This window comes from Lonchura striata, chromosome 10, assembly GCF_046129695.1.
Source record: "Lonchura striata isolate bLonStr1 chromosome 10, bLonStr1.mat, whole genome shotgun sequence".
NCBI classification, from domain to species: domain Eukaryota; kingdom Metazoa; phylum Chordata; class Aves; order Passeriformes; family Estrildidae; genus Lonchura; species Lonchura striata.
Window position 1 is genome coordinate 4,602,769 of NC_134612.1, and position 133,679 is coordinate 4,736,447.

The following is a 133,679-nucleotide window of genomic DNA, read 5'->3' on the forward strand; positions in this document are numbered from 1 at the left end:
GGATGTCCCTTTCTTAGTCCTAGCAGTCATCTAAAGTGGTGTCTGGTGGGCATATTCGCTGAATGCTTCAGTATTACAAGTGATCTTTCTTTGATCTTTTTCTTTGGACATGGACTACTGTTTTTCGTTACGTAACTTGCAAAAAAACCCGCTGCAGTCTAACGAGCAGAGCTCCAATCAAGGGAGAAGAAAGGCAGCAGAAGGCAGAACCCCGCAGTGCTGACGAATTCTCCCCACAGCGGCCGCAGCCTCTCTCCCCTCCGAATGTCGGGAGCACGAGAGGCTGAACCCAACGCCTTTTTCCCAATCCAAAGCTCGAGGTATCTCTGCCCTCCACGGGAAACCTCAGGTAAAGCCAGAGTAGCCAGCGGCACCGTTCCCCTGAGCTGACAACTTCTTTCTCCTCTCTGGAGTATCAGTCATTTCCGTGTCCTAGCAACACGTACTGGGGAAAATTCCTAAAGAGAAAAACAAAAAAATCCAGCTCCTCAGTCCCCAACAGAGGCCATTCCTGCTTGCTCCTGTGCCACTATGCTCATCTCTGAGTGGGCATAACCAGGAAAGGGAAAATCCTTTATGACTCTGAGCATATTTGAAGGTGCCAGTAAGTGCTTTCCTCACGGCCAGGGTGAGGACAGAGGCTGAGATGGAGGTTTGGGGCAGAACCTCTACCCCGGCCCCAGAGTAGCCCTAGGGCTGGAGGAGGCAGCCTTGGCCACCGGCTCCAGGGCACTGCCTGTGGGAGAAGTGGACTCAGCCGGGATGGATCTCACACTCAGGAGGTTTCCTCTGGAGAAGCCCAGAGCCCTTTCTGCCCCTCCCTGCAAGGGCAGCTCCGTGAGCACCAACCTCCTGCCCTGCTCTCACCTGGCCCTGTGTAGTGAACAAGTAAAAAGTAAGGAAAGTTTTTCTTCATTGCGTCTTGGAAGATTCAAGTTTGAAAGTTAAAGTTTTACTCTGGCTATAACAGAAACATTCATTCCTGGCTTATTTTGAAAAAAAAAAAAACCACTTTGCAGTCACAAATAGAGCTTGTAGTTGATACATCAGTTGAGCAAGCAACAAAGCTTCAATTAATAAGAAAAGCAAGCAAAAAAGTTTTTGGTCCATCAGGCAAACTTCAGCTCAAATCCAACGCCCAGCCACTGAACTTTAAGGGAGCAAACGTGAATCTGCCCACGGCCGTGCTGTTGCTTTGAGGTGGACATGACATTGCCACTCTCCAAACCCTCGAGAATCAAGTGCTGCAGAAGCTGCAGCTGCCAAATCTGCAGAGTGTCGGAGTCTTTGCTGTGTGCTCCTGCCCTCCCCCAGTGCAGCTCCGGCTGCCTGGCTCTGCTCCTGCACTGCCGCTGTCCGATGGACTTCAGCTGCCAAAGACCCACGGCGCTCTGTGAGGCAGCGCCGGGCCCACGGTGCTGGTAACACCTTCCCTGTGCTCCACCAGATCATTCTTGGCTAGCCCCACTTTCCTATAGTCTTCTTTTCTCTTTTAAGAAAAAGTAAATGTAGAAATATTACTTTGGATCCAAACATTTAACCTCATTTTTGTTTTAATGTCACTTTCAGGTATGTTTAAAATCCAATTCTTTCCTCAACTGTGGCTCGAGGCAAACTTGCCTCTTCTCCCTTTAAGGGGATCTGAACACCCCAGCACCGGTTTGGGCTGGGCAGCGCTGGAGATGTTGGGTGCTTTCATGGAAGGCTTCCCGTCCCCTTTTCCTGCACACAGGAGCTGCCGTGTGACAGAGAAGGTGCGGTACCAAGGGTGTCCCAGGGTGTCTGGGGGCTGTCCGGGGTTGTCCCGTGGCTTTTCCGCGAGTGTTCAGGGTCTGTTCCAGGCTGTCCATGGACTCTGGAGACACCAGAGGACCCACAAGGACAACAACAAGCAGGAGAAATGGGCTGATGGAGCCTCCTGAAGTTCAGCCAAGGGCCGATCAGTCCATCCCCTGGGGAGGTGCAGCCCCAGGACACGCCATGGGAAGCGGCTCTGCAGAGCAGGTCCTCGGCAGGTCCTGGTGGTGGGACTGGCACAGCCCCACCCCAGCAGGGACAGCCTGCAAGGGACCTGGGTGAACACTGAGGTGTGCAGGCCACTGCCAGGTGGGCTTTGTGCCACAGGATCCATCTCTGTGGATGGGGGAGCTGCTGGGCGTGTCCCGCAGAACCCTGTGATGTCACCACTCGGTCACTGTGACACCACTTGGGTAACTATAACCACCAGCGTTGGGCAGAGTCAGAGCACTCAGGCTGTGACTCACTGGCAGCCGAGGAGCTTCCCAGTGCTGCCAGTGTCCGAGGAGCCTCTGTGTTTCCAGTCTGAGAATCTTCCGAGAGCTGCCAGTGACCAAAGAGCTTCCGAGTGCTGCCACTGACTGAGGAGCCTCCGAGTCCCGCCAGTGACTGAGGAGGAATCTCCAAGTCCACAAGTGGCAGCCAAGCCTTCAGTTCCTGCCAGCAGCCGAGAGGAGCCAGCTCCGGGAGCACCGATGGCGGAGGTCGGGCCAGAGGCACCAGCGCCAGGAGCCGTCCGGGTCTGCCGCATCTGCGTGGATTTCCTGCGGAGCCCCGCTGCTGCCGTGGAGCCCTGCGGGCACGTGTTCTGCCACGCCTGCATCCAGCACCAGGCCGGCCACGACCCCGCTGCCGCCTGCCCCATCTGCCAGGGGCCCATTGGGGCCATCCGCCTGCTGCAGGGGCTGCAGAACCGTGCCGGGCGGGCCCCACGTCGGCCCCGCCGCCTCCATCCCTTCGTGGTGCGGTGGCGGCAGCGGCAGCAGCGGGAGGCGCAGGAGGATGCGGCTCCTGGAGGCGGCCGGCGCCGGAGACTCGCCGATGGGGACCGGGCACCGAGCCCTGTGCCCCGCCAGCGGCCCCGGAGAGAGCTGGAGGATCTGCGGAGAAACGGGCTGGGACAGCGGCCGCCGTGGGGAGATGCAGCGATGCCCGCAGGGGACAACCAGCACCGCCCGCCCGTCATCTGAGTGATGTGGATCCTCCAGGGCCCCTCGGAACTGAAATCCAGGCTGCTGAGAAGGGCCTCGCCTGCTTCCTTCGGCCCATTTGTACATATCTTCAAGACTTGGGGAGTGGGAACTGTGGGAGGGGAAGCATATAGTTGTAGATACTTAGGAAGAGGGTAGGATATTGTTATTAGGATAATAGCTGTAAATTAAACTTTTTCGTCCACTTGAAGCATTACATAGCACACATTCTTTATAAGTGTCGGACATACGGAAGAGTGTCTCCTTGAATCTGATGTGTGTGGTGAAATTTCACAACAGATTATTTATTCCACCCTGAACGTACAGATTCATTACAATGTGCCTCCTATCTCATACATAAACACCACTTTTCTAGAACTGATTTGCTTGCATTTGACTTCTACTGGAAGTCATTTTTTAGTCCTTGCGGTCATCTAAAGGGGTTTCTGGTGGGCATATTCACTGAATGCTTCAGTATTACTGGTGATTTTTCTTTGATGTTTTTCTTTGGGCATGCACGATTGTTTTTTGTTACGTAACTTGCAAAGAAACCCACTGTAGTTGTCTATCTGTTTCTCCACTGGTTGCAGCTCCTTTGTGCATAGTTTTACAGCCTGTTATCTTTTTTGCTAGTTAGTCCTAAAACTCTATTGAGCAACTTGAGGAGAACTGAAAAATTCTAGTCTCTGTGTTATTTAACAATAATAAATTTTTCTTGAGGCTACCTCTTTTAGACAAGTCTCAATACTTCATTTTCCATGACAAAGTGCTCCAAAAACTGTAACAATTAATACAAGGAAGTACACCGTGTTGCTATCATGCTGGCATGGTAGCGTGGAGGAAGGTTTTAGAACGGTCTTGGGAATGGTAAACTGAGGAAAAGGATACATTCATGTATGCCCCATTGTTTTAGAAAGGCTTTGGGAATGAGAAACTGAGGGAAAAAATACATTTATGTATGCTCCACTGTTTCAGGAAAGTCCTGCTTCAGCATTCCTCTGTAGACCCCCTTCTCCCCACCCCTGAGCAGTTCCCATTGGACCTGGCCCCTGGGGTGGTTCTGATGTGCTTTAGCTGAACACTGTCTCTATTGTTTAAGACCTTATCTCTTAATTTTGCTGCATAAAACTGTATCTGGGCAATAGCCTGGGGCCTTTGGTTCCTGATACCATTCAGGCAATACAATCTCTCTGGACAAGCATACCATTGGTCTCTCTTGGTCTCTTTATCTCGAATCCTAGCGGCGACTGAGGCAGCGCCGCAGCTCGGACCATGCTAACCCAGATGCTGCCTGGTGAGCCCAGGGCAGCGGGACCGTGGAAAACCCCAGCCCTGGAGGGGACAGCTAGCCGGAGGGTCCCGGGGGGCCGGGGAGGGACGGGGGACAGCGGCGAGGAACCCCCACCAGCAACAAGTGGTGGTCAAAAGAGAAGCAACAATAATATATTTTACTATCTTCCCTGCAAGCAGAAGGAGGTGCAGATTCACAGTGTTTTGTGCTCAAGAGGGGCATTGAAGCTCTGTAGGTGCTTCTGCCCTTTTTCCCTGACCCTAAAGAGAAGGGACACTGTGCCTGCATGGATAGTCTTGGTCTGGAAGTAGTTGGCCTCAGTAACACAGCGTTTTAAGGGCAGAGCGTGGCGATCAGGAGAGGAAGGTGGTTCCCGTGCCTGTGGGAAGCTCTTCCCGAGATCATTGTTAAGTAGGAAGTGGGTGCGTTTCCCAAGGAAAACTTCAGAAATTAAGCTCCAGGGGCAAACACTGTGAGGTTCTACCACCTCCTTGAGGACATCCTTAAAACCACTGGGGCATCAGCAGGGCTTGGAGCAGGACTGGCCAACCCCAGAGCACCTCATGAAGCCCTCTGTGTGTCTGTGGCAGTCGAGTAGCACCTGGGGGGTGCTGAAAGTCCCAGTTCTGACAGAAAATTCTGTTTAACTCGTACACGTTGGCTGGGTGTGTCCCCCCAGTACAGCTCGGTTCTTCTCTGAGGCGGTGCCTGGCAGGGTCTCTCCCTGTTAAGGGCCGGGCGTGTTTCTAGCACAACACAGCAAAGTGGATTATTTGCTTCAGCAAGAGGTGATGATGTCTGGAGAGTTTTTCAGGTACCTCAGCAGCCAGGAGCACCTGTCTAGGTCACTAGGAACACTTTTTGATCTCGATCAGTTCTTTTCTGTGTGAGGCTCTGTGGGCTGCTGGCAAGGCCCAAAGTAAGGAAGGTTGCCCCAGTGTCCGTGCTCATGTCAATAGTTTAATTTATTTGGCTTTTCTAGGAGCAGACGTCGTGGAGGACCTTGGTGCTGTTTTCACTGGCCTCCTGCACTCTCTGAGAGAGCCCCTTGCTCCCTGCTTGACGTTCCAGCTCTGTGACAAAGCTGCTAAGTATCCTCAGCTCTACCAGTTTAACCGATACTATAGACTCTGGATGCCCAAGCAGTCCCAGGAACCTGTGGTATGGAATCCCTGAAGTCACTGAATTCTTGAGCCAGTATTCCTATAAAATCCTCACAGTCGACAGAGGTAACATTTCCATCAGAAACAGCGTTTTTATTGAGGAGGTAATTCTGCATCTCTTGTTGATCGTGCTGGGGACACACGTTTGCTCCAGGGCTTTTCTCTGATGACACAAGAGGTCTCTGTGGTGTTTGGGAGGCGATGCCAGGGCTCAGGGCTCATACAGAGACTCCTCACCGGGCACAGCAGAGCCTGGTGTGCGCTGTGGCCTCTGTTTACAGCGCAAACACCCGGAGTTCCCCCGGGTGGGTGGAGGATCACAGGCCCCTGGGCTGGGTTTGGTGAGTTTTTCTCAGCTCAGCAGTGTGAACACTCCAGATGCCCCTGGGGACACTGCTGGACAGCATCCATCCACTCTCTCCATCCACTCATTTGTACCCAGGAATGTAGGAAACTCTGACTGGGGATGGGCAGTAGTTTTGAAAATCATGCCCTAGCCTTTTTCTCTAGGAACGAACCAAGAGAGTGCCCTGAAAGCACCGGAGGGGCTGCAGGGGCTGAAGGGAACAGAAAGGGCTCCCAGCACCTTTTGCCTCTGTTCTCTGCCATTCCCCAAAAGGCGTCTCAGTCCCGGAAGAGGAGTTTGTCATGCAGCCTGCCAAAATAAAGACCTGTAAAATCCTAGCTCTGCCTTTTGTTTAACATGTTCTTACTTCCTATCTATGTCATCACAGAAAGCAAGGAAAGAAGAAATGTGACTGGTTCCCACTATTGCTCCGTGCAGGCATTTTTAAAGGCTGCTGTACTTCTGTCCTCTTTTTCCACTCCAAGCTTGACTTTCCCCCTCCTTTTTCGAGGTCTGCTGCTTTGGGTGTCCCAAGCAGGGCTGGGTTCCTCAGCAGGGGTCTTAGGAGTTGGTGCAGATTCTGCTTTTTCCGAAGGTGTATCAAAGTGTGCCGGCAAAAGGACTGTTTTCTCCAGGGGAAAGCTTTCTCTCAATGACCATCAATGCACCTATGTGTTTTAATCGTGTAACCAGGTGGATTAAGAAAAGCCGACACCTGTAGCAGATTTCTGTTGGATCTGTGTCTGTGAGAAGTGGGCTGTGCGCTGGAGAGGGAGAGACGCTGTTGGAGAGTGGCAACAGCGGCAGGTGTGAGCTATGAGGATGATGAGGGCTCAGAGCAGCCCTAGGGGTGAGCTGTGAGGATGATGAGGGCTCAGAGCAGCCCCAGGTGTGAGCTGTGAGGATGAGGAGGGCTCAGAGCAGCCCCAGGTGTGAGCTGTGAGGATGAGGAGGGCTCAGAGCAGCCCCAGGTGTGAGCTGTGAGGATGAGGGGCGGCTCCTGCCGGTGGGAGGTTGTTTTAGGGCGAGGGTTTGCCTCCACTGGCTTTTGCACGGAGCTGCTGGAGAAGAGGAGTTTATGGGGAGCTCCCGGGGCTGTCTCCTGGAAGAACGGTGAGCGCTTTGGACAGGGTCTGGGGAATCACTTGGATACGTGGAGCATTGCTCAAAGGAGGAGCCAAGGGACAAACCTTTGTGCCGGGAAGCAGCAGCCAAGCAGGTGAGCCGGTGCGCCTTTGTGGCAGGGACTTTTCCCCTTTCCCTTTGAAATTTCGTCATCCTGAGGTTGAATTGGAGGGGGCAGTCCTGTGGTCCCGCCTTTTAAGGGGTTTGGATTGAGGTAAGAAGCCCCCTTTTGCCATCGTTTGAGGAAAGCCGCTTCTTTTCTGCTCTTCTAGGGGACGCGATTGAAGGGAAGCCTACGTTTCTGTGCCCTCGTTGGGGTGAGGTGAGCGCCGGAGCGTGGCGTCAGTGTCGGGGCTTCAGAGGAAGGGAGCTGCAGCCGTGGCAGCGCTGGCAGGGCGGGGATCGGGCTGTGCCGCTGCATTCGGGGCGCTTCTTCTGCCCCCGGCCCGGCAGCGAAGGGTGCGGCGCGGAGCCCTGCCGGCAGTGCCGGGGCTGGCCGGGGCGGAAGGGGAGCTGGGCGCGGCTGGGCTGCCGCGGGCCCGCCGGAGCCGCGCCGGTGCGAGCCGTGCGGAGCCAAGCGGAGCTTTGGCCGGGCCGGCGGGCGGGGGAGGCGGCGCGGGCGCCGCGCCGGTGCCGGCCGGTGCCGCCGCTCCGTCCGCTCCGGGCGCGGGGCTCGGGCGCCGCCGGGGCCCCCCGGGCCCGGTGCCAGCCCCGCTGGGCCGGGGGCAGCGGGCGGGGGTCTCCCGGCGCGGCGCCGCCTCTGCCTGCCGGAGGAGCCGCTTTCCTGCCGGAGCCGCGCTGCGCCCGGGGCCGGGAGCGCGGCTCCGCATCTTCCAGCCTCCCTCGCTGCGCTGGGTCTTTAGGGTCTTATCGATGTGTTTTAAGGATTTTGGGACTATTTTTAGAGCTCTTTTAGGAATATTTAGGGATTTTTTTAAGGTTCTTTGGGGGTTTTTAGGGGTGTTTTAAGGGTGTTTTAAAGTAGGGTGTTTTTATTGTATTTTAAGGGCGTTCTGAGGCTATTTTTATGTTTTTGTGGGGGTTTTAAGGCATTTTGAAGATGAGGGTTTTTTTTAGGGCATTTTTATGGGTTTTTAGGGTCTTTTCATGGCATAGAGGCTGAGGGGCAGCTTGAGGGGCACTGTGGGGGCTTGAGGGTGACAGAGGCTGGGTCTGAGGGGGGAACAGGGGAGGGGACAGTGGGTGGCACAGAGAGATGCTGAGGGGGGCAGGGGCAGCTGGAGGGTGACAGAGAAGCTGGGGGCTGAGGGGCAGAGGAGAGGGATTAAGGGTGGCACACAGGAGCTGAGGGGCAGCTGAGAGGGGGCTTGAGGGGCAAGGGGGGGCTCGAGGGTGACAGCCAGAGCCTGAGGGCTGGGGGGCAGAGGGAGGGGTCAGGGGTGAAGGGAGAGGGTCTGAGGGCTGGACAGTCCAGTGGAGATCAGGGCTACAGGGTACAGCTTAGGAGGCAAGTTAGGGTACAGATGCAGCACCACTCACCCCAACACCAACCTCACCCTAAGCAGCCTTTTCCCTTTTCACCCCCAACAACAGCAGCACAGCACAGCAAGCCTGACAGCGAGACCACACCGGAAGCCTCCCACTGGGACAGGGCAGCGACCCTCGCACCAGGACACTGCCAGAACCCTCAGAGGACAACAGGACCCGCTGCAAAAAGGTAGGGATGACATCTGTGGACTAGAGAGCAACAGGAAGGGGTTTGGAGGCTGAGCAGGCTTCCTTGAGTTTTTTTTGTTGCAGGGTTACTAGGAATACTTAGGGGATTTTTGAAGGCTTTTTCTGGTGTCTTTTAGAGTATTGTTACACCTTCCTAATGGCTATTTTAGAAATCCTTGGTGCATTTTTAAGGTCAGAATGTGGGACAGACAGGATGCCCGTGGAAAATGCAGAGTATAACTGGAATGCAGTGGAATGCTCTGGGAAGGTGCCAGTGGAGGGCCAGTGGGTCAGGTGCCATGCTGCTGGTCTAAAGGTTGTGAATTCTGAGCAAAGCAAAGTGGTTGTGGTTAGGGTTTTATGGTGGCAGATGTCTCAAGGAGAAATCCAGCACAGAAAAAAATAAAGCCCCAAGCTTTGCACTCTCAGTTTGCAACAGGTATTCGGCAAGAAAAAAAAATCACTGAGTACTTGGGGGTGGGAGATGCAAGATGAGAGAAATCCTGCGCCGTTTTGACATTGAGGAGGCAAAAGGAAACTTGGGACCTGACAAACCAGGGGGATCGCAGGGCCATGGGAATGAATGAGGGATATCTACATGGTGAAAGCAAATTCAGAAGCCCAGATACCTGGCATCAGTTTGTAGGGCTCCCTTGGGACTGTCAGGGCAGCACAAGTTTGAGGGGGGGACGACTTCGGTCTGGGGTACAACCTTTGATGTATGGACTTTTTGCAGTCAGATCCCAGCCCAGGGCCAGGGGCCCTTCGGCACATGCTTTGGCCATTTTCCCTGGGAAAGAAAACTCACCAGTCCAGGTTCCTGATGTCAGTTTGTCGGGCTCTCTTGGGTCTATCAGGGCAGCACAAGTTTGAGGTGGGGACAATTTCAGTCGGGGGTACATCCTTCGATGAATGGACTTTTTGCAGTCAGGTCCCAGCCCTGGGCACATACTTTGGCCATTTTCCCTGGAAAAGAAAGCTCACCAGTCCAGGTTCGTGGTGTCAGTTTGTAGGGCTCCCTTGGGACTGTCTGGGCTGCACACGTTTGAGGTGGGAACAACTCTGTTCTGGGGTACATAACTTTTGTACATACATCTTTTTTTGTACGTATCTTCAAGACTTGGGGAGTGGGAGCTGTGGGAGGGAAAGCATATAGTTGTAGAAACTTGGGGCGTGCATAGGATATTTATATTAGGATAATAGCTGTAAAATAAACTTTTTTGTTCACTTGAAGCATTAAAAAGCAGACATTCTTTATCAGCGTCGGACACAGGGAAGAGTGTCTCCTTGAATCTGATGTGTGTGGTGAAAGCTCACAACAGGGTATTTATTGCACCCTGAACATACGGATTCATTTTAATGGACCTCCTATCTAATACACTGTCACTATAGGACATGTGAAGGCGCAAAGCAAGCTGCTGCAATTGCAAAGGTGAAAAAGAGGAATTTTATTTTCTGACTCCAGCATTTATACTTTTGCAAAAGTGACAGTGGATTGGAGGGTGAATATGCCACCTCTCCAATGACATTGGATAAACTACTAGTACATCAAATTTCTCCACCTCTGTGGAGGAATGGTAAACAATATATAGTTCTTAGAAAGTTATGTGTGAAAGTTCTCTACAAGAATGTAAACTCAGAAGGCTTTAGAAAATCTTAAGAATCAAGGCAACAATACACAAACACCACTTTCCTAGAACTAATTTGCCTGCATTTGCCTTCTACTGCAAGTCCTTTTTTAGTCACGGATTTCATCTAAAGGGGTATCTGGTGGGCATATTCACTGAATGCATCAATATTACAGGTGATCTTTCTTTGAACATTTTCTTTGGACATCTACTATTGTTTTTTGTTATGTAACTTGCAAAAAACCCCTCTGTAGTCCTCTGTCTGTTTCTCCACTGGTTACTGCTTTCCTTTACATCTTGTTGTCTTTTTTGCTAGTTAGTCCTAAAGCTCTATTCTGCAACTTCAGGGGAACTGAAAATTTCTAGTCTCTGTGTTATTTATCAGTAATAAATTTTTCTTGAGACTGCCTCTTGTAGACAAGTCTCAATACTTCATTTTCCAGCACAAAGTGATACAACAACTGTATAACAGTTAATACAAGCATGCACACACAATGATTTCGGTGACTATTATGATATGAACGCATAATAACGAGGCAAACAGACACCAATATCCACAGCAGCAGCACCAAACAGAAGCAGAAACTCTGAGACCACCTCAGCACCGATGGCGGAGGTCGGGCCAGAGGCACCAGCGCCAGGAGCCGTCCGGGTCTGCCGCATCTGCGTGGATTTCCTGCGGAGCCCCGCTGCTGCCGTGGAGCCCTGCGGGCACGTGTTCTGCCACGCCTGCATCCAGCACCAGGCCGGCCACGACCCCGCTGCCGCCTGCCCCATCTGCCAGGGGCCCATTGAGGCCATCCGCCTGCTGCAGGGGCTGCAGAACCGTGCCGGGCGGGCCCCACGTCGGCCCCACCGCCTCCATCCCTTCGTGGTGCGGTGGCGGCAGCGGCAGGAGTTGGCTGCTCCTGGAGGTGGCCGTGGTCCGACATTCTCCGATGGGGACCGGGCACCGAGCCCCCCTGGGCTGCGCCAGCGTGTCCAGAGAGAGTTGGAGGGGCTGGACAGAAACGGGCCAGGGCAGGAACCAACCTCCTGGACAACCTGGGGAACTTCCATCGTGGCCACTGAGGGAGCGGGGAAGAAGAGCCGGCCTCGGGACCACGTGCACCTCCTCCCCTTGATCCCATCTGATGTGGATCCTCCATGGCCCCTCTGAAATGAAAACCAGGATGCTGAGAAAGGCCTTGCCTGGTTTCTTCTGCTCGTTTGCTCTTTAGTGCAGGATTGAGGGAGTGGGAGCTCTGGGAGAGGGAAGGATACGGCTGTGGGAACATGGGCAGATAGGGTGGGATAAGGCTGAAGAACTGGTGGAGAGGGGTGAACGTGGTTATTGGAGCTGGAGGAGAGAGGCCATCCTTGGTTGTTTCTGTGCTGCTTTGCTCATGCTTCTGGGTATGCAGCTGGGAAAGGGAAAGGGAAAGTCAAGTCCCTCAAGACTCTCTGAGCAGATCCCAAAGGGGGCCAGTGCCTGCTTTCCTGAGGAGCAGAGTGAGAAAAGAGGCAGAGATGAAGGTTTAGGGCAGAACCCCCTTTCCTCTCATGCTTCTGCACACCCTTGCACTGTGGAGAGCTGAAATCCCAGGAGATGCTCTCCAGGCTGGGGGAGACAGCCCTGGCACAACCCTGTGTCAAAGGGCTTTCTGGAAATTCCCCCCTCCTACAGCAAAGCATAACCTGCATTCAGGCTGGGGCTCTATTGCTGGACAGCATAAGCTTATCCTCCCCATGAGAGTCAGCCTGCACTGGAGCCAGGGAAGCGTGAGAGGCTGACTCTGTAATGTATCCTTGCCAGCTAATCGGTGTTTATAGGCTTAGATCTGCTGCTTCTTAATTTTATTCCAGCCCCTTGATTGAATTTCTCACATGTAAGTGAGCCCCACGAGTCCATGCTGGCCATATATAATGGATGGTGGTGGAGAGAAAGAACACAAATGTGACTGAATGCCAGTAACCAATGCCCAGGCAGTGGTGCAGCAGAACCATCTGCTGAACATGTCCCACTGCCAGAACCTGTCCTCAGTGCCACTGGGCAAGATGCTTCCTCTGTCCCCAGCACCTGGCCTGGGGCCATGACCAGACTCGGCCATTCTCTATTGGCCCCAAGAGGAGGACAAGGCTTGGAGCCAAGTCACCAAGCTACTATCTCCAGGAACGGCGCCAGTTCCACCCACTGAGCCCTGATGCTGCCACTCGATGCCCCATCAAATATTAATACAATGCTCAATGCCTCTGTGCCCTGCCCAGCACTGCAGGGCTGCCTGACCACTCCAACCTCCCCTCCTGGCCCATTTTGTTCATTTCTTCCCAAACAGGGACTTTGGGGGTGCAGCTGCACCACCTCTGGGTGTTCCCTGAGCCTGACACTTCAGGACCCAACCCCCTTCAGCAGCCAGCTCAGCCCCCCCTAGCAGGTAAGACCCTCCTGGGCCTGGGGCAGTGGGCACTCCCATTCCCGAGGAATGCCAGCCTGTCACCCCGGGGAGTGGGAGGACGGGCTGGGGGCATGAGATGCTCCGAGAAGGGCTGGCGGCCATGGGACAGCCCCGGGCTCGGTCCTTGGCTACAGGGGAACAGCGGGCAGCAGAGATTCCTCAGCTCCGTCCTGTCCTCTGAAGGAATCAGATCCACCCGTGGCTGTCCCCCGAGGAGGGTTCTCCCTAAGATCCGGGATGATGTGTCGGGCCACCCCTCAGCTGGGGGGACCCTGGAGGTTTTTGGGCCCACCTCCCCTTGCTGCCCTCCCCCAGGAGGAGGCCCGCGCTCTGCCCCCAGCAGCCGCCCGGCCCGGCAGGGGATGGAGCCCGGCAGGTCGGTGCCGGTGGAGCTGAAGCTCCGCAAGCCCTCGCAGCGGGCCAGGATCCCGGCGCCCTTCCTCGCCCAACCGGTAGGTCGCTGGCTCGGCCCGCGGCCCCCGGCTCGTCCCCTCGGCGGCCGTACCCCTTCGAGCCCCCATGACTCTGTCCGCACAGGACGGGGCGCTTGGGCCGGCGGGGCCCCCCAGGCCGGACCCCGCGGAGATAGACGCGGAATCCCTGGTGCCCACGCACGATGAGCGGGGCCGTCTCATCCCCGAGTGGAAGCGGCAAGTGATGGTGCGGCGGCTGCGGGCCCGACTGGCGGACGAGGACCCGGCGGGAGAGCAGGTACGAGGGGCACGGGGAGCAGAGGGGGCGCGGGCTGTCGGAAGCCGCTGACCGCCTCTATCCGCAGGATGCAGGCTCCTGGAGCTTCTCGCCCTCCCACCAAGCCGTGCTGGGCCCGTTCGGGGAGCTGCTGACCGAGACAGACCTGCATCAGCTGGAGAGGGCAGTGGAGAGCCTGCGGCTGCGGCGTCGTGGCGAGGTGTACCAGAGCGAGCTGCGGCGCCTGGTGCGGGAGCTACGCGCCCTCTTGCCCGCGCCGCTGCTCAGCATCTCCGTCCGCAGCCCCCCGCCTGCTCCGGGGCAGCCCCTGCCCCTCTGGTGCGGCCGCCTGGCCGGCGCCGTCAATAGCCTGGCCGCGCTGCTGGGCAACGCCGAGGGGGTGCGGGGTCCCTGCGCCGCCGCCGCCGCGCCCGCCGCCACCTCCGCTCTCCCCGCCGCCGCCGGGCATCCCCGGGAGCCAGGGGGCAGCCTGGCGCAGCGGGAGATCCGCCAGTGCGGCGTTTGTGTCCGCAGCCTGCGCGGCGCCTTCGAGCCCGCCTGGGGGGCCGCGGGGAGCGCCCCGGCCGGGGGCGGCGAGGCGGAGGCCGCCAGCGACTCGGGCATCAGCTGCGAGGAGGCGTTCTCCGACGGCGGCTCCCCGCGGCACGGGAAAGGGCCGGGGCCGGAGTGGGGCAGCTTGAGGAAGGAACGGATCGTGATGCTCTTCCTGAGCCACTGGAGACGCTCCGCGTACGCGCCCTTGCGGCCCGCCGCCGGGGACCCTCGGGAGGCAGCGGGGAGCGGGGCCCGGGCGGCGGCCCGCCTGGCGCGGCAGAGAGCGGCCATCCAGAAGCTGCTGAGCGGCTGGCGGGACGCCGCCTCCCGCCGGCCCCCGCCGCCGCCCCCCGCCCGCACCCTGCTCTCCCCGGAGCAGTTCGTGTCGGCGGCGGGGGGCGGCCCGGCCGAGTACGAGAGCCTGTCGCTGGAGCTGTTCATGCTGGGCTATTTCCGCATCTTGGAGCAGGACCTGCCCCCCGAGGAGCGCCGTGGCCGCCACCTGCTCTGTTTCGAGGTGTTTGAGCAGCTGGGCCGGCACGGCTGGCGGGCGGTGCGGGCCTTCCACCGCGCCGTCATCGACGAGATCGCGGCCGGGCGGCGCGGCTGGCGCGACGGCTTCGACGACATCAAGGCACGGTACTTCGGGACTCCGCACAGCCCGGCCCAGCGGCCGGGGCAGGCCGGGGAGGAGGGCGACGAGATTTGTCGCTACATCGATCGCAGCTTCGCCTTTTGGAAGGAGAAGGAAGCCGAGATCTTCAGCCTGGAGGAGTGATGCCGAGGGGCTTCGGAGGCCGCGGGCTGCAATAAAAACCTTCTCGGTTCTGTCCCAGCTAAGCGAGGCTTTCCGGGGCGGTGAAGAAAGCTGCTCAGCTGGGCGGGCCGCCTCAGTAGCCCAGCTCCCCCTCTCCCAGGGCGGGTGTTCCAGTCCTCGGCTGCCGCCGCGTGTTTACGGCTGCCGCGGGGTGATAGCCACCTCTATTTATAGCGGCAGCGGCAGTGCGAGCCGGAGCAGCGAGGAGGGGCATCGCGGGGAGCCCCTGCTGCCGATGGGGTGGAGGGAGGATGCTCTGGGAGCTTGTCCCTCCAGGCTCGGTGCCCAGCCGACCCCTTCGCGAGGGGGAGGCTTTCCTAAAGGCAACAGCGCCGCGGGATGGGGCAACGACGCAGATGGGCAGCGGCGAGAGCTCTGCCCGCGCGGTGCCTTTAAGAGCAGGGAGCAGTGTCCAGGTGCCGCCTAAAAATAGCGAGTGCCCCCGGTCCCGGCTGATCCCGTGTCATGCGGCGTGTCCCTGCCCAGCGCCGGGACCGCGGTCCCTTCCCTCCCGCGGGGCGGCCGGGCTGGGGAGCACTGGTGAGAGCGGGAGCGACCGCGCCGAGAGGGCTCAAATCGCCCCGAAAATCATCCCCAAAAGGCCGGTCGCCGCCCCGGCAGGGCAGCTGCGGCGTGGTGAGGAGAAAACGCGGCCATCGTGGGAGGGGGGCAGTGGGAAGCGCTTGTGCAGCCGCTGCTGTCTGTGACTCCGGCGCTGGGAAGGGGGGGAGGATGTCGCGGCAGGGGGAGAGGGAGACACCGTCGCCTTTTCCTAGCAGGGACACTCTTGCCTCCCGCTGCTCGGGCACTGCCCGCCTGCCAGGCCCCACGGCCATCCCCGGCACCATGGTGAGGAACATGGACGACTTTGACTTCTGCCTGCCTTCGCATGCCCAGGGCGTGCTGGAGGGGCTGCAGCAGTTCCGCACCAACCCCAAACTGGCCGACGTGACGCTGGTGGCCGGCGGGCGGGAGTTTCCCTGCCACCGAGGCATCCTGGCCCTCTGCAGCCACTACTTCTATGCCATGTTCTCCGGTGACTTTGCTGAAAGCATCGCAGCACGGGTGGAGCTAAAGGAAGTAGACCCCAGTGCGCTGGAGATGCTGCTTGATTTTGCCTACACGGGAAAGGTCACCATCAACCAGGGCAATGTGGAGGGGCTGATGCGGACCTCCAGCCAGCTCCACTTCCCTGCCATCCAGAAGGTCTGCAGCCGCTACCTCCGGCAGCAGATGGATGCCACCAACTGCCTAGGTATCTGTGAGTTTGGTGAGAGCCACGGCTGCCCTGAGGTCTCCTCCAAGGCCTGGTCTTTCTTGCAGGAGAACTTTGAAGCCGTCTCTCTTCAGGAGGAGTTCCTCCAGCTCTCCAAGGAGAGGCTGGCTGTCTACCTCTCCAATGACCAGCTGCAGGTGCAGGAGGAGCGGAGCCTGGTTGAGGCTGTACTGCGCTGGGTACGCCACGACCCGGGATCCCGAGCCCAGTTCCTGCCAGAGCTGCTGGAGCTGACCCACCTTGTCTCGCTGCCTGACCAGTACCTGCAGAACCTCCTTGCCACTGAGCCTCTTGTTCGTGACTCAGATGCCAGCAAGGCCCTCGTTGCCCGATCCCGCACCATGGTGCGTACCTCCTTCCCCTAAATGCCACTTCCCGAGCCAGGAAGGAGGAGCCTGACAGTCCCATCTCTGCCTCTTCAGCAGGGGCAGAGTGGCACCGGTGCCCTGAAGAACCCCCCAGCCCCACCACAGAAGCTAGAGGAGGTGCTGGTGGTGGTTGGTGGCCGTGTGCTGGAGGATGGCGAGGATGACGAGAGGGGGCTGGAAATGCCAACTACCACCAGGAACTTTGCCTTCTACAACCCTAAAAGCAGTAAGTGCCCCCCACTTCCTCCAGCTCCCTCCATGTTAATTAACCATCTGTCTACCCTGAAGGCACCTCTTGCCAAACCGGTTTAGAGAGACACTGGTGGGGTTGGGACGGGCTTGAAACATGGGTAGCTTAAAAAGTGCCATCGCTGGCTCTGGGATCATTGCTTGGCTCTGTTGGGTTTCAGGGCGATGGATGGCTCTGCCTGACTTCCCTGATTACAACAAGTGGGGCTTTTCCCTGGTGGCTCTGAACAATGATGTGTACGTCACAGGTCAGTGCCAAGGCTGGTGGTGCAGGGTGGGGCTTCAAAGAGCAGGGATGGAGGACAGGGGACAATGGTATGAGCATGAAGCACTGGTGTGGGGCCAGAGGCTCCTCTCTGAGCAAAATCCTCTCCTTACTCTCTGCTTGGGCAAATCTGGCCACAGGCAAGGAATACTCAGGGACAGCTGCACTTGGAGAGGGTGGCCCACCTGACCTGTCTCTCTCTAGGTGGCTCCCGGGGGTCCCAGAATGACACGTGGTCAACGACACAGGCCTGGTGCTTCTGCCCCAGGGATGGAGTCTGGCAGCCCATCGCTTCCATGCTGAGAGCCCGGACAAACCACACCAGCGCTGTCCTCAATGGTGAGATCTACGTGATCGGGGGTAAGGCTGCAAAGACCCTGTGGGTGCTGCTAGGATGGGGGTCCACAGGTGCCCCAGAGCAGCAGGGTGGCTGCAGTGTCCTGTCACCCTGCAGGGACAACAGTGGATGTGGTGGAGGTGGAGCGCTATGACCCGTACAACAAGAGCTGGTGTGCCATCAGCCCAGCCCTCAAGTACGTGAGCAATTTTGCAGCTGCCAGCTGCTTGGGCAAGCTCTACCTGGTGGGCTCCTGCGCCGTCAAGTACAACGCGCTCACTCTGCAGTGCTACAACCCCGTGCAAGGTGAGAGCTGACCCTGCTGCCACACCCCACCAGTGTTGTCCCCGGGAGAGGGACTGAGGGGGACCCCCAGGCAGGCAGCACCCCTGGACTGCCAAGCATGGTCCTGTGGGATGGAGCAGGTGCTGACAGGGTGTGGTGGTGGCTGTGGCCCAGGAGCCCCAGAGTGGAGCTGTTAGCAGCATGGAGTCACAGTGTCTGACACAGCTCAGAGCTCAGCTTTGGCAGAGTGGAATCTCTGAGGCATTGGGATGGGGGAGGCTGCCTGCCTTAGGGAGAAACTAGCGCCTTGTGACAATCCTCAAGCAGACTCTTTTCCATCCCACAGCACCACTACAAACCACATCCTCACCCCCCGCTATTTTTTATGCAAGACCCTCGACTGGGATGGGGACTGTGGTGCCAGTCTGCCTGGCTGCTCTGCCTCCTCCCTTTCAAATTCCCCCTGAAATAGCAATGCTTTTTTCAGCGACTGGCAGCTGCATGGAGAGCCGGGGTGGGGTGCGCTGCTAATGGCTGCTCCTTGCAGATCTGTGGAGCGTGATCACATCTCCCTTCATCCCCAAGTACCTCTCAGCCCCACGCTGCGCCACTCTGCGCGGGCTCATCTACCTCATCGGGGACAACACCAAGAAGGTCCACGTGTACAACCCAGAGGCCAACATCTGGCAGAAGGTGGGATGTGGGACCAGGCACAATCAGCCTCCCAGGGATACGGGGATGGTGTTCCCAGCTGCTTCCCCTCAGTGCCAGCACACCCCTCTCCCTCCTACCCACTCATCCCTTGGTTCTATTAACACCTACAGAGCTGAGGATGCCCCATTCCTTCCTCCCCTGCTCCCCATCACACATGCACAAGGCACTAGAGGCCCCCAAACCCCACAGATAGGAAAGATGGGGTAGGGAGACACTTCTGGTGGGTCACTGTCCTCTGTGGTGGGAGTAGGAGGTCACCAAGGAGTCCCTACACATCTCACTCTGTCCCTCACACAGGTGCAGCTCCTACACACACTGCATGAGAACGGTGGGATGGTGGCACTGGGTGACCGGCTCTTTGTCACCGGTGGCCACTGGAAGGGCATGGACGGGGACTACCGGGTAGAAATGGAGGTGTATGACTGCACCAAGGACCTCTGGACGCGTGAGGGCTCCCTGCCTTGTCTCTGGCTCTTCCACAGCTCTTCCTCCATCTTCATGGACACTTCTAAATGGACAGAACCTTTCCAGGGTGACCATGGGTGGTAGGAGAATCTCAGTGATGCCTGTCACCCTTTGCAGCCATGCTCCCCTTTTTTCTGCTGCCTGTTCAGACTGGCGAGTGGGAGGTGGAAAGCCCTGTGCCAGGCTGGCTGGGGCATCAGGAGCATATTCTCCCCCACCACTGCAGAGAAAAGGCTTTTCCTTATAAACATGCTTTGGTTAATGCTCTCTTCTTTTCATTTGTGGGTTTGTGGTTTTTTTAGAACTGCATTTCCCACCCTGCCCCCCCCCAAAAAACAAACAAACAAACAAACAAACAAAAAAACAAAAAAAAAAACCCTAAAGATTTCTGGGTATTTCAAGTCCTCCCAAAGTGTGATTCATCCCATCAAAGCCTGACATTGCTGCCTGGGGGCAGCAGCCTGTGCAAAACCCTGTTTTCTCTCCTGGGATGCGCAGCATGCACCCCAGGGAAGCAATCCATGGCCATGGTGAAGCAGCTGGCACCCGAGCGAGCCCGTGCTGGTGCGGTGACTCCTGCCCCAGCCCCGGTACCGGGGGCAGAGGGATGGGTGAGCACAAAATGAGGCTTCCCCGCTGGCTGGGCCCACAGCCAGCACCGCCGGCCGGTTCAGCTGTTCCCCCTCCGGTTGTCCGTGTTTCCGAAGCGTTACCAACGCCGCGCTGAGGCGCCCCCGGGGCGGGGTGGGCACCGCCCGCTCCCGGCGCTGCTCGCTCGGCCCACGCGGGGTTTTCCCCGCGGGGAGGTCCCCGAGGGCAGAGCCCAGCAGCGAGGCGGGGCCGGGCCGCCCTCCCGGTAGCGGCGGCGGGATGCGGCTGCCGGAGCTGTGCCTGGCGCTCCTCTACGCCGCCGGCACCGGAGCCCCGCGGGCAGCCCGGGAGCGGCCGCCGGCCCCGGGGGCGGCCCGCGTGGATCCCCGGCAGGCGTGGATGCTGCTGGCCGGGAGCCCCGGGAGGGGCAGCGGCGATCGGGGCCGCGGCGGCACCGGGGCTCGCTCGGCACCGGCGGGCCCCGGCTCTCCGGGAAAAACAACCCCGGCAGCCGCGCAGACCGGCGGCAGCGGGGCCGGCCCGGCCTCCCCCGCCCTGCCCGAGGAGCTGCGGAGGGAGCTGCAGCTCCTGCTCAGAGGTACCGCGCTGGGACCCCAGGGTGGCAGCTGTGGGGACAGCAGGGCAAGGCAAAGCAGGGCTGGGCAGCAGAGCCAGCCGAAGGGAAGGTTCCCTTCCTAACGTCAAACTCCGGTGGGGTTTGGGGTCAGGCACGGCAAAGATGTGCAGGACAGCTGGGGAAGGGTGTAAGGAAGAAGAAAGCAGCAAAGGCAGCCCCCGCGCCAGGGCCCAGCGTCGTGTGGAAGCAGCCTTCCATTGCCAAACCCGTGAAGACATCGTTGTGGAGAAGATGTGGCAGGAGCTGGGGCTGTTCTATATTGTAAGTGCCCAGCCTGCCCCTTTTTCCTGTCTGCAGGGGCACCTGCCCGGGCACAGGGACTCCTCCTCTAACTCCAGCCATTCCCTATGCCAGCCTGAGAGGGAGGGGATGTTCCACCATGGCCCAGGGCTGAACCTGACCAGCGGGCAGTACACAGCCCCCTTTGCAGGATACTACACCTTCAGCAGCACGCTGCACATTGGTGAGCCCTGTGACAGCCCCACGGCCCTGCCGGGGCAGGCGGGGATGGGATGGTCTCACCCCCTGCTCTGTCCCAGCACGCCGGGAGCCGCGGAGGAGGAGGCAGGGATGCCGAGGGAGCCGCCTGCGGGTGCTGATCTGTGTGCAGTCCTGCTGCCAGCACAACAGGTATGGCAGGGCAAGGCCAGGGCCAGGGACGGGGGAAGGAGCCCAGCATTGCTGGGAAAGGAGGGGCCTGCTACCCCCACCACTGTCCTTCCTCTTCGGCAGCCATTTGGAGAGCATATCCCAGCTGGAGAGCAGTGGTGACCTTTTCACCATCTCTGTCACAGGCACCCTGTACCTGCAGGTGAGTGGTGCCAGCTCCTGGTCACAGTGCTGGGCAGGAAGGTGCCTTCCATGGCCCGAGCCCAGGGCTGCTGGGCATCAGGTCTGCTGCTCAGGTGACCTCCAAACTCCAAAGACAGTGAGGGCACTATAGCACAGACTGTGGCTGGGCTGCCCTAAAGGCTGCTCTTTTCCCAGAAGGAAAGGTAAGGGCAGCTCCTCTTGGTTGCTGTGTGCAGGGGAGAGCTCTCTCCTTGGCTCTGCCAGGCCATGCCTGGTGCCCAGGGGAGGTGTCCTGGCCCTAATCCCTCTCTTCCCCCAGGCTGGGCAGTATGCCTCTGTTTTCGTGGACAACACGGCAGGCTCTCCCCTCACAGTTCAAAGTGGCTCCGATTTCAGTGCTGTTCTGCTGGGAGTGTGAAGAGGCTGAACCATGCTGAACCTGTGCCAGGAGCAGCCAGACCCTTCCCTCTGTCAGCCACCATCATGATCAGCACCAAGCCTAAGGAAGACTGCTCATGCCGGAAACTACAGTCTGGTCCGACACTGCTCACACTGCAGAACCAGCTAAAGATGGACAAAAGATCATGATGATGATTATGATGATAGTAATAAAGCAGCCTGACCAGGATATAAAGGCATTCACTTTTATCTAAAGGCTAGGCCTAGAAGTTTATCTTGGAAAACACTGCTGACAGTGGCAGTGGATGGCAGCCTAGGGCTCAGCTCCCACTGTTCCTGGTAAAAGCCCCACACATCCATTTTTGCCCTTCATGGACCTCCAAACCAGATTATGTAGTGCTTTAGCCCCCTGCAATGTATGAACAGAGGGTTTTGCTGGCAGGAGCCAACATCCTTTGCACTAACCATCAAAGCAAAGTCCCAATAACACCGCACGTTGGATTAAAGCAAATTCCTGCCCTGTGACTTTCCAGAGCAGGCACTCCCTGCCTGTGGCCCAAGGCCTGGCTGTGGGAGGCACAGATACAGCACAGCTCATTGCTCTGGCTGCGATAGCTGCCTGAGCTCAGGATGGGCACAGGCCTACGTGACCGAGCAGGGCTGCAGCAGAAGCACCAGGAAGGCTGAGCGTTTGATTTCCGAGTAGCACTCACTACTGGGTAAGTTGTGCCAGCAACACTGCAAGATAGGCTGAGCCAACAGCCCCACCTTCTCCCAGCGATGGCCCTGGCCCTGCCTGCCCTTCTCCACAGGCTGCATCTCCTTGAGGAGCCTGGTGAAGGAGCTGTTAATGCAGCAATTTTGGGTGGGGTGTTTGGGTCTGGAAAAAGGGGGAGCTGTGAAGGGAAAGCAAGTTGTCTTTCTGAATTTTGCCATCAGGGTTTATTTTGCCACAAACAGAAGCAACTCCATGCTACTCTGTCTGGGCCCTCCAAATTTGCCTTTCAGGAGTAGAAACAGGAGAGTGTGAGAGGCATTTCCTCTCAGTTTATCCTGCACTGCAACCTTACATCAAAATACACACGAATGGTTGGGAACAGAACAAGCTGGCAGAGGACAAGCACTACCCAAAATCTATGCCAGAGGGCCACTTCCTTCCTCAGTGCTCTGCAGGAGATGCAGAGTCAGTGTGCACCCTCAGACTAAGCCCATGAAGTGTAACTCACTACTGCTGGAGCAGAAATAGAAGTAAGATGGTCAAGCCACCTGTCCCAAACAGGACAGCCATCGTGTGCTCCAGCAAACAGCCCAGGAGCTGGGACCATCTCCCAAAGTTCCAGGGATACAGAAAACAGAAAGGAGCCAGGGAAGCCTCACAACCCTGCACAAAACAGCAGACACCACCCTGCCCTTGCCCCCCTCCCCTGGACCTACAGCTGTGCCTCATCAGAGCAAGGAGGCAACCACAATGCAGGCACCTCAGCCCACCTCCCTCCCTGTCCCCCTCACACAGAGTGGGAAATTGGAAACTTCAGGGCCTAGGTAGCCCAATCCATTTAGCTTTCATCCTGTCACTTGGTCTTAGGCCAAATTTTCTCTGGAAAACAGCACACCGACTGCAGCAACAGCTGGTAGAGGCACTGAGACAGGATGAGACACCAGACACTTATTAGTACCTAAAACCTGAGATGCCTCCTCCTCAGATAGCACAGACAAGCATAGAGCCTGCCTGCAGCTCAGCTGCCTGGCAAGTCCATTTGGTAAAAACACCTTTTCCAAAAAACATCAGGAGCAAACTCCAGCCACTTCTCCCATACCAACATTGTGGTAAAACTCCAACATGTTCTGCAGGCACAGGACAGGTATGCTGCTGCTCTGCAAGGGGTGTTTGTGTACCTCAGCTGCAGGCAACCTCACAGCCCAGCTTCAGAGCCAGGTTTTCTACCCAGTGTGAAGAGACAAGCTCATACCAAATCCCAAGCTGGTGGCCTGTAGCACCTCAGTCTGCATGGTACAGTCTGAGGCCTGCAACTCCAGACTCTCCCAGGGTCTTGCATAAAGCTCAAGGATGTGGAAAGAAGAACTGTCCCATTAAACAGCTGGCAGAGCTCATGCCCCCAGATGCCTCCTGCTAGCACCCCTGCCAAATGAATTCACTGCATTTGCCAAGACATTCAACCCTACTACTAAGTGAGCTAAACCTATTAGAAAAAAGCCATCTTTATTTACACTGAAGAGCATCCAGCAGGACCCACCCTCCCCCAGGCACACATGCATGCACACAGACCTCTCCCCTCCTTCCAGCCAGCACACCTCGTCCCTCAGTGCTCTATCCGGACCACCATGACGGTGACGTTGTCGGCCGAGCCCCGCTGCACTGCCTTGTTGGCCAGCCTGTTACACGCGGCCTCGTACCGAGCGTCGGCTTCCAGCTTCCCCTCTCTCATCTGGATATTCTTATCCTGTTGGGACAAAGGGATTTCACTGCTCCCAGCAAAGGTAGGTACATTGCATTTTCCAAGCACTGGGAAAAGGGAGGACTCTCTGGCAGAAGTCCATTTTGTGCCCCCTGCACTGACAAACCCAGCCCCCAGGCCACTACTCCTCACCTCCAGGCAGGACACAATGAAGTTCACAGCTTCTTCTGGTGTAAAGACTTTAAACAGGCCATCACACGCTATCAGAATGAACCTGGAAATCAAGTGGAGACAGATTCCAAGGCTGAATTTTTGGCTTCTCAGCTACAATCAAATCACTGAAATCTGTTTTATGAACATCCATACTCAGATCCAAAGGGAAGATGCCATAAAAGCTCATCTGAAAATCCCTTGGGACCTAACGTCCATGCCAATTCAAAGTACAGGACAAAGAGCCAGGCAACTAACATAAGACCTTGATCAGGACATCCTGGCTGTCTTACAACACTAGCAAGATCATATATGATCCTGGTCAAATGCTCCACTGTTTCTGTAAGAACTGCTTCCTTCCTTTGAGTCCTTTTCATTCATGAATTTTCCCTGTGAAGCAGCTAATGCAAGGAAATAGAGAAACAAAGCTGAATCCCTCATGTACATCACTTTACATTTCTACACTCCTGAGGTAATTTCAATATGCAAATTCAAAAGAAAATCATGTGACACAACTGTGATCAGAAAACTCTGACACAAAATATTGCCACAGGCTGCAGAAGGTCCAGGAGATACAAAGTCCAAGGCAAGGACAGCATCTCCGTTAGGATGGGGAGACAGCCTGCTGTGCACTCCCTGCCTTCACAGGAGCCCTAACCAGAGTCACCAGGACAAGGAAAACTACAGCAAACCTACAGAAGCAGTCAGTCTGCACATGCCTCTGAAGACATAACTTCAGTGCATGATACTCAAGAGTATCTTTAGAAATATTTTAGTGGATCACTTGATATGGAACTCTAATCCCAGAAAAAGCAGCAGTACTGGGTTACACTCTCATCTCTGAGAGTCTGCAGGGCTCTACTGACACAAAAGCTCACTGCAATTTGTTGTTGCCAATCATATAATGAAAAAGTATCTCAAATCTTCAAATATCAGAGCTGAATGCAAAAGTATTTATGGGCACTACAGCTACTAGAAACAACTCCTGGACAGAATGGAGACCCAAGAACCCAAGCCTCAACTACCTGCTTAAACACTGATTTGTGAACTTAATCAGAGCATGAAGGACATCTAAGGCTTGTGTATGCTGTTCCTGTAAGGCTGGTTCCTCCAAGAGGAGCCTTCAGAGTATCTTGGCAGAGCAGCAGATTATCCCACTGTTCTAATAATGAACAGAAGCAGAGAGACAGCAGCAGTAAGAGCATCCTCTAATTCTGGGGGGATCAGTCTGAAGTGCCTTGGCTCTCACAGCAGAGCAAACAGGGATGAGCAGTTTCTGCTGAGCAGAGCTGAGACAGACAACCCCCTGTGCAAGGGCACACTTTACCTGTCGTTGTGTGTGAGTTGGCAGCGTTTGATATCTGGCACAGAGATCACACCACAGCGCTTGTACTGGCCATCCCCAATGGAGCGGGAAACCTCCAGCACTCCCAGGACTCTCCCTTCCCTGCACAAGGAAAGAACACACTGAGAGCCCTCCCCACAGGTGTATTCCACTGCACTGCCTGATGGGGACATTTTGTGCATCCATCTGCTTGTACAAATAATGACCCACTTCCCCAGCAAGTTCAAATCTTCCCTTCAAAGTCTCCTTTTCTTTCTGTATGTGTGAAGCTCTGGGAAACAAGAGAGGGGGAGGATAAAATGAAGTCAGGAGACTTCAAGGCTGTTTTCTGTCACCCTGCCCGAACTCAAGTCCTGCTTAGCCTAGCAAACTGAGGCAGTAAAATTATATGTGAGCTGAACACCCAGTGGCATAGTTTGAATAGAGATTATTTTTTGGCAAGATATCCAGCAAACTGCTCTTCACTAGAAGCACAGAGTGGCAGAGGCAAGAGGTCTGAGTCAGCAGCCCCTCCTGTGTCCTGTCTGAGGACACCAAGCCCTACAGACTGGCCCAGCTGCAGGCAGTTCCCAGGAGTGAGAAACACAGCATGTTCAGCTCCTGATCATTTGGCCTTTAGTAACCACTGATTGCAGCAAGCATTAAAACCTACATTACAACACCCTTTAGGAAACAGCTCTGGGTTGTTAAACTTTTCTAATTAACCAAGCTCCCTAGAGAAACAGCTTCCCACACTTCACCTTTCCAACAATCAAGCATCTTGTCTCCAAAAAGGCTCTTTTGTGCCCTCTGAGAATACACAAAGCTCATTAATCTTGTAGCCCAAACAGCCCCGCTTGAGATAAAAGCAAGAAGCAAGGCATGCCACAGAGATCTGACACTCACAGACTGTGTGGCTTATCTCTTGGGCCCAAAATATTGAACTGCAAGCAGTGGGAGAGGCTCCCAGGCAGTCAGGGACCAGTTCTGAAAGGAGCTAACAGACACTGGGCCATCTCTTTGCCATGTGCAAAGAGAGATCAATTCTGAGTCTAAGTGGCAGCATGTGCTCCCCAGAGATAAGGGGAACAAAGCTTTCCAGACACAGCTGCATACCAGAACTGAGCCCACCCCCCTACACCCTGGGTGCATTTTGCTTCCACAGGCATGAAGACACTTCACCTGAACCGAATCCTCTCTTTGTGAAGATGCCACTAAATAAACAGCCTACAAAGAAGAGAGAGAACCTAGCCATGAAGCAAGACTCAGCTGTTGTGTTTGGCACCTACTCCCCAAGCAGCCACGAACTACTTTTTGTACAGGAACATTAGGATAATCATATTTTGGCTCTAGAATCTCCTTCCTAATGCAGAGATCCTCAGTGCATCAGCTAACCCCAGGGGAGCAACACCAAGGTACATCGTGGGCTTTTTGTGCTCTCTCAAACTATGCCCCCTCTCACAGGACAAGGACAGAGGAATCATGCTGCAAGGAAATGAGTTTTGTCCAGCACCACAGTGTGCAGAAAGCAGTAACTTCCTCAACAATCCAATCTACCTCTGTAGGTCCAAATCTGTAGGTGAATTTTAAGCATGCCTATGCTGGTATCCCACTGCCAGACTGTTACATGGGTCCTGCTTTGGCCATCCAAAGGCTCTGGGAACCACCAACAAACTCCAGGAACCGAATCCTTACAGGCCTCAGGCAGCAACAGATTCTTTCAACTACGATGCATACTGGGCTCAGGAAGCCTCAAAACCTCAATGCTCAGGCCTCAAATCAGGCTAGGGTTTAGATCAGCAAATTCACACCCTCAGGCACTCACCTGACGTTTCCCCCAGCCTTCTGTATCCGCATCCGCTCCTCATACTGGGTGGGGTTGTGCTCCTTACTGAGGCTCAAGGCCGTGTGTTTCTGACTCTCCTCGTTGTAACGACACAGAATGGCCTGTGCTGACAAAAGACCACCATCAAACAACAACACAACTGCAGTAACAGCTTCTTGAGAGAGAGCCCCAAACTGTAGTGAATGGTGCTACAACAGGCCAGGGACTGGTGGCCAGGTGTTTCTCAGGGCTCATTTCTATGCAGGAGATGCTGTTCAGTGCTTTTATCAGTGATCTGGATACAAAAGCTGAATGCACCAAGTTTGCTGATGATACCAAGCTGGGAGTGCTGTGGGCTCTCTGGAAGGACAAGAGGCCTTGCAGAGGGATCTGCACAGATGCACCATGTGGCAGTGCCAGTGGCACAGAATTACTGAGCCCAAGTGCTGGGTTCTGCACCCAGGGTGGAGCAAGGCTGAGCATGAGCATAAGCTGGGAGAGGAGTGGCTGGGGAGCTGCCCTCTGGAAGGGTCTGGGGCTGCTGGTTGGCAGCAGCTCAGCAGGAACCATGGCCAGGAGGGCAGGTGGCATCCTGGGGACACCTGACACAGTGTGGGCAGCGGGCCAGGAGAGGGGATGGCCTGGCTGTGCTCAGCACTGGGGCGGCCTCACCCAGAGCACTCCAGCGTTAGAGATGGTGGGAACATGCTTGAGTGTCTCCAGAAGAGGAGAACCACGCTGGGGGTGGAAGATGTGACCTGGGAGGAGGCTGAGGGCTCTGGGTTTGTGTGGCTTGGAGAGAAGGAAGCTGAGGGACAACCTCATCCCCCTCTGCAGCTTCCTGAGGAGGGGGTATAAGAAACAGCCAAAGTTCCCTTCATTTTTGGCTCACTATCATCGCAATGGCAGAGACAGAGATCAGAAAGGCCCTGACTGGAGCTCTGGCCTGGCTGAGGTGGATGCTCACCCAGTGATTGTTTGCAGGTGTGTCTGCTGTGTTGCCACGCTGCACTGCTCCTGGCAGGGCCTGGCAAGGAGCAGCTTGCTCTACACACTTACACCTGCTTCACAACATCCAAACCCATGAATTCTCCCACCTCTTGGCAAAATGAACTTTCTGGGCTAACTCTGGTGACCGCCCACAGAAAACCCCTCATCTGCCTCACGACCACCATGATGGATGGAGACTGAAGCCCCCTCCCAAGGACTGAGACCCCTATAATTCTAACATAGGGGTGCTGGTCTGACTGAAGCAGGATGTTTGTGTCAAGTGTTTCCTACAGGTGTGTTTGTTGGACCAAGAAAACAATGGGTTTCATTCACTGCCCTGCTTTGGAACATGGACTGTCTGTACCTGTTTTTCAATAGACTCCTTCTCCATTACCAGTTCCCCCCCACTCAGCAGAGGACTATAAAAGACCCCTAAGTTAACCAAGACTTTGGTGAACCCTCATGGACAACGACAGATCTATTGGCTGGACCATGAGGATTTAGTCTCTCTGTTTGGCAGCTATATCCCCCTCTTTTTTTCTTTCTATCCTTTATTTCCTTTCTGATCCCTCTATTACATTTGCTGTTGGCACTCAATAAAGGTGCATTTGTTGTGATTAAACTGATGGTCCCCTGCTGTTCACCTTTTGCACTTTTGGGATGAGTAAAATGAACCATCACAACACCCTGCATGTCCTAGCAGATCGTGACAGGGGCATGGAGAGGGAAGTAATGATCTCATGGGAATGCTGATCTCAAAGCAGGGCCAGGGCAGGTTCAGGCTGGACATTAGGAAGTGTTTCTTTATAGAGCATATAATCAAACACTGCACCAGACTTCCTGGAGAGATGTCAGTGACTGTCAGACTGTCAGTGTTTGAGAGGCACTTGAGCAGTGGTGTAACTTTAGGGCAGCCCTGAACTGGTCAAAGCAGGTGGACCAGATGATTGTCATAGGTCCATTACAACTGAAATATTCTATTCTTGATACTGTGAAATATTTAGCACCACCAAGAGAGAGCTTTCACACACCACTGTTTTACACTATGGGAGACAAACACAGAAGTACTCTGTACCCACCCAAAACAAGATGCTTTATAGGAACAGTTGAGTAGCTCATGACAACTCAGATATCCCAAACAAACAAACAAAAACCCCACAAAGCTCTGGGCAGAATAAAGATGCCACCAGTGGTCTCCATTCTGCTTACCCGGCTGTCCCCGAGGTTGGCTATGTAGAGAATATTGTCAACAGCTAAGACACAAGTAGCTGTGGAGCCATCCTTCCATGCTGGCTTCCTGAAGGGAACAAAAATGAGATTACTAAAGGAAAAATAACAACACTTCAGTTACACAGTGTTCTTGGGGACTCAAAGTGTCCTGTGCCAACACACAGCAATCAGGTAGCACAAGCCCACAGCAACTGCCTGCTAGCAGCTCAGGTTGGTGATAAACAGCAAACTGGACAAGGACAGAGGAACTACACAGACTACAGATTTCTGAATGCACAACCAATGCCCAGCTGGTGTAAATACTGCCAACCACAGCTCCCACACCAACTCTTCCTCACACTCAGCTCCCAGGAAACGTCATATGTGAGCAAAACAGGCTCAGCCCTTATGGCTGCCCAAAAGCTACAGCATCACAAGCAAACAAGCACCTCACACTGCTCCTTGGAAAGCTTCCTTGCAGCAAAACTCTGCAGCAGAAATGCCTTCTTTTTTGCTTACGTTTTCCTTCCTGTTTTCACAGTATCCCTGCTCCCTCCCCCACCTCACCCTCCACCACCCCACCTCAGCAGCAGCACCACCACCACTCTTCAGTTGCTCTCCTGTTTCACTTCCTGTAGTTAAGCTTTTATCTCTAGAGCTCTAGGTAAAACAAGAAGCATTTCTCAGATTACAGCTGCCAGACTAGTCCTGTCCACAAAAAAGCCTGGCTATGATGCCATTCTCCACTGAAACTAGCTCTGAGAGAATAATTTCTAGACATATTTCACCCAGTTTTTCCTTACTTTGAAGGTGTGGCTGAAAGAACATGATTCATTTCACTATCAATACGGCTACTGCTAGCAATCCTTCGTCATAAGTCATGTTTCTGACCAGAGGCTGGTTTGAGAAAGACAGTACTGTGACAGACTCAAGAAAGCATCCTCCTGGTCAAACTTGTTCTGATTAGGCTTAAGAGACTGAGCCAGTTTGCAATTTACTTAAAATTGAAAGTTTTCAGGGAATCAGAGAATCAAATACAGCAACAGTCTATCTGTGAGAGAGGTGTCACTGTGAAATAGGTACAATAAAAAAGCAAATGTGAGTAAAGGATTGGTAACAAAGTGACTGTATTTGAAATGCAATCTGTATCTTCCCTAGCCCACACATTCGGTGTGTCAGTTCAGCAGAGAGAGAGAGAAGGGAGCTTGGCACTCCACACCCAGCTGCAAGGCAGGCTGGCATTTATCCCACAGAGGGACATTCTTCATCAACATCTGTTTTCTCAAGAGTTGAAGAAAGCAAGATTTAAATTTACATTTAAATTTACATTTAAAGACATAGGTCTTTCAACACAGGGCATTAAAAGCTACCTCAGGGATGTGCTCCAGCCTGACAAGCACAGCTCTACAGAAAGCTTACTGGCCTCTACAGATCCCCTCTGGCCACACACTAATGCCATTAACAGAGAGATCCCACCTCAGGCAGTACAGGACAAGTCCTTTCAGCAACACGCCAAGTCTTTAAAAAGAAACCAAATAATCCTGAGAAGGACAGAAGTTGGTCCTTGGACCTGTTTTGCTTCCTTCCTTTGGAGAAACATTTTAGTCTAAGGGATCCTATATACCACTTACCATAGAGTAAGACTGGAACATGCCAGGATCTAGTTCTAGCAAGCACTCAGCTGGCAGAGTCATAGCCTGGCACAGTGGAGGTGTGTGGAATTTTGCCAAAGCACAGGAATGACACAAGGAATGTTTCCTCTGCCCTGCTCACAACTCAGACCTACAAGTGAATACAAGTGAACAGAAAGCATTTGCACTTACTGGCTGGATGCCTGCTTTAGAAACTCTTCATCTGTGTGTTTGAAGGTGTCCAAAAGACATCTCTTCACAGTTTTCTCCACGCTGGCTACCTCACCTGTCAGACAGAGAAAACAGCAACTAAGCTCCAAGTAAAACATATCTATCTATCCTAGTCTGCCCCTTTGTTCATCCAACATTCAGTCAGGCAGTGCATCTCTTGAACTCTGCAGGGCAGCTGGGGCACATCCTGGGCTTACCCTACCAGAAATCCATGCAGTACTCTACGTGGAGAGTTTATGACATAAACCTCTCCATCACAGGAGTATTTTCATACTTGATGTGGCACTGCCAAAACTAGCAACAGCACATCCAACATTTGCTGAGTGAGTCACAACTGGCTACTTGCACCCTGGTGCCAAAAAGGCTTCCAGCCCTCTTCCCCAGCAGACACAGCAGTCTTGCAAGCCCTCTGGTAATAAGGGATGAGTTGTGGAAAGCACATTTCTCTCCCTCTCAGGATTTTTCATAAAGGTGCACAGAGAAAAATGAAAGAGAAAACAATTTCTATTTCTGCTCCTTGTTTTTCCCATGTGGAATGTGTTTGGAGAATTGTTTACCTGGAGTGAGTGCTTGATTGGATTCTGTTGAGGATTGTTTGGGCCTGATGGCCAATCCAACCCACTTGTGTCTGGACTCTTGAGAGGGTCACGAGTTGAGTTAGAGTCAGAGAAAGTAGTATGCAGTTTTAGTATCCTCCTTTTATATAGTATATATTGATGTATTTTAGCATAGTTATAATAAAGAAATAATTCAGCCTTCTGAATTGAGTCAGACATCGTCATTTCTTCCCAATGGGCTCGCCTGCATTTACAATAATGGGTGTATTGTAGGACAACACCCAAACAGATCAGTTTCCCTATCCACTGCCAAGGCAGAAAAGGTGATGGTTGAACTACAGCCCTTATTCCACTCCTCTTACCTTTAGGAAATTTCTTAATCAGGTTTTGGTGCAGATTCTGTGCTGCAAATTTGGAGGCTCGGACTCCCCCATGGCCATCAAAAACAGCGAAGTACGAGACCCGTGTGCTGTGAGGGAACAAAAGGCAGCAGGAGGAGGCTAAGAAAGGTCATTAGCCAGGGAATGGCATCAAGCACATTGCTCTCCAGACCACCCTGCCCTGTGCCAGCCAGACTGAAAATCCTGCACTGCAAGGCACAAGAGGTAGCAGGTTTCTGAGCTCATATATTCAGCATGTACATGGTTTATGTGTTCCACCACGGAGCTGAGAACTTTCTTGTAATTTTCCACTCCTCAAGAAAATGAAGGGCTAAAGGGTTTACAGACCTCAACTTGGCATAAAAGCAGATAAACATATTACCTCAAGGACACTGCAACTCTCCAGCATTGCAGACATCTGTCTAGTCAATCCTACAGTACCTTCCATACCTAAGCTTGTTTCAACTATGCTACAGACAAAAAATTTGGATCTCTCAGAACACAAACCTCTTGGGACAGTACTAGTTCAGAAGCTACATCCAGTATCAGGGTGATGCTCGAGAACATTATTTTCATTTTACATACCCACTTACATTTGGGTAATATAGGATCAACACCCAGAGTTATCAGGCCCTCATGGTGCTTGTAAAGTCAGTGACTGAATCCACTAAGCACCCCTCAAAGGGAGGTGTTTGTACACCAGCCCTGTGAATTGCCTGGGAACACAGCTAGCTGATGCTTCACCACAGGTCTCCCAATAAGAAGCTCAAACCACTCACCACAAGACAGGCAGACAAGAGCAGCAGCTGGTCAAAGCAAAAAGGATCATCCCATGGGCTTAGCTGAAGCAAGCTAGAGCCCCCTCACCCCCAGGATGGCTGTTCTGGCAGCTGGGGCCCACTTACATTTGGGAGGGCAGAGGCCGGCATTCCTCAGTGATGTCGTTCAAGATGACGTGTGCATCCTGCATGTCTTCTCTCTCACCTTTCCTCTCTGCCACATAACCCTTCAGTCCAAGAATGCCCACTGATCCTAAAGGGGAACAAAGCAGGCACACACATGCAAATCAAACACCTCTGTCTCCTCAGCTCAGGCTAAAAAACAGGAAGTTCTCAGCTTTCAGAGCCCTGTCCTGGCAGTGCAGCCCTCGTCCTGCAACAAAACATCTAGCATCTGCTGCTGAACAGGACACGTTTATTTTGTAACATGGGTTTTTACATGCCCCCAAGGTCAGCAGCTCTAAAAGCAGCCTGCCCTCATTTCAGCAAGCAGCTGTAGCCAAGCAGGATTGCTGAGCATTGGACAGGACTCTTACCAAACAGGGGCAGGGGACAGGGTGGGCAGGTGTGGCATGTGGCACTGAACCTGCAGATTAATAAAGCACAGCTTTAAAGAGTGCACTAAGGACAGGAAATCCAGGTATGATGTCCCCAGGACATGTCCTTTCCTTTGTACCCCTGAACACATTTTACTCCCAAAGCTGCAGCACAGCACACAGGCACTGAAGCCAAGGGCCCTGTATGTAACAAGCCTGTCTCTCCCCTTCCCTGGCATCCTCAGCAGCCAGCAGAGGGGTCTGTGCCTCTGGCAAAAGAAGCGGTGTGGATCTAGCCTTACAGAGGTTCCACACCCAATCTCCCTCTTGGCAGCACTGCAAGTGCTGAGGTGCCTGCTGCTCAGCTCCTGCTGCTTCAGCAGGGACAGAAAGAAGGTCCAGGGGAAGGAGACAGACCCAGGAAGCTCAGGGAGCTTCCACAGACCCCTGCAGCAGTTTGTTTCCTACAAGAGGCTGAAAAGGCAAACAGACTGAAGAACCAAAGCTTAGCTTTGTTCTGGACTTACTCAGCCCAACACCAAAAGTACAAATTGAGTACATTTGTTTTCAAACTGTCTGAAAACCTTTACAAACTTTCTTTTCCACAAGTTCTTCCCTGCCATTCTTCTCGTCCTCCTCCTCTAAGGACTTTCTCTTCTGCCCTTTCTCTTGGCTCTCTGCTGATGAGACTTGCTTAGTAGCACTGGAGGCTGAAAGAAAGCAAAAATGCAGGTGGCTCAAGTGTTCCTGGACTGTTTTACTTGCATAAATTCAGCAGCAAGTCCTTTCAGACCAAAGCACACTCAGGAGTGCAGGCTCACACACTTACACAGCATTAAGACCACAGTTACTACTGAACAACCCACAGGTTTTACTCCTTACCTACCAGGCTTTTTTGTTTTGTCCCCCAGTTAATTGCTCAGGAAGTTAATGTTATAGGCTGGAACACTTCTACGTTATTATTCTCCTCTATGATCTCTGCCCACAACAACACAAAGGAACTTAATTTATTACTCTGAACGTGCATATTTTTAGAAGATTCAGAAGAAGGCTACAAATTAAAGCTAGCAAGCAAAACCTGATGTCAGAACTCTGGCTTTTTCCTTCTGGAGATTTAGGCTCCTATGGGTATAGTGAATTATCTCAGCTCCTCCCAGGTGACAGCAAGCACATGGCTGCATGGAGAAAGCCTTGAGAGCAGCACTCTGGGCAGTGACTGCACCAGGCCACTTCCCCTCCCAAAGCAGGGAGCTTTCAGAGAGAACCGTGGTCCCCAAAAGACAGCAATGTACTTCTGGGAACAGGCCTAATTTTAAGATTCAGAATCCTGATTTAAACAATTAGGCTACAAATTGCCATGAAAGTTGCCAGCCAATCTGGGCTGGAGAAATAAGCACCAGGTTAACTTGCTAAGTGTCCAACACAACATGCTGCATCGTGGGCTTTTCCCAGAGAGGGGTGGCTCAGCAGAGGCTGATGAGGGACACAGCTCCTTACCTGGGTCACCACTGCTGGCTGGTGGGAGACCATCGAAGAGCAAAGAGCCTTCTTTTCCTGGAGCACAAGAACAAAATAAAAATAATTAAATACCTTTGTCCCTGGCAGGGAATAATGCTTTGCCTATGTCTCTCCTGAGGTGAAGAAATTATGTCAGTTTAGCAAAGAGAGACAAATTTCTACTTCCATTACTAGTTGGGCAAATCCAGGCTTTGCATTTGTTCCAGAGAACATTTTTAAGGAATGTTTCATAGAATATATGTGGAACAACAATAACACCCTGGTTATAAAAAACCAAACAGGATGCAGCTATCTACATGCCAGCACTGATAACCCTACTGTCTTTATTCTGTCTAACAAAGAACAGGATTTACACACATTTCATCTGAAAGAGATGCTGATGCAGGAAACACGGAAAACCAAACTAAAGGTAGGAAGAGAGCACCCGTACCTGAGTCAGCACTGCTGGATGGTGGGAGATCATCAAACAGCAGAGGCCCTTTTTGGGCATCTTTCCCTGCAAGGCACCAGGGCAGAGTAAGGCACCAGTGCAGCACTCCTGGGGGAGGCTGTTCTGAAAGGACTGTCCCCAGGGCAGCACAGGTGGGGTAAAGCAGGAGAGCCTTACCTCCACCTGTAATTTTAGCAGCTGCTGCACAAGCAAGCAAAATAACCACCTGCCTGGGGCTGAGGTGAACTTTTGAAAGCATGTTTTTGGGGTTTTATTTTTTGCTAGTAATCCACTAAGCTCAGCAGCACAGTGAGAGGAAAGGCTCCAACACGGTCTAAACCGCAGGAAGCTGCAGTTCATACAGAACATGCAAAAACACGGTCTAAACTGCAGCGGAGCACGAAAACCACAAAACCCACCGACCCGGCAATTCCTCCAGCGATCTTTAACCCGTCCCCTCACCCTCCCCTCGCCCCTCACGCTCCCTGAGGCGGCGGCCTGGCCACGCTGCCGAGCGGCGGCAGGCCCGCGGCCCGCCCGGTGAGGCCACGGGCCGCGGCCGGGCGGGCCCGAAGGCCGGCGCGGGCCCGAGCGGGTGGCGGCCTCACCCGCGGCGGCGCCGGGCTCCGGCAGGTCCCCGAAGAGATCCATGGCCGCTGCCGCCCGGCCGGCCCGCACCCGCGGAGGGCCGGAAACGGGCGCGCGCTCCGCCGCGGCGGAAGCACCGCCTGGCCCCGCCCGCCGGGCCACGTGCCCGGCCCCTCCGCCAATCGCCAGCGGCGCCGCGCTGTCAATCAGCGCCGCCGCCCCGCCCCCTGCCCGCCGGGGCGCGCAGGCCCGCCAGGGGGCGCGCTGTCAATGGCGGCGGGCGCTGCCCGCCCTCAGCGCCGCTCCCGCCCCGGCCCTGCTGCCGCCCCCCGGCCCCGCAGAGGACGCTCAGCGCTCGGGAGTTGCGTTAAATGCGACATTTATTTCAGAACCGAACAAGCCTCACGTGCGCACGGACGGCCAAGGACCCGCAGCACTGCGCCCCCCCCCCCCCCCGGCACGACGAGGCGGGAAGCGGAGAGCGGGGAGGGCGGCCTCGCTCCTGCCCTGGCCCCAGCCTGCCCGCCGGGCCACCCGCTGCCCTGTGCGATGTCCCTTCCGCTTGGGCTTGCAGTAGTGCCTGGACCTCCGCTGTGCATCCTTGCCGAGGGGACGGGTGCCGGGGCCGCGGGGAGGAGCGCGGTGCCGCCACAGCGCTGCTGGCGAGGTGGCAAGCGGCCCGTGCGCGCAGCCAGCGGGCAGCTCTGCTCCCCTCGGCACCCCCAGCCCAGCCGGCTGCTCTGCAGGTTTGCTGGCCTCAGGCGTGCTTCGGCTCCGGCTGGAGGATGCCCTTCGCTGGCTGCGGCTTGTCCGTGGCACAGGCAGCAGCACACAGCCCTGGCCGGTGAACCTGTGTCTGGTCCCTGACAGACACTGGTCCTGTCTCTGCCAGAAGCTGCCTCCATTCTGTTAGAGCCTCCCCTCAGGTACTCCCTGTTTCTTCACCCTGAGCCTCTTACACTGAAATTTGGGGTGGTACTAACTAGTCCTTGCTCAGAGCACGGGAGCCAGGATGGTGCAGCCCGGGCCCCTGCGTTGCCCCAGCTCAGCCTCTCTGTGCCTCCAGGCTGGCACCTCTTCACACAGAAAGGGCACAAGTCGGCCTTCAGCTCTAAAAGGATCACAGAGGGGAAATAACCCATTTTGCTGGGGAGGTTGTCCTGGGCAGGGGAGCTGGGCTGAGAGGAACAACCCCACTGCAGATTTGGGCTCTAGTAATGGGGTAAGATGTCAAAGGAGCTGTGGCAAGGCCAGGCAGAACCAGCATGTGCTCAAGAAGAATCCCCAAATTCTGTCACCTGAAACCCAAGCTAAAGGGTGCCTGATATGCAGCAAGGGGGCCAGTGCAAGCCTCTACTCCTCTGCCACGTCCCTGCCTATCCGTGCCCCCCACAACACGAGTATAACGAGAAGACAGCACCACGTCCCACACACGCACACACACACACACACACACACACACACACACACACACACACACACCCCACAGACTGTGCAGGGAGGTGTGGCAGAGCCAAGGCGCAGCTGTGCTGGACAAGAGACAGCAGAGCTGGGGGGTGCCTGGGAGATGTACAGAGGAAGATGCTCAGCTTCCAGCACAGAGCTGTGCCAGATGCTGCTGGCCACTTGGGAAGCCCTGAACAAAAACATCTAACCATGGGTGAGAGATGGGAGAAGAGAGAGTGCTGCTGGAGAAGGTGAGAAGCAGTGATGGCTAGAGGAGAAGGTCTTTTCAGCAAAAACTCCTCCAATGCAGGAAGCCCCCAGATTAACATGCTGATGGAGGCAGGGTGGGGGGAGGTGGGTGTTTGCTTCTGCAGCAGAGCAAGAGTGAGAAAACACCAGCTATAACAGAAAAAAGAAGACCCGTCCCCACCCTGACACCCTTTGATCTGCTTTGAGTTCATCATCCCGCTGGGAGAAGAAGGGATGTTCAAGCCCTTTTGGGAAAGGGCAAGAAGGATCCTGTAAGGGTGGGATAGTCATTCTTAGTCGTGGCTCCTGGGGAATTTTCCCATTCCATCTGAACCTCCCTGCAGGGTTGGGATCCTTGGCATCCTGCCCTAAGAGTGGGAAATCCCTTTGGATGAGACACCTGGAGGTCCCAGGCTGGGATAGGGGAAGTGGCCCAAGTGCTTTTTGTTGGAAAGGGTAGCCCAGCATGGGGTGACAGACAGAGCCATACCCAGAGCTCTCCTTTTCCCTCCAGTAGGACCAAGCTCCAAAATGCAGTGACCCACCTGCAGGGACATGGTGCCCTGGCCAGTTGAGACTGTGGGCTCCTCCCTTCCAGAGGTAGATGGGACAGGTAGGAATTGCCTTCTTTGGGAAAACATGGTGGGCTGTCTGGGCACTGCTCAGGGGAAAAGTAGTTTAAGCTGTAGGGGAAGGCAAAGCAGATAGTTGGGGAAGGGCATAGAGTGAGGGTGAGAGCTGCACTGCTGCCAGGCACAAGCCAGGGACGTCCTGGGAAGGCATCTCTGGAACTCAGGCCCACCACCAAGGCTCTCCCCTGCCTGGGGGAGGCATTGGCTGGGGGCCAGGACTCAACTTAGGGGATTTTTGTGATGCAAATAGAAATAAATACTTTATAAATATAATCTTAAAGTACTGACACCTGATCTTACTCTGCTGTCTCTTGCAGAAACACCGGTAAATTAGGGAAACCCCACATCTAAATTACCACTTTCCCTTTGCCTGAGGGCAATTCCTCCTGTTCTCCCAGCTCTGAGCTTTACTGCATTCCCATCTCTCTAGATCAAAGACCAGCTTTTAGTCAAGACCACCCTTCTCACTCCCTCCCCTCTGATAGGGACCTTTTTTGGAGAGTTAGATGGTGTGATATGAAGGTCACCCATGGAGGGACAGGCAGAAGATGGCACGTGCACAAGGAATCCTGCCCAGGCGGGTCCAGGCTTTTGCAGCTACAAACAGAAGTGAGTTTCCCCTGTGAAGCTGTGAATCAAGACAGATCCTTCCATGGAGCAGAGAGCTGGGGCAGCAGATGGTGTGAAAGATCAGATATTAACATGGGGAGTCTTCAGACAGAATCAGCTATCTTGATCCTGTTGGCAGACGGATGAGGTGGAGGGTGTTTTTCAGGTTAGATTCTCATCTGGGCTGTTCTCCTTCTGGACAGCTTGGATCTGATTTGGAAAACAAGGGACAAAAGGTGTTAAAAGATGTGGACAAGGGAAGGTGTGAACTCCCAGGTTCAGTGTCCTGCATCCAGGCTGATACTTGAATCCAGACAGCTGGAGGGACATAGAATTAAAGTCTCTTTAGCCAGAGCACACACATTTCTGTGCATTAATTCCTATTCCCCTAGTCCTACCACTTGAGGTGATTTCAAGAAGAAGTCCATTGGATGGTCTTGTTGAGGAATGAAAGTATTTGGTGCAGGTAGTTTGGTATGCAGCTGCGATTTGAGCTGCGGGAGTGAGAGCCTGAGGCCAGAGGCCCTGAGCTGCCGATCACAGGGACCTGCGGCACAGCCAGGTGAAAGACACTCAGAGAGTACCCTTAGACTAAGGGTGTAAAAGCGCAGGGCTCCCTCTGTTCAGGTTCCTTTCTCAGAGGCACCCAGCTATAGCTGTTACTTTGTTATTGCACCATGACTAAAAGCATGTTAAGGAACGAGGTGTCTGAGACTCTGCTGTGGGGAACCTGTGACTGGGCCAAAACCTTGTCTGAGTGTTTGTGGTGAGTGCAGAAGTCAACCAAGGCCTGTCGGTTCCAGTCGGCTCACTGGAACCACCTGCTGTGAAGGGGCCTCAGTCCCAGCTCAGGTGATGCATATGTGACTTCCGGATGGTGAGACAGGAAAGTTTCTTTAACAAAACTCAAAAACTCCGTGGGATGGTCTCAAGAACAGTGACAGGCCAGAGGCCCTGCCACCAGGCACGGATGTTGCTTTGAGCTCAGCACAGCACCTCTGTACCACCTGGAATCTGCTTCTAGATGGAAACATTTAAATGTGGATGAGCTGAATTCAAAATTAATATGGTCCAAGTTTTGCCAGCTGAAAGCCAGTCCCAGAACAGCTCTGCACAGGAGATGTTCCCCACACCTGGCTGGGGCCTGTAGCAGGAAAGCACTGGGAGCCTTCAACCCCATCAGCAATGGCTTCTCTGCATCTCCCTTCCCCCAGCTGCCCCAGGTACCTTATGGATCCAGCCAGGAGAGGGTTGAAAGCGTAGAGCCAGTCGTGCATGTCTTTGTCACTGCTTGCCTGCAGCAGGATGCCCCGGTGCTCTGTGCACACCGCAAATGTGTTCGGGGTCTGCGAGGGGAGAGCCAGAGCTTAGTGCTTCACTCGGTGGGGTGTGCGGAGTGGGGCTGGCTCCCAGTGTCCTACCTTGAGCATGGCCTGCTGGTCCTCACTGTACTCCACCTGGGCCTTGGAGAGGTTGAGTATGGCCCTCTCGACCGCATCCTTGTCCGAGTTGTAGATGTAGACGTAGGGACGCCGGACCACCACGAAGCGTTTCACCCATCCATTGGTGTGAGGCTCCAGGAAGTGCAGGTAGCCCTTTTTGGAGACGATGGGACTGCAGAAGGGATCAAGGGAAGGGGTGGGAAACCATGAGGAAGGAGGCCATGAGGAGGTGGCAGTGGCAGGGCATGGCATTCTTGCCCATAGGTGCTCCCCTTGCTGGCTGCCCTGGTTGCTTCTACCTGACTCGAATCTCCTGGATGTCAGGCACCAGCAACCGCTGGGGCTCCTTCTCCTCCTCAGGCCGGCGGGCTGGGGACTTCTTCTGCTCCCCTTCTACCACAGGCTCCAGATCGGGGCTCTCTGCCCTGGAGGAAACCTGGGGGGGTCTGGGGAAGGAGGAGAGGATGGAATGTAGAAGAGTGATGGCTAGGGAACATCTATAGACAAGAACTGTGTCCCAGTGATACAGCTGCTCTGCTTGGGATATGTCACCAGAACCTCCCAGCCAGCTTCTTACCTGACTTCCATGGCATTGTAACATCCTTCCACCAGTGATGGGCAGGTCGAGGAGGGGGTGAGAGTGGTGACTCCAAGAGCTGGCATGGAAGGGTCTCTCATCAAGGTCACGGACATTTCAGACAGCTGCGGAGTAATGGAGGTGTAAACTAGAGTTTCTGTGCAAAGCCAGACACATGCAAAAGACCAGACTCCCGCTAAGACAGGGAAAGGCAAGAACCCTGGCTGGCAGGGTCCTCTCCTGTCATAGTCCTGAGAGCCACCAGTTCTGGGAGAGACCAGAGCAAGCAGAGGGAGCAGACCCCAGAAGAGGCATAACTTGTGCCATAGTGCCCATCTGGCCCCCACCCAGCAGTTCCCCTGCCAGCGACACATCCCTCCCTGGCCCCACCAGCCCAGCAGTGCCTGGGTAGAGCAGTACCTTGCTCTCACTGGCGCTAATGCAGACGTGGCTGTGGCTGTACTCCCTGTTGAAGGTGTGTGTGAGCAGGCGCAAGCACTGCAGAGAGAGGAGGAGGACAGTGGGACATGAGGCACATTCCACTTCCCACTCCCCTTGGGCTTCCTCCCACCACAGCCCCCAGCCACCCTGTGGAAGCCACTTCCTGGCTTCATCCTGGCAAGCTGGGTTTGCTGCAGGATGCTACCTTCACTGCCAGCTCCTTCTGCCTCTCGCTGGGAGTCTCGGGGGGAGAGGTGCGGCTTTCAGGTGCTCCGTCAGCAGAGAGTGGGGAGGAGATGCAGGAGGTGCTTCGGGACTCAGAATCCTCGCTGGAGCAGGGGGACAGGGTCTCCATGCCCAGGCGCTGGGTGGTCTCCAGTTTCTCACGCAGTAACAGGTAATGTCTTGTCTTCTCCACCTGGGCACAGGCACCCAAGGCTCAGGGGTGGCCCTTTACCCCATACCAGGCCCCCTTAACCCCATTTACTCATTAGCTTTGGATCTGCTGGGATCTGGCTAGCAGTGATGCACAGGAGTACTGGCAGCACAGCCCCATTCCTGCCTCCTCCTACAACCAAGATGGCTGTGCCATCCAGGGTGGGGAATCCCCCCAGCGCCAGTGGAGCTGTGATTGCACTATTTCAGCCCATTTCTAGCCCAGACTCTCACTTCTTGCAGAAGGCTGAGTTTTTCCAGCTCCCACTGATGGTCAAGGATGAGGCTGTCACTGCGAGGCCGCCAGCCAGCCAGGTTCTCCTCTCCCCTGACGTAGGCTACAGAGGTGTCCAGCACACGCCGGCGCCTTCTTTGCATGCCTGTGGGCACAGACACACAGCTGGAGGGACAGACACACAGCCCCTAACCCAAAGGCCTGGCTGTGCCTCCCTGCCCCAGCTGAATACCTGGGCAGAGGTGTGGCACCCACCTGGGCTGCCGGCATCAGCCACGCGGCAGAGGCTGAGCTCGTAAACTCCTGTCACACGGTTGCTGTGAGCAAAGAGAAGAGAATTACTGGCTTTGTCCCATCCCTACACCCCAGTTTTTTTAGCCAGGCTGCTGGGATGCCCTAGAAAAGTTCCAGTCTCTAGGTGATGGCTCTCCTGTCCCCAACAGGAGCATCCTGGTACCTCTCAGAAGCCCGCAGGCTGCCGCTGCCAAAAAGATTGCGGATGGAGCGTGAGGCAGGAAGTTTGGCATCCCGGGAGTAGAAAACCATGCAGAAGTCTTTGGTGATGACAGCAGGCTGAGTGCAGTTCTCCATCTGCAGTAGGGCAGAGGAAGGCATCAGGGGTGCTGCAGGGTGGCAGCCCAGCAGGTCTCTCCCTCCCCTGTGCCCAGCAGGTTCCAGTCCCGGGGTCCCACATGGCCCCCACACACCAAGGTGAGCCCTGCACCCCATAAGCAGTAGCTAAGGAAGGGCTCACACTGGCTGCACCCCAACAGCAGGGGAAATACCAGACTTTGTTGATGTATAGTGACCCCAAGGAAGGTCCTTGCCTCGATGTAAGCTGACAGGGTGATGTAGATCTTCTCCCGGTAAGGGGTAACTCGGTTGAGCAGCAGCGAGTTGTGCATAGAGCTATCCCACGCCGCCTCAAACTGGTAGAAAGTCCTGCCAAAAAAAACCAGCAGGGCCAGTAAAACAACCCCCCTGGAACCCTTGGCAGGCGAGCAAAGAGATATCTTTGTCCCCCCCACAGCGCTGCAGCAGGCCTGCAAGGACACACAGACATGCATGCGCAGTGGGGACAGACAGGGACAGCCACTCCAGAGGACACAGGCTCAAGGCAAAGGGCACAAGGCATGGTGGGAGGACACGGTGCCCTTGAAATGGCCAATGGACCAGGATTTTGGGGAGGTGGGACCGCGGGAGGAGTGGGGGCTCAGATGGAGTGCAGGCAAGGCAGAGCAGGCTAGGAAGGCAAAGGAGGGTGAAGGAGGGTTCATGCCCCACCCCTGTGTTCAGAGCAGGGGTTGCCACCCCCAGTGCACCCAGGCCAGTCCCCACTATCCAGCCAGGGGCACAGCATCAGTCCCTGCCAGGAGTGGCTGTCACCATTTGGGTAATGATGGCCAGAAGGGAAAGGAGGGAGGATGCTCAGCACTGGGGATGTGCTGCCAGCCCACCTCTGGGAGCACAGCCCCCCCACCAGCCAGGTCCCCTTTCCCAGGGCTGCCCCTGTCTGCCAGCCCTGGCCCCCAGTGAGAAGCTGGGGATTATGATTTGGTGGCTGGCCCCTGTCAGGCTGTCTCCCCTGGCTCTTGCTCGACCCTCATTGCCAGCCCCATTCCCACTCTGCTGCCTCAGGCCCCTTTGCTGTGTTTTCCATGGCTCCCAGGCTGGGAGAAGGAGCAGGGGACACCTGGTCCCACTCACCCATGCCTACAGGATCCTGGAGAGGATGGCACAGCTCACCCAGATCAAGAGTGGCATCTGCCCTCCTTGGGTTGAGCAGCTGAGGGTGAGGAAGCAGGAGGTGGCTTTGGTGAGAGAGCATGGGGGATCCCCATTTCACCCCCTGCACCACTCCTGGGCTCCCTCCTGGATCAGCCTTGGCTTTATGGTACACCCACTCCCCAAAACCACCCAGAGCTGCTGCAGCCCTGGCTCCCGCCTGAGCATCCTCAGGAAGCTGTGGTTCAGCCATATCTCAATGAGAACATTTCAGCATGTCCCTGAAGCAGCATCCAGGTGGCTGAGGAGCAATTTTAACAAGAGCCAGGGCAGCCAGTGGGAGTAGGGAGAGGTTCTCGACTGCAATTTCCCCCATTTTGGAAGAAGAGAGTGATGCTTTCAAAAGGTGTACAAAATACATAACCCCACTGGTATGAGACACAGCCAAGGCGAAGGATTGCTTTGCAGACACAGGTTGCTTAAGAAAAGAGTGCTCCCCAAGGAGGAGGAGGAGAAGAGGAGCCTCAGGGAAAGGGAGAAAGAGCAAAAAGCAAAGGGAGGAGGCAAAAGGGAAGAAGAGAAAAGCAGGAGGGACCAGACCGAGCAGGTGCGCGTGAAATACCTAGTGTCATTTCCCAGCGAAATGCTATAAGTGGAAGGTGACCCAAGGACAAACACACACATGTACACACACAGAAAAACGACAGGTCAGAAGAGCCCCTCTTGAAGGGACTCGCACATCATAGCACCGCTGGCCAAGGGAGCTCCAGCCAGCTGAACCCAAAATGGGAACCAAAAGGAGCTCAGCGAGGGCAGACAGAGGCGTGCCAGCCTGCATGAAAACCCTCTGCCTCCCACTTTCCTCATGGTCCAGCAGCTGGGAAGGAAGCACATGTGCTCCCTATGCCCTTAACTCTGTCCTTGTGCCATCCCAGGGCAAGGAGCTCCCACCCAGCGCAGTCCCCTGGGACAGTGCCAGCTGGGGAGATGAGATTTCCCACTGCCACTCACACAGCAGGTGACTTCTTGGCCCATCCCCTGGTCCACAAGGAAAGCATCACTGTGCTGAGAGACCACAGGCAATGCCAGTGTGAACCCACCTCGTCTTGCGGTGGGGGGGGGATGGATCAATGCTGTATCCACCTTTCCTGCACCCTGGGAGGGGACAGAATGCTGCTGCAGGGACAGCTCTGCCCTCAGACATCTCTGAGCATAACCAGCTTCGAGTTGCTAGAGGGAGGACAACCTTCAGGCACAAAGTTACGTGCCAGGACTCAGCACACTCCATCCCTTGTCTCCCAGGCACATGCCCCTCTTCTTCTGCCGTGGGTCACAGTGGTGGCCCTGTCCCCGAGGCCTCACCAATGCTCCCATCCAGAGTGGTGGCACACCCACAAATCTGGCACCTCTCACACATATGCCGGGCTCACCCAGTGGTCCCAGCTGGAGCCTGCAGTCCCCAGCCAGCCACTGCCCCTTTACACAGGGGTACAGCAGTCTGTGCCCCATATGCACCACTGTCACACCTGCACACAGACACACGCTGCCCGTATGCCACACCTACACGCACAGGACATCCCCGCGCAGCGTGCGCAGCTGCTGCCACACCAACTGCGGTGCTGCCATCGTTACCAGGTGCCCAAGAGAGGGCAGGACAAGCCCCAAAACTTCTACTGTCCTCACCAGCCCTGCAGCTACTCCAACCAGTACCAGGGCCTGAGCTGGGGCTGGGGCGGGAGACAATGGAGGGTCTGGCACACTCAGTGCCAGATGCCAGAAAAGATGGGAGAGTAGCAAAGTCGAAAAGCAAGAATAAAACCCAAATCAGGCAATGGAGACGCAGGCGTGCGAGGGGGAGCGGCAGCCAGCCAGAGCGTGGCCCACACGAACAGCAAAAGGGGTCGAGTGAGCAAGAGGTGCCAACGCAGTAGGGAGGAGGGATGGGGCATGTGGAGGGATGAGGGGCCGGATGTCCAAGTGCTGCCTCTGGCGGGAGTGAGCGTGCCGAGGCAAGGGGGTAGAAAGAAAGAAAGGAGAGAAGAAGGAGGGGTGGAAAAAAAACCAATGGAAACAAATAATACCTAGGCATATCCGAATCAAGAAACTGCCTGCGAAAACACAAAACAATCACATGGTTAGTGTGGGCTTAGATGGGCAGTAGCAGCTGAGGGAAGCGAGGGGGGACACCAGGCACTGCCCCCAGCGCCCCCGCCCTGGGCGCTCGACGCGGGGATGGATGTGTGCTGAGGAGAGAGCTGAACCACTCTCCCAGCCTCTTCCTGAGTGCCTCCGGGAGCTGGGGAGGGGAAGCCAGGGCTGCTCCAGGCAATGGAGGCTGCGTGGCACAAGGCAGCGAAGCGGGGAGCGCAAGCGGCTGGGAGGAGGGTGAAGTGGGCACTGGCTCTGCTCTCTGCCTTCCTTCTGCCTGTCCTCACAGCTGCAGGGTGAAGCATGCATGTCTGCATGTGGAGTGGAAGTGGAGGGCATTGCAGCTAGCACCCTGCAGGCAGCTGGCCACCCCCTCCTCCCCCTGCCTCACCATGGGCAGGCTACATGGAATAGATATGGGACAGACATGACATGTGCACTGGTCTGTGCCCCCAAATGGGCCCCCAGTCTCCGTGCTTCTCTCCACACCCCAAGTATCCCCCCAGGCCAAGCTGTGTCCCCTTGTCCTGCAGGACTCACGGGGTGGAAGGCAGAGCAGGAGGCATATCCCTCCTGCCGGGCTACTTTAAGCATGCTGAAGATCCCATATGGCTGCATCTGGGACCAGACAATCAAACAGATCAGGAGCTGATAAAAAACTGCTCAGCCCCAAGAGCCCGCAGGTGCCACAGCCACCCAGCTCCCAGTAAAAGAACCACCACTGCTCCACTGGGTTGGGCTCTCCTCATCTGACCATCCTCATCTGGCCTCCTTCTGTATCCCCAAGGCTGTGACAAAGTCTCCTGGTCCAACACTTGCACATGTGCTGACCCCAGGCCTCGCCTCTGCTGCTCAGATACTCTGTGCCAGTTCCTCTGCCAGGTCCAGGAGCTATCCTGAGTGTGCTCAGGGTACCAAATCCTATCCAGACCCCCATCATTCCCCCAAAACCTCCCTGCCTTGGGACAGGCCTCCTCGGGATAGTGGTGATCACAAAGCAGATGGAGGAAAAAGTGGTCCCCATTCCTTGCCAGGGTGTTCCTACACCAGCGACCACAATGCACACAGCCAAGGACCAGTCCGGCTGCTCCCAGTGCTGGCAGCGACCATCCCTGTCTCGTTGCAGCTGCCTGCATGCACACATTCTGGCCAGAGACCTCCACCAGTCCCCCGAGTCCCACCAGTAGCCCTGGTGCAGAGGAGAGCTCTGCCCTCCATACCCATGACTCCCCCTGCCACTGCAGGACTCACACAGGGAGATCTTGGAGAGAAAAAAATCTTCTGGTCCTGCTTCTTTCACACCCTGCCAAACCTATAGTGGGGACACCTTTAAGCAACCTGGTCTAGTGGAAAGTGTCCCTGCCCACAGCAGGGGGTTTGGAATGAGATTAAAGTCCCTTTCAGCCCAAACCACTCTGTGGTTCCGTGACAGCCCCCTGGGATAGGCAGGAAGGGATGGGCATCCCTGGAGTCACCCACAGCGGGTGGGAATGGCTTTCCTGCATTACTTACATACAGATAGGGATGTGCCATGGGTTCCAAGTGGCCTTTCCAGCAATTTTGCTGGGACACAGGACTAATAGCCTTCCCCTCTAGTTATGGAGTTGGGATATCCTCCTGGCACCAGCACCAACTGCCTCCCTGTGCCAGCCCATCACAGCCAGCACCAGAGAGCAGGACCCACACATTCACAAATTCCATTCAGTGCCCTCCCCAGCACAGCAAGACACTGGGGAGGAGGAGGAAGGGGGTTGGCAGCCCTGTACCCCAAGACCCCGTGCAGCTTCAGAAACACTCTGCCTCAAGGCAGCTGTGGGTCAGCAGAAGGGCCAAGAGCTTTCCAGGGGAAAGGGGGGCTGCTACTCAACCCCTCCATCCCTCACCACAGCAGGGGAAGAGCAAGAGAAAAAGCATCACGCACCGGTCGTCCTGGGAGGGGTGGATGTAGCCAGAGGAGAGGATGTTCAGGGACAGAATGTTGGGGTCGATGAGCGATTCATCTGCCTCTGGGGTGTTCCTGATTCGACCTGCAAACACAGCACAGAGTTACCTCTGAGGTGACAGGCAGTGGCCCTGCCAGGTCCCCCTGAAGGCAGGGCAGACTGCCTCTCTGGTGCTACCTGCTACCCCCCCGGCCAGAGATCCTGGTCCAACTCCTGGACACAGAGGCAGGGGCTGAGGTGTCCTGCCCATGCAGTATCCCAGTGTCACCTAGCAGGCAGCCACTGCTTTACTATTGCAGGGCAGGAGGGGAGACAAGGCATAAAGCTCCATGTGGGAGCATGGGAATGCGGGCAAGAAACAGTCCAAGAGGATGCCTGGGGGCTGGCTTGGCTTACCCACAACCAGCTCCCGTACTTCCTTCCAGTGGATGAGGCTGCCCGTTTCATGCACCAAGGTGACACTGATTCTCCTCTGGATGCCCTGAGACCCACGAAACCAGAGAGAAGGAACAGTAATTAACACAGGTCCAGCAGGAGTCAGCTAAGACAGCACCTTGAGCAGAGAGTACCTGATGAAGGAGGAAGGTCCCATGGCATGGCATGCCTCCACGGTGGTCCACAACAGCAGGGATGTAGCTGGAAGAGAGGATTGCAGCATGAAACAGAATCCTTCCAGCCTGCCCTGAGATGCTGAGCAAAGGGCAAATCCCTCGCTGCCCCCCCTCTCCCTCTCCCTCTCCCTCTCCCTCTCCCTCTCCCTCTCCCTCTCCCTCTCCCTCTCCCTCTCCCTCTCCCTCAGGACTTACTCGCCATTGGCCTCCAGCTCACAGATCTCAAAGAAGACCATCAGGTCGTACTTGCACTGGCAGGGGCCAGCACTGGGCCGAGTCATGGTGCTCAGCTTTGTCGCAGGCACTGCAGTGGATCAGAAAAGATGGGTAAGAGGTTGAGGCTGCTGCTGGCACTCGGAATGAGGAATATGATGGCAGGGGAAGGGCAGAGTAGGCAAGGATCTCAGAGCAGGAATAGAGGTAGCAACAAGAGCCTCCTCCCAGGGACCTTGCTGATCACTGGCAGTGCTTTCTCCCTTGCCCAGCACTGGGTGTCAGCAAGAGACTGGCCTCACCCATCCCCAGGTGCAGTGTGCCTGCAGGCTGGGCAGGGACACATCCCAAAACATACAGCACTGCCCCAGGCACTGCTCCAACCAGAGGGAGGCTCCCCCTGTGCTGGTGTTTTGACTGTACAGCCAAAGCCCCACGGCTGGGTCTCATCAGCTGTGCCACGCTGTGGGACACTGGGGCTGGGTGGCCACTTGAACCTCCTCCCTGCTGCTCTGCAGGAGGTGAGATGGGGGCTTTCCATCTGTTCAGTACTGTGGAAATGGGTGTCTAGGGCTTTTGAGTGCCATGGCCCATAAAAAATAAATAAAATAGTACATTTTGTGGTGCTTCTGGGGTCCTAACTGGGGTTCATCCTCTGGGGAAGGGGACACCCACCCAACACAGGAACTACAGTTGGGCACAGGAGTAGGAGGCTGGGTTCCCTACCTGGTTTTGAAAGTGGCATCACACGGGGGAAGTGGCGTCGGGATGGCCTCAGTGGGCTGCAGACAGAACCAGCTTGGTTACAGCATCCCCAGGGACCCCCAGACCCAGCCAGCCCCACCTATGCCTTGGGGCCACCCTGGGACCCCAGGCAGCCCATGGCAGAAGCCCCTAGCACAGCCAAAGGCTGGCCCAGAGGTGCCCACCTCAGGACATCCTTGCAGAGAGGTGGGAAGGGGTGCTGCTGGTAATGGCCAAACACCTCGAACACAATTGGCTGGCTCTTGATGTATTCAATGAAAGATTTTGTCACCTCCACAGCGATCTAGAAGAGAAAGAGCTGCTGAGCCACTGACAGTGCAGTTAATCTGGGAAAGGGGATAGAGCTAGCAACAGCACCTGGGGTGTGGAAGGGTATAAGGCTGTGAGTCCCCTGCATCCCTCACCCACTCCTCCCCCATTCAGGGAAGCTCTCTCCACCAAAACCACTGCAGAGAAATCCCAGCTTTTTCAGGTGGACAACAGTGGTTTCTGGTGTTTTTCCTGCATGTCCCCCACATCTAAACCTGGCTTAGCTGGGTGTCTGTGAGGGGCTGGGAAAGGCAGGAGGAAGCTGCTTCCCTGGGAGAGGATCCAGCCAATGGCTCTGCAGAGACTCCAGCAGCTGCAGGAGCAAAGGGGTAGTGGAAGAGGGGTGTACGCACATTTTGGACATGATAGAAGCCCAGGGGTGGTCCCCGTCCTGTGTTCTTCAAGGGCTCTGTTGAAAAGGCCTCATCGTGGCGATGGATGAAGCTGTGGAGGGAAGGAAGGATGTTCAGGGGCTTGTTGTGGGATGGGGATGTGCTGGAGCAGGGAGAGGAGTGAAAGCAAGGGACCACAACAAGAGCCTATTCCCCCTGGGGCTGCTGCCTGCACAGGACTCCCTGAAGCTCATGGGAGTCTCTCCTTGCCTTTTGCCAGTGACTAAACAAGTGCTTGGGCAGATTTCACAGCCCTTGGTTTTGCCTCCCATCCACAAAGGGCTCAGGGGTGGAGGAAACTTCCCAAATTCACCACGAGCCCCCAGGTGATGGCTGCAGCTTGGTGGAAGAAGCAGGGCTGGGGGGCACTAGGGGCTCACTTGAACTGGCAGAAGATGTCAGCGTATTCTGCAGAGATGCTGGAGGCTTGCAGGACTGTTACACGGAATGTGAAGATGCTGCCCAGCTTCAGGTGGTCCAAAGCCACCTCCAGTGGCCCATCCGGTGCAGGCTTCTCTGGGCTGTCCAGAAGATCCTCTGGGGTCACTGCAGGGAGAAGAAGGACCTTAGCAAGGCAGGGTGTCTTCCCCTCAGTGTTAGGAACATTTAAGAACAATGCTGAGATGCTGGAGCATGTCCAGAGAAGGGCAACAAGGCTGGTGAAGGGTCTGGAACACAAGTCCTTGTTCAACACAGCTGGAGCAGCTGAGGGAGCTGGGGGTGTTTAGCCTGGAGAAGAGGAGGCTGAGGGGAGACCTCATCACTCTGCAGCTCCCTGAAAGGAGGGTGTAGCCAGGTAAGGGTTGTTCTCCCAGGCAACCAGTGACAGAACAAGAGGACACAGGCTTAAGCTGCACCAGGGGAAGCTTAGGTTGGACATTAGGAATTAGTTGTTCACAGAAAGGGTGACTGAGCATTGGAAGGGGCTCCCAGGGAGGTGGTGGAGCTACTGTCCCTGGAGGTGTTTAAGCAAAGCCTGCACGTGGCACTCAGTGCTGTGGTGGTTGACAAGCTGGTGTCAGGATCTCAGAGGCTTTTCCCAGCCTAGCTGGCTGTGATTCTGTGATTCTGTCTGCCAGCAGCCCCCAGCAGAGCACTGGGCTGTCAGTGCTGGGGAGAATGCAAGAGGCTGGGTGCAGGGAGCCACTCCCAGAGTGCCTGTCACACCTGCTCACCTGCACAGGTGTTGTTGTTGACTTCATCTGCGGATGGACCCACGTCGCTGACCTGCCCCTGACCTTCCACTATGCGCAGCTCCTCCTGAGAGGTCCCCGAGCGAGACATCCCGACAGCTGGGCACGACTCTGACTGGAACTGAGCCAGGAGTGGAATTCAGGCACTCTGGTGGTTCCCAGGATGGTCCTGCTTGCACCACCAGCATCATCCCAAGCACCCAGGCACCTCTAGCTCTCCTCTCCCACCCCATGGGCGAGAGCAGGATGCACCAGTGGGTGCCTGAGGCTTCGTGGAATAAGAACACATTCCTTTCCCTCCACCTCTGGGAGCCTGGGGGGCCCCACGGGGAAGCACTGAGGTGGCAGGCAGGGATCTGGGGTCCATGGGCATCCCCCCAAGGGCTGGGCCCACCTTACCTTCTCGAAGTGCTGGTCATCAAAGGAGATCTTGGCTGTCCCTGATTGCCGCACGCCAGAGCCATAGTCAGGGGCTTCTTCATCCGCTGGAAGAGGGATGGGGTGAGCCAGCACAGAGGGTGCCAGGGATGCAAGGGGCACATTTTGCAGGGGGGGTTCCCTCCTACCAGAGATGGCCTGGACAGCCACGCGCAGGAAGCCCTTCACCTCGCCCTTCTCGCTGACGATGGCCACGCGGTGCACCAGGGGCACGGGGTAGAGGAGGTTGCTCAGGTAGACAAAGGCCCTGCCGGAGAAGGGGGGGACACACAACAGGGGGAGAGCGGTCACTGCTCCCACCCGCGAGTCCCCAGGCACGGCTGGCGTGGCCGGCAGTGGCCGGGATCCCAGGTCCCTGCTCAGGGCGCGACCGCAGCGCTGCAAAGCAAAACTAAAGAGAAGGCAGCCAGGGCCAGGCGGAGGGGCTGGGGCAGCGGGCAGGCAGCGTGCCGCGGGCAGGAGGGTGGGCAGGAGGGTGGCACACGCCACGGACAACACCACAGAACACACCAGACTTGCAGACCTCTCCGACCGTCACCTCCATGGCAGGCAGGAGGGGAGAGGGCTGCGCTGGTGCCACCGTGAAGCCGTAGGGCGAGAGGACCTTCTGTGTGGTAGAGAGCTGGAGAACTTGGGCAGGAGGTGCTGCAACATGACTGAGGGGGCAGCTGGAGAGTCACCACGGGGAGGACAGGGGCAAGACAGGGGGGAGGAAGGATGAAAAGGGAGATGGAGGCTGTCAGGAGTGAAGGAGGTTAGAGGACAAGGTCCTGGACCTCCAGAGGTGAACCTGCTGGGGGTTCATGGCCCTGGCTCTGCCTGCCGTGTTGGAGACCACTGGGAGGGAGGCTGCATGGTGCGGCTGGCAGCATCAGGTCGTGCATTCCCCCTCCCCATCCCTTCACACACATGGCTTCGGGGTCCTGGGCCACCTGCCAGCACGTCACAGGGATGGACGGCACGCTGGCAAGTCTGAGCCTCCCTGCTCTCCTCTGCAGCATCCAGGTTACTGACACCACCACAGCAAGGTGCCACACTGGAGTCTAACATGATGTCTCTGTCAGCACCTCCTGTCAGGCCACTGCTCTCTGCTTCTCAAGCATTTTGGGTCCTCTTGCTGCCTCCCTCTGCCTCACCGCCAGCTGCCAGTGGTCATCCAGCTCTGGCCATGGTGGCATGCTGCACCCTCTGTGGAGTCACCTTTGGCACAGAGCTCTCTGCCAAAAGGTGTGAGCTAGCAGCACCACTTCCAGCAAGACGGGGCATGGGGTGCCCACCACCTCTCCCTGTGGCATCCGCCAGCATCTTGACGTGTGGTGGGGTGGGATGGTGCTGGGGGCTGGCCAGGACATCTCTACTTCAGGAGGCTCCCATGAGGGCTGCATCTCCAGGTGGCTGCTGTGCTGCTCAGGGCATCCCATCCTCACAGGAATCTTCATATTCAATGGCACCCCAAAGTGCCCAGGGAGCTCTTGCAGCCCTGCACTTGCACCCGACCCCCAAGTCTGGAGATTCCCTCTGCTCTGGTGACTCCCATTGACCTTCAACTGCTCCTCGAGGCTTTTTCCACCCAAAGCATCTCAAAGGACTCAAGTTCTGGAAGCAGCTGATGCCAGATCATTATCTCCTGATGGGCCTGCCTCAACCCATCTCTTCTCACGTGGAACAAGTGGTCAGACCATGCCAGGGCTTCCCAGCAGGACTCATGGCTGGAGCTGAGCCCTGTGCCCACAAGGAACTCTCGAAGCGCAGGGATCTGTGTGCGCCCACCCACCCAAAATCACAGGGCAGCTGGAGTGGAAGCTGAGAACTGGAGAGGGCAGGGAAGAGAGGGAAGGAGGTGGGGCAGGCAGGGAGGAGGGGACAAGTATGTCACTAGAGGAAGGAGGGCAGGGACACTAACCACAAGATTGGTGAGGTGCAAAGATGGCATGCTCAGATCAAAGAAAAGCCTTTCCAAAGGAAGATAAAAGTGAAAGGACCCCAATTTTTGCTAAAGCTTTGAAGAGATAGAGCCAGCAGCTAAAAAAAGAATTAAAAATCCCTTAAAATAACCAAAATTAAAAAGAATGAAGAGAGAAAGAGAGAAAGAAAGAGAGAAGGAAAGAGAGAAAGAGAGAAAGAAAAAGAGAAGGAAAGAGAGAAAGAGAGGAGGAAAGAGGGAAAGAGAGAAGGAAAGAAGGAAAGAGAGAAGGAAAGAAGGATAGAAAGAAGGAAAGAGGGAAAGAGGGAAAGAGAGTGAAAGAGTGAAAGAGCAAAAGAACAAAAGAGAGAAAGAAAGAAAGAAAGAGAGAAAGAAAAAGGAAAAGAAAGAAAGGAGAAAGAAAGGAGAAAGAAAGAAAGAAAGAAAGAAAGAAAGAGAAAGAAAAAAAGAAAAAGAAAGAAAGAAAGAAAGAAAGAAAGAAAGAAAGAAAGAAAGAAAGAAAGAAAGAAAGAAAGAAAGAAAGAAAAGAAAGAAAGAAAGAAAATCAAAGACAAGGATCCAATCATAAACCAATCCAAGCACACTTCACAAGAAATGTGGCCGGCGGAGCTGCTGCGCGGGGAGCCAAACCCAGGGCAGACTCAAAAGAAGTCAGGAGGCACCAAGCTCTGGGGAACACACCCCCGGCATGGAGTGGGGCCGCTGCTACAGGGCCTTATCTGGTTTTTTGAGGTGCCCTTGAGAGTTTTGGGGTTGTTTTGATATGTTTTTTTCTTTTAAATAAGGAAAAAGGAAAAAAGAAAATAAAAGGGGAAGAACCCAGCTCTTTCGGTCTGAGGCTGCAGGACTCTTACCCCACCTCCACCCTCTCTGCCTGCTTTGGTCCCTCCTTCCCACCATGCTGCCTGGCTCTGGCACACCGAGGAAGAGGAGCCCCAGATCACCCCAGTCAGGGAGCCCCTGCCCGAGGCAAAGGCTCTCAGAACAGCTCCTGGTGCACACCCCCTTGGGAAAACCCCAGAGAAAGCTGGCAGCTCCTCCTACCATTCTAGGGATGGGCAGATGGCTCCAGGTTTGGTGGCACAGCCAGGCTTGGGGCAGCTGGTGGGCTTCTCCAGGCCAAGACTGATGGAGCCCAAGGAGGTCTCCAGCCAGTAGGTATGAGAAATAAAAGTTTCTTGTCCTTAGTTCCAGCTAAAGAGGAGCTGGAGCCTACATCTAGATCCCCACAACTTCTCTGGACATCTCCTATGCCAAGAGGGCAGGTATGGCCCCAAGCCAAGCACTGGCCGGAGCTGGGAAGAGCAAACACTGCTTTTGGCACTCTGTTCTGCACCCAGCTCTCCACTCACTCCCCTCAGCTTCACCCCCCCCAACCACTTAGGGACACCCAAGCCTCCAGATTCAGGGGGGCTCACCCTGACCAATGCAGCCAGGATAGCCGAGCCAGTGCCACAGGCACACAGGGTTTTGAAGCGCCTGTGTGCCCCCAGTCAGCACCACAGGGTCATCCCAAGCCAGGTGGGAACTGATCCTTCCTGGGACAGAAATGCCCAGGACCAAGACCCCCAAGTGGCTCCCCTGGTTCCTTTGGTGTCGGGAGACACAGCAGAGCTCTGCTTCTCAGGAGATCTCCCAGGAAGGTGCCCACATAAAGAAAGGCACCAACCACTTTCCCCTGGCATCCCTTTTCCCCGTTATGCTTCTGACAGCCCTACCTCAGCGGGAACCTCACCACCCGCCAGGCGCCCGGGCTTGGCGGCAGCGCCAGGCACCCCCTGCACCTCCGGGATGCCCCGGAGGTGGGAGTCGTGTCCAAAAGCAGTTCCCTCATGCGAAAGAGCTAGGTCCTTCCCGGCATGCTCTCCTAAAACCTCACCAACCTTCCTACTAAACTGAACAGGGGGAAGCGGTCGTAAAATGGATCCCGGCCATCACACAGCGGGCACTCCGGAAAGATGTCTTCCTCCAGGTCCTCCTCCTCCTCCTCCTCCTCCTCCTCCTCCTGCCCCTGGTGCTGCTCGTCAGCAGGCTCGGTGATGTCGGAGTCGGGGTTCGAGAAGGTAGGGGAGGGGGTGAGATCAGCCATGCGCTCGCTCATGCATGTGTTGAAAAGAGGAGAGCTGTTGCAGCCAGAGATATCTGAACTAAGGTTAGTACAACAAGATAGAAGACATGTTAACACCAGCTGTTCCAAACAGAAAGAACAGGAATTTTGCTTTTTTTGTTTTTTTCTTGGTTAGTTTTTGGGGTGGGTTTTTGTCTGCTTAAATCAAGGGACATTGGGAACAAAGACCTGCCAATCTGGTGCATCTCTAAAGCCACCAACAGCCAGACAAAAGAGCAACCCACGGAACCAGTGTGAATGCTGGGGACACCCTTTGCTGGGTTTGCAGGGAACTCAGGGACAGAGCAGGTGGCACAAAAACTTGCCGCTATCCCTGCTGCCGGAGAGAATCCCTCCTTGTGCTACAGCACGGGGGAATGCCTCCAGGCCACGCAGCTCAGCCCTCTGCTCCCCCTGTCCTGCCCCAGCCTTCTCCAGGGCGGCCCACCGTCCTCGCTGGCACGGCACCCTTCCATCGGTGTGCAGGAAGCGCACGGAGACACGCGGCACACACTGCACAGACAGACGCCCGGACACAGCGCGTGCACAGGGACACATGCCCACCGCCTGGAGCTCCCACGGCACAGGCTCCCTGCCTGCTGGACAGCCAGGGCCCCTGCACCCCCAGGCCGGAGCCCGTGGCTCTCTGGGTTACGGCAGGCGGCGGGAGCGTTGCCAGCAGCTCGTGTGCCCCTCGGGGCGCTGGAGCCAGCACGGGGGAGAGCCGCCGCGCGGAGCCCACGGCGGGGTGAGTGCCCGCGCGTGGTGGGCACGCTGGGCAGCGTCTCCTCCCGCAGGACTGTCTGTGCGTCCCAGCCACGCTTCGAAGGAGCCAAAGCGCTCACCTGCCGACCAGCCTGAACCAGGGAAAGCGGTCGTAGAAAGGGTCTCCGCCGGTCACCACATTGTCACAGTCCTCGATGACACTGGAAGGCACTTCTGCTGCTCGGTCATACATCTCACGCATCAGGTCCAGGCGCTGCCTGCGGGCAGAGGGGGTGCCGATGGTGGCAGTGAGACACAGGGCTGTGGGCACCCAAACCCTCCCGGCACAGCCATCTCTCACCTACCTCAGCTTCTCCAGCGTCCAGTAATGTGTCGCCCCGTTCTTCTGGTCCTGCACCTCTACAGCCACGATGGTCCTGGGGAACGGCCGCTTCTCCCGGTCCTTGGCAGCGTCGGGAGGCAGCAGGTCGGGAGGGAGAGGCGAGTACAGCGTGTCCGTGAGGAGCACAAACTGGAACTGGACCTGGAGAGGGGCAGAAGGGGCTGCTGAGACACCTGGGAGGGCAGGAGGCTTCATGTGCAGCCTCTGGTGACCTCTCCTCAGCATTCCTGGCTGCCTGTTCCTGTGGCCTCTGCTGTGGGTGCTCCAGCTAGCCAGCAAGGAGCCCAAGCACCCACCTTCTTTTTCAGCTCCACGCTGATGGCATTGGCTTCCTTGAGGAAGATGGCATTGCCCCAGAGCAGGTCACGGAGGGAGGTGAACTGGTACCACTTCCACTTCCTAAAGGCCCAGAGGGCGAGCTCGAATTCCCGCTCTGTCCATTGCACTGTGGGGACATGGAGGGACAGTCACTCCAGTACTAGGACATCGAGACACAGCTCACTCTTAATGCTCCCACACAAAGCATCAAAACATCATGGTGGCTCCTAGCCCTCACCTTCATCCTCAGGTTCTTCCTCCTCCTCATTTGCCTCAGGGTAATATCTAGAATCCATCTGCTTCTGCAATGCCTCCAGTTTGCTCTCATAGTCCTGGGGAAAACAGGAAGAGAGGTGATGAGACCCACTGGTGTGACCTTCCTCCACGCTGCCACATCACACTCCTCTTCCCTGCAGGAACACAGCCGCCTCCCTCCTCTGGATCAGTGCTCGTGTGACAACTCCAGGAACAACACATTTGCCCTTATTTTCAGAACACAGATCCACCCCACACAAACATCTGCCAGGATTTCAGTCATGCCTGGGCAGCCTAGGAAGGAGCCATGTCCCAGCCACCTACCAGCCTCTGCTGCTCCAGAAGGTAATTTGCCTCTTCCCGTTCCCTCCGGTACTGGTCCTCCAGTTCCTGGAGCCTAGGTGGAAATGGGGAAGGAGAGGATGACCGAGCTGGAAGTGAACATCCAACTCCCCAGCACCTCAGGCCATGCTCTCACCGCTGCTCCATCTCCTGTTTCATGTCGATGCCTTGCTTCTCCAGCAGCTCTCTCTGGGCAAAGGCCCAGTCCACGGGCTCTGCGGGGGTCTCAGCGCACGGGGTCCGCTCGCGCTCCTGCCGAGCCTGCTCGGGGTGGTTGAAGCGGAAGACGTGGCTCTTCCCCATGATGATGCGGTTTCCTGCAGCGATGTGCACGGGGAAAGGTGTAGGGTTAACTGGGACAAGTGCAGGGCTCCCGTGGCAGGGAGGAAGGAGGGTTGGAGCAGCTGTGGTGTGCCAGCCTCAGGAACCCACCTGAGCGCAGGATGCTGGGCTCTGTCACCTTTTTGCCGTTCACGTAGGTGTCAGCACCTTCACAGGGCTCCAGCGTCACTATCACTGTGGAGATGGTGGGAAGGGGAGAGGTGGAAGCACAGGGATGAATCCTGCATGTCCTGCTCCTCTGCTCCAGCAGCCTCAGGAAGGGAGAGCCACCCTAGCCACCACCACCCCGGTGGTGGTACCCACCAGCAGCACCCACCCCGTGGGCAGATAACAGGACTCAGCCAACCTGATGTTAATCAGAGCAGTCCAAGGAAAAAGGGCAGCTGGAGACTGCATGTGGGAGGAGACCAGAGCATCCCCAGGCTCATCTCCCTCAGCCCCTTGACACTCAGGTTCCTGCCATTTTGGGGGATGGATTCTGCGCCACATCTTGAGCAGGGGAATCATCCAGAGTCTGCTCAGCCACCCTTCCCTGATCTCCTCACCTTACTTTCTTCCCACATGCCTTGTGCAAGCTTCCCTCCCATGAGGGATGTAGCTTGACTGGAAGCATTGGTGTAAAGCCCAACTAGTTTGAGGAGGGCAGGACATTCATCTGGGGGCAGGGGCTGAGGACATGCAGAGGGATGTGTCCCCAGGGCAGTGGAGCCCCTCTAGACAAGCAATACCTTCACCACCAGTTTTGGTGTCGCTGCGGAACAGGCAGTGCTCTTCTTTAATGAAGTGCCCGCTGAGAACGATGTCCTGCCTCTTCTCAGCATCTTCCCGGCCAACCCTGCAGGGGAAATCCAGCTCAACTCTCCCTCAAAGCAGCCTCTCCTGACTCTCCCCCCAGCCCCATCCTTGGAGCTGACAGAAGCAACCCTTGGTGCACTGCAAGACCAAAATCTTTGGGGATGCCCTGGGAACAGTGCCCAGTGTGAGGACAGCTGTCACCCCACTGCCCAGTTGGGGGAGTCAGGCACTGGTATATGGACAATGATCCCACCTCTCCATGGGACCTGCCTCTCACCTCGTTATCCCATCCTTGATGTAGTAGAGAAGACACTCGGACATGAGCGGATCCTCATTCAGGTTGACCAAGTGCGGTGTCTGGGAGAGACAGACGAGGAGCCATCCCTGAGTGCCCTGCCCGGGCACTGAGGGTGCTCTGAGGAAGGTGGGAGCTCAGCAGCGCTGCAGGCTGCCCCTGCTCAGGCTCTCCTGCCCTCTGTTATCTGCAGGGTGACACATCCAGACAGGTATTTTTCCAGGGGACTGCAGAGAACATGAGGATCCCTGCTTCCACAAGCTTCCTTGCTTTCCTCCTCACAGGGCTGAGTCCTAGTTAGCCTTCCTCTGGCCACTTTTGAAAATTCATGTTCCAAACAGGCCCAACACAAAGCCAAAACCTTCCCATGGGGAATCCCTGATGTGGCTCAGTCTCCTGGGGCAGGACCCTTCTCGCTTGTGCTGTGTATTTTAGAATCATGGAATGGTTTGGGTTGGAAGGGACATAAAAACACACCTCGTTTCATCCCCCTGCCATGGGTAGGGACATCTTCCATTAGACCAGGTTGTTCCAAATATCACCCAACCTGGCCTTGAACAATTCCATAACAGGGGCACATGCAGCTTCTCTGGGCAACCTGTGCCAGGGCTTAATCACACTCACAGGGAAGAATTTCTTCCTAATACCTAATCTACCCCCGCCCTCTGCCAGGTCAAAAAAGAAGTGCCTGTTTTCCTCCACTGATTGTACACCAGATGATGCATCCAAAAAGAGCAGGTCCCAGAGGTTCATCCAAAAGTAATGCAGACCTGAAGCCCTACCTGCAGGCTGAATTTCACTTTCTGGTCTTCTTCCTAACAGGTCCCTCACAGCCCTTTCTTGCTCTGGGTCACAAACCACTTTGTTCTTGATAGGAGGAAAATTTCTCCCCCAGTCACAGGCCTCTCTGGCCAGAGCCAGCTTAGCTGCTGGAATTACACCTTCAGGGAACAGAGGCAGTCCCAGGAGTATCAGTGGGAGAAGTTCTGAGTTTACCAGACAGAACAGTGGCTGTAAGGAACACCTTATCAGCCTGCTGAGACCCAGCATGCAGAGGGGGCCCCTCACCATGGTGCCACAAGCCTTGGCTGGCAGCAGAAACTCACTGCAAACAGGGCAGCAGAGCTGGAAGTCGAGGGAAAGGTGGGCTCTTCTCCACGATGGCTGGCAGAAGTTGGCTGCAACATTTAACCTCTGGCCCCACTGGACAGACATACGGGGGTTTGAGACCTCCTTCACTTGCAGTTTTTGTCCAGATTTGTAAAGCTGGTGGTGACCTTCCACTGAGCTCCTGGAGCCGTAGCCACACCAACCATGGCACACAGAAGGACAACAAAGTGCAATGCCCATAACAAAATGGAGTTTGCACACTATCAACACTAACTTTCCTCACCAGCCACTGGAGAAGTCAGAAGAGTTTCCACCTGCCAGATAGCTGAAGAGCAAGGAGGCACCAAGACCACCACAGCAATGCCCCACCTCCAAGACCAACCTGCTTTGGGGAATAAACCCCCACGCTTCCTACCCAAAGGTCTGGAGTCCTAACAGGCAGCAGCTGGGACAAGAAACAAAGACAACAGGGTACAAGTTTATCCTAAAAGTCAGTTGGGCCACATAAGGGGAAGGCTGTGAAGTCTTTATCACCACCTGAGCTGGGGACACACAGACTTAAGAGGTTTGGCCAAGCCAAATGCTGCAAGCAATAAAGAGATGGAATATTCGCCCACCCACATTTCTTAGCAAGGACTTGCTGGCTTCAGGGGCAGCAATTTTAAATATCTGAAAGTATGAATTTTTATGAGTTAACACTGAAGTCCAAGAGAGTGATCATCAGGAAATCCCCTCATGAAGGGGGACAGCACGCCAGCAGTGGGGGGTGGACATTTACCCACATATTTCTATCCATGTTTGCACCCAGCAGTTTCAGTGCTGGGATTTCCCCCATAGGTTTCAGAGCCAAGAAAAGGGAAATATATGGGACTGGCCACTGTGACAGACTGGATCAGAAGGAAGCTGCAGGGGTACAAATCAGTCCCCAGGAAGAAGAAAATAGGACGATCCTACCTTTTTAGGAGAAAATACACCCAAGGTGCCTCCATCCTCCCTCATGGCCACTCCCATTTCAGCCAGCAATGCTTCCCTGAAGGAGCAAGAGAAAGAAGTGCCTGTCAAAACTCCATGCACCCCTGGGGCCAGCAGTAGGATGGAAGCCCATGGATTGCAATGCAGGGCTTGCCACAGCTTCATCACAATTCAGGTGGGTTTTTCAGAGCAGCCCACCTCTGTGCAGGCTGACATGGTGGGTACTGGGGTTCCCAGGGGCAACCCAGGGTCCGGCTGGACATTCAAACTGTTTGGCTGCCCCAGGAACTCAAGTGCTCTAACAAAATGCCCAAGAACACCACTTGTCCCATGCCATGCTGCCCCAGCTCCACCCAGCCCACCCACCTCTCCATCCGTATCGCCTCTGTCCTCCGCAGCTTCTCCTCCCACGTCTCGTTCAGCTCTGCAATGATCTTCTCCGTTTCCTGCGCGGGTGGGTTACACAGGGGTCAGGGCAGCACGCCTGGCCACTCTGCCCAGCTCTGCCCAGCGTGCCTCAGCGGGACACTGGCCCCACGTTCAGCCTCGTTTAGACAAGCTGCAGCAGCATCTCACCCCCATCCTTCCATCAGCCCCACCTTGGAAGAGCGAGGCACAAGGACCAGCCTCTCCATTGCCTTGCTGCCAGCCCGCTCCTGCGCCACGCAGCACCAGGAGCGCTCTGCCCAGGACAGAGTGCCCATCCCAAGCCCAAAGCACCTGTCCCACAGGTGCAAGGCAGCACCAGGAAGACCCTACAACACCCAAACCCTCTAAGATTGTCCACGCTGCAAGAGCACATCCGAATATTCCCATGGGGATCACCCTTCATGGAGTCCTAGAAAACACTGAGCCGGGAAGGGAAGGGAAGGGAAGGGAAGGGAAGGGAAGGGAAGGGAAGGGAAGGGAAGGGAAGGGAAGGGAAGGGACCAGCCTCTTACCTTGAGTCTTTCAATTGCCTCTTCACTGCCCGGAGCAAACATGATGCGCTCGTGGAGGCTGGCGACCGAGGCAGCGCGGCTGGACAAGGCAGAGAGGGAGGAAGAGGGGCTGATCCCAGCAATGGCATTGGTCACTGTGGAGAGATTGTCATGGCGCTGACTCAGCTCTGCCCCTCCAGCATCATTATTGTTCTCAAAGTCGGACATATCTACGGGCGCGGAAGGAGGGATGGGCCGGGGAAAGACACACAGACGGGATGACAGAGAGAGACAGAGACAAGAAAAGCTGTTGGGAAAAAAAAAGAGTGGCCGGTGCGTCGAGAAAAAAGCCAGGAATTACAGGAAAATGCACAGGCAACAGCACAGCAGCACAGACAGCGACAGGGCAAGGGCAGGCACTCCCTTCCCCAGCCCGGGCAGCCCCTCAGGGAACAGGGCTGTTTAGTGAAGCAGATGCTGGAAGCAGCCATCCTGGGCTCCCAGGAACACTTTTTTGCAACCTCAGGTCCTGCATCCATCAGGTTTGGGATCAAATATCCTCCCCAAGTACGTGCCACTGTCTCATCCTCTCCATCTCACACAGCCTGTATGGTTTCCCCTGCCCAGATGCCCCAGATTAGCCAGATCTGGGAGCAGAGAATAAGAAGGGAAGGGGATGAGAGGGGTGGCCCTCTGCCCCACAAAAGGTCAGGTAGGCAGCACAGGAGGAATGGCAGGATTGCCTCACAGACTGCTCAAAGGAAGCCCATGGCCTGCTGGAGCAGCACCTTGGCCAGGCAGCCAGAGAATGAGGCCAGGACCACAGGCAGTGGTGCCTGCCAGCTGGCACCCCAGGAGTCAGCTGTGGTGGCTTAGGACCCAGGCACGGGAGATGCTCCTCCAGCCCTGAGGAGTTCTCAGAGCAGTGTGCAAGAGGCCAGCAGGGCACAGGTCAGCAGCTGCAGGATTAGTCACCCATCTCCATTAGCCCACATCCAGGGAAGGTGAGCCAGGAGGGGACAAGCAGGCCCCTGTCTCCTCAGCCTGCTCACCATAGCCCAGCTGCACTGCCTGAACTGGGGTGGGACAGGGCCATGGTGCTTATCCGTGGGCCAAAGCCTCCTGGCCACCACCACCCACCACATCATCAGTAGAGCACCATTCCATCCCACCCAAGGGCCATGCCAGGCTCCAGTCCCAGTGAGACACCAGCAGAAGCAGCAGCAGCAGCAGCAGCAGCGGCAGGAAACATCACAACAGCATGAAGGAGGAGGTCCCCGTGTGGCCTGGGCCTTTGGCATGGCCAAGTGGGAGAACACTGGTCCCTTCAGCCCCGGCCCAAGCCCAGGTGCTAACCACGACTCTGGCACCACCCCCTGTGCCAGCTTGCTGAGGATGGGCAGCCTGCAGGCACACACCACTCCACCAGCAGGGCTGGCTGCAGGAGCCCTCCCCATGCTGCACGGGTGCCCCTGGGCACAGCCTAGATCTCCAAAAAGCCGTGAAGCAACAGAGAGTACCAGTGATGGGGAATACACACATTTGGATCCTCCCGCAGCAGGATGGGCTAAGAGAGAAAGAGAGGGCAGGGAGTGGGGGTGAGACAGAGAGAACAGAACAAGAGGGGCTTCATCTCAGTAGGATATCAGACAGCACGGGGAGGGGAGCCCATGGGCATGTGCAGTCCCAGTAACACCTTCCTGGCACCTCTGCTGGGTGCTGGATGCTGAAGATGGTGGGTGGAAGGGAAGAAGGGAAGGTTTGCCGGGCAGAAAGCAGCTCCCCCTGCGACAGGAGGGGGTGGGGGGCTGTGAGCATGCGTGCAGGGGCTCACCAGAGGCAGCACGGATGCTGCTGTGGGGCAGGGCAGCAGGGTGCAGGGAGGCTGTGGGGACATCAGGCCAGCAGGACCCCAGCCCATCGCTGCCTGGAGCCACTGGCAGAGAGCAACCATGGTACCTACTGTCAATGATGTCCCCGAGGCCCTGGGCGTAGAGAAGGTCACGCAGACGGGCCACCTCGTCCTTCAGCTCCCGGATGAGCTTGTTGTTGGGGTCCTCGTTGATGACAGCATTGCAGCGGATCTGCTTGGCACGGTCAGCATACCTAGGGAAGGGCAGGGTCTTGAACACAAGAACAGGGGCAGGGTCTTGAACAACACAAGAACAGGGGCAGGGTTTTGAACAACACAAGAACAGGGGCAAAACCTCAGCTGCTGGGCAAGCAAGAGTGTTGCAGAGCGCCTCCAGTAAGAAGGATCCCAGTGCCAGGACAATCCTTTGGTTGCAGGCTCCCTCCACGTACACCCCCAACCAGGGACACCACAGAGGTGGGGAGAGCATGTGGCAGTGCCTGGGCCTCTGACAACCTCCCCAGTTCTTGCTCACTGCAGGGAGAACAAGGGCATCTCTTCCTACCTGAGGGTGCTGAGGGTCTCATCGTAGTTGATGTCAGCAGGACTGAGAGCAGCCACCATGGCAGTTCTGGAGTTGCCTCCTGCCCAGTAAGACAGACCCATGAGGGAGATGCTGGTCCTCGTGCCCCCTGTCACACCCTGCTTGGCAGCCACGCCCTTCACCAGACCACCCCCCAAACCTGTCCTCACCCAGGTTCTCCCGCAGCAGCCAGGTGAGCACCGAGTCTCGGTAGGGGATGAAATCAGTCTTCTTCTTCTTTTTGTTCTGGGGAATGGAGAGCACAGGGAAGGGCTGTCAAGCTGCCTGCTCTCCTCAAAGGTGACAGCTGGTCCCCAGCCATGGGGACTTGGAGCAGGATGGCAACCTTGGGCATCTTTTCCCTGGTCCACAGGTCCTGCCTGTGAAATGCCCTGAGCTGGGAGGGTTGTTTAAGGCTGGCTACTGAGAGCCCCAGAGGGAGGAGGGAGGAGGAGGCTGAAGATCCTGCCAAGTCCCAGGAGAAGAATGGCTCAAGTCCAGGCACAGTCTCACTCCCAAACCACCCTGCAACCCACTCCCACCACTCCCACTGTGCTCAAAACCAGAGCCCCCCCTCCCCATCCGGCCCGGGCACCTACCTTGTTTGGCCCCGAGTCCTGCAAAGGAAATGGAGAGACTGTTTAGGGGAGCTGCATTTTTCCTTGGCACCCACCAGAGATCCCTGGCCCTCAAGTAGAGAGTGCCACAGGTCCCCATGCAGACGATATCTTCACCAGCCCAGCTTGTCCCAGCTACAGGACAGCTTGGGATGTGTCTGCCCACCCCTTGGAGCTGGGATGCTCCATCCCGCGGAGCTGGGATGCCCCATCCCTCAAAGCTGAGCCCAGCCCTGCTGGCCCGAGCCCATTTCCCCCTGGTGCTGCTGTTTGTCTGTTCTCCAGCTACCTACCATTTCTGCCAGGGCAGAGATGACTTTCCCCAGAGTGGTCAAGGACTTGTTGATGTTTGCTCCTTCCTGGTTAAAAGAGGAAATGCTCAGGCCCCATTTCAGAGCCACATTAAAGCCCAGGAGAAAATGAGGAATATCCAGTATGGTGTGGGCAAGGAGCAGCTGGTCTTACTGGGTAACCAGCACCCCCCAGCTGGAACTCACGGACCCCAGTGAAACCAGGGTCACTGGGCAGCTTTCAAACACAAGGATTTTGGCAGTGCAGTGGGCAAAGAACCAGACAAGGAAAGGAGATGTTTTGGAGATGAGGGAGGAGGCCATGATGTCCCACCAGCAGAAGGGGACCTCAGGTCAGCTCTCACCTTTAGCCTTGTGCCCTTGGCACCTGTGGAATCAGCTCGCTCACTCCCAGCCAGGTCCACCAAGCTGATTTTGCTGACCTGCAGGCAGAGGGGAGGCTGTCAGCCCTGTGGGCACAGCAAACCCAGCACGAAGCTAAAACCTCTTGCAGGGTGACACTGTTCTGAGGGCAGCAGTGGGCTGCTCTGCAGGGTCATCCTTGCAGGAGTTGCTCAGGAGCAGGGCTAATATCCTTGCAGGCAGGGCTGAAGGGCACCAGCTGCCAAATATTCTGCGCAGGGGTCAGTCCCTCAAGGGACCATGAGCCTAGAATGTGACTGGGACTTATCTCCCTCCTGCTCCAATCCTCCACCAGGCTGCACCACCTTGCCCCAAGTGCTGATGAAAGGGCATGGAAGTCCTTCCTGGATCCATGAGGGCTCCCCTGAGTCCTCCAGGCCCTGCTCTTACCTTCTCAGTGGTGATGTCTGTCTCGGCATCGTGCCGCTTCTGCGTGAAGATGATGTTGAACACGGCGTGGGAGCGGCTGCTGGTCTCATTCATGTTGGTAGCAGCCACTGTGCTGCAGGGAGAGTAGGACAGGGAGGTGTGACACCCTGTGAGGGACCCTGGAGTGGCTGGTGACAGGGCCAGGGCTCATGCCAGGACAGGGCACACGGTGGAAGGCAAGTCTGGAGAGTAAGAGGGGGCTCTGGGAGAAGATGTGCATGAGTTCAGGCTTCTTCCTGCTGTCTCCAGTGCACTTGGAAAGCAGGAGGAAAGTGAGGTGAAAGCAAGTGGGAGTACCCAACACTCAGCGAGGAGGGGACTGCCACTTCCAGAGCAGCTGGACTGGCAAAGTAAGGCAGTGAAGCAGGAGCTTATCTAGAAGTGACTGCAAGCTTCCCAAACCCTGCCCATCTCCTCCTTCTCCAACTCACCGGGCTTTGTTCCCAGAGTCCATAAGGTCCTGGATGTCATTGTAGGAGGTCACAGCCAGCTTGGAAAGGTCCTCAACATATGGACCCATAAGGGGATGCTCCCTCACCCGCAGGTTCCCCTTGTTCTTGGGGTTCAGCAGGTCCCTCACGCGTTCGCAGTAGATCTCCATGTAGCTCACCTAGAGTAGAGGGCACGGGCAGAGCGAGCAGGGTGACCCCAAAGAGGGCTCTGCACACTGGCACAACCTGTGGAGCCAGGGGGGAGGCCAGAAGGGGCTGGCAGGCAGAGGGGTGCCTACCTCCACGGAATAGGACATGTTGTCATTGGTGGTGTCGTTGATGCGGGAGAAGAGGTCCTCGCACAGCTGCGGACACAAGAGAGAGGCTCAGCCCCCCGCCAGCAGGATGCTCCTGCCTGGGGTGCCCAGGATACAGGGATTTCTACCTTTTCACCCCAAAAACCAGCCAATGAGTGCTGGAATGGCTCCTGGGGAGCTGGCAGAACCGCCCCCCGCCCACGCTGACATGGAGAATCAGCATCCCCAGAGCCCCGCCGTGTCCTGCCGGGCCAGCATGCAGCAGCTCAGCACTTGGGCCACTGTTGCTCACGTCCACTGGCCCTGTGTGGCCAGACCATAGTCTATCCAGTCCTGGAGAGCCTGGATGACCCTCCTTGACCCCCTCCTGGTGGAGCCATGCCAGCTCATTGTCACAGCAGCACTAGATTAGACTTTGGCAAAACCCGGCCTCACTCCCACCCTGCTGCCCTCTTTCCTCCCAGCTCTGCCTTTCCTTTGGGCACCCCTTTGGGACGAGGGGGACAGGTGGTTTTCCCCAGGCATACCTGTGGGATGATGCCTTGCTGGTCCTTCTCCTGCTTGCCCATCATGGTGTAGGATTTTCCAGCTCCTGTCTGCCCGTAGGCGAAGATGCACACATTGTAGCCTTCAAAGGCGTGCTGCAGCATCTCCTCTCCAATGTCCCGGTACACTTGCTTCTGGGATGCATAGTTGATGTCTGCAGGCTGCACAGAGGAGGGGGACGTGGAGAAATTTGGCAAGGAGGACCTCCTGCCTCTCCCCAGCCCAGCCTTCAAGGTGGGCTCAGGCCTCCCAGTGCTTACCGTAGTGTGGGACCAGTAGGAATAGTCAAAGCTGAAGCTTTTTGGTGTCTCTTTGGGCTGTTTTGGGTTCAGGATAGCTGGGGACAAACAGATGGAACATGAGGCCACCAGCCACCCATGGTACCCCTGCCTCACCCCCCTCTCCCCCCGTCCATGTGGGAGGGATGAAGGGTGATGGGTTTCAGTCCAAAACAGTCCTGGAAGGTGGACTGGGAATCTTCCAGCATTGCAAATGGGTCCAGAACCCCCAAACCCCACCTCTGAAAGCAGAGGAGGTGGGTGCCATGGCCAACAGAGCCCAGGGAACAGGGCAGAGCCTTGCCCAAACATCCTGCTGGACACATGAAGGGGACACAGCTCCTTCCCTCAGGTTCCCTCCTGCTGTGGCAGCTGCCCATGGGAGCCCAGCACTGGCACGGGAGGGTCACAGCCTTCCTCCCCTCACAGCTGGGGCAGCGTGTCCGAAACTGGGGTGGGAGCAGCTGCAACCCTGGGGGCTCCCCTAGAGCCCCTCTGGCCCCTGCCTCCCCACTGCCAGCCCCAGCAGGGTGATTAATGCCTCGTGTCACACCACCACAGAAACAGGAGCCTGCTTTTGTCATCCCCTGATGAAAAGGACGTTGCTATGGAAATTGGAGACTGCATCACCGCTCTTCCTCATGCCATGTTTTTTTTTCCTCCTGTAGAGCATTTACCATGTGGCTTTTTTCCGAAACAGATGCATCAGAAGAAACCCAAAGCAGCGGGTAATCACGAGGTTCAGCCACCAGCCATGTCAGGTGACAATGAAGTGACATTGAGGCCTGCACAGCACAGTGCCCGTGCCCACTGCCAACACCAAGGATGGAGAAGCCACAAGCCCTGAGCTTTCTCCATCCCAGCCTGCTCTGCCCTTCAGTCAGCCAGGGCTCAAACCCACTCCCAGCTCCAGCTGGGCCCTCCTGGGCAGCCCCAGGCACGGTGCAGCTCAGTGCCAAGGTCTCTGATGGCCAGATGTGTAGTGTTACACACAGAGATGCTTTCTGCTCTAAATCCCTCCTCCAGCACCACAATGGACATGCCTTCTACTCCCACAGAAAGGGTCCACCACTCCTGACCTGAGAACAGCCCAGCACAACAGCGAGGCAGGCTGGGGAAGGGTGGCAAGTGGGGTCAGGACCCAGCCCCGACCACAAAACCACAGCCTGGTGCTTCTGAGATGCTCCTTAGCACGGACAGAACCCAGCTCTGGCAGCAGAGAGGGGCTGGCACGGGCTCCCTGCCTGCCTACCTGCTGCAGGCAGCCTGGCTTTGGAGCTCTGCATTCCAGGCACACTGACTACCAGGGAAAGGGCTGGGAAGTACCAGCTGGCGATCCTGCAGCAGCAAACAGGGGTGTGGAGGCCCCTGGATGAGCAGCTCTTTGGTGGGCAGCATGGGCAGCCACGGTTCCTGACCCCTGCCACTGCCTGGGTGTTGTGCTGAGGGCATTGTGAAGAGAAGCAGGAGTGGAGGCCATGCAAGGAGTGGGATGGAGCATCTCTGCTGGCTCCTGGTGCTCAGCCTGGCAGCTCCACCGTGCCACCCGGTCACCAGGTGCGTCTCTGCCCCGCAGAGGTGACGCTGGGCCCAGCAAACGGGAGCACAGCTGAGCTGTGGAGCGGGGATGGAGCCACACGAGGCGCCTGTTCTGCATCCCAGTGCCAGCCCATGCTGGGCACAGGGCACAGAAGCAGCCGGGGATGGCACCACACAGCTCCAGGCATCCCAGCTGCAGCTGCCCAGCTGGCATGGGAAACCAGAGACTGGGACACAGGGGAGAAGGGAGCATCCCAAGTGAAGGCATCTCCTGTCCTGAGCTGAAACACTCTTCCCATGCCCCTGCCATTCCCATTTATTTGCCTGCAGGCAGATGGATGCTGCTGGTGGAATTTTTCCTTTCCTGTGACCAGGCATGTAGGACTTCTGCAAAAGATTCATGCTCTGGGCCATTGGGATTCAAAAGGCAAGGAGGGGATGTGGAGGTGAAGACAAACATGGAGACAAGGGGGCAAGAAGGAGGAAAACATCTGGAGATGTCCCACTCCTTGCCCTGAAGCAGCAGCATGAGTGGGCAGGCACGAAGCAGGAGAAAGCCCAGAACCACATCAGAGAAAAGAATCACCAGGTTTCAAAGGCAGCAGAGGCACAGCTCTAGACAGAGAGCATGAACGGGATCAAAGCCAGGGGTCTCCTCTGCACCACCCTGGTGGGAGCCAGCAGGAGAGGGGCCAGGAGCCTTGGTGCCCGGGATGGTGCCCACAGGGTGCAGGACACCCCAGGAACAGAGCAGCAGGGTTGGAGAGCAGGTGGTGGCTGTGGCAGCTGGAAGTTTGCAGGTGAAAGGACAGCAGGGAAAGGCTGAGATCCCTTCCCACCCTGGGCCCCACTGCCTCCCATGGGGCTCGATGCTTTAGGCAGAAGAACCCGCCTCCCTGCCCCAGCACAGGCAAATGTCCCTGCAAATAATCCTGGGAAGGGGAAAACTTGCTCTTACTCCCCTCAAACATGATGATCTTTGGCTTCTCTGCCAGGAGCTGGGGGGATTGAGACAGTCCTGCTCTGCTGGCATCCTCCTGCCTCCACCACCCACGGCAGCAGCAGCCTTCTGAGCCCCCACATTTGCTCCCCAGCCCCCTGGCCAAGAGGATTAGCCAGTGGTTTGTCCATTCATGGAGAAAATCCTCCCTGTCAGCAAAGGGCTCCTGCCTGCAGCCCTGCTGCCCTCCCTGTGCAGACAGAGGCACGGCTGGAGGGGTGGGGGCACAGCCAGGGTGTGCAGGGTGCACGGGGGCAGACAGCTCTGAACAAACACAGCCATAGTGCAGGTGGGGGATGCCTGATGCTCTTGACTGGGACTGGGGCACGACAGAGCCCCCCCACCCATCAGAACCACAATGGGGAACATCTGCCCTACTTATTGCCTGGCCCTGGGCAGGTGGGAAACCCCTGCATGGACATGAGGGCAGAAGCTCTGCACCCCAGGCAGATGGAGAATCCCTGTCCAGCCACGAAGGGATTGAACCCCCGCAGGATGCCAGAGGCCAGCAGGTGCTGCCCCACAGAGCCGCTCCCTAGGCCTGGGGTGGCCAGTGGGGTCCCAGAGTCACCCTGCACCCTTGGGTGCCATCCTCTCCCCAGCAGCAGGGTTGTCATAGCAGCCTGCACGGCGGGGGTGGCTGGCACCGGTGTCTCACCCACCGCCGGTGACGCAGGCAGCCCCAGGCGGGCGGGCAGGGAGTTATTTTAGACACTGCCCCATCTGGAGGCTTCCAGAGCCAAAGAGGAGGGGTTTGACTGCCATTCCCACACCCTACTGCCAGCAGCTGTTATTTAAAGAGGGGCTGACAGGCTCCCGACAGGACATACAGCCCCAAGCCTCCAGGCTACACCCTCCACCCTGAGCACACCATTCCCTCGGCAAACCCTCCTCCCACCCTCCCTCCATCCTGCTGCTGCTGCTGCATCTCCAAAAGCCCCAGAGAAGCAGGGATGGGTCCTGGCACGCTGCAGTGAGTGGTACCTGGCCAGGCAGTCAAAAACCACTTGCTGGCCCACAAACAGCTCCAAGGCCAGGTTGGACGTGGAAGAGCCTGATCTACAGTGGAAGGTTGGAACGAGATCATCTTTAACGTCCTTTCCAAAAAAAACCATCCTGTGATTCTGTGATTCCTCCCTCATTGCCCACTGGGGAATACTGCCCCTTTCACTGTCACCAAAATCCAAGGGCTCAGTGCCATGGCGATCCCAGCACTGCCATTCCAACAGCAGGACTGCATTTCTCCATGGAAAGCTGCCATCCTCCCCACATCTCCTCCTCCAAACCACTGGAGATGCTTCAGGCATCCTCGCCACAGATCCCCACAGGCCAGCGCTTGCTGCTGTGACCACAGCACACGTGCTCCTTCCCAGGCAGCAGCCAAAGCCCCCCAGCCCCTGAGGCACTCACTGGTGGTGCTTCCCGACATCTGGATGATGCATTTGGACTCCCGGCTCATCTCCCGGGAGTTGAAGGGCCGGACGCGCACTGCCACCTTCACTGACGCTCCCGCCATGGCGCCGGCCGCACCTGCCTCCCGCCGGGGGGGAGCAGCGGCTGTCCTGCAGAATGGAACAAAAGGGGGTTAGGGAAACTTGCATCCCAATCCACATCTCGCAACTGTGCCGGATGAACTGTGCAAGGAAACCTGCTGGGAGCGCTGCTTTCTGCCTGAAAGATGGCATTTTGTTTCATACCTCGATCTGCCCTCATTTTACCTCTCCCTTCTCCCTGTCCTACCTCCGGTCAGGACCCCCAGCTCAGTTCCAGGAGCCATCCCTGCCCTTACCCTGGGGCAGCACTGGAGCCTCCATCACCCTGCAGCATCCCTTGGCGGGCACCAACAGCAGCAGCACCAGCACAGCCCCCAAGGAGCAGCTTTTTCATCCCAGGGTGCCAATGGCAGCGAGCAGGTGCCCCCCAGTCTGCAAGAAAGGTCCCTGCCTGTTACCCGAGCCTCCTGCCTCCACTCCAAGCCCAGCAAAGCAGGGACTGGGCAGCAGGACAGAGTGGGGAGGGAGGGAGGGAAGCATGGCATTCCATTGAGAACAGAGGCGGTGGCTGAACACAGCCAGGGCATGCGCCTCCCATTCAGCTCCCACAAAGCAGAGGTGCAGCATCAGCACCAGCAGCCCTTCCTGGCAAGCCAGTGGCCATTGCAGTCAGCTGAACTTCCCAGTTTACTGTTATATTTCCAGTCCTTTTGCTCAAAAATGATTAACTGCAAATCTCACAAGACACAACAAACCCTCACCAACATGTCCCAGAGCAGTTGTCCATCCCAGCACTGATGCCCAGGTGCTCTGCACCATTCCCACCTTCCCTCAGCTGCAGTTAAGCCTCATGAGCACTGCCCAGAAAATTATACTGGGATCCTTCCTCTGTTTGCTGCATCCTTCAGGATCCTTCTGGACCTGACAAATCCCTTTCTGCCTTCTAACATCAATCCCTTTTCCTGCCTTCCATACTCCCCATGCTGAGCTAGGCGGTGAAAATGGAGCACAGGACCCCTCAGAAAATGGGCAGGAACCGCTCCTCTGGCAACCCACCTGCAAGGGGATGTGTGAATTCCCTAACGCTTTCCAAGCCTGGGTTTTGCCAGCAGGATATTTGCTCCGGGAGGGAGGAGATCAGGGAGAAATGAGATCCTTAGTGAGCACCAGCACAGCTCTGGTTACACGGGCCATGACCAGAAGGAAGTGGAACAGTAAGGAGGGATCTTGAACATGAGATGTGTTTTCCCATAGTGGAAATGAAAAATTCAGGAGAATTTGTGGAAAAGGGGGGGACAAAGGGAAGAAGAAAAACAAATCCACAGAATAGAAAGTATCCCAAGAGAAGGGGATGGCTTTAAAGCTACCTGAGGTCTGACAGCTGTGGTTTGATTTCCAAGGGGGTGAGAGGAAACCATAGACACAGTGGAAAAATTTGCATCAAGAAAGTGTTACAAGCTTGGCACTGCCTTTCAGAAACCCTTTGCCTATTTTATAAGTGAGCTGGCATGTCCAACAGCATTCAGAGGACAAAGCTGCTTCTGTTGGAGTTCCCAAGCCCTCCTCTTATCTTCCCACTGGGATGGCTCCGGAGCTCCCACTGTGCTCAGCCAGTGATCACACCCATAAATCCCAGAGTTCAAGCATTTGGTCTCAGGCTTTCTTGAGCTTGGATTATTTTAAGCAGGTGTTTAACACCACCCTTGAGTCCCTAAGCCAGGAAGTGGGCTGCTGCCTCCCTATGGCCTCCACCTCCCCACCCAGATGGGGGAAAGGAAAAATTAAACAGAAATGCTTGCCAAAGGGGAATGAAGGAGTTGTCTTCCCATTAAAATGATTGGATATATTCCCATGTGGAAGGGCTGCATCTTCATTAGGCCAACAGCTTGAGCTGCTCCACCCTGTGGCACCCACCGCTGAAGGACAATGGATTCATCCCCAGGCCAAATCCCATCTGCACCTGACAACTGCCCATGTCAAACATTTCCCTCTCCTCCCATATCAAGGCAGCTCCCTTCTCCCATCTCTGCAGCCTCCCTACCTACCAGGGCTCTGAAGAGGTGGGTCAGGTCCCTGGACTCCTGCCCCCTGCACAGCCCCAGAATAGCAAAACCCATCAGTGAGCCCATCAGGACTGCCTGCTGCCTGCCACGGGCCACCTCAGCCCCTCCTCTTATCCCCTCCCACCCCTGTGCCTTTCCCAGCCACTCCAGCCCCATCACTTCCCACAAAGAAACTCCGGTTTCTCCTTTTAACCACTTTTCCACGTGCCTCATCCTGCTGTGCACCTCCCATTGATGCTGCTTTCCTTTCTTTGCCTTCTTCTGCCCTCTCAGCCCCACACCCCGTGGGGTCATGGGACCATTGCTGGCCGTGAGAACTTCCCTCCTGGCCAGCAGGACCTTTTCTCTCTCCCTGCCATCCACAGGCTACATCCCAGTGTATTCCCATCTGGCTGTCCTTGCCCAGCTGTGTGAGCTCCCCTCCTGGCCAGTATTCCCTGCTGCAGAGTCCCAGTTCCATTTTCCGTTCATCCATTTCTCTCAGCTTCCTTGGTGGGCAATGCACTGCTTCCCTCTGCTCCTCTGCAGCTCTCCCGTTCCATCCCCGCCACAGCAGCACAAGGACCCCAGGTGGCATCGTGTGCCCTTGGGGAGCACCAGCACACGCTGACCCAGCTGCTTCTCAGCCTCCTTTCCTTCCCCTGACTCACTTCCGTGGCTCAGCTGCAGGGAGGAGGAATTCACGCACCCATGGCATCAGTGCCCGTGGGTACTCAGCATCCTGCAGAGAGGGGGGCCAGGCTGCAGGGCAGGGCCAGGCAGCCCCCCCAGCCTGTGGGCAGCTCCAGCCCGGCCAGCTCACTCTGCCTGGGGACAGCCAGGGCAGCCACCGCCTGCTCAATCTGCTGCCATCGAGAGAAATTCGATAAGGCACGAGCAGCCCTTGGCTGGGAGCGTGCCAGCACCAAAGCCCGGCTCCCTGTTCCCTCCCTGCCCCCCACAGGGCTGCCCTGCTCACAAGGGAGGCTGCAAGGAGGAACAGCCAAGTCCCTGGGGCCAGGGGGAACATCTGACCTGCCCCCAGTTCTGCAGGGCATCTCTTCCCCCACTTCCCTGCTGGCTCTGCCCATCCCTGTGACACGCCAGTCACCCCCAGTGAGGAGCAAAAGGCCTGGAGAGCCATGATTAACTGGATCAGCTAAGATTAATTGGGCAGAGATTAGCTAATGAAACCGCTCTTAAGTCCAGGGGCTACCAACTGGCAGCCTCTCCTGCTGAGAGGTGACCAACAGGAGAGAGCATTGTCCCCAGGTGCCACCAACCAGCAAGCTCTTCCCCAAAGGAGGCTAAGGAACGTGCTGTGCTGCTGGTCCCCCAGCTCCAGCAGATGAGGAGCTGCCTGCACCCAGGGAAATCCAAGGTGAGTTTCCCTTTGTCTGCACACATCCAGCCCCACGAGGGTGGACGCCCCGGTGCAGTGAGGGTTTGGCTGCACCGGTGCATTCTCAGCAGCTGCCAGCCTTTGTTGTGGTGAGCCCTTCCCCTGCACCCTTTGTTGGGGCCCCCCAGCTCTGAGTGGGACCACGAGACTCTGTCCTGCCTCTAGGGCAGCAGGGAACACGTTGCTGGATGACATGGCACCATCAGTGCCTGCCAGCCAAGCTCCTCACCCACCTCCCGCCCCACACAGGACAAGGGGCCATGACGGTGCAGTTTTCTCCAGAGCAGCACCTGCAGGCAGGGAAGCAGCTCAAAGGACAGCCCAGGACAAGGGCAAATGCCCCCCACTCTCAGAGGAAAGCCAGCCCCTGCTTCCCCAGTGCCACCACAGGCACCCTGCCCCGTGCCTCCTGACCTCCTGCCCACCCCAGCAGGGGACACAAGCCCAAGGCAGAGTTTGCACCTCCCTGAGAATTTCCATGTGGATTCAGTTTACAAGTAGAAAATACAAGGACATGGGTGAGGGGTTCTGCTTCCCATCTCTGCTGCAAAGTAACCCCACCCCCCATCCCTGCTCCCTCCATCCTCTCTTCCAGACACGCCAACCCAAAGCAGGGAAAAGATGCACAAAAAAGGCAGTGAGCTCCGGTGGATGCCCAGCATTGGTGGGCATGGAGAAGGGTAGCCAGGGAGGGGGCAGCAAACAGATCCTCACACGACCCAGGGCTTGAGGGGCTGCAGCTCTTGCCACATGCAGGGAGGTGGAGGGTGGTGGCAGCATCTTCGCCAGCGCCAGCTGCCACCTCCCAGACAAAATGGAGGTCAGCAGCAGCATGCCGAGATGGTAGAGCCACCACACCCCTGGCCATCCCCAGGGGAGGGGGAGGGTCTGCTACCTCCCTGCCCCCCAGTGCCACAGAGGCCACCTGCGTGGGGCTGCTCTGGGCGCTGGGACAGAAGGGTGCCCGGCTGTGGGCTGGTACGGGAGATGCTCGGCTGGTCCCTTGTCCTCCCCGAGCCCTGATGCTGTCGCATGGGACCTGAGCAGGCAGGAGCCCGGCTCACACGGGGTCTGCGGGATCTAGGGGAGGGGTCCCTGCCCCGTGAGGGGGAGGAGGAGGAGGGGGAGGGGGAGAAGGAAGCAGAGGAGTAAGACAATAGGGCAGGTGCAGGGCTGCTCCGTGCGAGCCTCGTGACCAAGCATGAGCTCTGCACTAGCCCGGCACCCCGGGACCTGCCCCTTCAACAGCGAGCAGCCGCTGCACCGGCCCGCAGTGACATGGCGGCCCTTGTCCAGCCACTCCACGGTGCAAGGTCACCGTCAGCTGCTCGTCCTTGGGGGCCAAGAGCAGCCTTAGCATCGCAGCATCCTTGCCAGCTAGCCGCGGCGAGAGCCCCAGGTGGGGCATCCACCACTCCCTCCAGCGCTGCTGTCTAAGTCTGAAGCATTATGATGGTGATGACGCAAGATGGCTCAGCAGCATCACCACAGCCATCTGCCCTGGAGGGAAGAGCAGGGGTGGCTCTGGGGTGACAAGGGGTCCCCCGCCATGGGCTGCGGGGATAGCATCCTTCCCCTTCGCACCCTGGCTGGGGCCGGGGCGGCAGAGGCGTCTCCCGGTCCGCAGGCACCCCCCGCCGCACCCCGGCTGGATCCTTCTGGAAGATGGGGCGGCACCCGGCGGTCACCGCGCTGGGGACCCGAGGGCAGCTTCCCCACACCCACAACTTCCAGCATCGGGGGGCTCCGCGAAATGGCCACCGGCCGCAGCCCCCCCGCCCCGCCGGACCCTCGGGGATGCGCATCCCGCTCCCGCCCGCCACGCCTCGTCCCCGCCGGGGCCACGAGGGGCGGCTCCGCCACCCCGGAGCGGCGCCGGTTCCCCCGCGGCCAGCGCCCCGGGGGGCGCGGCGGGGCTGCCCCGGGCTGCGCGATGCCGCCCGCTCCTACCTGTGATGCCCGCGGCCGTGGCCGCGGCCGGTTCGGAGGGGCGCGGCGCTCAGCCGTGGGCGGGGGGCGCCGGCATGAGGCCGAGCCGCGCGGTGCGATGCGGTGCCGGTGCCGGTGCCGGTGCCGGTGCGGGTGCCGGTGCCGGTGCCGGTGCCGGTGCCGGTGCCGGTGCCGGTGCCGGTGCCGGTGCCGGCGCCGGTGCGGGTGGCAGCGGCCCCGCCCCTGCGGTCCCCGCCCCACGCGCTGGTTGGCGGCCGCCGCCGCCCGGAGGGGGACGCGGGGACCGGGAGCGCGCGCTCGGGGATGGAGCGGTGACGTCAGCGCATCCCCCGGCCCCGGCCGCGCTGCGGAGCCGCCGCAGGGGCGGGGCGGGGCGGGGCGGGACGGGGCGGGCTCGGCAGATGTCGCCTGGCAACCGGCACCGGCCCGGTGGTACCCCGGTGCCCCGGTACCCGGTCCGGACACCGCTCCCCCTGTTTTCCGGCGCAGTGTTCCGAGGAGCGGCGCTGGGCAGCGCTTCCCGTGCCCCGGTCCCGAGCCCCCGCCCGCCGCCCGGGGCACGGCCGCTCCTGCCCGTCTGCGCCCGGAATCCAGAGCCTGCGCGGAAAGCGGATTATTCCTTCGCTGCCAGCTGTTTCCAGCAGCACGGCCACCCTCGCCCCACGGCAGCCGCGAAGCCACGCGTCCCCTCCCCGCCCCAGCCATGCCCCAAATCTCCCTAGAGGACAGGGAGATCTTCTTCATCCGATATGTCGTCATCGCTTTGGTGGGATGATGGCTGGGCAGCAGTCCCTATGCTGACTGTGGCTTCCATCGGCCATGCGGGATCAAACTCATCTGCCCCCAGCTCCTCTCAGTGGTGCAGATGTGCTCTCACCTGGCACTGTTGCTGGCCCCGTGCCTCTGTCTGGTATGTCTTCAGCAGCGGCCACTGGTGCCAGTTCTGCCGGGTGGGAATTCTCATCCCTGTGCTCACCCCTGTTCTCATCCCTAGCCAAAGCTTTGCTCACTGAGGGGCTCCTTTGAGCAGAGACCCACTCATGGATCTGCTAAAGCTGGCAGCAGGCAGCTTATTTGCATTTCAGGGTGTGGATGGCAGAGAATGTGGCTGAAGTGAGGCGCAGGGCAATGTGCTGTGGGTACACACAGCAGGTAACAGAATATCGACCCCACGTGGGGCCTGTGGCACCCTCAGGACACATTGGGATGCTCATGGTCCAGCTGTGCCTGCAAGAGCGCAGCTCGCTGTGGCAACGACTGTGTCCATGTTCCAGTCCACAGCCCTGGTGCACATCAGTCCAGTGGCCAGCCTCCTTCAGGCTGTCACCCTGCCAGATGTCACTCTCCAGGGCAGGTCCCTGGTCGGGGCACCCTGGTCAACAGGAACTTTTTGCTGCAGGAGGAGCTACGACCATGGCAGCTGTGCCAGACCAGTCTCTCTGCACAGCCATCCTGTGGCACAGGATCTAGGTGCCCAGAGCAAGGATCCCACCTGCTGGGACACTGTTGGGAATCATCAGCCCTCGTATTGTGGGGGGCCACGGGGACAAGGACTGCCACAGTGCTTGGGAGTCCCAGAGGCTGGCATACCTGAAGGGAGCATCCCCCAAAATGAGGGGCCCAAGACAGGGATAGCAGAGATGACACATTAACCAGGCAGAGGAGGCAGCCAGGGGTAGAGTCCAGACTGGTAGGGGGGAGCACTGAATACTGGGTCAAGGTCCGTGGGGACGCTGGACACTGCTGGCACAGGATAGACTGTGCTGCAATGCTGGCAGCTGCTCAGGCAGCCTCCTCTACTCCTCCTCTTTGGGCTCAGCTCCTGGGGACAGCACGGCGTGCCATGGCCACCGGACTGCTCCGCGTTGCCCCTCCGGAGGAGCTGCTGCGGCCCCTGGCCGTGCCCGAGAGGCTGCTGCTCGGGCCAGGGCCCAGCAACGTGCCCCGCCGCATCCGGGCTGCGGGCGCTCGCCAGCTCCTGGGCCACATGCACCCTGAGGTGTTGCAGGTGAGCTGCCCCAGCCCAGCCTTCCTTCCCTCCCCTCCTCTTCCTCACCCCCAGGAAGGGCTGGAACAGCTCTGCTGGGGCAAGAGGAGCAATAGCAGTGCTGGCCAGTGTCCTGCTGCCGCAGGTGATGGATGAGATCAAGGCGGGCATCCAGTACGCCTTCCAGACGCAGAACAGGCTGACCCTGGCCATCAGCGGCAGCGGCCACTGTGCCATGGAGGCCGCCCTCGTCAACCTGCTCGAGCAAGGTGACACCGTGCTGGTGGCCATCAACGGCATCTGGGGACAGCGTGCTGCTGATATTGCCAGGAGGCTGGGTATGCTGGGAACAGGCAGGTGGTGTGGCAGGCCTCAGGGGACTGGGCTTGAAGGCAGGGTGCCCTGGTTTGCTGTCCCAATGCTGGCAGTGCTCAGTGACATGGCTTGCAAAGCCAGAGAGCACTCTGCCAGAGAGCACTCCAGGTTTTTCCAAGAATGATGCCACTCCATTTATGGTGCTTTATGGCTTTTCCACTGGGCAAATCTGCAGGAGGCCAGACTCCGGCAGGTGGCTCTGCTCCTGGTTCATGCATGATCAATTGCCCCATGGAGCAGATGAGTGCCCAGTGGGAAGCATGCCCAAACCTCACTCTCCTCTGCCCAAATTCCTTCCAGGAGCCAATGTCTATGAGCTGCTGAAGCCCCCAGGCAAGTACTTCACGCCACAGGACATTGAGCAGGTGAGCGCTGGCCACTATGCAGAGGGCACAAGCTGACCTCCAGTGTGGTCACTTTCCCCCTGTGTCATGCAGGGCCTGCTGCAGCACAAACCTTTGGTGCTCTTCATCACCCACGGCGAGTCCTCCACAGGGGTGCTGCAGCCACTGGAGGGGCTGGGCGAGCTGTGCCACCGGTCAGTGCCCGATGGCCACCCCAAGGTCACCACCGGGGATTTGGGCCTGGGGGTTTATATGTGCTGAGCTCTTCTCTGGCTCCGTTGTGCTGGAAGCAGTTGGTGCCAGTGAGACACACAGTTCCTGTGGGGACCAGGATGCCAGGGCTGCAGCCAGAGATGTGGCAAGAAGAGGTGGCAGGGACACCAGGCTGAGCTCTGTCCTTCCACAGGTATGGCTGCCTGCTGCTTGTGGACGCAGTGGCATCGCTTGGGGGAGCCCCCATCTTCATGGACCAGCAGGGTAAGAGCCACAGTGCCACCATGAAGAACCAGGGGACAAAGGGGTTCATGCCTGGGACAGGGGCAGGGAGCAGTGGGATCAGGCCCTCGGCCTGCATTTTGGCTAGCAGCACTAGAAACTTGTCCAGATGCATCCAGAGAGCCTGTTCCCCTTGGGGCACCATCAGCAGTGCCAGGGCCCTCCCAAAGCAGCCTGAAACAAGTGGGACCTGCCATGTGTGCCATCCTTGTGCTTCCCACCCACCACTTGCAGCTAGGTCAGCGGGCTCAGCATTTTCCTGCTGGGAGCCTCTGATTCCTAAGGAGCTGTCTTCCCTCTTGGGCAGAGATCGATGTCCTGTACTCGGGGTCCCAGAAAGTCCTCAACACACCCCCTGGCAGTGCCCCCATCTCATTCAGTGAGCGAGCCAGGTAAGAGCAGCCCAGTCTCAGCAGGGTGGATGTGGCTGGGGGAGGTTGTCACCTCTCTCCTTTGCTAGCCACCTGCTTCTGTCCTGCTCTGCAGTGCTATGGGGGCACAGCCCATCCCATCCCTGGGCAGTGATTGGGAGCTGGAGCCAATCTCTGCATTCACTGTAGGGGAGTTCCTGCCTCCCACAGGGCTGATCCCACCTTGGAGCTGGTGGGGTCTAGGTCCCACCTCTCCCCGGTACTCTGTTTCGCCAGGGAGAAGCTGCTGAGGAGGAAGACGAAGCCCCCATCCTTCTATCTGGACGTGGGCTGCTTGGCAAACTACTGGGGCTGTGACGGGGAGCCGAGGAGGTGAGGGCGGTCTCCCTCGTTACAGACGGCTGCGAGCACTCCCCACCCAGCCTCTGTCCTGGCTCGGGGGCTGCCCGCCCTCCCCCTGCCTCCCCATCACCCTGGCTGCTCGTCACACCCTCTGCACTGGGTGGTGAGGAGGGGGGATGCCGTGCCTCAGTTTCCCCTCAGTTTCCCTCAGGGGCTGCCGTGCTGCAGCCAAGCTGAACGCCCCTGGGTGCCCCTTGCAGGTACCACCACACGGCGCCCATCAACAGCTTCTTCAGCTTGCGGGAAGGCTTGGCCCTGCTGGCAGAAGTGGTGAGTGGCACCAGGCAGGCAGGGGAGCACCAGCAGTGCCCGTGGGGCTCGGAGGAGCCGTGGGTGCCAGGAGATGCCTGCCAGCAGCAGAGACCTTCTCTTCTCTCTCCTCTCTGCCCACAGGGTCTGGAGAGCTCCTGGGAGCGACACCGGGCCAACTGCACCCAGCTGTGCCAGGGGCTGCTCGACATGGGGCTTGAGCTCTTTGTGGAGGAGGAGGTGGGTGCAGGGCAAGCCCACCAGCAGCACCACAGAGTGGGGGCAGCGTGAGGGCACAGCCCTGTGCAGCTGGAGATGTGCCTGGGCAGCTTTTGATGCCAGAGAAAAATCTCCCCGCTCCGTGATGCTCTCTCCTGGCACGGCGCTGGGGTCACCAGGGGCCGTGGGACTGAAACCAGTTTCTCTCTTCCTCAGAGGGCCAGACTTCCCACCATCACCACCGTCAGGGTGCCCGAGGGTTACAACTGGGAGGACATCACGGCCTTTCTGATGGACAACCACGGCATGGAGATCGCTGGGGGCCTGGGCCCCACGGTGGGCAAGGTGGGCAGAGTCCTCCCGTCCCGCTGCCCGTGGCTGGGCACAGAGCCCCGCATTCACTGCCCCTCTCTGGCTGCCACTGCGTGTGTCGCTGGCTGTGTCCCATTGCCCGGAGCAACGCATAGCAGCATAACCACACACAATCACCTCCTAATTGAATAACCACGCACGTAATTAGCCGGGGCGACACCTCTTTATAGGGAACGATGTGTTAAATGCGAGCAAGGGAGCTGCGCACAACCACTCACACCTGGCCGTGTGTCCCCCGCTCCCTCCGCACGGGCTGCTGAGGCGCAGACACTCACCCTTCTCCTCCCAGGTCCTGCGCATCGGCCTCATGGGCTGCAACTCAACCAGTGGCAACGTGGAGCGAGTGCTTGGAGCCCTGCGAGATGCCCTTAAGCGCTGCCACCGCAGCCGGTTGTGAGCATCCCCGGAGGGGGGAGGCTGGGGGAGGTGGCCTGGCACTGCCTCGCATGCCTGGCTGCAGGCAGCTGGCAGCAGAGGGACTCCACTGCCTCCCTGGGATGCTGGCAGGAGCCAGCACGGCAGCATCCAGCAAGCCGAGGCACAGTGGAAAGGAGCTGGGATAGCAGGGCACATGGAGGAGAGGGCTGTGCTCAGCAGATGTGAGATGTGGCTCAAAACCACTTCTCCCACCACCCCCCACACTGGCCTGGCCCCTCAGTTCTTTCCCTTCCCCTGGCCCCAGGGCATGGTGACCCTCAGCCAGCTGACAGAGGGTTGGATGCAGGGTCTGACCATAGGTCACTTCCCCTCCCATCACCAACAACCTCGGCCTTCCCCACCCTCTGCAGCAGAATGCCAGCCATCCCCCTGCAGATTCTGGACCATGGAGCACCCAGTGCCCCGGTCCACCAGGGCAGCCAAGAGTCTGTGGGTGCCCTACCAGGTGCAGCTGATGTGCTCTCTCCCCTGTACCACCTTTCCTCAATAAAATTACACAGCAGGATGCTGCTCCCTGGCCCTGTAGCTCTCCTTGCACCCCCCAGAGTTTTGAGACACCCAGTGGGACAGCAGCAGGGTCTCACTCAGCTCTGCTGAGGGATTTCTTGGCGGATCCTGGAGAGGAGCTGGGATGCTGCTGAGCGACGTGCACTGTCCTGGATCCGATACACCTGAAACTAAAGGGGGTGGGCAGTGAGGGGAGAGGGCTCCCCACTCTGCTGGAGCTCCTTGCCCAGCACTCCCAGCCTCCCACAGCCTCCTCAGCACGCCAGAGAGCTTGGTGGAGCCGATTGCAGCTCATCCCAAGATTCCTAGCCCAGGTGCTAGGGATCTCAAGTGCTGCCTCACGAGTTCTGCTGAAGGGCTGGGGTTACCTGGCTGAGCAGGATGTCAAAGTAGGCTGTGTCCCAGCAGGACCCATCCTCGGTGGGGAGCTGCAGGAGGGCTTGGGTTTCCGTGTCTGCCTGGCAGCTGCCACTGAACCCATGGAGGCCAAAGTGGAAGCGGAGGAAGCGTTGGGGGTCCCAGGCAAAGCTCTCCACTTTATGGTAGAGGGAGGCAAGGTCTGGGGCATCTCCTTGGAAGAGGTTTTCCTCTGGGTTCAGGAAGTGGGGCAGGTGCTGGGTGGCCAGGCAGCGGAGAAGGATCACCAAGAGCCTGTAGACAGAGCCTTCCAGGTCCTGCCAGTCCTCAGGGGAGGGGAAGAGCTCTGTGCTCCACAGCAACACCATCTGTGAGGAGGGAGAGAAGAGCACAAGGCCTGATCCCAGGAAGGCTGTCCCTTCAAACCCTGCAGGTCACCATGCAACCACTTGTGGGGCTGAATCCATGCGGGCTGGAGAAGATGATTCTTTTGTGAAGGCCAGATACATACATGTGCCCTTTTTCTTAAAAAAACCTACAACCACCACCCCCAAAACATCAAAGAATGCAACGCAAAGCAAAGTACACAGCATTTGGGTTACTTGGAGCTGGAGCCGTTCTGTAAGCAGAAAACACCCTTGCATCCTTCTTGACCCTTGGCTTGGAGAGCCATCAAAAGGCAGGCCACACCTAGATTGTGCCACCAAGTGCTGTCCCCAGCATGGCCAGTTGGCACAGCTCCAGGGTGTTGAAAAGAGGTTGGGTGGGGAGAGGAGGTTTTTTCTCAGCAGAAATGCCACCCGCAGCCCTGTACAGGCACGTCCCAGCACACCAGGGCATGGGGCAGCCTTGCAGTGTGGCACAGGGATGCCATCCCACCGAGACAGGCAGCCTGGGCCAGGGGGTGATGCCCTGCACACCAGTGCAGAGCCCCAGCTCTGAATGCACAAAGCGTCTCCAGCTGGAGGTTGCTGGTTCAATCCAAGGAAGAGGATCAAAGCCCTCTAACCGTGGCTGGCAGCAGCACACATCCTTCCCAGACACAGCCATGGGCTGCTACACCCCAAAGCCCTGCAGATCCTTGTCTGGGTTCTTGTGCAGGGGAGCAGCCTTGGCTCTGCTTGCCCAGAGAGCCACGGTCCCAAGCAGCAGAACCAACCTACCTTCAGGTGGTTGAAAGTGAGGGTGCCTCTCCCCCCGTGCCCTCCCCAGTCCTGGTCACGGAGCTGGTCGAGCAGGCGAAGGCTGTCCAGACGGGGTCCCTGCAGGGTGTCCACTCCTCGGAGCAGCTTCAGGATGGGAAGGTGAGTGGAGGATCTGGAGGAAGAGAGTGGGGTCTGGTGGGAGGGGAGATGAAGACCTGCATCCTCCCAGGATGGGGAGAGTATGCCTGCAGTGACATGGCACGCATATTGTTGGATAGGATGGATAAATATAATTATTCATAAATAATACAGCCAGGATGAGAACAGTCCTCCCAGCTAGCCAGACGATGCTCCTGCCTACAGATGGGTCCAGGGGTCAAGTGGACTGTTCCATCTCACCCCCAAAATGTACGGTTCACCCCGCACCTGTAACCCTCCCCTAAAACATCAGGTGCCTGTAACCCCATTGGCCTGAGCCTTGTTCCAGCCCACCCTGAAGCCCCCTGATAAGGGGGCTCCAAGGGGCCAAATGCCCTCTTGGAACTCCCCCCCCCCTTCTTGGATCTTCCCCCTCATAGGACCCCCACCCCTTCCTTGAGCATCTTCCTGTCGCTCCCCTCTCCCATCCCCTCGGGCCTTGCCACGTGCTGTGTCTGGCAGCTCGAAGCAAGACCTTTCTCCATCCCTAATAAACCTTATACCACAAGAGCAGCCTTCAGAAATCTCTCATCTCCATTCATCTACACCATTCTGGAGTGACAGCACTTGCTACAGCATGTGGTCCCAGCCAATGCAGCATCTGGGATCTGCAAGATCCCCCCATGCTTGCCTCTGGAACTTCAGAGGTGTGGAGCGAGATGGGAACACTGCTGTGCAGCTCCTGCCTTCCCAGGAGGATCAGGAGTGGGGCAAAATGGGGATTTTTTCCCCTATGTGCAGTGGGGAGAGGAGGCTGGGTTGGTTCCCAGCGAGAGGCTGGACATCCAGTTGGACCACCTTGTTCCCAAAATAGATACGGACTGGTCCAGCTGGCTGCTCAGCCCCGCCATGGGGTTGGGCCATTGTGCTGGCAGGCAAGGTATGTCAGTGCAGGCTTGTTTTGTCCTGCAGCCCACCTTGGGAGGCAGTTCATCACCCTTCTGCTGCCAGGGGCCTGGGCTTGTCTCTGAAGCCCAAGCAGGGATCTGAGAGCTGCCACCCTCTGCACAGTTAGGGTGCATCTCCAGTGAATAATTTCAGGGGCCTCCTTCAGTTACACTCCCCCTCTTTCCCTGAGCTGTCTGAAACTTGTCTGAAACTCCCCAACACAGGGAAGAGGGTTTGGGCATCATAAGGAGGTGACTTCAACCCCTGCTGACTTGTCCCCGCCCTGTCCCAATCTCTTTTTGCCTACACCCGGCAGGGCTGCCAGCCAGGGGGCATCCCTGGCACAGGATCACCCCGCAACTGAGCCTCTCACCTCCAGCAGTGGGGAGAGGCAGGGACAAAGTGAGCCTCTTCCGTGGCCCTCCTGAGGCTGCCTTCAGGGAAGCCCCTGTCCCTGTGCAGCCTCTGGAGCTGCAGCGGCTCCTGCTGCCTCCTCACCACAGGAACAATGTCAAAGCGAATGGTCTTCCAGCTGCCACGGATCAGCAGGGAGAGCTCCATGGCATCTTCCCGCAGATTTTCAGCACTGATGTCACCTAGAAGCAGAGGGTTTGGCAGCTGTGAGCAGGTTAGCACAGCCGGTCCCGCAGGCTGAACCAGGTCTGTGCTGCAGCAGCAGTGGCCGTGTCCCACCCCACTCGACTCAGCCCTTTCCAGTGCTGCAGTCTGGGTGCAGTTCCCCGGGTAAAATCCCTCTCCCGGCCGTGCTGGGGTGGTTTTACAGGAAGAAGCATCGCAGGGGTCAAGGTCAGGCACAGCAGGAAGTCTCAAGCAATCAAACTGAGCTGTGCTTCTGGGTGGCTGAACAGTGCCAAGAAAAGCAATGCACTCCAAGAAAAATGGATCAGGAAAGGTTCATTGCTTTCTGGGGGTGGAGGAAGATGAAGGTCACTGGCTTGGCCACAGAGGAAGAAGGGGATAGTGGATTTGCTGGGACTGGGTTAAGAGACTTTCAGACCCACTGGTACTCTCACATTACCCTTTCACCCTGGCTGAGCTTTCCTTCAAGAAGCACAATGGGAGATGAAAATGCATGAAGAAGCTTATGGAACAGCTATGGGCATCTCCCAGGGTCCCCTCCCACCAAGGACACTGCTGCCAGCTGGGGCCCACGTGTTCACAGGGTCAGACCCGTGCCCCAGGGTTCTGGTCCAGCTCTGATGCGCTCCCAGCTCACTCTCCAAACAGCCTCCTCCAGAGAGCAGGGGGCACTTGGAGGCAAGAGGTGGAGGGGAGAATGTGGTGAGGGCAAACCAAGCACACCAAGTCCTTGAGCAAACCCTACCTGGGGACTAACAGCAGGGCTGGGTGGACCCTGCACCCACCAAGAAGGGTGCCATCAGTCCCAGGTGAAGATGCCTGAGGATGACTCTGATGCCCTGGGATGGCAGGGAAAAGTTTGCATCGCCCCTTTTCCTTAGCTGGGGGCAAAGCCCATCCCAGCACACAGCAAGGTGCTCGCTAACCTGCCCCTGCAGCTTTTGGGTGGGCCACATGCCCAGGAACCTATGTCCCAGCACGTTTGCATAGGGATGACTGCCAAGCTGGGAAGCTGGGCAGGCACTGGAGGCAGCTCCTGGCGGGGAAGCACCCTGCCAGCGTACGCACCTGGCTGAAGCAGGAAGAGGCGTTGGCAGCGCACGATGGCTGAAACAAGGAGCTCTTTCAGGTGCTGGAGGATTTTGCCTGGAAGCAGGCACCTCGCACCACCTCCGTGCTCCATCACATCCACACCACCAGTCCAGTCCTCCAAATCAGTCCCTGGAGAGCACACTTCCAGACAGCAGGTGTTCATCTCTGCAGGGCGCCCGCCCGGGCTGTCCCTGTTCCGGCATGCCAGCACACGCAGGGTGTCACCATCAATGCGCAGGGGCACCTCGAGAGTGACAGCGTCCTCAGAGGCACCGACAGCAAACTCGAAGGCTTCCAGGTTCCTGGCGTAGTCCACGAGGAAGCGGGGATCCCTGGCATGGACATTCTCCAGCAGGGTGAGCAGGATGTCCTCGGCCCGCTGGAAATGCTCCACCCGCTGCCTCTCGCGGGACAGGATCACTCCGAGGTAGCTGTGCCAGAGGGAAGTGTTGGCTTCCATGGCAGCTCTGCTTCTGCCTTACGCTGCTCCGAGCAGCAGGAAAGGTGCGTGGGCAGGGAGGGCAGGGCTGGCCCGGCGCAGGGCGGGCGGAGGGAAGCAGAGCCGGGCGGTGACAAGCACCGAGTGCTGGGTGACTCCCAGGGAGAGGTACGGGGCAAACCCAGGGCGGGGGCTTGAGTCACACCGTGGCCCCTCTTCTGCCACTCCAGAAGGGTGACAGCGAGTGCTCAGCTGCTGGGTCATGCCAGGGGAACGCTGTGCTCTCCCGCACCGCCCTTGGCATAGGGAGTAGGTGCCGGCAGCACCCCTCCCAGCCAGTGCCAGGTGAAGCACCCACTGTCCTTCACCCCAGCCTAGTCCAGCGCTGCCCGCCCGGCTGCTCCCAGCCTGTGCGGCACCCACAGGAGCTGGCCAGGCTCCTGCAGGGGCAGGGCAGTGGAAGGGCAGCTGGATCCAGAGCCTGCCTTGCCGGTGCCCAGAGCAGCCCTGCAGGCCCAGTGCAAAAGCTCAGCTCCATCGGGCTCCAGCTCTCGCAGGTGCGGCAGCCCCCGGCGCCCCTCTCCAGCCCGCCTCCCCGCACACACGGGCCCCGCCCGGACCGCGGTCTCCTGCCAGGCTGCGGGAGGATGGACCCGGGAGGACGCACAAAGGGGGCTTTGGACCCCAAAGCCGCCGTGGGGAGGCTCCGGGAGCGGCAGGGCCGGTCCGTGGGTGCCTCAGCCCCGCCGCTGCTGCCGTGCCCCGGCCCCGCTCCGCGCTCGGGGGCTCGGTGCATCCCGAGCTGCCTGCGCTCGTACCCTCAGACCTGCCCGCGCTTCTCCCCATCTCCCACAAACCCCAGAATGCGGATTGCCCGGCACGTTATCTTCTCTGAGTGCCGTCACCTTCCAGAGGTCCCCGAGCTCCGCAGGCCTGGAGCCGCAGCTCAGTGATGATGCCTGCGAGGCTGGGCTCTCGCCGCGGGACCCTGTGCTCAGCCGTCCCGGCTTTCCTGCCAACTGATCCTGCCTCGGTCACAGCAGGGAAGGCAATGGGGAAGCGGGGGAGGCTCCGTGGCAGCAGGGGGCCCGAGACGAGCTTGGGGACCACTTGTGATGAAGAGAGGGAGAGTGCCAAGGGGCTCATGGCCGCTCCTCCCATCTCCTGTGGCTCACGCTTACCCTTTTTAAACAGCCCAAGTGAGGTTTCTCGATCTCCCCAGGGGTTATTTCCAGCGCCTCCTTCAATTCCCTGTTGCTGAGGAGCTGCCCTGAAGGTAGGAGTCTGTCCCTCATGTTCATTAACCCTTCTGCCAGCCGACTGAAGGAATTCTGCCTTCCAAGGGTCAGAGCTTCCACCTGCAGGGCATCCTTGAGCAGCTGCAGTCCGAGTCACTAAGCCTGCATTGGGCTTCTCACTACCAGGGGTCTGCAGGTACTCTGAGCTGGGGAGTCTCAGCCAGATTTTAAACCCTGACAAGAGCGATGGGCTCTGCATTTCCTTCCCTGAGCTCTGTGCTTCAGGTTTCAGCCCACCTGAGCACGGGATGCTCAGTCCCCCACGCCAGTGACTGTCTCAACCGGAGCGGGGCAGGTCTTGCCCTCCTCCATCATGTGGGGAAGACAAGCTGGCTGGTGTCCCGGAGAAGGACCAAAAGCAGCAGACCCCCATCAGAGTGTCTTGGGCTCATCCTGAAGAATACTGAACCCAAGCCAGACAAGACAGATTACTGCTTCATTCCCTGGTGTGGGAAAAAGAGGGCAGAGAGATGCAGGCAACCATGTTTCTGGAGGTGGTGGGGCATGGCTCACTGCTGTCAGGGTTGCAGTGTGTCCATCATTCTGTCATGGATGGAGTCCCTGCCTCAGCAGCAGCCAGGACATTCCTTCTGTCCGTGCCTGGCAGGAATGCTGGAGGAGGCTGTGGGCATCGTGCAGAAGCTGAATTGAGAGCCAGGAGTGGTTCTATAGGAAGGTAAGGCTGGGCAGGGCATGGAAACATGCCTGTCCCTCCAGATGTCTTGGTGCTAGTGGGGTAACCCTGTCCTCTTGTCACAGTGCTGGCAGAGCCCACAGTGTGACCTGACATCCTGCTGCCAGAGCTCTGATGCTGGGAAGAGCCAGTGTGATGTGATCCCCTCAGCTCACCTCTGTGCTTTTCAGACCCCTGGGTGCCACAATCAAGAGGTTGGTGCTGCAAATGCTGCCTTCCTGTGGGCTAGGACCTCCCCTTTTCCCCTTTTCCCCTTCCCCCTTTTCCCTTTTCCCCTTTTCCCCTTCCCCCTTTTCCCTTTTCCCCTTTTCCCTTTTTCCCCTTTTCCCCTTTCCTCCTTCTGCCTTTCCCTTCCTCCTTTCTTCCTCTTTTCCTCCTTCCTGTTCTTCACCCTGTTTTTCTCCTTTCCTATTCTCCTTTCCTTTCCTCTCTCACTTCCTCTCCCCTCCTCATTCTCTCCTCTCCCCCATAGGCAGGGGGCCAGGGGCAGGCCCTGGAGGAGCATCTTCCTGGCTGCTGCCAGGCACAGGCAGCACAGTGAGTGACCCTGCTGCAGGCACCATGTGAAAAGGAGGAGTGATGCTGGGCAGTGGCACATCTGGTGACAAAGCTGGCCAGCCAGAAGAGGTGGGAGCAGCTGGAGGTGCTGCCAGATGCTGAGCAGGGCTCTGAGCAGGATGGTGTACATCAGGTGGTGGGCACAGAAGCTCCAACCCACGTGGGAGAGCCCTGGCTGGAGCCGTGCTGCGTGGGATGAGCCATGGGGCAGGGACACTGCACGGTTGGGCATTTGGGGCAGCACCTGGACACTCAACCCACAATCAGCCCAAGCTGAGCACAGGTCCACTGGCCCAAAAATAGCAGGAAAAACTTCCTAATGGGAAGGTCAGTTAGGCTATGGAAGACATGGCTGGAGTGCAGAGTGTCTGGGCAAGTCACTAGAGGCTGGTGGCGAGTGCCTCGGCACTGGCAGAGAGTTTGGCCTGAATGAGCTAATCACTGTTTCCATCTCGCTGCTTTACAGTTCCAAGAATTTTTGATCTGTTAGAAACAGGAGAAAGAAAACAACCCCAAGCTGAAGGGCAAGTACAAGCAAGAGAGAGGAAAAAAGCCTGGGGGCATGGGAGCACCTGGCACAGCAGAGGTGGGCGAGGAGCTGCAATGAGCCCCCAGTGTCCCTTACCCAGCTGCGGGGCTGTGCACTGTGACTGCTGCATGCCAGACCCTGCCAGATGCCATCATCACTCAGCAGAAAGATTTTGGGGTGCTGAGCTGGTGGGTTGAGGAGCTGGCAGGCACATGGGCACTGGGATGAGGGAGGGAGGTTATGTTCTGCACCAGCACCAGCACTTCGGCACCCCACGAGCCCCCTGAGTGGGCATGGCCCCCAACAAAAGGGCTGGGATAGGGAGGGGGGACAAAGGCAGGGAAGGTAGAGAGGAAGAGAGAGTAATTTAACATGACAGGCTGTTTATTTTGGCAAAAAGGGTCTCTTTTCAACTGATTTCAAAGCTCAGCCCTGGGGCTTGCGGGGGGACCACACAGCAGGGTGGGAGATGAGGGGTGCAAGATGGGGGGGTTCAGTGGGGCACCCAGACTGAGAGGGAGAAGAATGCCCTGTCTGTTCCTGCCTGGGGCACAGGCTGTTTTTCAAGCCCTGGCTGTGCTTGCACGCTGCAGCAGCGGGGTGTCCCCGTGGGTGCCCACGCTCCCGCACGCACACGCTTGCCTGCATGCACACACACACATTCGCACGCTCCCCCTGCCCCTGCTCCTTCCTCCAGGCCAGGGCTCAGCTGGAGTCTTGGCTTCCCCCAGTGACATTTCAAAATAGGCTGTTTATTAAAATTAAAAAAAAAAAATTAAAAAAAAAAAAACAACCGCGGGGGGGGGATCGCTAGGAAAGAAATAATTATTATAATCACATTAAGATCTTTGGCTGTAAAACTCTTGTGAGAGCACAGGGAAGGAGCTGGGGCTGCTCTCTGCAGGGAGTACAGGGGGTGGTTTTCCTGCCTTGTGCTCTTTTATTTTCCAGTCCTGATCCAAAAACACCTCCCCTCCTCCCCTTTTCCTCCCCTTTATCCTGGGAAATGAAAACAATTTATTTAATGATGGATCATCCCTTTCTCTGGTCACTGACCTTCTGGGTGAATTTCTGCTGAGCTCGGTGGAAAACTCGAGGCTGGGTTGTGGATCCCATCTGTGGATGGGGGAGGGGGGGAGCTCACCCTTATCCTTCCCAAAATCCACAGCAACAATCCTGGGGAGCAGGACAGGGCTGGCAGAGAGGGTCCCCACCAGGAAGCCCAGCAGCAGACCTTGCTGCGGGCACTATCCCTGCAGACCGGGGGCTTTGGGGGCAGATATGGGGGCCCCAGAGCCTTCTCTCAGCCTGATGGGTTTTTGGTATTTATTTGTTCTGCTCTGAGGTTGGGGTGGGCTGGGGTTGCAGTGCTGAGGTGGGAGTGGGCAATGGAGGAGTGATCTCCACCCTGCCAACAGCCCTTGCTGCCCAGCGGGGCTTCTCTGGCTCAGGGTGTCTGTGGGAAGTGATTTTGGGAGCTGCTCAGGGACCGTGTGGGGCAGCGTGGGGTTCCCAGCAGCAGCAGCCAGCCGTGCATTCCCGTGTTTTCCTGTGTATTCCCGTGTATTCCTGTGTATTCCTGTGTATTCCTGTGTACTCCCGTGTACTCCCGTGTATTCCCGTGTATTGCCGTGTATTTCTGTATAGTCCTGTGTGTTCCCGTGTATTCTTGTGTATTCCTGTGTATTCCTGTGTATTCCCATGTACTCCCGTGTATTCCCGTGTATTGCCATGTATTGCCGTGTATTCCCATGTATTCCCGTGTATTCCCCTGTATTCCCATTTATTCCCATGTATTCCCGGTAGTCCTGTGTATTCCCTTGTATTCCCATTTATTCCCATGTATTCCCGGTATTCCTGTGTATTCCCGGTATTCCCGTGTATTCCCGGTATTCCTGGTATTCCCGGTATTCCCGTGTATTCCCGTATATTCCCAGTATTCCCGTGTGCTCCCATGTATTCCCGTGTACTCCCGGTACTCTCGTGTACTCCCGGTACTCCCGTGTACTCCCGGTATTCCCGGTACTCCTGTGTACTCCCGGTAGTCCCGTGCACTCCCGGTATTCCCGTGCATTCCCGTGCAGGCGGTTTGGCTCGGGCCGGTCCGTGTTTGGCTGGGTCCCGTTCCCGGGGGGGGGATTGCCGGGAGTGCGGGGAAAGGCGGATCGGGGGCGGTGGGGATGTGCTGTCAGCGCCCGGCGCTGCCCTGCATCCCTGCCGAACCCCCAGCTGCCCTGCAGAAAGGGATGGAGCAACCCAGCATCCAGCCCCCTCCCCTCTGGCCCTTCATCTGCCGTGGCCTGTTGCTCAAAGCATGGTTCTTGTAAAAATGCGTAAATATTTATACAAGAATAATTTAAAAAACATGGTCTGTCAAATAATCAAAGCGGCAGAACATCCGAGGAGCTTTCAGCTGGATTGGGAAACCCAGCGTTGCTTCCCGATGCTCTGCTGCAATGCTGGAGGTGCCCGTGGCCAGCCCCAGCCCTGTGTGATGCCACACTTGCCAATGTGGCTTCACAACAGGCTTGAAATCTTCATTAAAACTGGTGGTGGGTTGGCTTTCACTTCCATTAACCCAGCTGCCTGCTGCAGGAGCCTCAGCCAGGGGTAGGACTTCACCAGGATCTGGTTTCTGCTTCATGTCCTGGTTTTGGCACTGTTCCTGCACTGGGACTGCCTCAGGAGCTGGAGATATCCTTGGGTGAAGTGCTGTGTCCCTGTCCTCCCCTGAGATGTGTGGTGAGGCCAGGGACTGGTGTGGGGAGTGACAGGGTGACTCCTGGTGCTGCTGGGTTGCTGGGGCACTCCCTGATAGCATCCCCATCCCTCCAGAGCCAGAAGCACCCTCAGCGTTTCAAAACCTGCCTCTGCAGTGGTGGGGCAAGAGCCTTGGGCTCTTTTCTGTGTCCCCAGGGAGCAGCCCTGAGCTTCCCAGGGGAGCAGCACCTGCGACCCCCCGGGTCCATGTCCTTCTGCTCGTTTGGGACTCCGCTAGGAGCAGGGAGGGAACACAACTGCAACCCAGCAATGTCCCTGCCACCACAGCCCAGATGACACGTGGCCACCAGATGCCTGGGCCGTGGGGTTCAGAAGGGTCCAGGGTGGCAGGAGGAGGTGACAGGATGGGAGAGGGGAAGAGATTCCACCCTGTTCCTGGCCCTGTGGGGTGGAGGCAGGCGTTGCTGGGGGTTTGGGGGAGTGGGAGCTGGGTGTTGCAGTAACCTCCATCCTCCTGGCTACCCTCCAGCCCCTTCCCACCACCCACATCCATGCACGTGATCTGTGTTGCTGCATTCTTTGAGCCTGGGCCAGATAACGAGTTCAAACCCTTTCCTTAAACCTCAGCTCCCCTCAAACACCCACACACCTCCCTGGTCTACCTAGCTGCCTCTCCCACCCTGGGGAGGGAGCTTCCAGGACTAATTCTCCCCCACAGGAGGTGATGCTTGTGCCACACACGTGTTTGGCATCTACAGGGAACGCTCTCTGGGCTTGGCCCAATTAGCTGGAAGGGAGGAGAGAGCCAAATCCAAACCATGTGCTGACCTGCAGTCCCCTCTGCCTGAAAGCATCCGTGCTGAATGCGCTCTGGATCATTAATAGCTCCCCAGGCCCCTTCCACATGTCCCGTCCCCCAAGCACTGACGGGTGGGGGGTGGGAAGGGTTTCGTGCTCTTTCCCAGTGCTTTCTAGAGCTGCCTTTTGTGGGAGGTAGTGGGCTCCACTGTGGGGCTGTGAGCAGTGGCCAGGAGGAACCAGGGGGTGACTCCCTGTGGATTTGGGGCAGCCCTGAAACCGTGATGCCAGGTGGAGACAGGCTTGGGGTCAGAAGAAGGATCTCTGCCTCCACCTCTCCCTCCTGGAGGTGGTTCTTCACTGGGGATCATCTCCAGCTGAAGGTGGGATGACAGTCCCTGGGACCTGCAGCATCCCCTCCACAGCCTCACCAGAACCACCCCCTGGGATGGGTGGGGCAGATCCTGGCTGAGTTTTGGTGGCCATCAAAGGGCTGGGCACCATAAAGGTGGAGGCAGAACGGGGCATCTGTGGCTGGAGATGGAGTGGGTGGTGGAGGACAGAGCTTGGCCAGATGCCGTGCAGAAAGGGCTGCTTTCCCCCACACTCCCCCCAGCATTCTCAGCACAGAGCCCAGCTTTGCACTGGCTCCAGCTCCAGGCCCAGAGGAAATGTCTGCAGCTGGGGCCCACAGCTGTTCTCCCTGCTCCATTTACTGCTTCCAATTTAACGTCCCGGGGAGCTGGGCTGGACAACATGGGGGGAATGTGGTGATGCTTTCCTGTGCAAAGCCTGCCTGGAAGAAAATCCTCCCCTCACTCTTGGGATGGCTGCCCTTCCCCTCTCTCGAGGTAAAACCTACCAGGAGAAGCCCAGGATGGCCCTGTGGGGCTGGTCCTGGAGGAGGGGCAGGTTCTGCCACAACATCCCTGTGTTCCTTGGAAGCTGAGCTTGTGGCAGGCCTGGCAGGGCATGGCAGGGCCAGGAGATGGGATTTGGGAGCACAGGGCTCATTGTGGTGGGTGTAAGATGGTAGACGGTGATGGCAACATGGTCCCACGGTCACTCCCCTAAAGCGATGGGTGTCTGGCATGGCAGAGCCACAGGCTGGCTGTGGGGGAGGTTGGCAGTGCCCCCTCTGCATCCCACCTCAGCCGGGCTGTGCAGCCTAATGCCTTCCAGAAAATCAGCGATGAATGGCCAGGGAGGGTAATTCGTATCAAACCCATAAAACCTTTATTAGCATCCTAGGGGAGAAATCCGGATGTGGCTGCTTATTTATTTTGGATTTCTCTCTCTTTTTTTTTTTCTCCCTCCTTTCCCTTTAACATTTGCTTCCAAGAGATTTTTAAAGTGATAGTGTCAGCTCTCTGGGATCAGCAGTAGGGCTCAGACAGGGCTGCCTGCTGGGGGGACGTGTGGTCCTGGACCACTGGTTGATGCACTGGCATTCCAGGAGTCAGGCTGCTCTTGGGATCCAGCTTTGCGACCCATCATGAGTTGATAATTATTCAGAACCATTGGTGCTTTTAGTGGGGAGTAGCCCTCACCTTTCCTGGGAGCTCAGCCTCTCCCAGTCAAACCATTTCCCGATAATAAATGTAGGGTGGGTGTGTTTGTTTTGCTTTGGGGTTTTTTTTTTTCCTCCAGTAAAGACAAAGAAGCCCTTGAGCTTGGAGCGTAACCTAAAACACGGCATTCCTGAAAAGAATTTCCTGATAATATTTTTAGCACCTGAAAAAAAAAAAAAAAGAAAAAAAAAGAAAAAAAAAAAGCGCGGGGGGGAGGAGAAGGAGGAGGGGAAAAAAAAGCCAAAAAAACAGGGGGAAAAAGGGAAATTACTGAGGTTTTTTTTCTCCTTCACTGTTTTTTACTTTCCTCGTCCAGGCCCGTGTTTTAAGGGGCCGCGGCTGGGCACGGAGGGGGCTCTGTGCCCACGCGTGGTTTTTGGGCGGCACGGGGGGACCCCCGCCGCTCGCGCTCCGCGGGGAGCCCGCCCCCGGCCCCGCCCCCCGCGCGCCGCGCGCCCATTGGCCGGCCACACCCCGCTATGCAAATGAGGCGCGGGGGCGCGGCCGGCGGTGTGAGGGCGCTCGGGGCGCGCTGGGGCTGAGGGGCCTCAGGAGCCTCAGGAGCGGGCAGCGCCGCTCCCGGCTCCCGGCTCCCGGCTCCGGCTCCCGGCCCCGGCCAGGGCAGCGGCAGCCACCGCCTCCCCGTGCCCCTCCGCGGCCGTCCCGCCCCGCCCCGCCCTGCCCCGCCCCCGCCATGCTTCCGTGGCTGGTGCCCCCGTGAGAGGCGAGCGGCGTTGCCGGCGGCCATGCAGGTCCTGGCAGGCTGGGCCGTGCTGGTGGCACTGGGCGAGTGGCTGTGGGCCGCTGGGGAGGTGCCGCTGGGCGACTTCTACCCCTTCGGGCCGGCCCAGGGCGACGCCGCCACGCGGAAGCAGGACGACGGCGGCTCCGAGCTCCGGCCCCTCTCCATCCCCTTCCCCTTCTTTGGTGCGGGGCACACCGGCCTCTATGTGAGTAATTTCCACTGACTTCTGCGTGTTTCCTCCTGTTCGCTCCCTCTTATTTATTTCCTCCTATCCCGCTTTTTCCCTCCCTCTAATTGCCTCTTTTCTGTTTATTTCTTCCTCTTCCCTTTCCCTTATTTCCTCTTTCCTGTCCTGCTTGGATGAATCCGAGTTTCCTTGGGGGCCATCAGGTGGTCCCCATCTAACGGGAGGCATCAGAGGAGTAGCGGTGTGCCGAGGATGGCGCAGTGGGCCCTGGGCCTGGGGGGCATGCAGGACCCCTGGCTCAGTGTGGGGGTCCCCAGCGAGGATCCTGGCCCCACTGCCTTGGGAATGCTCCCACCCACGCTGGGGAGCCTGGACTTAGCCCTGGCTGGAGCCGGTGTTGCATGCGTACCCACACCCTGTGGGACTGGCTTGGTGACACGCTGGGGGATCCCGCAGCAGGGAGCTGGATACATCTGGTGGGCAAGAGCCCAGAGTTGGTGTGTTACAGCCCTAGCGTGGTGGCCTTTGCTGCAGCAAAGGGGGGTTGGTGGGCTCTGGGTGTGATGTACAATAAAGACAGCTGCACTTTGGGCTGTGCACTCTGTACATCCGATTCCCTTGCCTTTCCCTGCGCCCACTGGGCTGCTGGCACTACTGGTGACACACTCCCTTGCAATCCCTAAGCCACCGGGAGGGGACTGTGGCAAAGAACTCAAATCATGCCTGGCCCATCATGTCCCCTGTAGCTGTGGCCAGAGGGGCAAGCCCAAGCGCCTGGCTGTCCATGGACTCTTTTGGGTGGTGCTGTCTTGCATCCAGAAGTGAGATTTGGGCTTCCCATGCTGGTTTCCACCTGGCACAGTGAATCCTTCAGTGTCCTGATCCCATCTCCCTGGTTTGCTCTGGGCTTAATGATGGCCCAGACCCAGTGGCAGAGGAGAGGGCTGAGCGTTGCCCTGATGCCATCCCAGAGCTGGGCTCATGTACCATTCCACTGCCTTGGCTCAGTGCAGGGGGTTCTTGGTCCTTCCTGGTCGTGTTTTTCCCCTGATCAAAGCACCAGCCCTGCCATTGGGTGGGAGGGATGCAGGCTTGGGGCTTGAGCCACCGTGGAAGGATAGGAGGGGCTGGGAGAAGCGAGGTGACATGACGGTTGTGCCATAGAGGATCCACAGTGTGGCTCTAGGTCTTGGAGGGGCTGCAGGGATCAGAGGACAGTACATCCCCTTTCCCTGAGCTAAACCCCCACGGCTCTGCAGGGCCAGCTTGCCTGCCCCCAGCACAGAAGTCCATGTGGCATCAGCCCTCCTCCCCAGGGAGCTGCTGTCCAGGGGGACTGGCACAGGGCTGAGTTCACCTGGAAACCTCCGTTCTCAAGGGCTGCCTCCAACCACCCCCCTCCTCCTTCACAAAAACCAGCAACAACAAAAAAAAAGCCCTTCTTGGCTCTGGTTCTTTCCCATCTTGCTTTAATCAAGGGAAGAATGTTCCTCTGTGGACACAGTGGGGTTACAGAGGCTTTGGGAAAACAGAATCCTCTTTCCCTTAGTCACAGTAAGGACTGCCCTGTGTTCAAATGGAGGGGCTATGAACCCTCCTCAGGGACTGGGGACCTCCCCCAGGGACTGCACAAGGCCATCCCAGCTCAGCCCCCTGTGCCTGGGTGTGCTGGCAGCTGGGGTGAAGGGATTCTGGCTTCCACATGGCTCCTGGGGGTGCCGGCTCCCAGCACCTTCTTGGCACACGAGTGTGACACCACTGCCTGCCTGCGTGCCAGAGTTGCTCTCTCCAGTTGAGAGCCTCTTGCCTGTACCAGGACCCCTTTTGCATCCTGCCTGGAGAGCTTGGCTGCAGTCTGTGTATTCCTGCCTGTCCCACGGTTGCTTGTGGGCTGGGGAACAGAGTGGCTTGGAGCTGACTGGATTGCTGGTCATGGTGCTGTGGCAGAGTGCTGGCAGGGTCTCCTCCAGGGAATTTGGGAGCTCAGGATAAGAGCATTTCCCTTTGATCCCTGTTCAGGCAGGGGGTTTCTTTACCTTCCTCATTTCCCACTGCATCCCTACATTGGGAAGTAGCACTCCAGGCAGCAACATCCACTAGTTCCAGTTTCCTTCCTTGCTCTCAGGCTGCCTCTGCCACGCATCCATGGGCCAGGCATCCCAGAACTCTAATTGCCCCAATTAGTTAGTGCTGAGGAACAGCTTGAAGTATCTCACACTGGGGGTCTGACATCCCACACTTTAATGAGAGCAGCCTGCTGAAGCACCGGGGGCTTTGCATGGCGTGGCTGTGCTTGGTCACCTGGGGATCAAGAGCCCATTGGCACACCCGGAGTGCTGTGCATACTGATGATGGATGGATGGATGGATGGATGGATGGATGGATGGATGGAGCAAGGGTCCTCCCACCCTGGGCCAGTGCCCACAGCCCCCCTGCCAGTAGAGTCCATCCCCATGGGCTGCCTGTGAGCCGTGAGACTGGGGAGCGAGCTCAGGCCCTCTCCCCTGCCAAGAGCAGTGCCGTGAGCTGGCCTCACGCGCCGGGCACTGTTTGTTTTATGCGCAGGCTCCTGCAGTTTTTGCAGCTGTTCCCCTTTCCCTGGCCTGGAGAACAGGGCTGGGTTTGTTCGGGCAGTGGCCCACAGCCGCGCTCCAGTGAGCAGGCGGCTGGGGCGGGGGGCTGGGGGTGTTGTGGGTGCTGAGGCACGTCTCTGCTTCTAAGGACAGGAAGGGGAAGCGCTCCAATATTTGTAGAAAGGGGAGGGGGAGAGAAAGATGAAATGGAAAGCACCTCTAAAACATGGATTCCTGCTGGCAGCAGGAGTCAACTGTGGCCACCCGTTTCTTTCCCTTCCTTTCTGCAGGTAAATAACAATGGGATCATCTCATTCCTGAAGGAGGTGTCTCAGTTCACGCCGGTGGCCTTTCCCATCTCCAAGGACCGGCGTGTGGTTGCTGCTTTCTGGGCAGATGTGGATAATCGGCGGGCAGGTGAAATATATTACCGAGAGAGCACCGAGCAGCCCATCTTGGACAGAGCGAGCAGGGACATTGCCCAGTATTTCCCTGAGTTCCCAGGGTTTTCTGCGCAGTGGGTCTTCATTGCAACCTGGTACCGAGTCACCTTCTTTGGGGGCAACTCATTTTCACCAGTGAGTAGCTGAGGCAAAGCAGCCACCCCACCTGTGTGCCTTCAGTGTGGTGCCAGACCTTCCACTTGGCACAGAGCTGTCAGCAGAGCTCAGTTGACCATGATGGCTCCGTCATCATACCTTGCTGTGACAGAGTAATGTTGGGCTAGCAATACCAAACCCTCCTCTTTGTGCCATGTGGAGGCTTTACATCATCAGCCTTCTTGGGCAATAGGGAGACACTTATTGCCTTCCAGATCCTCAATATCCATGTTTTCCCTCATTTTTCCCATTCCTCTGAGCTGTTCTAGCTCAGGATCACAATTTAGGATTAAAAATAATTAAACTCTAATGCCCTTGCTCATAGAGGAGGAACTGGTGTTCAAGGGAACACCCCTTTGCTGAATGTCGTTTCTGTCACTTTATTTTAGGACTGGTTCATTGTCCCTCACTGCTTTCCTCCCCTCCCTGCTGCAGGTAAACACTTTCCAGATTGTCCTCATCACGGATGGCAAGCTTTCCTTCACCATCTTTAACTATGAGTCCATCACCTGGACCACGGGTATGCACGCCAGCAGTGGGGGGGACTTTGCTGGGCTCGGTGGCATCGCAGCACAGGTAAGTGGCAAATGCAGCCCCTGGGGTGCCTGGGTAGCACATCTGCCTTGTGAGCTCATGGCTCCTGTTTGGGTTTCTTCGAGGTGGAAAATCTCCCCCTGCTTGTTTTTTTTTTTCTTCTTCAGAGTTCTTAAATATCTGTGTGTGCTCTGGCTCCCAAAGCTGAGACCATACAGGGGGCTTTGTTATCCCAAAACCACAGATCTTTGCCTTGGCTGCTGCTTCATAGTCCCTTTTCCTTCCTAACCTCAGCCTTTAAGAGCAGCTGCCACGGCTAGCACAGCTTTTGCTTGTAGTTTTATTTCATCCCTGTGTGTGTTGTTGTGTTAAAGGGAAAAAAAACCAACACCCGCACCCGCAAAACCCCAGTACCCACTTGGATGTGTGGATTTAACGACAGTTGATCCATGCTTGGCTCTCTGCTTGCCAGCCAGCAGCAGGCAGGATGCTGCAGGTGGAGAGGAAGCAAATGGGATTTGAATTCCCAAGAAGGGCCTGAGCAGGCCAAGTGTCCACCCTGTTGTCCTGTCACGTGAACAGGATTGAATGCTAGCCTGTGGCATGTGAAAAGGGAAAGTTGGTCCGAGTGGTGCCACCAGTGGTGTCGCATGACAAGAGAGATGAGTCCAGGTGCTCCAGCTGCCTTTTCCCATGCATTAGTGATGTCTCTTTACTCTCTGCCTTTGTCCTTCCAGGCAGGTTTTAACGCCGGTGATGGAAAGCGCTACTTCAACATCCCCGGATCCCGCACCGATGACATCGCTGACGTGGAGATGACGACAAATGTGGGTATCCCCGGGCGCTGGGTGTTCAGAATCGATGATGCCCAGGTGCAAGTGGGGGGCTGCAGCAATACAAGTAAGAGGACAGCAGTTAGGTTTACTTAACTCCCAACCCAACCCCACACTGTTCTCCAGCCCCACCTTTCCCTGCCTCAACCCCCACCTCCGCGGGGTGGAAGAGATGTCTGGAAGGGCTTTGGGGAGGGAGGGGAGGCAGCTATGCGGGGACTGTCTTCAGCACCAGCTGCAGTTGCCCTGGGGCTGGGAACGGCTGGGAGAGCAAATGGGAAGGGGAGGAAGAGTTCTTAGTTTAAAGAAGCCTGCGGGGAGTGATGAGGGAGGCTGGGGAGGAGGTGATGCACACAGTTGGGCCCCTGCCAGCCCAATGCCAGGCAGGGCATGAGGGGCCAGCACCCCTGGGGGGTGCATAGGTCCATCAGTCCTCAAACGTTGGACTGAGCCGAATGGAGGGCTGATGAATGCCAGCCTGCCATGTGGGTTAGGTTGCCAGGGCCTGGTCCATGTTCCCAACTCTAGGGGTCCTGGCACATCCCCCACAGAGCTGTTGGTCTCCGGTTCCTCATCCCCACTTCCCCCTGGCCGTGTTTTCCCACTCGTGATCTGTGTGTCTTGCGTTATCGGTGGATTTTCTGTACATGGGCTCTCCCGTCCCCTTTCCCTCTGCCCTGAATAAGTGAGGGCATGTTCATGTCCTCTCAGGCAGTGGAGCAGACCGCCCCATAGCCAGGCTGCAGACCTGTGCAGCATCTCCCCCTTGCACAGGAGGAGTAAAACTGCCCCATCCCAGGGGAGCCCACAAGGAGCAGCCCCTGCCCCACCATCAGGCAGGCAGCCCCACGGGCTCCCCAAGCACCCCAGGGAGCTGGGCGGGTGCAGGGGAAGACCCAGGTGTGGCTGGAAGGTGGCAGGTGAGCCCTGCCAGGGTGGGGGCTGACAGGGATCACTGCCTGTTCCCACAGCCTCTGTCTGCCTGACACTGCGGCCCTGCCTGAATGGGGGGAAGTGTATTGAGGACTGCATCACAGGGAACCCCTCTTACACCTGCTCCTGCCTGGCCGGTTTTACTGGGAAGAGGTGCCATGTTGGTGAGCACTTTGCTGCAGGGAGCAGGTCTAGCTCTTGGTGTCACTGCTGCCTGCTGGCAGTGTGTCTGTCCTCGCCCTGAGCTCCTGTCCCCACCCGGGGCTCTGTTTCAGATGTGGATGAGTGCCTCTCCCACCCATGTCAGAATGGAGCCACCTGCCTCAACGGTGCCGGCAGGTTCACCTGCAGGTGCCCGCCAGGCTTCAGAGGCAACTACTGCGAAATTGGTGAGCAGTGCAGAACTTGAAAAGCAGAGACCCCAGGCTTGGGGGGGCACTTCTGCTCTTGGGAGGGCTCTCCAGACCAGGGCTCCTGCAGTAGCTGCTGGGCTCTAGCAGTTTGTGACAGCCAACTTGGATTTCAGCTTGCTTCAGGCAAAAGAAACTTTTCTCTGGCCACGAGCCTTTCCTTCTGCTGACTCCTCTGAGGGCTTCGCTCAGCACTGCTGCCAGCACTCTTCCACCACCACTCCCTTAGCCAGAAAAGCTGGCAGCCAGTACTCAAACAAGCCTTGCAGGCCCTGCTTTTGCAGGTGATGCTTTAGTCCTAAGTTCTTCAAAGTCAGGGGAGACCCTCCCAGTCCCTGGCAGGGGCCGTGGTTGCAGGTTTCCCCCACTGCTGGCCTCTGCCTGCCAGTGGAAGTGCCGCCAAAGCATTTGGCTCCCAGCAAGCTGCCGCACCAGTGGAAAAGGCAAGAAGGGAGTTGACTTGTGGGGGCGGAAGGAAAGGAGGGAGAAATGCCCAGCAGAGCATACTGACTTCCAGGAGGTGTGGGGGGATGAATGAGCTGAGCTGCCTAAGGACAGGTTTTGGGAACAGTCATGGCTGGGCACATGACCATTGTCCCCTCCCTGACAGAAGGTGCATGGGTGCCTCCAGTCCATGCTCTGCCTAGGCCTGGTATCACCATGTGTAGAGGGTGCCATGTGCTGGTCCTGTGCCTAGGCTGACACCCCTGTCCCTCTGGTTTATTTTTATGCTCTTCTGCAGCAGAATCACCGTGTGAGAACAGGGTGTGCCAGAACGGTGGGAGTTGCCAGGTGGTTAACAGGACAGCAGCATGCTTGTGCCAATCAGGGTACACAGGGGAGGACTGCCAAACAGGTGGGTGACAGAAACAGGTATGGGATGGAGATGGTGACATTTCATACCTTGGCAAGCTTCCTTCCCAGTCAGCTTCATTCCTGGATGTAATTTTTGGAGGGGAAAACCTGAGCATCATCCAGGCTGGGAGGGAAGCACCAGGTGAGCTGGGTGTGCCCACAAATGACCTGACAACCTTTCCTGGCTTCCCTTTGCAGAGGTGAATGAATGTGAGTCCAGCCCATGCCTGAATGGCGGGCACTGCATTGACCTGGTCGATAACTACACCTGTGTGTGCCTGGAGCCCTTTGTGGGACAGCGCTGCGAGACAGGTGCTTGTGCCCCAGCGTCACCCACAGCAGGAACTGTGTGCCCTATATTCTGCTGGCCATCGTGGCCCAGGCTCTCCTCCTGCTCACTTCCTTGCTTTCCCCTTACCAGATTCATCTTCCTGCGAGGACCGGAGTTGCCAGAACCGGCAGACGTGCAACTACATCCGCCCTGGCCGCTATATCTGCACCTGCTCCCCGGGTTATTATGGCAACAACTGCCAGTACGGTGCGTGAGGTTGTGCCTCGACCAGCCTGGCATGGGGACTGCACTCAGGGGCACTGGGCAGGAATGGACAAATGGCTGCAAAGGGGCTGTGTTAGTCATAGGCACTGTTGAAACTGGTGGTTGGCATGTGCAGAGCAGCCATGGTGCTGCCAGTAGGGAACACCTTTGTGTGGAGCTGCTTGACCGTGCTGGAACCTCCGGCAGGATCCCTGGGACAGAGGGTATTCCAGCCCCAAACTGGACCTCTCCAGCTCAGGCTCCCCATTCCCCACAGGTGGGCCCCGCATGCCCGGTGCCTGCCTCTCCCAGCCGTGCCAGAACGCAGGCAGCTGTCTGGAGACCGAGCAGGGCTATGTCTGCGAGTGCCAGGAGGGCTACACTGGACAGGACTGTCGAGACCGTGAGTACAGCCAAGGGGACTTGATAGTGGGGTGCAGCATGTCAAGGGGAGCTTTCATGCTCATAAGAGGGAGAAGCAGCAGCCCCAGAGAACCTGTTCAGGGTTCTGGGATTGAGCAGAAGGTCTGTCCTCCTGGAGGAGGCTGTGCCTGTGTGTCTGAGGGCCTCAGGGCTGCTGCCCACCTGAACTTCCCCTGTGAGTGGCATCTGGCAAGGCCGTTTGTCTGTCCCAGCCCACAAGCAGGAGAGGTCCTGGGAAGCTCCTGTTTCCTCTCTTGCAGAGCTCTCTGAGGGCTGTGAGTGTCGTAATGGGGGCAGTTGTCTGGAGGGGAACGTCACCGTCTGCCAGTGCCTTCCAGGGTTTTTTGGTCTCCTCTGTGAATTTGGTAAGTGAAAGCTTCTTGCCTAGTGTTTTCATTCCCTCAAAGGTGCTTGAGTCAGGCAGCCTGTGGGTCAGCAAGGGGGCATTGCCTATGCCTGGGCCTAGCACAGTGCCAGAGGGACACACTGAATTTGAACCTGGAAATATTGTCACCTGGTGAGATGGCAATGCTTCCACCTCCATTGCTCCCACTTTGAGCAGTGCCTCTCCCAGCCTTTGCCTCAGCCCAGCTCCCATGGGTGCAGAGGGAGTCAAGGCCTTTGTGCACTTCCTTGCTGAAGCTCACTGAGCATCCAGGCTGGGCATTGCCATTTGCACTGTCTGTGCCAGAGGATCTGTCCTGTCTCATTGGACCCTGCAAAGTTAGGAGACTCCTGTTTCCATCTGGGTGTCCTCCTGCCACTGACTGAAAGAGGCTGACACTGGCCATGTGTTTGCAGAAGTCACCACGACACCCTGCAACATGAACACGCAGTGCCCGGACGGTGGGTACTGCATGGAGTATGGCGGGAGCTACCTCTGTGTCTGCCACACCACCTACGGCACCAACCACAGTAAGACCCCATGGGGATGCAGGCACAGCCCCGGGGTGGGGGTGAGCAGGGGGTGCCCTCACCTCACCTCAGGGGAAGCTGCCCTTGTACCCCTGGCCATATATCCTCGGTGATGCCCTGTGTTTGGCTCCGCAGCGATGCCATCCCCCTGTGACTCAGAGCCCTGCTTGAATGGGGGGTCCTGCAACGTTCACGATGACTCGTACATCTGCGAGTGTCCTCAAGGCTTCCTTGGCATGCACTGCGAGAAAGGTACCTCCACAGTGCTCCCTGTGGCCCCAGCACCTGGCAGAGGTTGGAAGAAGGGCTTGGACCTTCTTGGGAGATGAACAGTTCCTTGCAGAGCTGGAAGTTGGTGCAGGTTTTCCCATCCCATCCTACAGGGAAGAGGGAGGGATTGAAGGACTTCCTTCATGACACCCAACAATCGTAGCAGCAGATCCAATTGTTTTCTGTACAACACCATCAGTGTTGATGTTTTTTATTTGCATCCACAACTTCCACCCTTGGGAGCAGCCAGCTGTCTCCCAGCATCATGCACCTGTTGGCTCCCAAGGCCCCAGTACACGTCTGCACGGGTGTAGTTTTTGTGCTTGCTGGACCAGGATGCAGTCAGGCTTCCCGCAGCGAGGGGTGCTGGGGTGCTGCTGGGAGGCAGCGGCTCTGGGTGACCCCGCTCTGGGCTCTCTCTGCAGCCAAGCCTCGGCTCTGCAGCACGGGGCCCTGCCGCAACGGGGGCACCTGCAGGGAGGCGGATGGCGAGTACCACTGCACCTGCCCCTACCGCTTCACCGGCAAGCACTGCGAGATCGGTACAGCCCCCGGCCCCCGCAGGGAGGAGAGGTGGCAGCTGCCCCACCAGGCTCACGCCCGCCTTCTGTCCCCAGGTAAGCCAGACCCCTGTGCCTCGGGGCCCTGCCAGAATGGAGGCACCTGTTTCCACTACATCGGCAAGTACAAGTGTGACTGTCCCCCAGGCTACACTGGCCGGCACTGCGAGACTGGTAGGTTTGAGGAGGGTGTGCCACTACCTGGGGGGATGATGGACCTGACTGTTGGGAGCTTGCTGCTTGCTTTGAGTCCCCTTTCCTGCAACTCTTCCTTGTGCCCTGCTGGAAGGGGAAGGGGGCCGGCTCTGGTTTCATTCCTTGCTCTGCTTTTCTTCCAGTGCTCTCCCCTTGCTTTCTTAGCCCCTGTGAGAATGGGGCTACCTGCAAGGACCTTGGCGGGGGCTATGCTTGCACCTGTTCCGTGGGCTATGTAGGGAAGCACTGCCAGTTTGGTAAGGGCCTTGCACTTCCTCTGCTGACTGGGGACTTGGGGCTCTTCTGTGGGCCCCATTCATCCCCTGTCTCTCCACAGAGGTCGACTGTGGCATCCCCAGTGAGGTGAAGCATGCCCAGGCTTCTTTCAACTCCACCAAGGTGGGCTCACTGGCTGAATACCAGTGTGAGCTAGGCTACATCCTCAGCCAGCACAACCATCCCCGTGTCTGCCGTGTGCCAGGTGTCTGGAGCGATCCCCCCGAATGTGATGGTGAGGAATTCTGGGGAGTGGGCAAGCCCTGGGACACCATCCCCGTGGCCCGTGGTCACAACCATGGTTTGGTGACCCTAGGACATGTACTCCAGTTGTCTGCTGCCTCCTCCCCTGGAATCCCTGTCTTGTACTTATGTCTCTCCCTTGCTCAAATGCCTTTAGAGATTGATGAGTGCCAGTCGCAGCCCTGCCTGAATGGTGGCCAGTGCAAGGATCGTGTCTCTTCCTTCCTGTGCTTGTGTGAGCCAGGTTACACTGGCTACCACTGCGAGCTGGGTAAGAGACCACGCCAGGCATGCTCCAGGACTGTCACAGTCCTTTCCTCACCCTCCCACCCTTGGGAAAGCCCCGGTGGATTGCTAACTCCATTGCAAGGAGCTAGGTTGCCAGGAGTTGTGTGTGCTTGATCAGCCTGAGGTAAGGGCTTCTCTCCCAGGACTCACAGCCAAGTGTAGGATTTTCCACCAGGGAGATGCTACTCCTGTTTGGGGACAATGGGCAGCATGGAAGGTGGTGAGACTGGCAGGTGGCTCCAGCCCAGTTCCCTGGGATCTGGCAGAGGACAGTGGTAGGAGAAGGTGGGCTGTTGGAAGTTAGATGAGGGAACATGACACAGGCACCCTGTGGGATGGATCTCTTGGCACAGCCCCACACTGCCAGTTGTTCCCAGGTGTCCCTGAAGGAATATCCCATACCATGTTCTTCAGGGGCAGGCCTGAGGCAGTGGGCATCCAGGAGCAGGGATGTTCCTGGCCACTGGGCTTGGGGAAGCAGATGACATGGGAAGGGTCCAAGCCCTGTGGGAGGAGTGCTGCCTCTCCAAGCTTCTGTCCGTAGCCACCAGCCATCTGTGCTGAACTGGTGCTTTTCTTCCACTGGACCCCAGATGTTGACGAGTGCCAGTCGGAGCCCTGCAAGAACAGCGGGACCTGCCAAGACCTCCCTGGGTCCTTTGCTTGCTACTGTCCCGAGGGCTTCCTGGGGACCCAGTGTGAGACAGGTAGGGCCTCTCTCTTTATGGGTCAGTGGGAGGCTGGACTGTGGCCATCAGGACACTGCTAGGGCTGGCACCATGCCAGGTGGCTGGTTACTGTCTTGGACACCTTGACCCCAAGCCGTCACCTAGCTGCTCACTGTTGCACCTCCTTACCTGTAGTTTTGGAGCAGAGCTGAAACCGCTCTGCTGGGGAGGGAGCAAGGAATGAAGTGTCCACCAGTGACAGACTCTCTTTGCAAGGTGTCCACCCCTTCCTGGGGATGTGGGCACCAAGGTGGACAGTGCAGGTTTCAGTGTCCAGCCCAGCTGTGCCAAACTCTGGGCTGTGCTTCTGCCCATCTGCCCCCTCAGGGGTCTGTTGCTCTTGCTTGTTCATGGCAGCTGGGAGCTGGCTGCTGGCATTGTTCACTGTCGGCCTTCTCCCCGCTCCAGAAGTGGATGCCTGTGAGTCAGACCCTTGCCGAAATGGAGGGGAGTGTGAGAGCTACGGGGGCTCCTACCTCTGCGTGTGCCCAGAGGGATTCTTCGGCTACCACTGTGAGACAGGTGAGGCAGGCAGGGCAGCGCAGGGTAGCCCCGGGGTCAGCGGCATTGCTGACACTGCCAAACTGGCACCTCTCCCACAGCCAGTGACCCGTGCTTCTCCAGCCCCTGTGGGAGCAGAGGCTACTGCCTGCCCAGCAATGGCACCCACAGCTGCACCTGCAAAGTCAGCTACACAGGCAAGAACTGCGAAAAAGGTAAAGGCCCTCAGCAGCGGCACCAGGACGTGATGTGGGGCTTGACGCCAGCCTGGCAGTGCCCACCGCCCACGAGGGGCTCCACACCATCCGGGACCAGCAGCACTCCTTGAGGCAGGCAGGGCTGGGGGCTCACCTTGCGTAGGGCTGCCCATGCCCCTCCAATGCCATGGGTGGGTGCTGGCATGCTGAGTCGCTGCCGCAGGTGCTGAGCTTGGCAGGCACCAGGACATGGGGGACAGATTTCCCCCGCAGCAACGGCAATCCCTCGGATGCCCTCAGGAGGGGAGGCAGAGGCATCCGAGGGAAGCCTCTTGGCACTGGCCTCCCCCAAACCCCTCGCCCCATCCCGCAGTGGCAAGTTCTTGGCCACCAGTGATACCAGGGAATGCTCCTGGCGCCCTGGCTCCTCCTGTGCCCACTGAGCCAGGAGTGACTTACACCCAGAGAGCCCCTGCCAGATGTGCCGAGTGAGACAAGCGAGGACCTTGTCCTCTTATCGCCGCTGTTCTGCCGCTTGCTGACAGGGTCTGTTCTCTAAAGATTCATGGCATTACCTCTCCCCTTTGCTTTTGCACACACCCTGAAGAATTGCTGCCACCAACCTCATTAAAGGTGGAAAGGGTGGAGGACACTGGTGTGTTGATTTCTTGGCACCCACCTGAGGACGCAGCTGCCAGGCAACTCATTGACGGCTACGCCGTGACGTACGTATCCCTCGACGGCTCTTACCGCAGGACAGATTTTGTGGACCGAAGTCGTTCTGCCCACCAATTGCGGGCACTAACCTCCGGCAGAGCCTACAATATTTCTGTCTTTTCAGTCAAACGCAACGTGAACAACAAGAATGATATCAGCAGGCCCGTCATGCTCACCACGCGCACTAGTGAGTAGCGTCCCCAGGGGGATCACGGTCGTGAGCGTGTGCGGCCCCTGCAGGTGCCAGGGTTTGTACTGCCACCTCCAGCCTGCCACCAGCTCCAGCATGGTATCAAACCTGGCAGGTTTGCTGGTACAGATCCTAAAATCCAGCTGGGGGCCTCTGGAAAATGCTTGGCACAGAGAATCGCTGTTTTCTATGCTGTGAGTAAAAGGCCTGACACCCTGTGGCTCACCCTGTCCAGGGGTTGTAAGGCAGCTTGCAGTGGGGATTGCTCCTGAACCCTGTTCACTGGGGCCAGGCTGTTCTGCTCCTTGTTACTGTGCCCAGGAGAGTATGAGGAGCCGCCATGCCAGGGAGGCAGTGGGGCTTCTGCAATCCTGTGGACCAGTCACCCTGCCATACTGCTGGGCTTGGAGTGGGAGCATGGCAGCAAGGGCAGGGGCTGTCAGGGACCTCTGCTGCACAGGTGGAGGAAGGGGTACAGTGATGCCTCTGGGGCATGGACAGGCAGAGAAAATTTGATCCCACTTCTTAGGGCAGGCATGTGTGGAAATCAAATGCAAACAGGATGGAGAGAATTAGGAAAGCAGATGGCCTCTGAGGAGAGGAGTATGGTGGTGGTAAAGCCCCATCTCCCACAGCAGGTTGAGACCAAGTGAAGCCCAGGGGAAGAGATGGCAGCGTAATGCTGGGCACAGCATCTCTTGTGGCCTCAAGCCATGGCTGGATGCTGGGGTCAGGATGGCCACTTGACCCCATGGACTTAGCAGCTGCTAGTGGGGTTCTTCAGGGCTCGGTTTGGGGCTGGTCCTGTTTAACATATTTACTGATGTTCTGGACCTAGGGATTTTGTGTAGCCTCAGTAAATTTGTATACAACACCAAGTTGGATGGAAGTGTTGATCTCAAGTTTGAGGGTAGGAAGGCTCTGCAGAGAGACCTTGGCACACTCAAAGGGCTGCAGACAACACCATGATGTTCAATAAGGCCAAGTGTTGAGTCCTGTACTTGGGTCACAGCAGCCTGCTGCAGCTCCAGGCTGGGGGAGGAGTGGCTCAAGAGCTCTCAACAGAAGGGGACTTGGGGGTGCTGGTTGACAGCAGGCTGAACGCGAGCCAACAGAGTGCCCAAATGGCTAAGGCCAATGGCATCTTAACCTGTATCAAGAGCAGCGTGGCCAGCAGCACTAGAGAAGTGATCATCCCTCTGCACTTGGCATTGTCGAGGCTGCAGTGCATTCAGTTCTGGGCCCCTCACTTTAAAAAGGACATTGAGGCACTGGAGCATGTCCAGAGAAGGGCAACAAGGCTTGTCAAGGGTCTAGAAAAACATACCTTATGAGGTATGAAAGAGCTAGATTTGTTTAGCCTTGTGAAGAGGAGGCTCAGGGGGACCTCATCACTCTCCAAAACTCCCCTACAGAAGTTTGTAATGTGGTGGAGGTTGTTTTCTTCTGTCATGCCTGCAGAGAGAGAACAAGAACAAATGGCCTAAAGCCAAGACAGGGGATCCACATTAGATAGTAGTTAAGAATTTTTCACTCTTTGGATGGTCAAACATTGGGATAGGATGTCCAGGGAGGTGGTAGAGTCACCATCCCTGGAGCTGTTCAGGAAGCATCTGGATCTGGTGCTGGGTGATGTGGTTTAAGGTTTATTGCGGTTTATAGTGGCAGTGCTGGGAGGATGGTTGGACTGGATGATCTCCTAGGTCTCTTCCAGCCTTGAGGATTCTATGCTTAGGGCTGGGCCTGGACACTACAGCCCCTTTGGCATTGTGGTAGGGGGCTGGGGCAGAGGGGACAGCCTCGGGGTGCTTTGAGTAGCAGCAGGCCCTGGGGGTGGGCAGACAGATGTGCCTCCCTCGTGCTGGAGACTGAGAGGAGAGCATGAGTTCAGTGGGAGAGGTGGCACTGAGCTGTTCCACTGGGGAAGGTGATCCAGAGGTGCCAGCAGCACCCTCCTTGGGGGGTGCGTGGGGAAGGGATGGGGTGACCCACGATGACCGCAGTCCTCTCTGCTTGCTCCGGCCAGGACCGCGTCCGGTGGAAGGCTTTGAGATCACGAATGTGACTGCCAGCGCCATCACGGTGCAATGGGCTCTCCACCGCCTCCAGCACTCCACTGTCAGTAGGGTGAGGGTCTCCATCCGCCAGATGGGGGACCTGGCAGGCCGCACCGTGGAGCTGAACAGCAGCGTGGCCAAGTACACCTTCCTGTGAGTGGGGTGCTGCTGGGTGCCAGGGCTCTGCTCCCTCAGGTCGCCTCACTTACCCCTTCCCACCCTATCTTTTTCCTCCACAGGGACCTGCAGCCAGGAGAGAGATACATCATCCATGTCACAACTCTGAGTGGCATGGGAGTGGAAGACCACCCCTCAGAGAGCCTGGCCACAGCCCCTTTTCATGTGTGGACAAGTGAGTGAGGTTGCCTTTGCCATGCCGGCTTGGCAGGAAAGCTGTGGGGAGGGAGAGGTGTAGGAGCTGCCAGACTGTCTGGCCAGCACAGCACGTAGGAGGTGTGCAGGCAGGGCTGGGGAGGCCAGGAAAGACATTGGCATGTCCTCCCCTGCCAAATGTTGTTCAGTCTCTGGGACCAGCATGAACCCAGCCCCATGTATGAGCACTGTTCATCCCGTTGTCTGGCAATCAGAAGGCAAGGGCTGACCTGGGTGTCAGCATGCAGTGAGGCTCTGTCTGTCTTGGCAAGGACCTAGTGCTGAGCATCCCCTTAAACTTTGCCATTTCATGCCCTCAAACCAGCCGTGGAATGGCTGGAACAGGCTTGGGGCTCGTTGGGGCAGTGCCAGCCAAGCTGGGCCCTGGCACACTTGTAAGGTGATGTGAGCGAGTAGGGTGGCGACCATTCAGGGACGCCAGCACTGACCACTTTCCTCCCCATTCCCTGCCTGCCACAGGGCCTCTCCCCCCACAAAACCTCACTGCCTCCCACGTCACCGCCACCTCTGTGTCCATGGCGTGGGAGCAGCCGCCCGTTGGCACCATGGAGGGGTACATCATCAATGTCACCACCGCTCAGAGCGTCAAGAGCCGCTACGTGCCCAACGGGAAGCTCGTGTCCTACACGGTGCGGGACCTGCTGCCCGGGCAGCGCTACCACCTGTCCTTGACAGCTGTGCAGAACACGGAGCAAGGCCAGGTGCACAGTGAACCCATCCACCTCTACGTCAGCACCTGTGAGTGCTCCCGGGGCTCTGCTGGGTTGCTGCAGCACAAGGGAGGAAATGGGATGACAGGGAAGTGGGGTAGGGGGTGGAAACCAGGTGGCCAACAGTGACAAGCCTTTGCTGCCCCAGCACTGGGTGTCTGCAGCAGGCTGTGGAGACAAGGACACAGGTCCACTGGAATGGGAGATGGAGGTTGTAGGGTTAGCAAATGGCAGACGCGGAGCTCCAGCTTTGCAATGGGCACCTACATCCTCGGTGTGTGGAGAGTGTCCATGTGCCACCTGGCAGCCTGAGGATGATGGGATGGGATGATGGGACCGGCTGGGAGGTTGGTTGCTGGCTGACACTGCCTCCATTAAGCCTCATCCTTTGGTCTGCAGTGCAGAGGGATGGGGCCCCAGAGAGACGGTGGAGCCAAGCTGGGCACCCCCGGGTTCTGCGAAACCGGCTGCCCCCAGCCTTCCTGCCGGAGCTCCGCCTGCTGGCAGATCATGACACAGCTGAGGAGCCCTCACCAGCCCCCAGGTAGGCACTGCCTCTGCACTCCTGGCTCTTCCACTCTGCCCAAGCACTAGGCTGATCCAGTCCCTTCTCCCAACTTCCATGCCCAGGAGTGTGCAGGGTCAAGCCATGCTCCTGCTGGGATGCAGCCTCTTACCCATCCACTGGGGTTCTCAGCCAGGCCCCTTACCCTGACACAGTTCCCCCATGGGGCTTGCACAGAGCCTGATGCCACCAGTGAATGCTTTATACAGCTGCCATGAGCCCCAGCACACAGAGCCTGGGGGACCTGCAGTGCCCTGTACCATTATGGCTCTCCTGTCCCAGGTTCACGGAGCTGATGGATGGCAGAGGGAGGATCAGTGCCAGGTTTGGCACTGCGCTGGGAAAATCCATTACTGTGAAGACACGTAAGTGCTCTCATGCCTTTGTGTCCTGCTCCTGTCATCCAATACCATTTCCTGCACCTCCCTGCAAGTTGAGGTGGCAGCCAGGCAGGCTGCTGTAGGGCTGGAGGAGATAGAGAGGAGGGTGGACCCCTCTCACTGGCCCTGGGCAGGCAAACATCTGCTCTGTTTGTTAGACACCTGCCTGAGGAGAGGAGTGACTGGCTGGGGGAGCCCAGAGAACAACCCTTGCTGATGAGAGGCAGGCTGCCCTTCTTCCCTGCCAGCAGCAGCAGGGGCCTGAGCAGTAGCTCCATAGCCCTCCCGTGCAGCTCCTGCCTGCCCAGCAACCTCAGCCCCCATGGTTAAGGGCAGCCTCACACCCAAGGCAGGTGCCTGGGTGAGAAACCTCTCACTAGTCCAGATGTAGCCCCCCTTTTCCATCCCCAGAAGAGTGGAGACCAACCCAAGTGCCAAACCAAGATACCCTAGAGCACCTGCAAACCCCACACCATGGGGTGGGGAAGGGGCCTGGCACACCTGAGTGCAGCCCTTGGCCTCACTGCACATCCTGGTTCTGCCCCTGTCTCCCCAGGACTCTGTGTCCCAGCCCCTTCCAGGAGTAGTGAGAGTGTCACCCGAATTCTAGGGATGCCAGCTGGGAAGGGCTAAAGCACTGCCTCAGGCCTGACCAGTGCCCCAAAGCTGCAGGCAGGCTGGATCCCTTTGGAGGGGCTGCCTTTGGGTCTGGCTCTGGCCTGAAAGGTGACATTTAATCCTCTCATTGTCCAGAGCCAGAGGCTCCAGTGAAGCTGGAGAACACAGAGGTGTCCAGCTGGGACAGTCTGGCACTGCAGCTGCGTGAGGCAAAGAGCAAGAGTAAGTCCCAGGGGAGACCCACAGCAGCAGGAACCCAGCCCTGGCCCCAGAGGCAACCTGCTCAGCACCAGCCTGCCCTCCTTGGAGGCATGGCAGGCACCTGCTCTTCCTGGGAGCACCCTGGCAATGCCAGGGGCTTGGCAGGGCTGAGCTGTGGCCCTGGGCTCTGATGGTCGAGCGTGTTTTGCAGGAGAGGGGCAGAACTGCTCCAAGAATCCCTGCAGGAATGGAGGCACCTGTACCCGAGATGATGAGTCCTACCACTGCGCCTGCCGCCCGGGCTTCAAGGGCCGGGTCTGCCAGCTGGGTGAGTGCCAGGCTGTGCCCAAGGGCCAAGCTCCATCCTGCAGTGCCAGGCTGGTGGCTGTCCCTATCACAGGATGTCCCCTAGGATGTAGGTCACCCAGCACACCCTGCCAGCAGCCAGGGGCTCCCATGGTGCCCAGGTTTTGCTAGAGATCTGTGTCATGCTGGCAGCTGAGAGAGGGGCTGGGCTCTGCTTTTAGTTTGAGGAGATGAGTGCAGGTCTGGTCTCTGCTCCTGGCTGAGCTCTCTGCCTCTACCTGGCAAGCCAGGCCCCTGCCTTACCCAGAGACTTATATAGGCAGTGTGAGGCTGGGGGCTCTGCTTCTGCTGGTGGGTCAGCTGTGTTGAGGCCAGCCCTCCAGCATGGCCAGGAAGCCAGAGGGGTCTCACAGACCCTTGCCACAAGGCACAGGCAGGCAGGGCCACGGATGGGCTCAGTGATAGCTCCCCTCTCCTATTCCCCAAGCAGCCTGCAAGAAGGTGCCACACTGGTGCACGCGGCTGTACTCGGAAACCAGGTCATTCCCAGTGTGGGAAGGAGGCACCTGCCACTATCTGTGAGTACTGCCTGCAGGTTATGCTCCCCCCTTCCCCTGTGCTCTGAGCTGGGGATGTCTCCCTGCAGCTCGGCTTTGGGGAAGGGAGAGCGAGCACAAGGCCGTCTCCAACCCCAGCTGGCAGTTGCCCCCTCCCCAGTGCAGGCTGAGCAGCCTGGCAGCCCCTGTGGCCACCCCCAGCTGTGCATCAGGGCAGGGTGTTGCTGAAGTGACAGCCCCATACTGCTGTTACCCACCCACATGGCAGCAAGGTTGGATTTGGTGTGTGTGACCCCCAGACAGAAGCAGATCCCATCCAGCTCCTGGCTGCCTCTCCATCTGTGAGCAGAGGGCTGGGGGAGCCCTGATGCAGTGCCAGGGCATGGGGGGCTCTGCTCTGCCCCAGCCTCCCTGTGGTGGAGGCACGAAGGCCTGGCTGGGATCGGTCCTCCAGCACAGCAGGCTGAGCCTCATTCCTGCCAAGGCTGGCTACTGCAGCCTGCAAGGAAATAGAGGAAATACCCAGACTTCCCCTTCACTCTCCTTAAAGCACATCTGTTCCTTTTGTTCCCTACACTCACACCTCCCCTGTGTGTGCAGGTCCAGGAGAATCTACAAGGTACACCAGGATATCTGCTACAAGGAGAGCTGTGAGAGCACCATTTCCAGGAGGACAAGCAGCAGGTACAGCCCGCAGCAGCACACTGGATGTGCCAGCCTTCCTGTGATCCTGGACAGGAGCATGTGGCTGCCTGGTGTGCCCCAGCACGCATGGGGACACCCAGGCTGGGGGTGGATGGGTAAGGGGTGCAGACATGACCAAGGCTTGGATGCCAGTGCTGTGAGCTTGCCTGTGAGCAATGGCCAAAGGGCATGGAGCTGACAGTGCTGTCTTCTCTTCTCTTCCAGAAAGCCAAGCAACAGTCACACACTGAAGAAGCCATAGAAGTAAGTACCTGCACCAGCTCTCCTCAGATGCAGGCAGGGGCATTTCTCATGCAGGGAGTCAGGGAGATCGGTGCAGGCCAGGGCACAACCCTAGCTCATGCCACCATGTCGAGGGGGTGTGAGGGCTTATGGCTGAAGGCTCCTGGTTGTGGCTGGCATAGAGAAGCAGGAGGCAATGCTCTGCTTCCCCCTGGCTCTGCAGCTCCACCTGAACAAGAGATTCCTGCATAAAAAGGGCCAGGCAAAAAGGCTGGAATCCTGGAGGCAGCAGGTCCCCTTCTCTCTCAGCACAAGACTGGTGCACAGGGTGGGAAGAGGCCAGCTGCAGGGCATTTGGCAAACTCTGCACACCGGCTCATTTTACTCCTGCTCCTCCACAGGGTTTAAAGCAGTAGAAGCTTCATCTTTCCACATCTAAGGGCTTTTTGAACACCAGGAAGATCTGATCTGCTCACTGGGTTGAACACAGCAGGGGAGCCTTCCTGCCTGGTGTCAACCTCTCCCTCTCCTCCAGCCCATTAGGGACACGGAGCTGGATCAGCACACTGAGTAGTGTTCCCTTTCCCCCTGCTGGCCCAGCACTGCCTTTGCTGGCCCCCTCTCTCCCTGAGGAGCTGAGCACCAGTGCCCCTTGAGGGGGCCAGCCCTGCTCAGCACCCCCAGCCACTCTGCACAAGCGACGGGCTCCCTGCTTCACTCAGGGATCAGCCCAGCTCCTTGCCAACAGCATCTGCTTTCATAATCCAAGGTTATAAATTACCTATAACCCTCAAATAAAACAGTTTAATGCAGACCAAAACGCTTTAGCCATCACCTGAAATCTGGCCCCCCAAAACACGCTCTGAGGAGCAGCCTCTGTAGATTAGTTAGAAACGGTGAGCAGCTCCGAGTGGTGAGGTGAGCACAGGCAGTAGAGGAGCATTCCTGTTTCCTCTGCTCGAGCAGGGGAAACTGAGGCAGCTTCTACTGCCTGCCTTTTTTTCTTTGCTTTGTAAACAAGCCCTGGTTTTAACCAAATATCCAGCTCAGAAGCCAACAGAGTACCTAAAAAGCATTTAAAATGTGATCTGTAGGGTGAAGTCTGTCAGATGAGGCATGTCAGTACCACCACACTTACAGTTGCCTCCACACCAGTGCAGGGCACAGCAGAGGCTTGGTGAGGAAGCCAGCCCCACATGCCAGCCCCTTGCACTGCACTTCCCTGTGGCACCAGTGCTGCAGGGTTATGTGGAGGAGAGGACCAGCACCCAGCACTGCAGCAGGGCAGGCAAGGAAAGAAAAAGTGTAGCTTAGAAACGTTCCTAGTTTTTGTGAGTTTGTATGACAACACTAGTTAAACATAGATTTGTGTATTAACGTACACGGTGTATATTATAAATTAACACATACCAGAGATATATCGCAGTTATGGTATAGAGCGTCACGGCCCCAGCAGAGTGGGATTATTCTGGTGGGGAGGGCCTCCCCTCCTGCCAAGCAGGGCTCTGTTGCTCAGCCACATGTCTCAAGCAGCAGCTTGGAAGATGCTCTCAGAGCAGGACAGGCCCAGGAGTTTCAGTGCTCCTGCCACCACCCTCTTCCTCCCCAGAGCAGTGTTAACAGTGCTCAGCCTGGGGGCAGGGGCAATGTGAAGCCACGACCAGCTGGCCCGTGTGCTGCTCCCCTCCTGCACCACCTCTAGCTTTGCTCCCACAGGACAGACATGCCTTGTTCTCCTCCAAGGCTGCCTGGTCCTGCCCCAGCTGCCTGGCAAGCACAGCAGCCCTGCCTTCCCAGGGCAGGAGAAGCAGCCAGCCCTCCCTACCAGGAAGAGCAGGGTAAGGGGAAACCCAGACAGGAGAGTTTGGAGCTGTGGTCTCAAAGTATTTGCACCCCTGCTCTGTCAGCCACGAGATCAGCACTGCCGTGGGCTGTGGAGGTGGATGTGGCCCTGCCACGGGACAGTTCTGTATCCACAGGATTTGTCCCCACAGCACCAGGAAGCTTGATCCCACTGCCAGCCAGCAGAGCAGCCCACAGCCTCCTGTCCCTACAGCTGGCTCAGTATGTAATGCAGCTGGAAAGTTTTAACCTAGTCTTGGAAATAAATTAGGGATTTTTGTTTGATTTTTTTTTAATAAAAACACTTTATGGAAACTGTTTTGTTTTGTTTTTAAGTAGTTGGTCAAGGAAGAGAAATGAGTGCTGTTGTATTTGACAGATGGGATTTATTGGTACCCCACCCAAACCCTGCAGTCACCCCGGGTTGCGCTGGTGTGGTGTGGGAGCCCAAAGCACCCAGTGACTGCAGCAGCCCGGGAGGGCTGGCACCTCAGAGCCTCACCTCCTCACTCCCTGGCTGTTTCACTTTCATCACTGTCCAAATCATCATCATCATCCTCTGTGTACAGTGCATCCACATCCTCCTCTTCCTCCTTCTCCTCCTCCTCTCGAGCCAGCAGCTTCTTGAAGACCTCAAACTCCTCCGGAGTAGAGTAGGCCAGGCTGGCCAGGAAGTCTTTCTCTGGGAGCTGAAGGATGTCCTTCAGTTTTGGGTTACTAGTTTGGGTCTGTCCTTTGTGTGGGGTCTCGTAGAGCCCCCGGCGCTCCAGGAAGATGTGCCGACTCCGGAGCTCGGCAAAGGGCATTTGGAAGAGCCGAGCCTTCACCATCTCCTTCTGCTGGACCCCCATTCTGAAGTAGGCGTACTGCGGGCGGAACGGGGGGTGTCAGGCACAGCCCTATTCCCGCAGCCGGTTCTGGCAGGAACGTGGGTCTCGCTCCTCACCTGGAACTGGTGATGGAGGGTGCGCGGCTCCTCCAGCAGGACGGCGGGGCAGGTCCCCAGCACTTCCCGCAGCTGCTCCGCCGTGAAAAGGCAGCGCTCCCGCAGCAGCCGCACCGCCGCCTCCAGCCTCTTCCGCGGCACGTGGAAGAGCTGCGGGCAGCGGCTCGCCGCCCGCTGCAGCCGGCCTGCGGGCAGCGGGTCAGCGGCCGGCAGCTCGGCGGCAGAGCCCCGCTGTTCCCCCCGCAGCCCCGCTCGCTGCCCTACCTCCGTCCATGCCCAGGCGCCGCAGCTCCTCGGCGCGCTCCCGGAGTCGCTCCGCGGGCAGCCGCAGCAGCGCCGGGCTCCGCTCCAGCAGCGCCAGGGCGGCCTCGGCGCTCAGCCCCAGCAGCAGCAGCTGCGCCGCCGCCGCCTCCCGGTGCTCGGGGCCGAGCCGGGGCTGCAGCGCCAGGAGCCGCCGGGCCTGCTCCTGGCTGAAGCCCATGGCCCGCAGCCCCGCCAGCTCCCCGCAGCCGCGGCGAGCGCACGGCCCGGGGGCGGCGGGGAGCGCCCGGCCCGGCCGCAGCGCCGTCCCCGCGCCGCGCAGCAGCAGCAGCCGCCCCGCCATGGCCGCGCCCGCCCCGCTCCGCCCCGGCCCGGGAGCGCAGGAGGGGCGGGCTGGGCTGGGAGCCGGCCCGGTGCCCCGGGGAGAGCGCGGGCAGAGCGGCTCGTCCGCTCCGGTACCCGCAGGGCCGGTCCCGCCGGGACCGGAGCCGGGGCGCGGTGCTACAGAACGCAGGGGAGGTCAAGTGTTGGAGATAGCAGAGTCCAGAGCTGGATACGAACCTAATTAGTGTTATGTGTAGCAAACACAATTCGCGCCACTCCTTGTATGAAATATGTAATATTGGATACTTGTTGGATTATGCTCGTTTGTATTAGAAGCCCCCCCCCCCCCCCCGGTGTGTCTTGAAACCCGATTTACAAGTAAAAGGATGAGGCTCAGCCAGGAGATGGGCCGAGATGTCCGAGATGGATCTCATGGAAATCCTCGGGCAGATACATGTTAATGCAGCGTTCCCATAAATTTCATCAAGGGATTCACCAACTCCGGACACTGAATTGTTCTTCCTCATCACCAAAAAAGAAAATCTTATTAACCTATGGACTCTGAATGGAAGAAAAGACTGACTGCTGAAATCTTGGCCTCAGGTGGAATTTTCCCTATAAAAACCACTTGTGCCAGGATGGAGGTGTGTGGGCATAGGGAAAAAACCTCTCCTGAGGCTGACTCCTTGTTGCACACCCAGGGTCGATCCCCGGGCTCGGCCCTGTTTTTGTTTCCTTGGCTGGCTAGATAGAATTTGACCACTAATAAAACTATTTTTATTTTTAATTTGGCTGAATAAATTTTCATTTATAACATTAGTAATTAAGCCGAGTCCTGTTGCTTCTCTGCAGAGCTGCAGCAGCCGGCCAAACCGCTGCCTTTTCCCAGCACTTCCTCCCAGGCAGCCTGACCCTGGCTGACCTGTACCCCAAAATATTCCTGTTCCCCATATCTTGACCAAATTCTCTTTATTGAATCTATTTTTAGTTCCCAATATCTCTGTCTCATCAAAATTGAGAACTGTTTTCCTGAATATAGATAGGACTCTCATGTTAAAAAAAAAAGGACACTACCAGCCTACCCCTCCTACCCAAATAATGTGATTACATATCTGGTTTTGAGTCTCCTTTGTGCACACACAATCCAGAAAACTAACAGCAATATTATCATTCATTTATTAATTCACTTTTCATAAAAATATATAAGCTACATATAAAAGTAAAACCAGGCAATAAAAATATTTTCCAAGTTATGAGCAACTTAAACATGAAAATCTTCCCCTCACATCTTTGAAACATGTCCTGGGTAAGAACAGTAATAAACTGAGTATATGTGGGTGTCAGCAGGTAACCTTCCAACGGGACCTGTCCTGCTAACAGAGCTCATTCTTAGTTCTAAGTCGTCCCTAGCTGAAGAAGCCTTCAGAGCGAGGTGCCAGCTGGCTCAGCAGGGACAAACACCTCCTCCCAGGTATAATCTGCCAGGTTCACAGGCTGGCACAGCCAAGGATCCTCTGCCAGCATGGCCAGAGTCACGCGCTGCTCCGGAACGGGGTGCAGGAGCCCGGCCATCAGATCCATGAGACCTGGGCAGGGACAGCAGAGGATGGCTCAGGCTGGGTTTTGGGCAGGTTGGGAATGAGAGATACAGTCTATGTTCAAAGAATGACAAATTTCCCCAACTCTGCTGCACTGAGCAGCTTTCCAAATCATCACAGAACACATCAGGAAGCATTTCTTCAGTCTTCCCCTTTATTTGGGGTGAAAAAACACCACTTATACTTTCCCAAGAGATCTGCTCCTTTTGAAAAGCAAATGGGAAGAGCTCACCTTCTGACACAGGGCGAGGAGGACTCAGGACAGCTGCCAAGGCCTCCTCCAGCTCACAGAAGGGATTCTCCCCAAGCACCAGGGTGTAAAGGGTGATGCCAAGTGACCACATCTCCAGCTCAGGGCCGTGGTACCTGTGCAGAGATAAGCTTGCTGAAACTCAGATTGCAAGTACAAAGCTATATGCTAAAGAAAGTGAAAAGAAAAAAGGGACCTTGAGAGCCCTTGTTTCCAATTTTTATTTTAACATAGAAAGTTTGTGAGAATATTAAGAAGGTTCTCATGTGTTTGAGGAGTCTGCATTATCCTTCTCCAGGAAATAAAACCAACCACAGAACAGCCAACCAGTGTAACATGCACCCAGACTTCCACATACATAAGCTGGTGACAAGAACTTACCCCTCCACCGTCTTCATCATCAGCCAAAACTGTCAAGTAAATATTTAACTGCAAGAGCAAACACATCCTCCCAGCCCTTTCAAAACAAAAGTTACGTGGAAATAACTATTAACTATCTCAGTTCCATCTGAGAAAACATGCCAGTTCCTTCACACAGTAAGAGGTGGAATTCCCAGGGCAGAGCTGCTTGCTTCACCTTTCTCCAATTCCCAGCAGGAATTTCCTCTCTCCCTTGCATTGCTTCCCCCACACTCCTTTAGGAGGAGGGCCCATGGAAACAGCTGTGAAGCAGCAGCAAGATCCATGCAGGCATGTACAATTACAGCAGTGCCACCCTGTGATGGGGAGGCTTCCTTGTGGAGCAGCTATGAGAGCACCAGCTGCCAGGTACAGAGCACTTGGAGAGGGAAAGAAGAGGGAAGAGAGCCAAGATTTAGGTAGCACAGCCAAAACAGCAGCAAGAGAAGCTGTAAGAGAAGAATCCTTGAGTCCCGAGGAGTACAAAAATCAGTGGGGAGATGAACAAGGACCAAACTGCAAAAATTCAAACAGAGGGAAGCATGTAGGAAAGAAAACAGAGAGGATGAGAGTGGGAGGATACAAAGCACAGACATGCAAGGAGAAGGTCCTATCAACAGCAATACTTGCTTACTCCACCTCTCTGAAAGAGCAGCTTTTGCTAGAGAGAGCCTGGAAACAGTTTTAGAAACACCTTTGTGCATATTCAAGCTTTTACAACTTGATTTCTGTCACTAGAGTGCCCTACTTTGTATGCACTCAGACCTTCACAGTGATTTCTGCCACTGCAGTGCCTTAAATCTCACTGCAGTTTCCTGTGGTTGGATGCTCTAGCAGCATTCCAATGGCACAGAAGCTTGCCTACTGTTCCAGCCCTGCCCACATGGGTTATTTTTGGTGTTATGGAACAAAAATGACTTTTCAGAGGGTGACATACGGTTTGCCAGACAGCACTTCTGGTGAGCAGTATTCAATTGTCCCACAGAAGGTATAAAATAATTTCCCAGGTTCCAGGTAGGCAGCCGAACCAAAATCCACTAATTTAATTGTGAAATCTTCAGCAATGACAATATTTTCATCCTTGATATCTCTGTGAAGGATGTTCCTACAGTGGAGATACCCAACAGCTGATACAAGCTGGAAGAGACAGAAGGGACTAGGTGTTACTACACAGAGTCCCTGAATAGTTGATGTAGCATCACAGCTTTCCCAGAGTCACATTCCGGCTTGTTTTGACACTGCCTAAACAAGATATACATCCTAATTATGGCAACTGGAAATGGCCTCAGGCCTGCCTGTCATCATTGCTGCAGTGCTTATGGAAGAGACACTTCAAAGAGCCTTTGCTGCTTTCATCTCACAGATGTGCAGGAGGAGGGGATGCTGCAGTCAGGATGGGATTGAGAACATTGGAGCTCGCTGCTACAATCCTGCAAGTTCCTCTATTTTTATCCCAGCATTTGGAGGGTCCTTTGGTTTCTCCAGAAGGATATTACTGTGTGCCTTCCATGCTGCAGGATGACAAAGCATTTGAGAGCCAAGTTTGGTATAAATAACATAGTCACTCCTAAACTCCATTCTTTTTCCAGCACGATTCATGCTTTAATGCCATAATTAAGGATAATATGAGAACGATATCACCGTGGAGATGATCCTGACTCCTACAATGTTTTTAACAAGAAAAGCAGATGGCTGAGGGAGAAAAGTTTCTATTTATAATACAAATGTGCCTCTGCAGGGAAATGCAGTGCAGATCTGAGGGAACAATTCAGCCTTACAAACCCCAGGCTAGGTTAAGCAAAGGGCTGATCATCACAAGGCTAAAGGGATACTTTTGGCTTCCATCTTCCATCAGCACCCCAGGTGAGGGCAGGGTGGGCACAGCAAGGGTTTGTGTGGGGGTTACCACATGCACAGTAATTCTTGCATACCCTAGAGCAAGGAATTTACTCATGAGGGGAAATTACCTGGGGACTGCTGTTGTGGCTAACTCAATAAACAAAGTACAGTTCAGCCCTCAGGCAAGCTCCTGACTTATGGGAAACTACCCTGAGTTACCTTGCATTATGCCACCTTAAAATCCAATATAATTTCTTGATTTAAAGAGCAGAGCCCTTTACTCCTGTAAACAATCAAAACTAAGCACTGAGGTAAGTGAAAACGTGGCTTTTTGCAGGCTTGGGGCAGCTTCTGTGAGTTTTCCTTCTCTCTCAGGGGAAATGTGAGTGCTACATGAATGGTGTCTGGGTGACAGGAGCTGTGTGCTGTCCTGGTAACAGCTGAAGGGCCAGGGAAACCTCACAGGCAGTGAGGTCCTGGAAAGGCTTCTTGGTTGTTTCTAAGTAAACCTTAACAAGGCTTCTGCAGGCAGCACTTCAATCAGCCCTACAGGATGGTGGGGAAAGGTTCTGCAAGTATAGAGCACAACTCCAGTGCCAGTTGATTAGCCAGTGTTAAGTGGAACAGAATCCTGGTTCTTACATTAACCAATTCTCACCTGCATGTAGCAATTCTGCTCTCACCTGTCTGAATATATAACTTGCTAATGGCTCATCCAAGTTGGGCTGATTATCAATAAATGTAAAGAGGTCCAGACCAGATCCATGCTTCTCCATCACCAGTTGGAAGAAGCATTCATTTTCAAATACATCCAGCACCTATAAATAAAAGACTTGTTTAATCATGTGCTTCATCCTCAAAAATTGGCTTTTTTTTTCTTTAACAAAGACTGTTGTCCTCTTGGAGATTTAATTGGTGTATATTATAATCTTTAAAGTCTCATTTCACCAAGCACAAATGTTTCTTGAAGTGTGCAGAATAAAACTGGGAGCAGAATTAAATCCAAGAGGAATTCTTTCTGAAGCAAAAAACAAACAAACCAACCAACCAACCATGCAACCAAAAAACCACCAACAACTTCAAAACAAAACCCAACAACCTCAAAACAAAGAGTAAGAAACAAGATGTGTCCAGATTATTTACTGAACTAGTACATGTTCAAATGGACATCACACTTCCAAGATACGTGTCTCATCTTGAAATAGCTTTTTTTTTCTGTTAAGAATCACATCTTCAAATCACTTTGGGGCGAAAGTGTTGAAGCAAGCAACAATCTGCTGTGTCACACCCTCCAAAACAAAGCAGGATAAACAGAATCTCTCCTGAAAAGACAGATTCAGTGCAGGACACCTCACTCCTGAAGAGGAACACCAGACACCCAGATGCAAACAAACCACCCGGTGCAGTACAAACTGCATCAGTTCCCAGCCACTCTACCTTAATGATACTGGGGTGCTGCAGCTTCTGCAGGATTGCAATTTCTTGAGTGACCCTCCCCAGGTCAGGATCATCTACCCAGCAGTCCTCCAGCACCCTCTCCTTCCAGATGAACTTCACAACAACCTACACAGACAACAGCATTCAGCATCATGTGCCAAAGCAGGGCTTGGAGTGTCAGGGAAGTTAATTGCCAGGAAATCTGTTAGTGCTTCATACTACTGGAAGTAACCCCATGTGAATAGCTTAGAGTGTATTTGAATGTGTTTAAATTAATTTAGTCCTAGAAGCTAAATGATACACATAAATGGAATATATTTATTGCTGCTCTGAATTCCAAAGGCTTTGGCAAGCCAGGTCTCTTATCAATCAGTTACAGCACATGGGTGCAGTGGAGGGAAATGAGCACTAAACATCCATGCAAGGGAAACACCAGAACTTGCCCTCTCAGCACCCAAAATACTTCTTCTGAAAAAGAGGAGGTGCCATCATCTCAACACATCTATTCTCCATTCTTGGGGTCATGGCACAATAAAGATTTTGAGGTTTGCTATTCTCTCTAGTAACAGAAGACTAAAACCTCTAATTCTGTTAAGATTAATGTCTACTTCTTTCAACAGGTTCAGTTAGCTGCATTAATTAGTTCACTAACTCATTCTGCACCTGTTGTCTCAGGTAACATTTACACACAATATCAATGCAAATGTTTTGCTATCCTGTTTCCATTTACAGATTTCTGTTTCAACAAAACAAAACCCCAACTATCAAAGAGAAGCTTCTGACAGTATAATGTTAACAGAATATGAATGCTCAGATCTTTCAGTTTTCCTCCTAAATCATTATTGCAATAGGGCAACAAGAAATACTTCACCTCCTGGTGATCTTTCTTGCTCCTGGCACTCCAGACAAAGCCAAAAGCACCTTTGCCAATAAGATTGAGGGTGCTGTAATTTTTTGCATATTCTCCCTCACATGCTCTTAATCCTTCAAGATCTTCAGCTCTTGGGGAATTGTTGAAAAGTGAAGCTGATCTGATGGCCTAAGTACAGATACATAAGCATAAGTTACAATAGCAGCAAAAATTGACCAGCCACAGAATCACATTTCTGAAATTAATAAATACTGGAAAGAACATACACATCTGCAAGAATAGATAAAATGAGGAATCTTTGCTTCTGACAGTGAGAACTGCACTATATATATATTTACGTATACACATGATGGCGAGTATCCTGCAGTTTGGAACTGCACTGTCCAGGCTGGAAAGGTAGCTACACTAAGCCCCACACCAGAAGTGTTACAAAATAGCAATTGAGATTTTGGTTTAGTATATGGACAAAAAAAAAAAAAAAAAAAAAAAAAAAAAAAAAAAAAAGTAGGGAAAAAGAAACAGCAACATCCACCCCACCAACTCATGTCATTAATTTGAAAATCTTCTTGACTTTAGCTTCAGCTTAACAGTCAAACAAGAGGAGAAATGCTTAATATTCAAAGGTAGGATTTCTTACTTCTCCAAGACTTTTAGTAGAGAGATCAGCAACAGACTGGGAAGAGTTTGCCAGGCTGGCAAGCAAATGCTGAGTCTTTGCTACAGCTTCCTTTTGGCTCTGTGAAATGTCTTTCACCACCCAGACACAGAAAAGCACAGTGGGATCCTGCAGCTCTGCACATTTCACCTCGAAGAGGATGCCTGTAGAAACAGGTGAGGAAATGAAAATGGTAGAATGCAGCTTTAGTGTTGAACAAGACAGAGGATGTTTTAGGACAAAATTCAGAGCTCTTGACAAAAAGTTCAGAATTTGGGAAACAGCTGCTCAGTAAAGAATCATCAGAGGGGCTGACACTAGCACAGCTATTCTAGAGGCACCAATCAGCTACCTCCAGCAGAGATTTGTCAGTATCCAATTGTGATTATTCATTTCACACTGTTATTCTAGATTACATAAAAATGGGGATTTTATTCAACAAGCAACTGATTGCAGCTGAAGGAGTGAATTAAACAAATTCCATTATACAATTTTAACGCAATTTACAGTTTTACAGTGTAGTTTGTATTTTCTCTTCAGAAAAAGTTATCAGGTTCACACTTTTTAATTGTGCTTTGAGAGTATTTCTGACTTTTCAGTAGGGATTAATTTCTTACCAACTTTGTATTTTATACCACCTCCTTTTCTGATATTCTCTGGACAGACTTAAATACTTTTTTTTTTTTTCTTCTAGATGCTTCTTCCTTCCTCTCCACTGTGAGCTTCTAACCAGAACTGTCTGCATTCTGCAAAACTGTGGGTGAAAAGGAGCATCCCAGTAAGAGTTTGGGAAGGGGACAAGGTTTCACTTACTGAATTGTGAACCATCTCTGTGACAGCAATTCCCAATGTAGCTGCCTTCCAGAATCTCCCAGGTCAAAGCAGCTGCTGGATTTAGCCTGCCCTCTTGTTTCACTGGGGTGGATGTTACTTTGATCTTCATGTTTTGCTGCCTGAGGAACTGACAGTGTTCTTCAGGCCTACCTTTACTTTTCAGGGGATTTCTGCTGGAGTTGTCTCCCACAGTTTCTGCAATGGTTTCAGGTTTCTCAGGAAATGCTTTGGAGGATTCCTCAGAGTTTTGTAAATGCCTTCTGGAGGCCAGCCATCCAGAATCAGCTTCTGTGGCAACACCACTCAGCAGCTGCTTTCCTTGATGAGTGGAAAAGGCACCGTTGGTCTCAATTAGCACACTGGAGTCCACTGCATCAGAGCAACATCCTCCTCCAAGAGCTGCAGTAACACCTAAAGAATCGTCTGAGTTCCCCTTGACACCAGCACTCAGTCCCAGTACCTCAAGACCAGAGCAGATCCAGTTCAGTTCAGATTCTTTCACATTTTCAGAGGCTGTGGCAGCTCCTGGTGCAGAAGCACTGCAGCCTGTTTTATTTCCTGAGCAAACATCACAGCCACTGCTTCTTTCATGTGCAAAGGAGATTGAAGGATCATTTAGCAGGCAGTTGTCAACAACAATATGCTCGAGGCTGGAATGTTTTGCATCACATATTGAGTTTGTTTTTAACACCTGCCCTGGAACCATGTGGCTTTTCGAGTCTTGTCTGCAGTTCAGAGCTGTCCCAGGCCATGGCTCATCCACTGTTGGTGTTCCAGGTGAGTTACAAGTGGCTTCAGAAGGCAGCTTCACTGGGTCACAGGATGCTGCATTTAGATTGTCTTCTAGTCTGCAACAAACAGGCAACCAGGCAACAGTTACTGCAGGAGATCCTGCACTGTGACTGCTTCTCTCTGCAATCTCCAAGTTCTGACCTAAATCCCACTGTTGTGAGTCAGGTGATGTGTGGGAGAGAGCCTTGCAGAGAGCATCTTTTGAGATTTATTTGATCCTGAACTTCCCACTGTTCTATACTGTGCCACTGCTCTGATTGTGTCAAGCCAGCTTTTGGGATAAGGCTCTGTGGTGGGCTGAGAGCCCATCTGTAGCAAGGCTGTCCTCAGTGCAAAAATTCAAGGCTATCAGCAACATCATGATTACAAAATAAGAAAACTGTCCTACTGTATAATACCCATTTAAATATGGTCACTATTGAAAACCTGGACCAATAGTTTTATTTCAAGTTTAAAAGCAAAAGGCAGAAAGCTGTTTGCACAGGCATCCAAAATCCTGACAGATTTTCCAAAGGTACACTCAAATGACACTCTTCCCCTATGGATAATTTCCTTCTCTAGCTTAATTCCTAAATATAGATCATAAACCATTTACCACCACAAAAAAACCCTAATACACATGTGAGGTGTTTTGCCAGTTGATGGGGGTGATGGAATGGGCACAGACACCAATAGAAAGAATGGTCTTATTTTCCTATTAATATTGAGGCAATACAGAAGAAAAAAGATAACCTTCTTGTTTTATCAAATGTATTACCCACTCAGCTTTAGCAACAAGCAAAACTAAGCAAGGTGATGCATCTGATCATTACTACAGGAGAAAGAAAAGTGATTGCAAAAGATCCATCACCAATTGCCTAAATACTTTACCATCATCCAGAGTCTGCAATTGCTGGGGAGCACTTTTTTTTTTTCCAGTGAGGACCTGGAGAACTCTTCCCAGCAGTTGGGAAAATCCCATGCAGTGCATCCATTTGTAGGTGAGGTCTCCCAAGTTTGCTCAAAAAAGGGGTCCAGGTTTATAGGCCCCAATTAAACAATCCAAATTACTTGTTCACCTTTTTGTGCAGAAAACATCTGGTTCTGATGGCCCACTTCCCACCAGCCAGGGCCAGGGCTGGGAGGGTTTTGCCTAAAATATTCGACTAACAAACCTCCAGGGATATCTGTTGGGACAGTTTCTTAATATACCTCACACAAGGTTATACCAATGTCTCTACAACAGCAGGTTTGGCATTAAGAACAACTAATATTAATGTTTTGATCATCTATTTGTAACTGAAGAACCTTGATGGTATTAATAACATCATGTTCAAGATTCATCTTGTAAGTCAATTTGGTGCTTAGGCCTGCTGTTCAGGCCTCAGCAGGATGCTTCCAGTCCTGAAAACAGAAGTTCCCTTGTCTGTCCAACAGGAGATGCATGTCTCCATCCATCAGGGTTTGGATATATGCTTTGACAGAAACCCAAGCCCTGAAAAAACAGCTATTGTCCTGCTACCTGTAATATTTTAGACTAAATCCATCAGTTTTATGTTATGCCATTAATAATAGAACTGTTTAGGAAGTATGCAGAATATCTACATTGGGTCATTTGTGTGATGATTTTTAAAATTACCATATTTCAAACCTTTTTATCCACCTAAAGTGTTTGCTTAAAACACTTGTTGATTTCCAGAATTATACCATGTCCAAAATTCTCTAACAGGGAAAATACAAAAGCTTAATACAGCTTTACAGAGTTCATATAAATACATAAGAAATAAAAGAATGCAGAACTGTACTTTTAATAATCCATCCATGGCACAAGGTATTTTGCAAACATTTCCATTAGTAAAAATGCAGCATAGAAAAACAATGAAGCAGAGCACTTACAGTCCTTACTTACAAGGATGATATGAGAGATGTAAACCATGAGAGCACAAAAAATGACACTATCAGCCACTTTAAAAAGCAACAAGAGCTGTGCTGTAACGGTTTATACCTTAAAGTGGATAGTAAATATTTACTGTGGTGGAGAAAACCACAACTGTAGCAGATTTGCAGCTAGAATTGTTAATGTGGAAGGCTTAAGATTTGACTTAAAGTAGGCCATGAGCATGACATTTGTACTTCTAGAGAATTTCTAACCTTGTGGCAGGAAAAAGACCTGGAAATGTACAAGAAAAATGGCTGGATTTCAGTAACACAGTACCCTGTTTTAATGGATGACCTGAGAGTTATGCCAAGCACCAGAAGGAATAACACTTAGAATTCCCTCCAGGTAACCTGGCTTCAGTGCAACACCAGCTGGAAGGAGATAAACATCCACTATTTATGATTAGGGAGCCTAATTACCTTAGTCTGGATGAAACATTTGGTCTCCTTTAGAGTTGGAATTTCTGTAATTTTACAATGGTAGCTTGTGCAGATAGAAATAAAAATCTAAGGCAGTGACAGCTCAGCCTATCTTACACTCAGATTCTAAAGACAGTAAAGCATGGAAGGCTCTTGCTACACCCTCCCACAGACATCAAACAGGTGAAAAAATCAGCTTTTGCTGGTGATTGCCAACACAGCTCTTCATTTCCCCAAGTGAATATACAGTCTGTGAAATGCCTACCTATTATTGGGGGTGGATGCTGCTTCAGGAGGTGAGGGAGGAGAAAATAAATTGGTCCCATTCTTCCCATTATTTTGTTTATTCTCATCATGTATTAATTTGTCATCTTTGTGTTGTTGCTCCAATTCCTGCTCTTCATCTCTTGACAGAAGGTGTGCTGAAGATGCAGCCAAGAAACTGCTCTCTGTACCAAACAGGAAACAAAACCACACCAATTTAAACTTTTATAGGCTTCAGAGGCTACAGTGATTAAAAATAAACTTGGAACTGCCTTGGTCTGTTTTTTCCCTAAGGAATTGAGTACAAAAGGCTTGATTGAGGCAAAACAGTCTAAATACAAGCATTCCATTCTACTTTGATAAATCACCACATGCAGGAATCTACATGTTTTAGGGCTGCCAAAATTTGCTTTTCTAGCAAAGCTCTTGAGCAGATATTGGTATCATGTATTAGCTACTTGAAGTTCAGAGGCCTAAGAAAATGCCAATAATATAAATAGACTGAAATTAAAATGATCATACAGCAGTAGCATTAAAAAAACAAAAAAAGCTCAAACCACACATATACAGCCCATTCCAAATCCATATAATGGAAAGGTTTGGACTGCATTTATATAACTCACTGAAGCTATAAGATTAAAAAAAGAGTCAAAACATGTTTGAAAGAAGAGGAAATTAAGGTCTTTCCTTCCCCAGTGACAACATATCAGATGAAAAACATGAGTTTGTTAGATGAAGTAAACCAAGTACTATTGCTGCAGAAGAAGGTAATGAGTAAGCAATCTAGATTTGAATCTAGAACAATGTTTAATTAGTAACAGCTGAGTGCTAACAACGCTTCCTCACTGAAGAATTGAACTACTCCTAGATTAGGGGCATCATTTCATCAAATAATTACCTAAGAAATTGTACAGTGTCTACTAACTCTTCTTTGTTCCAGTGGGGTGCATTGGTTTCAGCACAGATGTGCATTTCTAAGCAAAGAGAAAAAAAAAATAGGGGGGAGAAAAAGGAGACAAAACCAGCCTAAAATGTGGTATGGATGAGAGCGTGAACTTGCTGGTGTTCTCTGTGTTGGGCAGAGCTGGCTGGAAAAGACAGATGTGGAAAGATGAGGCTTCTTTGCTTCTGTTTATTCATGCTGTGTTCAGAGAAGTAAAATTTTGGTGAATTCTGATGCAAGCTGCATCAGAGGAATAAGTGATGCCTCCCTGATTGAAATACAGCAACCATAACATTGACTATCAGCCAGCAGCACAAGCCAATTCAGAATATTAGATTTTTCCCTTAAAATATTAATCCTAAGTAGCTACAGCTCCGCTGCAATACAGTCACAAGAGCTATATTTTTCACATTTTAAAATACCACAGGGTCCTAGCAGGGAAGGGAGGAAGGGAGGGGAAGTGCTTGTTAAGTACAAAGTGTTCTCTATTCTCACTGTAATTTCCATATTGGATATTCAGTTTTATCTTCTTGGCAACAGAGAGAAAAGCTCAATCTTAGGTGAACAATTCTCTTTACCTGAGGTTATAGTGGAAATCTGATTTTAAAACTGCATGGAGGGGCATGTTCTCTTTTTTGTGGGTCAACCTCTTGTCTCTGCTTGTTTCCCCTTGGTTACAGCAGCCAAAGCTAGCTCTATGGCAGGCACTGACACCTTCAAAAAAGCACTCACCTTCTGTCCCTGTGGGATCATCCAGAGGAGGTAAAGGCAAAGAACAGCCACTGCTTCTTTCCATGTTGTTATAGAAACCAGGGATCAGGAATGTAATGTTCTAAAACAAAGAACAAAACCTTATAAAGCTAAGCCAGCTCTCACAGGACAGGGGAAAATGCTGACACAGTGTGTCTGTGAGCCTGATTCTCATGGACAGCCAGGCAAAAGTGATCCACATGACCAATGGAGAACATAGAACTGTGCAGCTTGTTTTGGGCTACTTGAAATCCATAGCAACTCCTCAGCACTGCAAGTCTCAGCAATTCCAGCATGGGAATTTGCATGTCATCCCACACCTCACTAACCAAACATGTGGAACACAAGGATTTTGTGATGGCAAGGAGTGTAAAACAGCTTCACAATTCCAGTGGGTATGCTGCCACATGTATCAGTCTTCTGGGAGGATATGAACTTATCTTACCTTTCCCAACAGATCTTTCTTCTCATAGCCAAAGAGCATTAAAGCAAAACTATCCGTGATGCCACAGATGGTTCCATCTGACTGGAGAGCAATAAGACCACTGATGGTGGAGAAAACCACAACTGTAGCAGAGTACTGATAGCCTGGGAGAGAGCCTTCTGTCTGTGGAATCTCATCTTTCTGCACTGCTGCTGGCTCCTCCTCCAGATGGCTGACTTCCAGCTTTAAACTGAGAGGAAACATGGTGCCCTCTCTGCATCGGCCTGCAGCTCGCTGGATCCTGAGGTTCTAAACCAAAGCAAAAAAACCCAACCAAACAAAACTCAATCAGAAAACCTCTAACCGACCAAATGCTTTGGGTTTATTGCACTGGTTATATAAAATGACATGGGAATTCTCAGGAAAAAAGAGCAGGAAAAGAAAATGAACCAATTTTGTGAGTATCAAAATGAACAACATCTGTTGTTCACTGGATTTGGAATCCAGTGTTGAACTACCAAATAAATATCCTGAAGACCAGTCTGTGCTGCAGCTTTTCAACAAATTAGGCATTCATAAGAAGGCCTCCTTCAACTCCCTGTCTGCCCATTTCCATGGCATTTGCAAGGTCTGAGTATTCTTTCA

At 55.7% G+C, this 133,679-nt stretch overlaps 10 protein-coding genes across 37 annotated transcripts in view; 5 read left to right on the forward strand and 5 right to left on the reverse strand.

Annotated features, from left to right (window-relative positions):
• Window positions 1-10,824: 10,824 nt before the first annotated feature.
• On the forward strand, window positions 10,825-14,793 carry ESPNL (espin like). Its single transcript, XM_077785781.1, has 5 exons — window positions 10,825-11,131; window positions 12,533-12,631; window positions 12,968-13,104; window positions 13,190-13,396; window positions 13,431-14,793. The coding sequence occupies exons 1-5, from the start codon at window positions 10,825-10,827 to the stop codon at window positions 14,673-14,675; spliced, it is 1,995 nt and encodes a 664-aa protein (XP_077641907.1). The 3' UTR covers window positions 14,676-14,793.
• Window positions 14,794-15,278: 485 nt separating this feature from the next.
• KLHL30 (kelch like family member 30) lies at window positions 15,279-18,945 on the forward strand. The gene is made up of 8 exons (XM_021547040.2): window positions 15,279-15,350; window positions 15,494-16,334; window positions 16,413-16,584; window positions 16,769-16,855; window positions 17,077-17,232; window positions 17,327-17,515; window positions 18,042-18,187; window positions 18,506-18,945. The coding sequence occupies exons 2-8, from the start codon at window positions 15,561-15,563 to the stop codon at window positions 18,755-18,757; spliced, it is 1,776 nt and encodes a 591-aa protein (XP_021402715.1). The 5' UTR covers window positions 15,279-15,350; window positions 15,494-15,560; the 3' UTR covers window positions 18,758-18,945.
• Window positions 18,946-19,525: 580 nt separating this feature from the next.
• On the forward strand, window positions 19,526-21,327 carry LOC110479654 (erythroferrone-like). Its single transcript, XM_077785549.1, has 6 exons — window positions 19,526-19,862; window positions 19,993-20,162; window positions 20,256-20,364; window positions 20,441-20,531; window positions 20,634-20,712; window positions 21,090-21,327. The coding sequence occupies exons 1-6, from the start codon at window positions 19,544-19,546 to the stop codon at window positions 21,279-21,281; spliced, it is 960 nt and encodes a 319-aa protein (XP_077641675.1). The 5' UTR covers window positions 19,526-19,543; the 3' UTR covers window positions 21,282-21,327.
• A 692-nt stretch (window positions 21,328-22,019) lies between these two features.
• ILKAP (ILK associated serine/threonine phosphatase) lies at window positions 22,020-35,819 on the reverse strand. Of its 2 annotated transcripts, XM_021547044.2 has the most exons (12): window positions 35,738-35,819; window positions 35,130-35,195; window positions 34,679-34,735; window positions 33,766-33,891; window positions 32,772-32,898; window positions 31,849-31,955; window positions 30,891-30,984; window positions 29,068-29,155; window positions 26,869-26,990; window positions 25,047-25,166; window positions 23,702-23,783; window positions 22,020-23,554 (listed from the first exon to the last, which is right to left on the reverse strand). In XM_021547044.2, the coding sequence occupies exons 1-12, from the start codon at window positions 35,778-35,780 to the stop codon at window positions 23,414-23,416; spliced, it is 1,173 nt and encodes a 390-aa protein (XP_021402719.1). In that variant the 5' UTR covers window positions 35,781-35,819; the 3' UTR covers window positions 22,020-23,413. The 2 variants fall into 2 exon arrangements, with proteins under 2 accessions (XP_021402719.1, XP_077641700.1); XM_077785574.1 differs by lacking the exon at window positions 35,130-35,195 and having other exon boundaries at window positions 35,738-35,815.
• A 260-nt stretch (window positions 35,820-36,079) lies between these two features.
• Window positions 36,080-82,405, reverse strand: KIF1A (kinesin family member 1A). Of its 25 annotated transcripts, none has more exons than XM_077785575.1 (51): window positions 82,290-82,405; window positions 71,724-71,875; window positions 67,757-67,833; window positions 67,478-67,657; window positions 66,933-66,998; window positions 66,634-66,812; window positions 66,164-66,275; window positions 65,716-65,793; window positions 65,354-65,419; window positions 65,043-65,060; window positions 64,614-64,689; window positions 64,426-64,504; window positions 63,972-64,114; window positions 63,549-63,575; window positions 62,030-62,238; window positions 61,455-61,534; window positions 61,071-61,146; window positions 58,989-59,068; window positions 58,645-58,751; window positions 58,007-58,090; window positions 57,711-57,891; window positions 57,557-57,629; window positions 57,216-57,309; window positions 56,956-57,104; window positions 56,622-56,800; window positions 56,397-56,534; window positions 55,328-55,591; window positions 51,649-51,767; window positions 51,482-51,567; window positions 51,065-51,203; window positions 50,270-50,435; window positions 49,851-49,941; window positions 49,353-49,471; window positions 49,150-49,205; window positions 48,406-48,514; window positions 48,169-48,235; window positions 47,996-48,080; window positions 47,578-47,683; window positions 45,590-45,616; window positions 44,131-44,154; window positions 42,611-42,725; window positions 42,241-42,374; window positions 42,039-42,100; window positions 41,783-41,928; window positions 41,319-41,531; window positions 41,093-41,170; window positions 40,673-40,797; window positions 40,395-40,541; window positions 40,075-40,267; window positions 39,881-39,999; window positions 36,080-38,863 (listed from the first exon to the last, which is right to left on the reverse strand). In XM_077785575.1, the coding sequence occupies exons 2-51, from the start codon at window positions 71,827-71,829 to the stop codon at window positions 38,821-38,823; spliced, it is 5,490 nt and encodes a 1,829-aa protein (XP_077641701.1). In that variant the 5' UTR covers window positions 71,830-71,875; window positions 82,290-82,405; the 3' UTR covers window positions 36,080-38,820. The 25 variants fall into 25 exon arrangements, with proteins under 25 accessions (XP_077641701.1, XP_021402723.1, XP_021402720.1 ...); XM_021547048.3 differs by lacking the exon at window positions 82,290-82,405 and adding an exon at window positions 77,201-77,373 and having other exon boundaries at window positions 55,328-55,567; XM_021547045.3 differs by lacking the exon at window positions 82,290-82,405 and adding an exon at window positions 77,201-77,373.
• Window positions 78,996-82,968, forward strand: AGXT (alanine--glyoxylate aminotransferase). Of its 2 annotated transcripts, XM_021547064.2 has the most exons (11): window positions 78,996-79,208; window positions 79,333-79,525; window positions 79,863-79,927; window positions 80,000-80,100; window positions 80,313-80,383; window positions 80,709-80,793; window positions 81,049-81,144; window positions 81,375-81,444; window positions 81,568-81,663; window positions 81,859-81,987; window positions 82,304-82,968. In XM_021547064.2, exons 1-11 carry the CDS (start codon window positions 79,044-79,046, stop codon window positions 82,409-82,411), a joined length of 1,179 nt encoding a protein of 392 aa, XP_021402739.1. In that variant the 5' UTR covers window positions 78,996-79,043; the 3' UTR covers window positions 82,412-82,968. The 2 variants fall into 2 exon arrangements, with proteins under 2 accessions (XP_021402739.1, XP_021402738.1); XM_021547063.2 differs by lacking the exon at window positions 80,709-80,793 and having other exon boundaries at window positions 79,020-79,208; window positions 79,863-79,895.
• Window positions 82,969-83,036: 68 nt separating this feature from the next.
• MAB21L4 (mab-21 like 4) lies at window positions 83,037-88,824 on the reverse strand. Its single transcript, XM_077785782.1, has 7 exons — window positions 88,584-88,824; window positions 88,102-88,315; window positions 87,216-87,712; window positions 85,921-86,143; window positions 84,480-84,633; window positions 83,328-83,684; window positions 83,037-83,129 (listed from the first exon to the last, which is right to left on the reverse strand). The coding sequence occupies exons 1-7, from the start codon at window positions 88,822-88,824 to the stop codon at window positions 83,037-83,039; spliced, it is 1,779 nt and encodes a 592-aa protein (XP_077641908.1).
• Window positions 88,825-96,548: 7,724 nt separating this feature from the next.
• Window positions 96,549-118,425, forward strand: SNED1 (sushi, nidogen and EGF like domains 1). 2 transcript variants are annotated; one of them, XM_021547034.2, is made up of 33 exons: window positions 96,549-96,797; window positions 99,643-99,930; window positions 100,387-100,527; window positions 101,223-101,385; window positions 102,290-102,415; window positions 102,527-102,640; window positions 103,404-103,517; window positions 103,715-103,828; window positions 103,938-104,054; window positions 104,329-104,454; window positions 104,735-104,839; window positions 105,276-105,389; window positions 105,525-105,641; window positions 106,085-106,201; window positions 106,277-106,393; window positions 106,558-106,671; window positions 106,752-106,925; window positions 107,091-107,204; window positions 107,815-107,928; window positions 108,358-108,471; window positions 108,552-108,665; window positions 109,255-109,551; window positions 111,581-111,764; window positions 111,851-111,963; window positions 112,464-112,742; window positions 113,114-113,258; window positions 113,562-113,644; window positions 114,413-114,499; window positions 114,690-114,806; window positions 115,275-115,362; window positions 115,942-116,025; window positions 116,251-116,289; window positions 116,670-118,425. In XM_021547034.2, exons 1-32 carry the CDS (start codon window positions 96,594-96,596, stop codon window positions 116,285-116,287), a joined length of 4,335 nt encoding a protein of 1,444 aa, XP_021402709.2. In that variant the 5' UTR covers window positions 96,549-96,593; the 3' UTR covers window positions 116,288-116,289; window positions 116,670-118,425. The 2 variants fall into 2 exon arrangements, with proteins under 2 accessions (XP_021402709.2, XP_021402711.2); XM_021547036.2 differs by lacking the exon at window positions 115,275-115,362 and having other exon boundaries at window positions 96,550-96,797.
• Window positions 118,426-118,476: 51 nt separating this feature from the next.
• On the reverse strand, window positions 118,477-119,660 carry MTERF4 (mitochondrial transcription termination factor 4). The gene is made up of 3 exons (XM_021547039.2): window positions 119,321-119,660; window positions 119,057-119,241; window positions 118,477-118,976 (listed from the first exon to the last, which is right to left on the reverse strand). The coding sequence occupies exons 1-3, from the start codon at window positions 119,658-119,660 to the stop codon at window positions 118,617-118,619; spliced, it is 885 nt and encodes a 294-aa protein (XP_021402714.2). The 3' UTR covers window positions 118,477-118,616.
• A 1,143-nt stretch (window positions 119,661-120,803) lies between these two features.
• The window catches only part of PASK (PAS domain containing serine/threonine kinase), a 19,215-nt gene continuing 6,339 nt past the window's right edge, over window positions 120,804-133,679 (reverse strand). The window contains exons 8-18 of the mRNA XM_021547028.3: window positions 133,056-133,343; window positions 132,593-132,692; window positions 130,919-131,102; window positions 127,504-128,372; window positions 126,673-126,854; window positions 126,036-126,203; window positions 125,165-125,290; window positions 124,411-124,545; window positions 122,826-123,025; window positions 121,472-121,605; window positions 120,804-121,227 (exon numbers count right to left, since the gene is read on the reverse strand). Coding sequence (XP_021402703.2) covers window positions 121,064-121,227; window positions 121,472-121,605; window positions 122,826-123,025; window positions 124,411-124,545; window positions 125,165-125,290; window positions 126,036-126,203; window positions 126,673-126,854; window positions 127,504-128,372; window positions 130,919-131,102; window positions 132,593-132,692; window positions 133,056-133,343 — 2,550 coding nt within the window. The 3' untranslated portion in view covers window positions 120,804-121,063. The remainder of the gene's footprint in view (window positions 121,228-121,471; window positions 121,606-122,825; window positions 123,026-124,410; window positions 124,546-125,164; window positions 125,291-126,035; window positions 126,204-126,672; window positions 126,855-127,503; window positions 128,373-130,918; window positions 131,103-132,592; window positions 132,693-133,055; window positions 133,344-133,679) is intronic.

Excerpts from the sequence above, each read along its gene's own strand:
- ESPNL (XM_077785781.1), top strand. The coding sequence starts at position 10,825 with ATGGCGGAGGTCGGGCCAGAGGCACCAGCGCCAGGAGCCGTCCGGGTC. Across the intron at positions 11,132-12,532 it reads GGAGTTGGCTGCTCCTGGAG|GGACTTTGGGGGTGCAGCTG; the intron begins GTGGCCGTGGTC and ends CTTCCCAAACAG. Across the intron at positions 13,105-13,189 it reads CGCCCTTCCTCGCCCAACCG|GACGGGGCGCTTGGGCCGGC; the intron begins GTAGGTCGCTGG and ends CTGTCCGCACAG.
- KLHL30 (XM_021547040.2), top strand. The coding sequence starts at position 15,561 with ATGGTGAGGAACATGGACGACTTTGACTTCTGCCTGCCTTCGCATGCC. Across the intron at positions 17,233-17,326 it reads TGAGATCTACGTGATCGGGG|GGACAACAGTGGATGTGGTG; the intron begins GTAAGGCTGCAA and ends GTCACCCTGCAG. Across the intron at positions 17,516-18,041 it reads GTGCTACAACCCCGTGCAAG|ATCTGTGGAGCGTGATCACA; the intron begins GTGAGAGCTGAC and ends TGCTCCTTGCAG.
- LOC110479654 (XM_077785549.1), top strand. The coding sequence starts at position 19,544 with ATGCGGCTGCCGGAGCTGTGCCTGGCGCTCCTCTACGCCGCCGGCACC. Across the intron at positions 20,163-20,255 it reads AGCTGGGGCTGTTCTATATT|CCTGAGAGGGAGGGGATGTT; the intron begins GTAAGTGCCCAG and ends TCCCTATGCCAG. Across the intron at positions 20,365-20,440 it reads CAGCAGCACGCTGCACATTG|CACGCCGGGAGCCGCGGAGG; the intron begins GTGAGCCCTGTG and ends GCTCTGTCCCAG.
- ILKAP (XM_021547044.2), bottom strand. The coding sequence starts at position 35,780 with ATGGATCTCTTCGGGGACCTGCCGGAGCCCGGCGCCGCCGCGG. Across the intron at positions 35,196-35,737 it reads GGAGCCCGGCGCCGCCGCGG|GGAAAGATGCCCAAAAAGGG; the intron begins GTGAGGCCGCCA and ends GGTGCCTTGCAG. Across the intron at positions 30,985-31,848 it reads GATTAAGAAATTTCCTAAAG|GTGAGGTAGCCAGCGTGGAG; the intron begins GTAAGAGGAGTG and ends TCTGTCTGACAG.
- KIF1A (XM_077785575.1), bottom strand. The coding sequence starts at position 71,829 with ATGGCGGGAGCGTCAGTGAAGGTGGCAGTGCGCGTCCGGCCCTTCAAC. Across the intron at positions 58,752-58,988 it reads ATCAAGGATGGGATAACGAG|GGTTGGCCGGGAAGATGCTG; the intron begins GTGAGAGGCAGG and ends TTTCCCCTGCAG. Across the intron at positions 41,532-41,782 it reads AACTCAGCCTTCTGCAAGAA|GTGGAGAAGACAAGACATTA; the intron begins GTGAGAGTCTGG and ends GCCTGTGCCCAG.
- AGXT (XM_021547064.2), top strand. The coding sequence starts at position 79,044 with ATGGCCACCGGACTGCTCCGCGTTGCCCCTCCGGAGGAGCTGCTGCGG. Across the intron at positions 80,101-80,312 it reads CTGGGCGAGCTGTGCCACCG|GTATGGCTGCCTGCTGCTTG; the intron begins GTCAGTGCCCGA and ends GTCCTTCCACAG. Across the intron at positions 81,145-81,374 it reads TGTGACGGGGAGCCGAGGAG|GTACCACCACACGGCGCCCA; the intron begins GTGAGGGCGGTC and ends TGCCCCTTGCAG.
- MAB21L4 (XM_077785782.1), bottom strand. The coding sequence starts at position 88,824 with ATGAGCCCCTTGGCACTCTCCCTCTCTTCATCACAAGTGGTCCCCAAG. Across the intron at positions 84,634-85,920 it reads GCCTCTCCCCACTGCTGGAG|ATCCTCCACTCACCTTCCCA; the intron begins GTGAGAGGCTCA and ends CTCTTCCTCCAG. Across the intron at positions 83,130-83,327 it reads TTGACATCCTGCTCAGCCAG|TTTCAGGTGTATCGGATCCA; the intron begins GTAACCCCAGCC and ends CACCCCCTTTAG.
- SNED1 (XM_021547034.2), top strand. The coding sequence starts at position 96,594 with ATGCAGGTCCTGGCAGGCTGGGCCGTGCTGGTGGCACTGGGCGAGTGG. Across the intron at positions 108,472-108,551 it reads CGGCTACCACTGTGAGACAG|CCAGTGACCCGTGCTTCTCC; the intron begins GTGAGGCAGGCA and ends CCTCTCCCACAG. Across the intron at positions 114,500-114,689 it reads GCGTGAGGCAAAGAGCAAGA|GAGAGGGGCAGAACTGCTCC; the intron begins GTAAGTCCCAGG and ends CGTGTTTTGCAG.
- MTERF4 (XM_021547039.2), bottom strand. The coding sequence starts at position 119,660 with ATGGCGGGGCGGCTGCTGCTGCTGCGCGGCGCGGGGACGGCGCTGCGG. Across the intron at positions 119,242-119,320 it reads GCGCCTGGGCATGGACGGAG|GCCGGCTGCAGCGGGCGGCG; the intron begins GTAGGGCAGCGA and ends CGCTGCCCGCAG. Across the intron at positions 118,977-119,056 it reads CCCTCCATCACCAGTTCCAG|TACGCCTACTTCAGAATGGG; the intron begins GTGAGGAGCGAG and ends TTCCGCCCGCAG.